The sequence below is a fragment of the Manihot esculenta genome, chromosome 4 (genome assembly GCF_001659605.2).
Source record: "Manihot esculenta cultivar AM560-2 chromosome 4, M.esculenta_v8, whole genome shotgun sequence".
Classification (NCBI taxonomy): Eukaryota; Viridiplantae; Streptophyta; class Magnoliopsida; order Malpighiales; family Euphorbiaceae; genus Manihot; species Manihot esculenta.
In genome coordinates this window covers 3,894,927-4,035,997 of record NC_035164.2, presented here as the reverse complement: position 1 = coordinate 4,035,997, position 141,071 = coordinate 3,894,927, and the positions used below count along the sequence as shown (strand labels likewise).

General features: G+C 31.6%; 10 protein-coding genes and 1 long non-coding RNA gene across 23 annotated transcripts; 6 read left to right on the top strand and 5 right to left on the bottom strand.

Moving 5' to 3' along the window:
- Positions 1 to 29,917: 29,917 nt before the first annotated feature.
- LOC110613066 (actin-depolymerizing factor 2) lies at positions 29,918 to 32,189 on the bottom strand. Its single transcript, XM_021753990.2, has 3 exons — positions 32,035 to 32,189; positions 30,422 to 30,687; positions 29,918 to 30,321 (listed from the first exon to the last, which is right to left on the bottom strand). Exons 1-3 carry the CDS (start codon positions 32,035 to 32,037, stop codon positions 30,168 to 30,170), a joined length of 423 nt encoding a protein of 140 aa, XP_021609682.1. The 5' UTR covers positions 32,038 to 32,189; the 3' UTR covers positions 29,918 to 30,167.
- Positions 32,190 to 38,328: 6,139 nt separating this feature from the next.
- LOC110612863 (histone H2A) lies at positions 38,329 to 39,631 on the top strand. Its single transcript, XM_021753698.2, has 2 exons — positions 38,329 to 38,722; positions 39,213 to 39,631. Exons 1-2 carry the CDS (start codon positions 38,513 to 38,515, stop codon positions 39,450 to 39,452), a joined length of 450 nt encoding a protein of 149 aa, XP_021609390.1. The 5' UTR covers positions 38,329 to 38,512; the 3' UTR covers positions 39,453 to 39,631.
- Positions 39,632 to 47,421: 7,790 nt separating this feature from the next.
- Positions 47,422 to 49,830, bottom strand: LOC110612898 (actin-depolymerizing factor 2). The gene is made up of 3 exons (XM_021753741.2): positions 49,630 to 49,830; positions 47,891 to 48,156; positions 47,422 to 47,785 (listed from the first exon to the last, which is right to left on the bottom strand). The coding sequence occupies exons 1-3, from the start codon at positions 49,630 to 49,632 to the stop codon at positions 47,635 to 47,637; spliced, it is 420 nt and encodes a 139-aa protein (XP_021609433.1). The 5' UTR covers positions 49,633 to 49,830; the 3' UTR covers positions 47,422 to 47,634.
- A 9,147-nt stretch (positions 49,831 to 58,977) lies between these two features.
- LOC110612912 (histone H2A) lies at positions 58,978 to 60,204 on the top strand. Its single transcript, XM_021753768.1, has 2 exons — positions 58,978 to 59,312; positions 59,774 to 60,204. Exons 1-2 carry the CDS (start codon positions 59,103 to 59,105, stop codon positions 60,011 to 60,013), a joined length of 450 nt encoding a protein of 149 aa, XP_021609460.1. The 5' UTR covers positions 58,978 to 59,102; the 3' UTR covers positions 60,014 to 60,204.
- Positions 60,205 to 61,436: 1,232 nt separating this feature from the next.
- Positions 61,437 to 62,257, bottom strand: LOC110612788 (histone H2B). Its single transcript, XM_021753589.2, has one exon. The coding sequence runs from the start codon at positions 62,158 to 62,160 to the stop codon at positions 61,717 to 61,719; it is 444 nt and encodes a 147-aa protein (XP_021609281.1). The 5' UTR covers positions 62,161 to 62,257; the 3' UTR covers positions 61,437 to 61,716.
- Positions 62,258 to 64,163: 1,906 nt separating this feature from the next.
- Positions 64,164 to 65,981, top strand: LOC110613052 (40S ribosomal protein S15a-1). 2 transcript variants are annotated; one of them, XM_021753971.2, is made up of 4 exons: positions 64,164 to 64,284; positions 64,953 to 65,103; positions 65,203 to 65,363; positions 65,707 to 65,981. In XM_021753971.2, the coding sequence occupies exons 2-4, from the start codon at positions 64,971 to 64,973 to the stop codon at positions 65,803 to 65,805; spliced, it is 393 nt and encodes a 130-aa protein (XP_021609663.1). In that variant the 5' UTR covers positions 64,164 to 64,284; positions 64,953 to 64,970; the 3' UTR covers positions 65,806 to 65,981. The 2 variants fall into 2 exon arrangements, with proteins under 2 accessions (XP_021609663.1, XP_021609664.1); XM_021753972.2 differs by having other exon boundaries at positions 64,204 to 64,284; positions 64,956 to 65,103.
- A 19,163-nt stretch (positions 65,982 to 85,144) lies between these two features.
- LOC110613408 (ras-related protein RABE1c) lies at positions 85,145 to 90,007 on the top strand. The gene is made up of 8 exons (XM_021754507.2): positions 85,145 to 85,608; positions 87,676 to 87,748; positions 87,843 to 87,943; positions 88,683 to 88,748; positions 88,988 to 89,085; positions 89,308 to 89,370; positions 89,443 to 89,535; positions 89,655 to 90,007. The coding sequence occupies exons 1-8, from the start codon at positions 85,536 to 85,538 to the stop codon at positions 89,736 to 89,738; spliced, it is 651 nt and encodes a 216-aa protein (XP_021610199.1). The 5' UTR covers positions 85,145 to 85,535; the 3' UTR covers positions 89,739 to 90,007.
- Positions 90,008 to 90,385: 378 nt separating this feature from the next.
- Positions 90,386 to 94,722, bottom strand: LOC110613407. 5 transcript variants are annotated; one of them, XM_021754502.2, is made up of 6 exons: positions 94,509 to 94,667; positions 94,143 to 94,203; positions 91,585 to 92,607; positions 91,429 to 91,494; positions 91,149 to 91,350; positions 90,386 to 90,945 (listed from the first exon to the last, which is right to left on the bottom strand). In XM_021754502.2, exons 2-6 carry the CDS (start codon positions 94,143 to 94,145, stop codon positions 90,881 to 90,883), a joined length of 1,359 nt encoding a protein of 452 aa, XP_021610194.1. In that variant the 5' UTR covers positions 94,146 to 94,203; positions 94,509 to 94,667; the 3' UTR covers positions 90,386 to 90,880. The 5 variants fall into 5 exon arrangements, with proteins under 5 accessions (XP_021610194.1, XP_021610195.1, XP_021610196.1 ...); XM_021754503.2 differs by having other exon boundaries at positions 91,149 to 91,347; XM_021754504.2 differs by having other exon boundaries at positions 91,585 to 92,598.
- A 4,582-nt stretch (positions 94,723 to 99,304) lies between these two features.
- Positions 99,305 to 100,004, bottom strand: LOC110613853 (zinc finger protein ZAT11). Its single transcript, XM_021755211.2, has one exon. It carries the CDS (start codon positions 99,920 to 99,922, stop codon positions 99,434 to 99,436), a length of 489 nt encoding a protein of 162 aa, XP_021610903.1. The 5' UTR covers positions 99,923 to 100,004; the 3' UTR covers positions 99,305 to 99,433.
- A 6,150-nt stretch (positions 100,005 to 106,154) lies between these two features.
- On the top strand, positions 106,155 to 111,352 carry LOC110612967 (methyl-CpG-binding domain-containing protein 7). 3 transcript variants are annotated; one of them, XM_021753846.2, is made up of 6 exons: positions 106,155 to 106,568; positions 107,671 to 107,787; positions 107,966 to 108,079; positions 109,932 to 110,114; positions 110,318 to 110,546; positions 111,068 to 111,352. In XM_021753846.2, the coding sequence occupies exons 1-5, from the start codon at positions 106,377 to 106,379 to the stop codon at positions 110,531 to 110,533; spliced, it is 822 nt and encodes a 273-aa protein (XP_021609538.1). In that variant the 5' UTR covers positions 106,155 to 106,376; the 3' UTR covers positions 110,534 to 110,546; positions 111,068 to 111,352. The 3 variants fall into 3 exon arrangements, with proteins under 3 accessions (XP_021609538.1, XP_021609537.1, XP_043811591.1); XM_021753845.2 differs by having other exon boundaries at positions 107,939 to 108,079; XM_043955656.1 differs by lacking the exon at positions 107,966 to 108,079.
- Positions 111,353 to 122,703: 11,351 nt separating this feature from the next.
- Positions 122,704 to 140,022, top strand: LOC110613149. 6 transcript variants are annotated; one of them, XR_002487568.2, is made up of 6 exons: positions 122,704 to 122,941; positions 137,291 to 137,447; positions 138,954 to 139,072; positions 139,179 to 139,217; positions 139,444 to 139,532; positions 139,641 to 140,022. It is a non-coding gene; the product is annotated as an uncharacterized LOC110613149 (long non-coding RNA). The 6 variants fall into 6 exon arrangements; XR_002487567.2 differs by lacking the exon at positions 122,704 to 122,941 and adding an exon at positions 136,064 to 136,312 and having other exon boundaries at positions 137,291 to 137,415; XR_002487569.2 differs by lacking the exon at positions 122,704 to 122,941 and adding an exon at positions 136,064 to 136,312 and having other exon boundaries at positions 139,204 to 139,271; positions 139,451 to 139,532.
- The last annotated feature ends 1,049 nt before the right edge of the window (positions 140,023 to 141,071 follow it).

The following is a 141,071-nucleotide window of genomic DNA, read 5'->3' as shown; positions in this document are numbered from 1 at the left end:
GGGGAGAAAAGCTCGCCCGTTTTCGGCTAAGGGACCCTTTTTTAGTGGCTGGCCAGGCCACGTTCGGGGGCCGAATGTGCCTCCGCATGCATGCCATGTTTGGCGGCCGAACTTGAGGTTCGGCGGCCGAACCTGGACTTCCCTCACTTATGCCTTCGGGGGCCTAAAGCACTCCCGAAGTGCATGCATGTTCGGCGGCCGAACCTGAGTTTTCCTCCAATGCTATTTTCATGCAAAAACTCATTTTCTTTCATGCTTAAAACATAAAACACATTAAAATATTTTATAAAAACATGGTTCTTACCCTTCTAGAGGCCTCCGACATCTAAGATTCCACCGGACGGTAGGAATCCCGATACCGGAGTCCAGCCGGGTATTACAATTACCTCTTTTTAGAATAGTTATAAAACTTACTCAAATATTTTACCATTCAAATAACCATTGAAGGCCATATATGATCTCTATAAATTTCAGACTTATCCAGAAGATATAATCTGCTCTAAGATATTGAAGCAACCAAAAAAATAAAATAAAAAAGAAAAATTAAAAGAAAAAACTCCTAGTTGTCAGACAGACTTGGGCAAGCCTGTCACCTTGGATTGCCTCCTAAGCAACGGCTTTGTTTATTGTCCTACACTAGACTTTAATGGCATGTTAGACTTTAATGGCATGTTAGGCTTTATCCACTTCCATCTTTGTATTCATTCAGCACTCAAATCAACTTCTTTGCTTCTAAAGGATTCAACTTGGAGGAGATTATGACCGGAAGTGTGTTATTACTTTCCAAAAACACATTTCAAATGAGCTGAAAGTGTTTCTAAATCGAGTTTCAATGCCTTGTGGCTCAAAGTGTCCAATGAGCATACTGTTTCCATGATTTTCTCATCAAATGTGATGTGCTATTGTTAAGGCAGTCCATTGTCAAGTTTTCAATTAGAATTACCTCCAACTTGTCTTCCTTGCTTAATTTGAATACTTCTTGAGCGAGAAGATCAACAACATATATGATGCAAAGAGAAAAATTATCATTAGGATACTTCATTGCATCATAGACATTAAAATTTACCTCCTCTCCATCAAACTCCATTGTGAGCGTGTCTTCATGCACGTCAATTTTCGTTCTAGCAGTCTTGAGGAATGGTTGCCCTAGCAACAAATCGGTAGAATTAAATAAATTGTCATCTTCCATATCCAAGACGAAAAAGTCTGCTGAAAAAATTAATTTTTCCACTTGAACCTAGACATCCTCCAACACGCCCTTAGAGTAGACTATTGATCTATCAGCGAGTTGGAGTGTGACTCCTGTTTGTTTCAGAGGACCTGCATCCAAAGACAAATAAATAGACAAAGACGTAACATTTATAGAAGTTCCTAAATCACACATTGCCTTCTTAACTTTAAAGTTTTCAACTTTACATGATATTTCAAACATGCCTTTATCTTTACATTTTTGTGAAAATTTTCTTTGAAGTGGAACTGACACATTCTCACCTACTTTAATCTTTTCCTGGCCATATAATTTTCTTTTATTAGTACAAAGATCTTTTAGAAATTTCACATACCTGGGTATTTACTTTATGATTTCAAGAAGGGGTATGTTCACATGGACTTTGCGAAAAATCTCCAAGATCTCTTTTTCTTCCCTTTTCCTTTTAGATTTAGCAAATCTTCCAGGAAAAGCAGGATAGATTACCTGAATTAGGAATTGTTCTACCTCTAATTTCTGGGGCTGATTCTCTACTGGAATTCAATTCTGCTTCTGGCATCAGGTCCATTGCACTGCTTTGGGCAAGCCCCTTCGAGCTGGCAGTTTTCAATTCTTTCCCACTTTGCAATGTAATTGCAATTGCGTTCGATTTTGGGTTTAGCACAGTTTGGGAGAGCAGTTTCCCTTGAGATTCCAACTTGCTCACTGATATAGCAAGTTGGCTCACTTAATTCTCCAAATTATGAATGCTCGGCTTCATTTTCTGTTGAAAAGTAAGAGTGCTATTAGCAAGAGATTGTACAATGTCTTTTAGAGACATACCTGATTTTGCAACTTGATAATTTTCTCTTGGCTGAAAATTTTGTTGTCTATTCCCATAGCTAAAATTTGGATGATCTCTCCATCCTGGATTGTATGTATTTGAAAATGGGTCATACTTCCTTTGCTGTCCATTAAACCCTCCAATTGCGTTTACCTATTGCTCACTTTCATGAAGGGTAGGACACATGTTTGTGGGGTGGTCGGCTTTGTTGCAAATGCCACAAGTCCGTACATTATTTCCTACAGCCAAGTATTGAATTAAAGTGATAAGTTGTGAAATTTTAGAATCTTAAGATGCTATACTTACCTCGTTCGCATTCATAGGAATGTCCACATCTCGGCCATACTTTCTAGAGTTGGCAGCCATTTTTTAGATTAAAGTTTTATCCTCTTCAAGTTCCATTTTTGAAATGGCACCTCGACTAGCAGTATCTATTATTCTCCTTTCTAATGGTAACATTCCTTCATAGAAGTGCAAGTTGAGTTGTTTTGGAGTGATTCCATGTTTTGGATAGCTTGCAATTAATTTCTTGTAACGTTTCCAATATTCATGGAGTGTTTCATTTTTCCTTTGTTTGATTCCACTTATTTCCTTTCTTATAGATGAAGCTTTAGTTGCTGGAAAAAATCTTTCTAGAAACAATTCTTTAATCTGCGTCTAAGTGGTGATTGATCTTGGGGAAAAATAGTAGAGCCAATTCTTAGTAGATTCAATTAAAGTAAAAGGAAAAGCTACTAAACTGATTTGTTCGTTAGTTATCCCCTGTGTTCTCATATTTGAACAAACCACATAAAATTCTTTCAGATGGTGATATGGGCCTTAATTCTCCAATCCTTGGAATTTTGGTAATATATGAATCATACATGTTTGCAATTCCAGGGGTGTGTTCAACACTGGATATGTTTGGTAATATATTGCTCACTTTCATGAATGGTAAGACACATGTCTGTGGGGTGGTCGGCTTTGTTGCAAATGCCACAAGTCCGTACATTATTTCCTACAATCAATTATTAAATTGAAGTGATAAGTTGTCAAATTTTAGAATTTAAAGATGCTATACTTACCTCATTTGCATTCCTAGGAATGTCCAGATCTCAGCCATACTATCTAGAGGTGGCAGCTATTTTTTAGATTAAAGTTTTACCCTCTTCAGGTTCCATTTTGAAATGGCACCTCCACTAGCAGCATTTATTATTCTCCTTTCTAATGGTAATTGTAACGACCCGAAAATCGGACCGCCACCGGTGCTAGGATTCAGATTGACTTAAGGTCGCGAAACTCGTAGCAAGCCTACTGTACATCCTGTTATACCTGATAAAATCCCATACATGATCACAAGATATAATAAAAATATAAACATTCCATAAACCATGGCTCGAACTGTGCATGTATCAAAACTGTAAACATAAAACCCATACTAGAGCCCTTATCGAATGCTCTAGTATGATAAGATGTGAATTGTTTGTGTTGTGACGCATTTCATACGAGCATATGTTTATTAAACTATTTTTTATGTTCTGCTCACTAGGCTCTTGCAGCTTGTCCCTTTCCCCTAACTCCAGGTTTGCAGGATCAAAGATAGCTCGAGGAAGTCAGCGTAGTTGCTGGTATAGCTAATGTAATAGTATAGTGTGGACATGTAAATCTTAATGGATTAGAATTGTGCTTGGCCCTCGTTTTTATCTTTGTAATCCCTGTTAACATGATCCTTATGTAAAAGTTTTAATTATAAGTTTATGTTTAAACTAAGCTTGAGGCATGTAATGTTTATCATACTGGAGCATTTGATGAGGGCTCTAATATGGGTTTATGTTTTCAGTTTTGATGCATGCACAGGTCGAGTCTTAGTTCATGGAATGTTATGTTTATGTTGTCTTATGTGATCATGTATGGGATTTTATCAGGTACACAGGATGTATAGTAGGTTTGCTATGGATTTCAGTGACCTTAAGTCGATTTGAATCCTAACGCCGATAGCGGTCCGGTTCCCGAGTCGTTACTGAGTGGTGGTGTCGCAGCGGGACTTCCTCTTTCGGCCCCCCAAATGTGATTTATCCAGCCACCTATAAGAGGCCTTTAGCCCAAAAATGAGAGAGTTTTCTCTCCATTTTCGAGCAGAGGTGAGTCATTGCCCTCTCTTTGATGCTCCTATTGTTTTTCCTTCAAATCTTTTAGAAATTTCATGAGTTTTCTCTTGTTTTTGAAGATTTGAGCTTGAATCCAAGTTTTTAAACCTTGGAGACCTCCGGAGACCGTTTTACCTCATCTCCAAGTTGGGGTTGCTGTCACCCTTAGATCTCTAAAAGTTAAGTCTAGATCTTTGTTTTTACTATGTTTTAAATAAGTGTTAAGAAGGAGTTAAGGGTTAATAATGCATGAAATGGTTATGTAACGACCCGGAAACCGATACCCCTCTGTAACGGCCCGAACCGCTACCGGCGCTAGGATCCAGATCGGCTTAAGGCCGCCGGGACCCGTAGCAAGCCAAACATACCTCCTATCACCTGGTCAAGTCCCATACATGATCAAAACTTTAACATAAAAAAATATTAAACATCTGATGCAAACACCGAGCTTGACCTGCATGTGACATAACTGAAAACATAAAGAACCCCCCTACTAGAGCCCTTATCAAACTCTAGCTGGGTCAACATAACATACATCAAGCCGGAGTCACATCTCAAGAACTAGAACTTAACCTGTGCATGCATCAGACCACAAACATAGGACCTCTACTAGGGTCCTCATCAACAACTCTAGCGTGATAAACAACACATGCCATAAGTTTAGTTCAAACACAACTCAATATTAAACCATAACATACATCATGTACTAAACAGGGACTAACCAAGTCTTAAGGCCAAGCACAACACTAATCCATAAACATAACTCTACTTTACTTGCATTACATTACATTTCATTATCTTACAATCCATTATATCAATTTACAATACATGTCCACACTAAAAGCACTAATCTATTACATTAACACAACCTTAACTCTTGAGACTTCCCGATGGACCTCATACCTGCAACACTGGGGTTAGGGTAGAGGGGTGAGCTAAAAAGCCCAGTGAGTAGAAACAGAAAAACAGTTCATTAATTACATGCTCTTATGAAATGCGTCACAGCACAAACATTTCACATAACGGATGGACATGACCACCAAAACTCCCTCTGTCTGTAACATATCATGGTGCCCGGCCCTTCGGGCTCCTCAGGACTTCATTATGCCCAGCCTTTCGGGCTCCTCAGGACTTCATTATGCCCGGCCCTTCGAGCTCCTCAGGACTTCATTATGCCCGGCCCTCGGTGGAGCTCCTCAGGACTTCATTAACATAACATATCTAGGGCTATTGGGGTCGCCTTGGTCCATCCACATCAACAGAAAATAATGCAATGCGTCATATTCGTGTAACTAGTGCAATCAACCTATTACATATAAACATGATGCATGAACATGCTTTAGGCATTTGATTTCGTAAAATAAAAGATTAAGTTTAGTTCTACTCACATCTGGCAGACGCTGGACTGACTCTGCAACTGCTAACACTGATGGCCTCCTCGGTCCCTCGAGTCTGATCCTACACAGGTGGACTCGAATGAGGTGCCAACACACTCTAAACAACTCATAAACAACTCCCCAAAAACCCCCCTAAAACAACCTCAAAACAACACTTAAACATGCATAGAAAATAACCATGAAAGGGCTGGACAGGGCACTTTTAGCGGCACCTTCGGCGGCCGAATGTCCCTTCCAGAGACGAAAGTCATGCAGGTTCGGCGGCAGGTTCGGCGGCCGAAGCCTCACTCCAGATCCGAAAGTCAGGCACCTTCAGCGATCGAACATCACCTTCGGCGGCCGAAAGTCTGCTCCAGATCCGAAACACAACTTTCGGGGGCAAGGTTAGGCGGCCAATCCATGCATCCACAGGCAGGTTCGGCGGCCAAAACTACCTTCGGCGGCCGAACCTGAGTTCATCTAGAACTCAGCCTCTTATGCATACAAGCCTCCCAAGCCTTCCAAACACCCCAAACAGGCACCCAACCTTTTAAAAACATGCATAAACCCTTAACCATGCACAAAGGAGCTTAAACAAGCTTAAAATCCAACAAAGAACATCAAAAGTATACATAAATAGCTTATGACCCACATAAGCCAAAACCATCAAAACTACTCAAAACCTCACTTGCTCTTTCCCAATCATGCATACACTCTCCCACATGCATAAACTAGCTTAAACCTTCAACATAACATCACATAACATACATTGGGCATAAAATCCACATAAACCTAAACATGCATATCTATCCATACTCAACCATCAAAACATCATTAAACTTACTTAAAACTTCATTAAAATACAAGGAAAGCAAGGATCTACACTTACCTCTTGAAGATCGAGGGGTGGTGCGATCCCTAACTCGGAGGTGTGGAGGATCCAAGCTCCAACAATCTCCAAGCTCCCAAAACTCCTACTTAAGCTTCAACACTTCAAAACAAGGGTAGAACTCATGAAAACTCGAGGGATGGGTAGAGGAAGCATGAAAACGACCAAAGGAGCGCATAAATTCACCTGAGTTCGAGAATGGGGAGAAAACTCACCCATTTCCGATCTGAGGGCTCTTTATAGGTGGCATGGTCAAAGACCTTCGGCAGCCTAACGTGCCCCCTAAACTCATGCATGTTCGGCGGCCAAACTTTAGGTTCGGCGGCCGAACTTTAGGTTCGGCGGCTGAACCTTGGTTCGTTCGAACAAAGCTTTCGGAGGCCAAAAGCGCTCCCAAAACCTTCCCATGTTCGGCGGCCAAACTTGACTTTCGGCGGCCGAACCTGGCAAATGCCTCCTTGGTCTTTTCTTTTCAAAACTCAATTCTTTTCCATTTAAAACCATAAAATCATGTGAAAATATTTTAGAAACACATTTTATCCCTCTATAAGACTCTGGCATCATCAAAATTCCAGATTCCAACGGAGGTTCCGCCGGAAGGTAGGGATTCCGATGCCGGAATCTAGCCGGGTATTACAGGTTAGATCTAAAAGTTTTAGGGTTTGTGTTAGTTTGGATGATAAATGCTCTCTTTTGTGTTTGTGTTGTTGCTTGTTGGGGATTAGACTAGTTTTTATGCCCCTTATGCATGATGAGTGAGTATGCATGTTTTTGAGTAGTTGGGTGTGAGGATTGGAGTGTTGGGTGGTTGTGTACATAGAGCAGAATCGGGTTCTGCCTTGCTGGAGAACCCGGGTTCGGCCGCCGAAGCAAGATTCGGCCGCCGAACCTGCTTATGGAAGCAGCCTTTGGCAGCCTAACCTGCCCCCGAAAGTCTCTGACTTTTGGATCTGTGGGGAGTTTAGGCCGCCAAACCTGCCCCGAAAGTCCCTGACTTTCGGATCTGTGAAGGACCTTCGGCTGCCGAACCTGCTGTCGAAAGTCCTCTACCCAGCCTTCTTCTGCCTACTTTATATGCATGTTTTAGTATGTTTAGGGGGTTCTTGGGGAGTCGTTTAGAGTCATGTAATAGTTATGTTTGAACCAAGCTTGAGGTATGTGATGCTTACCATACTAGAGCATTTGATGAGGGCTCTAGTATGAGTTTTATGTTTACAATTTTGATACATGCACAGGTCGAGTCATGGTTCATGGAATGTTTATATTTTTATTATATCTTGTGATCATGTATGAGATTTTATCAGATATAATAGGATGTATAGTAGGCTTGCTATGGGTTCCGGCGACCTTAAATCGATCTGAACCTTAGCGCCGGTAGCGGTCCGATTTTTGGGTCGTTACAGTAACAGTCCTTCATAGAAGTGCGGGTTGAGTTGTTTTGGAGTGATTCCATATTTTGGATAGCTTGCAATTAATTTCTTGTAACGTTCCCAATATTCATGGAGTGTTTCATTTTTTCTTTGTTTGATTCCACTTATTTCCTTTCTTATAGATGAAGCTTTAGTTGCTGGAAAAAAATCTTTCTAGAAATAAGTCTTTAATCTACGTCTAAGTGGTGATTGATCCTGGGGGCAAATAATAAAGTAAAAGGAAAAGCTACTAAACTGATTTGTTCGTTAGTTATCCCCTGTGGTCTCATATTTGAACAAACCGCATAAAATTCTTTCAGATGGTGATGTGGACCTTCATTATCCAACCCTTAGAATTTCGGTAATATATGAATCATACATGTTCGCAATTCCAGGGTTGTGTTCAACACTGGATATGTGATACAAAAAGGTTGCTCTTCAGCAGCAGCTGCAACCATCGTGTTGCTTCAATTGGGCTCAACTGGGGGCTCGGTTGGTGTTGAAGACGTGGGGTCTTTGGTGTTGAAGACGTGGGGTCTTTGGTGTTCTCGCACAGAGGGGTTCAAGCAATCGGTTGAGAGATTTCTGAATTGGCCTGTTTTTGCAACTTGGCTGCTTTTCTCAATCTTTTTACGGTCTTCTCGATTTCTAAATCAAAATGGATTCTACTGTTTTAAGACCTGGACATAAAAATAAAAATAAACTGTTAAAGGTCTCCATAAACGATGCTAAAATTTGACGGGTGTCGAATCCATCAATTGAAACTGCTTTTTTTTCTTAATTTAATGGATTTTGCAGATATGGTAAATTAGTGTCGATCCCACAGAGACCTTAATTTTGTTTAAATTAAATGACAAGTAGAGTAAGAAGAATAATTTAAAACAAAAGGAGAGAAGAAGAAAATTGTTATTGGAGAAGTTGATTTTAAAAAAATAAAGAAGAAATAAAATAATGCAATTAAAATGATGAAACAAATAATCAAATTAAAACTCAGCCGAAAGGTAACCAAAGTTGGTAGGTTTTTCGTCGATCATTGATTAAAAAGATGGTTCATTCAATTATTCATTGTTTGGTTATAATGTTCAAACAAGCGAATTCTACCAATTCTTCCTTAATATTAAATTAATCCGCGTAGCGCTTAAATTAATTTCTAGTTAATTAATAACACCATCAAGAGTGTAGATTTAATTAACTAACTGTTTTAAGAAGAGAAGAACTCAATCGTTTTACAGTCTTCTTGATTTTTGGATCAAACTGAATTCTACTGTTTTCAGACTTGGTTATAAAAATAAAAACAAACTGTTAAAGGTCTCCGGCAACGACACTAACATTTGACGGGTGTCGAATTCGTCAATTAAAACTGATTTTTTTTCTTGATTTAATAGATTTTGCAGTTAGGGTAAATGAGTGTCAATCCCACAGATATCTTAATTTTGTTTAAATTAAATGACAAATAGAGTAAGAAGAACAATTTAAAACAAAAAGAGAGAAGAAAGAAAATTGCTATTGGAGAAATTGATTTTAAAAAAATAAAGAAGAAATAAAATAATGCAATTAAAATTATGAAACAAATAATCAAATTAAAACTTAGCTGAAGGTAATCAAAGTTGGTAGGTTTGTCGTTGATCATTGATTAAAAAGATGGTTCATTCAATTGTGCATTGTTTAGTTATAATGTTCAAACAAACGAATTTTACCAATTCTTCTTTAATATTAAATTAATTTGTGTAGCGGTTAAATTAATTTCTAGTTAATTAATAACACCATTAAGTGTGTAAATTTAATTAACTAACTGTTTTAAGAAGAGAAAAATTCAAACTTGATCAATAATAGCAAGTGAATTATTTAAACTAAATCAATTAATTTCTTAAGATAAACGAATATGCTAATTGCTACTTGTATTAATCTAATTAAACAATTACATATTTACTTGGGTTAATTAGCAATATATTGTCTTCTTAGGAGATTCAAAAGGCCTCTTGAATTCCTAAGAAGACAACAATGGAGGTGGTGTTATTCAAAAATAGAAATTAATCGAAAGAAATAAGATGAATAGAAATTTAGAATAAAATCTCATAACTTTAAATAAACTTCTATTTGATTAACCTACAACTGAATAAAAGAGTTTAGCCTCTAAGGGTTATAATAAAATTGCAGAAAAATAAAAGAAGAAAGGGAAGAAGAATTCGGCCAAAGAGGAACTGAAAAAAAGAGGGAAGATGATGAGAAGAGACATTAGATTTACTTCTAAGGCAGCCTTTATATAAACTTTTCCCAAACAAAAAGATAATTGTTCATATTTAAAAAAAAAAGGTAAAATAAATTTACTACTCATATGATGACTCTTATCATAATCCTAATCTGATTGTATTTGCATCTATCTAAAATAATTTCAAACTCTGTACAACTGACAAAACAGTAATCTTGAAATCTACTTGTCAGGCTTGGGCTACAGCCTTGAGCAAGCTGTACCTTCCGATCAGAAAAAGCTCTAAAATAGCCTCTTTTGGATTCTTTTCTCATTTTCAGCTCAAAACCTGTCCAAAATCAAAATCCAAGTAAAAAGCAATTGTTTATATTAAATTCATAGCAAAATCATGAAATTTAATATGGAAAAAAGGGTGAGTTTTGTAACTCATTAGTACTCGGAATGATAAAAGACTCGCCCTCTTATGACCGGTCGAGCCTTTCATTAACATCTAAGTTACCGTTAAAGGATAGTATACAGCAAATTCCTATTACGTCTATAATCGTGGGATCTTTTATCCACTAGCCAGCACTAGTCGGATTTTCAGAAAATTCACTAAATAGCTTTATCTTCTTACAGTATAAAAGAAAAGTATACACAGAGTTCAAGGTACACATTTTTACACACTCTTCTTAAGCTCAAGCAATCTACTTACACTCACCCTCTTTGATAATTTATTGACTTAAGCGTCGAAGCGGCTGCCCATAGGCACTCACCACCTCGTTTTTTTTCTTTTGTAGAGTGAAAAATTACTTTCAACTCCCTTTCGGCCTCATCATTTGGCTCCATTTTTTGATATCCCATTGAGTTCTTCTTATTCATTTGGGATAAATCTGGCTTAGCTTTCTATTTATCTTTTCACTCAAAGTGCTTTTTCATTTTTGTCACTTTACTCTTAAAATGATTGAAAACTCACAAGTTGTTGCTAAGTCTACTGCCAATAGGGGAGCCATCATCTCCTACACTCTGGCGGTGGACAGAACACTCCTCTTATGGTCATGAGACAGATCTCAATAATATGAACAATAAGCAGATGGTACAATACAAAAAAAAGCTGCAGATAATTCTCAAGCAATATAAAGTTTGAGAGGATGCCTCATTTATGGCTCCTAGAATAAGGGAGGAAACTTCCTTCGAGACTCTAAAGACTTGAACGAAGGCAATTCACATGCAATCCAAAGAAAAGGCCAAACTGGAGGATGAGGAATCATCATATGAGACCCCAAAAAACATTGATTGGAAGTTGATTCGTGCTCAAAGGTACCAGAAGGAGCAAGAGGAAGATTATGGCTTGGACAATGGCTCACTCCTATTAGATGAAATTCTTATAGAGACTTTTCCTACGAAGTTCAAGCTCTCTAGTTTGGACAAGTACGATGAGATAGCAGACCTTAGGAGCCATCTGGCTATCTTATGGACTATGGTGCAGCTCTAGGATGTTAACGATTTTATATTTTTCCGAGTCTTCCCATCCACCCTCGTAGGTTTGGCCTAGAAATGGTACTAGCATCTGAGTCCAGGTTCTATTCATAGTTTTACACAACTTTCCATGTTATTTAAATCTAAATTTGTTACTTGTATATCTCATAAAAAGCTCTCCCCAGACTTGTGAAAATTTTGACAAGGAGATGGCGAGTCTTTAAAGAGTTTTATCTCATATTTCAATGTTGAAGTAATACATATTAAAGAATTAAATCACGAGATAGCATGCGAGGCATTGAAGAAAGGGACTCACAACATAAAGTTTATGGACTCCTTAATCAAAAGCCCAGCAGCCACCTATCAGTAGTTAATGGACAAAGTACAAAAGTACATTCGGTTGGATAATGAAGTTAAGGCACTAAGAGAGGATGAGAGGACAAATCAAAGTGAAAAATCAAAAGCCACAAAGGCAAGACTACAAAGTAGATTCAAAGAATTATCCCGTGTCCCGAGGGAGGGAAGACCAAAGTAAGTATAAGATAAGAAAACTCCCTTAAATAACTCACAAACACATATTTTGATGTGGATCAGGAAGAATGATAAAGAGGTCAGATGGCCTTCTAAGCTCAACCCTAATAAAGCCAATAGGAGAGACAGGAAAAAATAATGTCGATTTCATAAAGATCACGGACACACAATAGAGAAATATCGACAGTTGAAGGACAAAATCAAAAGACTAATAAGGGACGGCACACTCTAGAAGTTTGCCAAAAAGGATAGAGAGGATAAGAGACTTGAGCCTTATGTAAGAATAACAGAAAACACTGTTGACAGTAAACCCATTGAGGTTATACATGTGATTGCAGATGGCCCTAGTGATTGTAAGGGAAAGAACAACCGTGCCCTTAAAGATGTATTGTCTATCGAGCAATAACCATGGACGAAACAAGAGATAAAGTTAAGGCCAATGGACAGGGTGATAAAAACTTTGCACAATGACCCGCTAGTTATAAGTGTTCGGCTAAACAGTTATGATGGCACTGTAGATGATAGATTGCAAGCAATTGACAAAGTAGCTTATGTCAAGTTTTTGGGACCGTCTTGGTTAGAAAATTTGTGTTTAATCACAAGAAAGAATGAACCTCACTTGTAATTCTTTTTTTGTACTTTCTTATATATAAAGTGATAGTCCACTTTGACATGCTTAGTGCAAGAGTGAAAGATAGAGTTGATAGATAAATATGTGGGAGTAGGATAGCCTATCTCATTGAGAATTTACTGCAATCATATGAGCTTAGCTGCGGTAATATCAACTGCATGGAATTTGGCTTTAATAGTAGATTTAGTAACCATTAGTTTGTTCTTTATACTCCAAATACAATATTATTGCCCATATAAATAGTGTAACCCGTTGTAGATTTCCTATTATATGGATTACTAGCCTAGTTGACATCACCATAAGCATTAATGTGATTATTGAGAGATTTTCAAATCACAAGCAATGATTTTGAGTAGTTTTCAAGTATCAAAAGATACGCTTTCCTGTAATCAATATTCTTGTAGGCATATGTAAAAATTGTAAAACATGATGGATAACTGATGATATGAGCAGAAAGGGGTAGGGTTTTGGGATGAGTGAGTAAGTTTGGCTGGAATGGTTCACGCTTCCTTCTTTTATTCTTTTTTTCCCTTGTCCTCTAGTGATGCATAACCGCCACCTTGCTATAGGGACACCTGTCACTATCAAACAGAGTCGTACGTACGAGTGTACCTATCTTTTCACTATCGTCAAGAGGCCATTTAATTTCCTTCCGGCGCTCGTGCTGATAGGGTCACAGCATAGCTGGGTCTGTTCCCCTACTTCCCCCATCACGTCAAATAAGCTGAATCTCTCTTGGATGAGCTCGGACCCCGGTTAGCTCGACCTGCTCGATTGTGAGCTAGGTTGCGTGCTAATGGGCTAACTGGCATAGTGGGCTCTGATGGGTTTTAGCCTTGGCTCTCCTGTAAGGGCTCGACTGCAACCCGGGTGTCAGTGGCCTAGCGGTCATCAATAACAAAGATGCATTATTGTGTGAAAGCTTAATATTGCAAGCTTACAATATATCTACAAAGATGAGAATTTGAGACCAGTGCACCAATAGCCAAACTAAGCTTAGTCTTATAATAAAATGGCTTATTTATTTAATTGGATTACTAAGTTATTCTATTTCATTTTTATCAATTTAAATTCATTATGACTTGTTTAATTCATAATTAAATTTTAAATAATATAATAGACATGTTATATCTGATTTTTGTAATAATTCATTTATTTAAGTAAAGTAAATATATTTTATCATGTTAATAACTCATTTATTTAAATGGATTAAATGAAATTATATTGTATTATATAGATATAATAAATATGTTTACATTAAGATTAATATTTTAATAGGTGATGATCGTCGGATTTTCTGTATCCTGGACCAGACCAGACTCAAGAGAAAAGCGCTGGCCCAAAATCTATGAAGTCTCTCTTAAGCTGACCGACCCAACATCTCAAGCTCCAATCTGAACACGCGGGGTAGGCCGGGTCCACTGCGAGTCCAGGTTCATTGGGAAGTAGTTCACCTCGGTGATGTGACGTGAGGGAGAATAGTTGACCCAGTCATTTCGCAGTCCTGTCTACATGCGAGCCGAGGGGAATTAAATAATCGTTCGGCGTGGAGAGGAGCTCTGATATATCCATATATATGGATCTGAGTGACAGAGATAGGTGGCACTGTAATAGAAAGATTGTTAGACATTACTAGCAGACAAGAGGAAAAGAAATAAAAGGAGAGGAACGTCTTACTCTCTATCTAAATTTATACAATCACTGTAAAATCTTTTTTCTAAATTTCAGAACATCAATGTCTATCATCATAATTGGCAAGACACAAGAATTCTTTAGTGGCTAGTATTTGATTCTCCTCTCTATCTTAAATAAACATAATGCTATAGTTTAATTTTTATTAAAAAAATTATTATTTGAATTTTGTGATATATAAAAACTGATTAATTAAATTTTTAATTTTAAAAAATATATTAAAATATAAATACTTTTTAATAAAATTAAGAAATTAATTATACTTTACACACTACAATGACTGTAACGACCCCAAAATGGACCGTCACCGGCGCTAGGGCTCAGGTCGGCTTAAGGCCGCCAGAACCCGTAGCAAGCCTGCTATATTCTCTGTGTACCTGTAAATCCCATACATGATCATACATTTTCTGTGAAAATAAAAACTCTTTTCTGACCCAAGGCTTAACCTGTGCATGCACTGACTCTGCAGGCTCTGAAACTCTAGAGCAGTACTCACTGCTGCTCTCTCTGGTTCCTCTGGTCTGTACCTATACAGATGAACGCAAATGAGGGACCAAACAAGCGTATGAATAACGCAATTAAACTCCCCAAACATCCCCTTAAACTCACTCAACTAACCATGCAAAGCATGCAAAAGAAAGCTGGACAGAACACTTTCGGCGGCAGGTTCGGCGGCCGAAAGTCCTCTCCAGAGACGAAACTCAAGCACCTTCGGCGGCCGAATCTCAAGCTTCGACGGCCGAACCCTTTCGGGGGCAAGTTTCGGGGGCCAAAAGGCACTCCAGAGATGAAAGTCTCTAACCTTCGGCGGCACCTTCGGCGGCCGAATCCCCCAAACAGAGCCGAACATGCAAAACTCGCGGGGGTAAGCTGTGGCAGCCTAAGCCACCATGCAAGAGGTTCGGCGGCCGAATGACCCTTCGGCTGCCGAACCTGAGTTCATCCAGAACTCAGCCCCGACGGCAACCAAGCTCCTCCATCCCTTCAATCTCTCAAAACATGCAAACTTTCAACTCCTCAACACACATATACTCATGTATATGTACAAAGGGGTCCAAAACTACCTAACAACCCCAACAAACACATCAAACAGAACACATAATCATGCTTACAAGCTAGCTAAACCATAAAAACAAACACCCTTTGTCACCTAAGCATGCATCTCTACCCAAACCTTCAGAACACTTCTGTAAAACAGTAAAACATGTTCAAGATCTTCACTTACCTCCTGTAAACACGAAGATGAACGATCTGAACACAGAAAATAGCTCACCCTCTCTTCAAACTCATAAACTCTCAAACCTAAGCTTTTTGCTTCAACCCTTCACCACCTTGTGAAAACCAACAAAACAACACACTTTTACAGGAGCTGGACAACATAGGAGACGTGGCCAAGTTTCTGGACAGGGTTTGGAGCCAACACCTGTCCAAAATGCTGACTAAGGAATGCTCAATTGTTGGCTAGCCAACTCAGCTTCGGCTGCCGAATCGCATGCAAAACCATGCAACCTTCGGAGGCCGAATCTGAGCTTCGGAAGCCGAACATTGGGCACTTTCGGCGGCTGAACTTACCTTTGGCGGCCGAACTTGGCAAAAGTCTCCATAGCCTTTTCTCTTCCAACCTCAAACCAACTCAAAGCCATTCAACTAAAAACCTTAAAACACATCATAACACTGTGGGAAAACATCAAGCCTACCCTTCTAGAGACTTCCGACATCCCGGACTCCACCGGAAAGTAGAATTCCGATGCCGGACTCCAGCCGGGTATTACAATGACATTTTTCAATATATGTAGGTGTGAAAGGAATCGGTATTTCAATTGTGAGGTCAATTTATCTATACGCGAACTAAATGCAAAAACTTATTAAAATTCTTTTCTTAAATCGAAATGGTGGAATTTAGGCTTAAATAAGTTTTTTATTAAACTATATTATTATTATTATTATTATTATTATTATTATTATTATTATTATTATATATAATAAAAGTGAATTTTTTTTAATAATTTTAAATTGTTTTTAAATCCCAGCATCCTCGTTTATGATTGTTTGTCTTTTATTCTTTTCTCCAACATGATAGTTTGTGATATAACCCTGATTGTGTCCGCCCACCCGTTCTTAATTATTTGCCCCTATATTTTTAATTTTTTATTACCCCACTTGGAAAAAAAAAATGGCATTTATTATCCCACTTTGGACTAAACAATAACATTGCAAATATATTGTGATCTCATGTAATCTATTGAAGGTGACTGATTCAGAAATTGAAATCAGAGAGTCAATTTTATTTTTTAATAAAATTTTTAATTTTAATTATTTTAAATTTTTTATATAAATATTAAACATAAAATTCTCAAATTGTGATTAAAAGTGATTAGAAAAAACTTAAGTTAATCAACTTTAAAATTTTTCTTTTACAATTTAAATGATTTAACCTATTATCTGTAGAAATATTATTTAATTTATTTATATTTAATATTTTAAAAAAATTAATTCTAATTCATAGCCTATTAATTTTTTTAAATTATTTTTTAATTTATGAAATTTATTCAATAATCTAACCATAACTAAAATTATTTTTTTAAATTGTAAAATTTATTTTTATAAATTCAAGTAATCTCATATATAATTTCAATTGCAAACAAAAAATAAATAAAAATAACTATCACTTTTAATAATAAAAATTAATTATAAAAAAATAAATTAAATAATGAATGAACAATTTTTTTAATATTTAAAAAAATAATAGAATATTTAAAATTGAAGTCTTAAAAATTAAAAATAATTTTTTATTAAAAAAATAAAGAAGGAGAGTGATTGCTGTAAAATATTTTTTAGAATTGTAATTTCATTTATGAGGAAATTATTATTAAATTTTTAAATTTTTTAAAAATTTCTTAATTTATCTCTATATTAAATTTATTAGTTTATTATATCTTATAAATCAAATTATTTAATTCTATCTATAAAAAACTGTCATTCAATTTATTTTAATTTTGATCAGAAAAAATAAATAGTATGAATATTTAAATTTATAAATACTAAATAATACATCTATTTAAAATTATATGAGTAAATAATATAAATATTTAAAATATATTAATAGATTTATAAAAAAAAGAATTAAAAATTTTTAATTTTATAAAATATCAATACGTTTTAATTATATAATTTTTAAATAAAGATAAAATAATAAATTTTAAAAAAATTAGAAATTTAATAATATTTTTATTTTTATTTATTTAAAATTAATGAAAAATTACTTAAATATCTCTACATCAATTCAGACAATTTCAGGGAGACATGGCCCCTTCATCCCACGTGCATCAGCCCCCGTCTACTGGTACACCAACCTATGCGAAATCCAAAAAGAAATGAGTTCCAAAAATCAATTTGATCATAGTGTCTCGCTATCTTAAAAAGATGTTTAATATTTTTAATTTTTTTAATCCATTTTTTCTTACATATTGAAAAAAGATAATTTTGTTTATTATTTTTAAATACACTAAAATATTAAATTTTATTAAATATTAAAAAATATTTTAAGAAATTTTTCAGATAATTAAAAAATAAAAAATAAATAAAATTTATAAAATGGATAAAATATTTACTTTTCATCACCTTAAACATCAAATTTCTCCGTTAAAATCTTCTCTTTTTTAATAATTCTCGTCACAAACATATCATATAATTTACTTTTTTTAATAAAAATCAATTTATTTACAATTTTTAAGATAAAATTTATTACAATTTGTTTAGCTTCATTTATTTAATTATTTTTGTCCTATTTTTTTATAATTAATGTGAAATTTATGTCAATTTTTCTAATTTTATTTTGCTAATAAAATTATTTTTTTAAGAAGATTATATGTTATAACTTAATAGGTTATTTAAATAATTTATATATAAAATATATTAGATTAATAATTAAATAATTTATTAAATAAGTAATATACTAATATAATTTTTACCAGCGGTCTCTCAACTTTAGTTTCACTTATATAACTTAATAGTAATATTATCGGAAATTTTTGTTATTTTTTAAATTTCACAGGACTTCATAGCTAACTATTGTAAGAAAAAAAATGGTTAACTTATTCCAAATAAAATTGAAGGGTAAATTACTATTAAATTTTTTATTTTTTAAAAATTTATTTATTTCATTTTATTTTAAAATTACTTAATTAAAATATTCTTATATTTTATAAATTTTAATTTTTTAATATTTTTTTAAAAATTATTAATTACCTTATTTATACTATTTAATATATATAATTTTAATTTTATGTATTATTTAATTTATATATTTTTAAATATTTACATTATTTATTTAATTTAAAAAAATTAAAATAAATTAATTAACTATTTTTTAATAAAAAATTAAAGAGTAATTTTATAAAATATAAAAAAAAATTAATTGATTGATTTCAAGGATGAATTAATAAATTTTTAAAAAAATTAGAGAATTGAATACTGATACAATATAATAATACGCGATAAAATCACGTAGTAAGAGTTTAATAAGCTAACGCACTGTTTTAAATGTCTCATCTATAGAAAAGAAAGCTACCGATACATCATCAAAACTCGCTCTATTCTGAATAGGTTGAGATTTTACAAAAATTATTATTAGCAAATATAATCCAGTAAATTCTCGTTGATAGAGATCAACGTGGAATCTCTTATTAATTAATCGATGTTAACTAAATTTTTATGAGATTTGATAATTAATTCTATAATTTTATAATATAAAAATTTATATGTAAATAAATTAAGATATGCATTTTTATATATCTGTTCTAAACTCAAAATAATTATTATATTTACATATTTTATACATTTATTAATTTAAGCCAATTTTTTTTTTTTTTTTTTTGCAAATTAACCTATTACTCAGCTTATTTCAGCTTGATCAAGTATTAATTGTTTCGAAACTTAAATTTGAATTGAAACTATCTCTTAATAATCTGGATAAACTGACTTTTATTCATTTAATTTTGTTTTTTATCCTTCTCCTTGAGGTGATAAAACAAGATTAGAATAAAATTAAAAATGATTTAATACTCATTCATGTCAGTTTAGTTCATTTTTACTTTTTTTTATTTAGATTAATCTGAAAATTTGAGTTGAAGTCCATTAAGCTTAAAAAAATAGAAATTTACACCTGTAATATTTAAACAGTATCAAATATTAAATTTTCCAATATTTTTAGTTAAATAAAATAATTTAAGTTAAGATTTTTAATTAATTTAGACTCCACTTATATTATAAAAATAATAATTTTTTACATTTAAAATATTTAAAATAATAAAATCAATTATTAAAATTCAAGTTAAAATATGAAAAGCCTACTATCTAATTTAGATTAATGAATTAAATTAATATATCAAAATTGAAAGTTTAGATTAAATCACAAAAAGACAGATGTAAAGAGATACTTAAAATAATTAACAATTCTTTTTTTAGGGGCTTGAAATTAAGATTTATACTAATAATATTTCTTACACACATTTTAATTGAGAAATATATATGTAATAAAGTTTATAAGAGATATAATATTAAATTAAATTAAATGTTTGGTTCTAGAAATTTTAATTAATAAATATATTAAATTTAATACATGTTAATTCCGTATTTTTACAAAAAAAAAAAAAAACTTATCCTAAAGATATTATTTTTATATTAAAACGTTATTCTAGAAGATAATATGATTTATATTATTATTATTATTATATTTAAAAATATTTAAAATTTAAATTAAGATAACTTTGCGAGATTGATAAAAAAAAAATTAAAAAAAAAAAAAAAACATAACTTGCGAGAGGAGTACACTTCATCTCTCTCCTTATAAATATTCTATCTTTTAATAATTTAAGCCATATTTCCGATAATTTTTAATTTAACTCTTATACTATGTTTGGGAAGTTTTTTAGGGAAGGAAAATAATGAGAGAAAAATAAGGAGAAAAAATTAAAAAATATATAAAAAGTTTTTTTTTAGATAATAAAAAAAATAAAAGGAAAAGTTATTTTTTTAAATAGTAAAATATGTATTTTACCCTTTATTTTGATAATTAAAATAAATTATTGTAAAAATAAAAATGTAATTTCAATTATTTTCTATTCAATTGTCTGTGAATCCCATAATTTACTTTTTCAACTTATTTTTATCTCTTTCTTATTTTCCTTTTATCCAAACAAGTGATGAGTGGAAAATATATATTTTTTTAAATTTTCTTTCTCCTTTACCTTAATTTAAGCTTAGGCTCAATTAAAAAATATTTTTCAAAAAAATATCTTTTGAATTATCTAATATTTGAAACATTTAAAAAATTTAATCAATAAAAATATTTGTCTGATAAAAAAAGTAATTTATTTTAAAGAAAATGATATTTTTTAAAAAAATAAAAAATTATTTTTCAAGATAAAATTCTTATCAAGATTTTTATATATAATTTTTTTAAAAAAATTAAATTAAAATTAAGTAATAAAAAATTATAAAAAAATTAACAAATATTTTTTTATAAATGAATGAAGCTTTATATTATTAATTTTTTTATAAAAATATTTTAATAATATAATATTTCTTTTCATTAATAAGGATATAATAAATATATTTGAGACGGCTCAAATTGAGCCCTATAGTACTACTCAAAATAAATAAATAATTATTATACAATAATTATATATTTATCGAGTTCAGAGGTGCCATGCTTGTAGGCTGTAGTCTCTGCCATATTCCACATATAACAAATTGATTCTTGATCAGACAGGAGGGATTTGGGGCCCAGCAGTATCAGCTGAGGGCCACATAGTGAGATAGCTTCTTGGGCATAGACATGATTGAAGGGGAAAGGACTTAGGTGTCCACATCATTAGCTGAGGCATGGGTCATCACTTTTTCGTGTCAGGTTTCGTGTTTGGCAAATTTAAACGTCGGAAAAGTTTGTGAAAACTTATTTTGTTAGTTTGGTGTATTTCTCGTCTCAGGATTTTTAGGTTTATTAAATAAAAAAATTTAAAAATTTATAATTTTTTATATTTATATTTTAATTTTAAAATTTTAAATAATAAAAATAAATATTCCATATTTATCTCAATTTTAATTTTCTTCTCTAATTAATTTTAAATAAAAAAATTTTAATTTACCTATCATATCACATAAAATTATTATTTAAAAAGCCTATTATATAAAAAATTAAAATATTTATATTAATTTATATTTATATTTTAAATTTTAAATTTTTAGTAATAAAATACTAAATATTTTTTATTTTATCTTAAATATAACTAAGAGAAATAAATTGAATATAAAAGATTATTAAAAAATTATAATATAATTTTTAAAGTTTTATTTGAATAATTAAGTAGTCTTTAAAATACATAGTTTTTATTTCAACAATGTACGTTTTTGTTAATCCCATTTTTTACTTTTTCATTATCATTTTTATATACAAAATTGTAGTTTAAAAAAATTTAAAATATAAAAAAATTATAATATAAAAAATATATTATTTATTTTATTTAATATTATTAATATAAAATAAATTTTTTTATTGAATCAATCAATAAATTAATATACATTATAAATATAATTGTTATATAGGTGAGCAAAATAAAACTATTAAATATTTTAAATAATTTATAAAAAACATAGTTAATATATTTAAATTTTTATAATAATAAAAATTATAAAAGAATGATTTTGTAGAGTAAAATATGTATATTTAATATTATTAATATAAAAAATAAATTTTCATATACTAAAAATATGTATATAATTTATAAAAGTGGATATAAATTTTTAATGAAATACTTTAATATATAATATTTATATGTGATATTTATGTAGTGAAAATTTATTTGTAATAAATGTTTATTTAATATTATATATGATATAAAATAAATTTATTTTTAATAAAAAATTTAAATTAAAAGACTATATATTTATTAATATAAAACTTTAAGAACTATATTATAATTTATCATTAATTTTTTCAGATTCAATTTAATCATTTTAATTGTAATTGTGATAAATTAAGAAAAGTTTATATTATATAAAATTTAAAATTTTAGATATAAATATAAATTAACATAAATATTAAATTTTTTATTTAATAGATTTTTTAATAAATTTTTTATCAAAATTGATTAAGGTGGATGGTTAAAATATATAAAAATGTAAGAAAATTAATTTTATTATTCAAAGTTTTAAGATTAGAATATAAATATGAAATTTGATAAATGTTTAAAATTTTTTATCTATGTTATAGGTTATAGGAAGTGAATATGTTAATATAGGAAATAAATATTGATAGATAGTTCAATTGCTTAATTTCAGGGATTGTATAATTATAGATTTAATTTTCCTTCCTATTTAAATACCATCTCTCATGTATAAATAGATTGTAATCTCTATCGTGAAATACAACAACAAAATATTATTTTTCAACATGGTATCAGAGTCTTACCATAGAGATTTAAATTTTTTTTAGAAACTTAGGGCTCCTGTTCTTTTGTGTTACCCATTTAGGATAATATTTGTCTCTCATCGTCCATCTAGAGAGGACATCGAAACTGCCTTACAACCCGCTTGTCAGATCTGTGGTTCGTTTGCCGTTTGGGTGTTGGGTGGAGGCGTTTAGTTGTCTTGCAACCCGCTTATCAGATCTGTGGTTCGTTTGCCATTTAGGTGTTAGATTATCTTCCTTTAATTCATTTGAAAGATCGTGTGACGAAGCAGATTATTGGTAAATGACACGTATTTGGAGTCTCCACATTTTTTATGCATGGGTGCCTCAGTCTGTTGCCTGCTCCACGTGTCTCCATTTGAAGCACATTGTCGATTAGGACACCCTTCTTTACTGGTTTTGAAGAAGTTATGCATCAATTTCATGAGGTATCTTTACCGGAATGCGAGTCATGTCATTTTGCAAAATATCATCGAATCTCTTTTAAGTCCTAGAGTCAATAGACGATGTGAGTCTACTTTTGAATTAGTTCATTCAGATGTTTGGGGCCTATGTCTAGTTAGATCTAAGACTGGATTCAGATATTTTATCACTTTTGTGGATAATTACTCTAGAATGACTTGGATTTATTTTATGAAGCATCGTTCAGAAGTGTTTTATCATTTTTCTACCTTTTGTGCTGAAATCAAAACTCAATTTAATGTTTCTGTGAAAAAAGAATATACGTCTAAATCATTCCATACTTATATGATTTAACATGGTATCAGAACTTTGTTCATTTGGATTATCCATAAAAGGTAACATTTAGGACTCTGTTTATTTGGGTTACCCATAAAGGGTAACATTTGAAGATTCAGAGTTCTTTTCATTTTGGGTTACCCATAAAGGTAACTTTTGGAGACTTAAAGGTCTGTTCATTTGGATTACCCGTAAAGGGTAACATTTGGAGATTTAAGACTCTGTTCATTTTGGGTTACCCATAAAGGTAACATTTGGAGACTTAGTATTCTGTTTATTTGGGAGTTATCATAAAGGTAACAATTGGAGACCTAAGGCTCTGTTTATTTGGATTACCCATAAAAGATAATATTTGAAGATTTAGGACTATGTTCATTTTGGGTTACTCATAAAGGGTAACATTTGGAGATTTAGGACTCTGTTTATCGGGTTACCCATAAAGGGTAACATTTAGAGACATCGGGAGCACTGTTCATCGGGCACAGTTCATCGGGTACTGTTCACCGGTTACTGATCACAAGTACTGTTCATGGATTCTATTCTTCTGATCTTTTATTTATTTTGATTGTTTTGGGTTGGTTGTCCTTATGGCTGAAATTGATTATATATATAACAAGTTGGGTATGATTAACATTTATACTCCAACTTGAGAGGGAGTGTTATAGGCTATAAAAAGTAAATACGTTAATATATGAAGTAAATATTAATAGATAGATCAGTTGCTTAACCTTAGAAATTGTACAATTATAGGTTTGATTTTCTTTTTTATTTAGATACCGCCTCTCATGTATAAATATATTGTAATATCTATCGTGAAATACAACAACAAAATATTATTCTTCTACAATCTATCTAATTTTTATTCCTTTTATTTTTCATATATATCATAGTGAAAGATATAATTTTTTATTAACTTTTTAATTATAATATTTTACCTATATTAAATTTTATTAAATGTTAATAGATATTTTCAGAGATTTTTTTAAAAATAAAATAGAGTTATAATAGTTAATTCTCGTGTTATTATAGTTTAAAAAAATAAATAATAATTTTGAGATAATTAAAAATAAAAGATAAATAAAAATTATGAAATAAGAAAAGTATTAATTTATATCAAAAATAATCTTAAATTATTTTTTAATATTTTCTAAATAGTATTTTTTAAAAAGCTTTTTTTTTCAACAACAAATCTAAAAGTAATACTAAATAGACCCTAAATTGAATGCCAAAACGCTAATTTACTCTTCTGCTATACAACGGTCATATTGATGGACTTAAAAAGAGAGTGGGTAGAGGCCGAGTAGGAACTTAAATATGAGTTTATTTTTATATACTGCCACCCTCGTTTAAAAAGAAATTAGAAAATTATTTTTTTTATTAGTCTAATTAAAAAAAATAAACTATAATTATATATTCATTAAATTTAATTTTAGTTAAATTATTATTTTTGTTTAATAATCCTCTATTCCCCTGCCTTTAGCAAAAAAATTAACTTTATTTTATTATTTTTGTTTTTTTATTATTTTTTTATAAAAATAAAGATATTTGATTAAATAGCATGAAGCCCATTCATTATATGGGAGGCAGAGGGCCAAATTATAAGCTTGCTAAAGGGTATTTGGCATTAAATTTGAGATCAAAATGTTCTTTTTTTTTTGTAATGCACTATTTTAAATGTTGTTGAAAATATAATTTGGGAAAAACTATTTTATTATTTTGGTATTTTTATGATTAAATTATATTAAAATAATTTTAAATTATATTAGAATAATTTTAAATTATTTTTTAATATTTTCTAAATAATAATTTTACGAAAATATTGTTTTAAAAAAAATTGAATATAAATGTCAAATAAACCATAAATCAATATGCAAAAGATGCTAATTCCAGATAATACAGAGCCCAAGTCCATTAACAATAAATCCTAGCGCTGCCAACTCGAAAGACTAAACTTTAAAGTAAACTTTAAGTTTCAATGGATAAATATATTTCGGATGACTGCTGGCTCCAAGCAACAAAAATATCATATAACATATCACATGCAATCACAAAGAGCCCAATCAGAGGATAACTGATCCACAAACTCTAAGAACCCTTGTGCGAGTTGATTTTGAATTAAAAATAAATCTTGTTAAAATTGTTAGAATTTTGCAAGAAATTATTTCACATAAGATTATTTACATCAAAATTACTTAATTAGCCTTTGAAAATTTTTTATTTGGTTTTTTCTTTTATCCATTATTTTTTTATTTGTTTTAATTTTAAATTTATTTCTAATATTTAATTAATAATTGCTCTTTACAAAAATTATTTTAATTTAATAGTCACTATTAATACTTAATACATTTATAATTAATATTAAAAATTTATTATAATTACTTTTTAATTTAAAAAAATAATTTTTATATTTTTAATAGTAAAAAATATGTAAAATTCAGATTTTAAATGTTACAGAAATATTAACAATATTTTTTTAATGAATGTGACAAAAATAATTGTTATTTATATGGATAAATATTTATATTTAATTTAAAAATAATAAGAATGATGAATAAATTAAATCAATTTAAAATTTTATTATTAATTTATTCAATATAAAAAATTTTAATTGAATTCTATTATATTTAAATAGATTTCAAACAAACGAATTATTTCATAGTATCAGGCTAAAAGTTAAAGTTATAAAGGAAAGGAATATCAAACTTAAAAATTAAATATATATTATTTTATAATTTTAAGAAAATTATATAATTTTATATAATTACACTATATGTTTATATATTATAATTTATTTTTTATATATATAAGGAGATAAGAGATTAGAGGAGTTGAACCTTTCTCTCCAGTGCTATATAATTATTTTGTTATACAGATAGATCAATAAATTTTATATTATCTTTTTAAATATTTTTTTATATTAATTATTATTAAATTATTTTTATATATTCCATGCATATCAAATAGGAATTTGTAGAAATTTATATAAATAAATTATCTCAGCAAATAAAATAGCCTATAAATTAAAATAAATTAAAAAGGAAAGTAAATACATCTTTATGCAGGATGAGTATACATATCAATGCTATTTTATCTTTCAATACAACTTAATTTAATAACTTTAAATATAAATATATTACATTATATCGTAATTTGTAATTATTTCTATTAGTGTTTTATAACATTTCTAGCTGATATATACAAGTGTCAAGAGAGAATATAATTGTTGTTGCTGAAATTAAATTGATGACGTGATTGAAATGAAATTGTGCTGTAATCGGCTAAATTTGCAAAGAAGAGAATGTAAGGTGATGGTGGATGCCCACGACAGTCATTTTGACATTTAAGTCAGTATACTGAAAAATGGAGAAAATGCAATAAACTGCTTAGAACTTGAGTAGTGTTCCAGAATACCATATATTTGTCACTATGATCGTTCCCCTTTTATAATGTAAGAATGTGAGTATAAATATAGTATTTCCTAATAATCCGATAATGATGTGGACGACTCATCGGTAAAGGATTTTCATCAGCTAATTGGTCAGGAATCTCATGATCGAAGGTGTGAAGGGGATTTGCTAGATTGTAGTTGTTAGCGGTAACTTCCTTATGGAGTCTCGCCCTAAAGTTATAAGGGCAAATCTTGTCCAACCTGAAGTTGACCTGTCCTGAAGCGCTCGGGTCTCCTTTTCTCTTTATAATTTGGGTTCCATAGTCTTCTGGACCTTCCTTTCTATGGGTGAAACCACGTATTGGTTTATCAGATCCTTGCCACATGGCCTAATCTTATGGTAATAACTCATTACTTACTTTGGGCGAATCTCATGTAGCATCAGAGGTTCCCCGCTAGTCTTTAATTTTTTAGATTCGGAAGTGACAGTTGTTTTCATGATCTGAGTCATTTGGCTTATTTATCCGAGCTAGGTGCATAATACCCTTGCTTTTTCCTTGCTTACCCTGCAGATCAATCAGGTTTAAGATATTGTCTGGGCAAAAATTGATCTGAGTGATATAATAATACATTGACAAGATTCCGGGCATTTTTCAGCCCTGGCATGCTTTTGGGCTTTCTCGAGATTCCAAGAGCCTTCTGGCATCAAATGCCTTTGCGAGCTTCCAGATATTTTTTAGCCCTTATGAGCTCCTTGGCTTTTTCTAGCCTTGACGAGATTCTAGACATTCTCTAGCCCTAGTGAGCTTTTTGGCATCAAATGCCTTTACAGGCTTCCATGCATTTTTCTAACCCTTATGAGCTCCTTGGTTTTTTCTAGCCTTGACGAACTTCCCGATATTTTTCAGCCTTTACGAGCTTTCTAGTATCAAATGTCTTTGCGAGTTTCCGAGCATTTTTCTAGCCCTTGTAAGCTCCTTGACTTTTTCTAGCCTTGACGAATTTTCGAGTATTTTCCAGCCCTGGCGTGTTTTCTGGCATCAAATGCCTTTGCGAGCTTTCTGGCGTTTTTTTAGCCCTTATGAGCTCCTTGGCTTTTTTTAGCCTTGACGAGATTCTAAACATTCTCTAGCCCTAGTGAGCTTTTTGGCATCAAATGCCTTTACAGGCTTCCATGAATTTTTCTAGCCCTTATGAGCTCCTTGGTTTTTTCTAGTCTTGACGAACTTCCTGACATTTTTCAGCCCTTATGAGCTTTCTAGCATCAAATGCCTATGCGAGTTTCCGAGCATTTTTCTAGCCCTTGTGAGCTCCTTGACTTTTTCTAGCCTTGATGAATTTTCGAGTATTTTCCAGCCGTGGCGTGTTTTCTGGCATCAAATGCCTTTGCGAGCTTTCTGGCGTTTTTTTAGCCCTTATGAGCTCCTTGGCTTTTCTAGCCTTGACGAGATTCTAAACATTCTCTAGCCCTAGTGAGCTTTTTGGCATCAAATGCCTTTACAGGCTTCCATGTATTTTTCTAGCCCTTATGAGCTCCTTGGTTTTTTCTAGTCTTGACGAACTTCCTGACATTTTTCAGCCCTTATGAGCTTTCTAGCATCAAATGCCTTTGCGAGTTTCCGAGCATTTTTCTAGCCCTTGTGAGCTCCTTGACTTTTTCTAGCCTTGATGAATTTTCGAGTATTTTCCAGCCCTGGCGTGTTTTCTGGCATCAAATGCCTTTGCGAGCTTTCTGGCGTTTTTTTAGCCCTTATGAGCTCCTTGGCTTTTCTAGCCTTGACGAAATTTTGGGCATTTTCTAACCCTGGTAAGCTTTCTAGCATCAAATGCTTTTGCAAGCTTCTGGACGTTTTTCTAGCCCTTATGAGCTCCTTGGCTTTTTCTAGCCTTGACGAACTTCCAGTATTTTCTAGTCCTTATGAGCTTTCTAGCATCAAATGCCTTTGCGAGCTTCCAGGTGTTTTTCTAGCCCTTATGAACTCCTTGGCTTTTTCTAGCCTTGACGAATTTCTGGCATGTTCTAGCCTTTATGAGCTTTTCTGGCATCAAATGCCTTTGCGAGCTTCTAGGCATTTTTCTAACCCTTATGAGCTTCTTAGCTTTTTCTAGTCTTGATGAACATCCTAACATTTTTCAGCCCTAGCGTGCTTTCTAGCATCAAATACCTTTGTAAACTTTTGGGCGTTTTTCTAGCCCTTATGAGCTCTTTGGCTTTTCTAGCCTTAACGAACTTTCGATCATTTTCCAGCCCTGGCATGTTTTCTGGCATCAAATGTCTTTGCGAGCTTTTGGACGTTTTTCTAATCCTTACGAGCTCTTTGGCTTGGGCTGAAAATGCCTTGGAAACTTTCTATGAAGCAGAAATAACACTCTTGACATATACCTGCCTTGAAATCTAGCATTAAATGCCTTAGAAACTTTCTCTTTTAATAAAATCAAAGAAATATATAGAATTGATTTAATTAATATTTTTATCATTAATAAATTTTTTTAATGTGATTCAAAAATAAAATATTAATTAAATTATTAAAATAAAATAATTAATAATCAGTCAATTTCGCAAGTAAATACATTAAAAAAAGAAATAAAATGAAAGAGAGTAAATATAAAATAAAACTAGAAAATGGATAACAAGAAAGAGAGAAAAATATATTTTTTATTTATGTTAACCTAGATTTAATAGGTAAAAAGGGATTTAATATAAAAAAATTAAAATTTGAGAAATTTTAAGAAATAAATTAAAATTGAGTGATCAAATTAAAAATATAATAAAAGTTGAGTAATTTTAAATAAAAATTACTTGAAAAGAAAGAGAATAAACATAAAAAAAAATAAATGATAAAAAAAGAGAAATATATTTTTTTATTTATATTAACGGAAGGTAAAAGGAAATTTAATGAAAGTAAATTAGAGTTTGTGGAGTTAAATACATGACTTTGGATGAAAATTACCAATTTTCAATCTTGCAAATACAAACCTCAAATCGCTCTACCTTCCATATAAGCCAACAAGTTCGCTCTACATCATATATTGTAAACATGACCATAACGAAACACACTGCATATAAGTTCGGTGCACAGCAGATCATAAAAGTATAATCGAAACCATTACAGAAGACTATGAGGTGAAACTCAAACAACAAACCAGTAACATAATTCAGTCAGGTTCACCATCCATGAACTATGAACATTTCGTTTAAGACTGCGAAAATGGGACATTTCTATTTAGTGGCACGGCTCTTAATGACATCAAGGCCCATTTCTGTTGGATCAGTTGCCTGCAACTCTACCTGAATACCATCTAGTTCTCTCTTGAACCGATCCTTAGAACTTGCATAGATCATCTTACTTCTCACCCTTGAAGTGTCAGGAGACCTTTGCAGACAATAATTGACAGAAACACCAATAGTTAGGGAATGGCATAAAAACGAACGTAAGCATGCTTGCAGTCAGACTATTTAGCATATGTTATTACCACGCTATGAAGAAAATTCTGCTCTTTTGGCAATTTTCTTCGGTCACAAAGTCAAAATCATAAACAGCATATCGGCATTCATCAGCTGGTAGGCTTGCACTAAAATCTTCATAGCTTTGGGTCGGGTCACCAAGCTTTTCCACAATAACTTGCTTTTGCTTCTCCTCAATCTTGAAAACTATGGAGCGGTAAGTTCGTTTTGCCTTCAGCTCCAAAAACTTTAGCTTGCAATCATCATGCACAGCCATTCCAGAAGCTGCATTGGCCTGCACATAGAAAGAAAATTGACAGCAAGTGAGATTTTATACATTGCCTGAAGGTCTCTATACTGTTATTTGCTAAAATCCATGCCCTGATACAACATCATGATTCTTTAAGGGGATGGATTCAAATTACACAATGTGGTTCTACATGATGACATGCTAGTACCATGAACTGTATCATGGAGTTATCATTTGTAAAACAGCAATCAAATATGTTTGAAATGCACTGGCCCCCAGTACTAACTCCTAATCCACATCTTTCTATTAGCAATACAATAGGGGTTTTATGTTCGACTATATATCTAAACATCTCATAGAAATCCTATATGCACACAAATACACTAACTGACTGAACACCATTACATTCTATTTCTATAAAATTGAACCAAAGACCTTGCAACATGGATTTTCAAAATCATGGAAAACTTCCAGGTGCAAACTAATTCAGCCATTGAGTCCATAGCAAAGCTGAATGCTTAAAATTTCCATTTTCACAAATAACATTTGAAAGGTAGTATCAAATCAAACAATATAAAAGAGAAAAATATTGCAGATTCAAAGGATTATGGTGACAGAACCCACTATTTAATAATACTAAGCCAAAAACAAATCCAGCTTCAAGGGAAAGAGCAAAGATTTTTCTATTCAAACTAAGTCAAAATATGAGCTGAAATTAATAACACCCACTGGCCATTAGATGTGTAAAATCAAACAGTAATCAACTAGATTTAACACTGAAAAAGGAATACCAAATATCTTCACATAAAACTGAGTGAAAAATATTAACTAACAACAACAATGCTCACCTATCATTTGATTGTAAAATCAATCAACAATCACCATAAAAATTCTTGCAACTTTTCAAAGTTTAATCAAATTAACATTACATATCATAAGTTAAAAACCATCGGCCACAAGATGAAATGGTACCAAACCATATGTATTTCCAAAAATAATTCCAGCAAATTGGATATTATATCTATGTGCATAAACTATCGCCATAAACCCCTTTTTCTCCAAACATGACAAATGTACAATTTAAGGATACTCCATAAATAAACCTACATTTTTGTTTTTTCAATTTTTTCAATTATACCACTGCATTCAGAATCAAAACAAAAAAGATCCGCCAAACAGCCAAGCAAAAACCCAAAGATAAAGCCATTTTTCATGTAAAATAGCTCAATCAACATCAGATTGAAAGATCTGCAACCACATTAACAGCAAATCGGATCGATATTGAATAAAATGAAACTGTAACCACTGGCAATTACAAATCAAAGATCAAAAGACATTAAAATGCAACTTCAGAACATTAAATTAGGGTACTAAAAAAGAAAGGAGCCTGACCATGGTTGAAGGAATCTCGGACGTATGAGATAAAAATAGTAAAGAGAAATTGAAATTTGAGGAATGTATCTGGACTGATGGAGAGAGAGAGAGAGAGAGAGGGGGGGGGAGAGTAGTAAAGTGTTTCAAGTCTGTTCTTTTAAGGGAAGCTTGCATAACGGAGAGGCGTGAATTTTTTTTTTAATAATTTTTTATTATTTTTAATTATATTATTTAAAAATATTAAATTTTATTAAATATTAAAAAATATTTTAATTTTTTTAAAAAAATACGATAAAATTAAATAAAATTATAATAATCAATTTATATATTATAAATTTAATTTCTCATTTAAAAAAAACTCTATTTAATTTATTTTACTTTTAAAATAACATCTCACTAAATATTAGTTTTTTAGATAAATATTTAAAATATCTCTAAATATTTAATAAAAATTTAATACGTAAGATGAATATAATTAAAAATTTAATAAAAAATAATTTTTAATATATGTAAATATGTAAAGTAAATAAAAAATATAAAACGAAAAAAATATATTTTTACATGTTTGAATTTTCAATAAAAATGAGGAAATATCTTTTATCGCTCCACTCCGTAAATTCTAACACTCCGTTTGAATGAATTAAGTGAAGAGTTAATAATGAGAAAAAAAAACAAAAAAAAAAAGATAACAAAGGATGAGTAGAGCAAGAATTTAAGACAACCTATAAATACAGAAAAAAAAAAAGAGAGTTATCATTGGATTAATTTGTATTCATATTAAAGTTGTGTCAATCTACTTATAACATATTAATAATTGTGTTATGTTATACATCGACTTGGTTACTTCAATTTGAAATATTCATGACACATTTATTATTTATTTGAAATATATATGATACATTTTGTTATTTATTTTATGTGTCAATTTATAATCTGCTAACCTGTTATAATTTATCATCGTATAATTATAAAAGTTATGTTATTTCATTACAGAAGAATGCTATAAATATAGGTTCGTACAGTGAATACATGAAAATAATATAAATTACAATTGTTGATTATAATCACTGATTGACTGAAATCAAGACTGATTAGAATTATTAATTGGCAGAGATCAAAACTGAGAGTGAGGAGAAAAATATGCAGAGAGTATGATATCAGGTTTCTTTATTATGCCCCCACAAGATAAGGGGTGAGTCCACAACACCTATCTTGGACTGATGGTAAAAGAAAGTAGTTGGAGGTATTGTCTTGGTCAAAGAATCAGCAAGTTGGAAAGAGGACAGAACATGTTTAACAACAAGTGTATGGTCACGAACTTGTTTGCAGGCAAAGTGATAATCAAGAGCTAGATACTTCATACGACTATGAAAAACCGGATTTTGGGAGAGAAATATGGCCCCTAAGTTATCATATAGTTGGAACAGTAGTAAGAGTGAGATGAAGCACTTTAAGGAGATTAACAACCCAATTTGTTTTAGCAGCAATGTTGGCAAGAGTCTTGCATTCGACTTCAATTGAGGAGCGAGCAACAGTGCTTTGCTTTTTGGAGGACCAGCTGATGGGAGAGCCCCCAAAGAATAAAACATAAGCTCCAATAGATATCATCTGGATTACCACTCCAATCAGAATCAAAGAAGGCCACAAGTTCAAAGGGGGCTCTGGGTGCAAGTTGGAGACCAAAGGTGGTTGTGTATTTGAGGTAGCACATAACTCGTTTACAGGCTTGCCAGTATGTATGAGTGGGACGATGCATGAATGGAGCTGATTTATTAACAACAAATTATATATCTGCCCAAGTGATGGAAAGGTATTAAAGGGCACCAACTGCTAGGTGCTACTGCTTTAGGTCGGAAGGGGCGATGCCATCATCAAGTTTAAGAGATTGAGAAACAACAAGTGGGGTTTTAACACCTTTGTCATCCAACATGTTGAACTGGTGAAGAAAATCAGCAATATACTTTTGTTGAGATAGAAGGAAACTAGTAGGAGTGTGATAAAATTCAATACCAAGGAAATATGTAAGAGGTTGCATGTCTTTGAGACAAAAGCAGGCAGCAAGGGCAGCATTGACTTCATGAATCTTAATAGTGGAGGAACTTGTCAATATAATTATCATCCACATAGAGGAGGAAGATAATATAGTTAGCTTGATTCATTATGAAAAGAGATGCATCAGATTTGGAACCAATAAAACCGATCGAGCATATAAACTTCCTGAATTCATTGTACCATGCCCAAGGAGCTCGGCGAAGACTATAGATTGCCTTGTAAAGTTTGCAGACATGGGTGGGATATTGTTGGTCAACAAAACCAAGAGGTTACTGCATGTAAACATATTCATCTAAAGTTCCTTGAAGAAAGGCATTATTCACATAATCTAAAGTTCCTTGAAGAAAAGCATTATTCACATTAAGTTGATAGAGATGTCATTTATAAAAAGCTACAAGAGTGAGAATGAGGCAGCTAGTGGTTGGTTTGACCACTGGACTGAAAGTAAAGGTGAAATCAATACCAGAGCATTGATAAAACTGTTAGTGTATTTGCCCTAAGCTGTTATCTTGGATCTTTTTGTATGTTATTTTGTTTATTAGTAAAAGATATTTTATTATCATTATTTGTTTGCATGTTATATAATAATGATTAACATCCTTGGTTACTTATTATTATGATGATAATAATAAAATATGATTAGTATGATTATTGATTGATAATCATGAGATAATTATGTGTATGTTGATATAAATTAATAATTATAGATACTTATTAGATAACAAATTATTGGATGGATTCACATTGAGATCACTACATGAGTTGTTGTCATAAGTGAATTTCAAGATAGTTATGTTTTAATCCTTTGACTTGAGATTGTTCTTCTTTTTGAGAGAGATATCTTCTGGGCCCCTTGATAAGTGAGACTGAGAAATGCATGACCGTGCTCAAATAAATTGATAATGTGATCAATATCATTTGATTTTATCAGTCTATTTAGAGATCGAGAAATCATAAGTTTGAACATTATAAGTTTGACATTAACTATGACTTATGTTCAAACTATATATCGTGACAAAGGAATTAATACATATTATATTTATTAGGCTTTATCGGACTATCGATCCTCATATTAATTGGATAGTTATAATGTCTTGCTAGAGGCCGTTTATGATTTATGAGCCTTGTGGGAATGTGCCTATTGCCAATTAATGTGAGCCTATTGAGTCGTACACAAAAAAAATGTCGTTAATGTGTTATGTCATATTAATGGGCTAAAAGCTTGTTAATATAATTAATAATAATAATAAAAATATTATTATTATTAATATTAATTATTTATTATTATAAGATAATAATATTTAAAATATCTGTAGTCTATCTGTAATTATTACAGATAAAAAACGTCGTTAATGTGCTATGTCATATTAATGGGCTAAAAGCCTTTTAATATAATTAATAATAATAATAAAAATGTTATTATTATTAATATTAATTATTTATTATTATAAGATAATAATATTTAAAATATCTGCAATCTATCTGTAATTGTTACAGATAAAGAATTTTTTTTTCCTTTTGAAGAATCACATAAATATTTGAGTATCTGCGAGATTGTGATAGTTGGTTATGAACCCAACTCTTTTACCAAAAGAAGCGTGGAAAAACGAAAAGAAGCGTGGAAAAATGAAAAGATTGAAAAATAAATAAAAGACCTTCTTTAAATTGTGGAAAAAAAGGTTTTTTTTAGTGGTCGTTTTTCTGGATTGCGGATTAGGGAGCACAGAGTTTATCCATTCGTTGAGAGAGCTAGCACTCCAGACGGAAACGTTCGTGTGGATATGATTAAGAGTGTTCATTTCGAAAGCAACACCATCAGTCCAGAACTGTCTCTTTTTGTCAAGTCTAAAAAAGATTAGTCTCTTATCCTTCATTTCCAATTAAACGAAGCACTCGGATCCTGAAAAGAAAATAGAGATTTTTATTTTTCACTGCGTAGTTTTTTGTTGCAGTAATCTCTTCGTTTCCTTGCAAAAACCCCTTGGCAATCAGTCATCCTTTGAAGCGTTCAATACTGCCATCAGATTTCTATTTCACACGAAACACCTATTTGGATCCAATAATATTTTGTGAGCCAGAAGGTAGAAAAAGAGACTATGTTTGATAGGGAGCAAGAGCCTCAATTTCGGCACGTATTACAGCACGCCACTCTTCATATTTGATAGCTTGCGTATATATATGAGGGGTCACAAGGGAACCTGTGGATACCGAGAAAGCTATGTAATCAAGAGGTTTCTTTGGTTTGAAAATATTATTATGAGTGAATAGTGATAGGAGGTTGAGAAGGATTATGAGTACTTACCTGTTTGGAAGGAGAAGAAGTGGAAAGGACCTCACCCAAAGTTGGAATAGAGTCTGATGTTGAAGGGCCCAATGTCTCTCATGAGTAAATCATAATAGAAGGAGACGAGGAAGGAGATATAGACAGTAGCGTGGAGGAAGGAGCGAACATGGATGGGATAAGAGGAATCTCACTAATAACAGATGTAGGGAAAGAAGTGGCTCTATTTGTTTTATAAAAAATACACATTTTTTGATATTTAGGACACTAAAAATTTTAATAAATAAAAAATATTTTTCTAGTCAAAGAAAATTTAAGATATGATAAAAAAAAATGATTTTTTTTTGAAAACAAAAAGTCATTTTTCATAATTTAAGCATATTATTAAAACCTTTACATATAAATTTACTAATATATTTTATTTTTTAATTAAAATTAAATATTATAAAATAAATTATTTTATTGAAAAATATTTTTCACAAAAAATATTTTTTAAATACAAATTATTTATAACAAATAAACGGAGGTTTAATATTATTTTTTTTTAACAAATACTTAACAGTATTAGGTTATGGATTTTTTTAAACTACTGGATTAAATTTTGAATTTTTTGAATTATTTTTAAAAATTTTAACTGCTTATTAGACTATTATAAAATAAAATGTTATAGGATTTAAAATGAACCATTTTATTTGACTATAGCTTAAACTACTTTTAACTAATTTAACGGCTCAAAAGGGTTTTTGATAAAATATTAATTATGTTTGAATATAGATGTAGGAACTCATTTAGTTTGAATGATTACTTCGCCTCTATTTATTTACAGAAAATAAATTATATTTAAAAAATGTTTTTTTTTATAAATAATGGTTTTTTAAATATTTTTTAATGAGTTAATTTATTTTTTATTATTTAATTTTAATTAAAAAATTATTAATAAATTTATATATAAAGACTTTAATAAAAATTTTAAAATGTAAAAAATAATTTTATCATTTCAAAAGAAAGAAGTTTTTTTTTAAAATAATTTTTTAATTAAAAAAATATTTTCTATTAACTAAATTTTTTAAACATTTTAAATATTAAAAAAATGAAAAATATTTTTTTATGAAACAATAGAATCTATAATTAATAGTCTGCAAATAATTCTAACACACCGTTAGACTATTTATATGGTAGATTTAAAATCACTTAGAGTTTGTGTTGAAATTAAGAAAAACAATTTTAGTATTTTTATAACTAAATTATATTCAAATTATTTTAAATATTTTCTAATTATTATATTTAAGAAAATATTATTCTTATTAATGGTTCTAATTGCAATGCTTAAGTAACTCTTAAAGTACAATATACTCTTCCTAATCCCTTGTTTGGGTATGGATTAAATGGGAGGGAGGAAAATAAATGGTAGAAAAAAAGAGGGAATTTTCACTTTACATTATTTGAGAAAGGAGAGAAAAATAAAAAAGAGAAAAAAATAAATTTTATTTTCTTTCAAATTAGAGAGAAAATAATAAAAAAATAAAAATTTTATATTGAAAATGTGAAATTATTTTTTATAAAAATAAATATTATTTTTATTTTATTCTTTTACTTATCCAAACATCAAAATAAAAAATAAATATTTTTTCTTATTTATTTTCCTTCCTCTCCTTTAAAGGAACAAAGCACAAGAGATCCTGTAAATGATTTTAGAAGTTTTGGTTTGCTTTCTATTATTTTCAAAAAATTTAAGCTAAATTAAAATTCTATATTAATTTTATTTAAAACTGTGAAAATGGAATTTATATCTAAAACTATATCTTAATAATTTTGCCAAAACCCAAAAATTTCCAACACGCTTGAAAATTCTAGCGGGAAAATGAAATCATTTTAAAACGGCACTAAAAAATATTCCAAAGAGAAATCAGAAATGCAACCTCTCTCGCTTCCTATTGGTCAATTTACAAATGACGCGGATTGCTCTATATGCAATCCATTACCGTCGATCAGAGTGCAATCCAACGGTATTCTTTCTCTCATCCTTCGCTTCCCAGACGCCCATGTCCAGACAACGGGCTATAAAACCGTGCCACAACATAACCCCAATCCATCTTTTACACTGAAACCTGACCGGTGATTCTTTAATCATTGTTCTTAAACGGGTCAGATCTTTATCGGCAGATGGAGACTGGAGGAAAAGTGAAGAAGGGAGCCGGAGGGAGGAAAGGCGGAGGTCCGAAGAAGAAGCCCGTTTCTAGGTCGGTCAAAGCAGGTCTGCAGTTTCCCGTTGGGAGAATCGGCCGGTACTTGAAGAAAGGGAGATATTCACAGCGTGTAGGAACTGGTGCTCCGGTTTACTTGGCCGCTGTTCTCGAGTACCTAGCAGCTGAGGTAACTTCTTGCTTTCCCATTTTGATTTTCTGCTGTTGTGTGGTTTTTAGATCTGCAATTGTTGTAGATTGTGCACTCCATTGTTATCATGGGAAGACCATCTGGTATTTTGTTTACTATCTTTAGCTGAGCTGAATTTGATGTTTTTGTTAGTTTTGGTCCCAAATGTCTGTTTGGTAGTTGGGAAAATGATGGAAAACGGTGTGATTCTCGACTTGTACTTTCTTGAGCTCTCATAAATAGCAAATGAAACTTGAATTTTATTTTTTCATGTCCAATGGTAGTGAGATGATTTATTGCCCATAGAGTTGAATTAGGGTTTTTATGAGGTAATAAGATTTGAGTTTGTTTAATCTGATTCTGCCTTTTGCTTGCTAGTCAAATGTACTAACGACACTTTTTATTAATTTCCCTATTCTACTGTTTTATCATAGGATCAGGTTGAAATCTACTTTGCTCTGTTCTGATGCATAGTGTTATTGGGGTTCAGGTGCTGGAATTGGCTGGAAATGCAGCAAGAGACAACAAGAAGAACAGAATAATACCAAGGCATGTTTTGCTTGCTGTGAGAAATGATGAAGAGCTTGGAAAGTTGCTTGCTGGTGTGACCATTGCTCATGGAGGTGTCCTTCCAAATATCAACCCTGTTCTGTTGCCCAAAAAGAGTGATAAAGCTGCAAAGGAACCAAAGTCTCCCTCTAAGGCCACCAAGTCCCCCAAGAAGGCTTAAGCCTTTATACCTCACTCAAAGCCAATCTGGGTGCCTCAACTCTTCTGCTCTTGCTGTATGTAATTTTGTTGTAGGGGAAACTTGTCTGAAACATTGTGTAGTTCCTTTGATCATTGTAATACCATGTTAGGATTGACATTTTAGATTAATGGAATGAAACAACTAAATTATGTTCTTTATTTATTTGTGTTTCATTTCGGATGCATATGTTGTGGTTGACATGAGATGTTGCTTTATGAAATCTTATTGCCCACATATTTGATGCTTGTATCCACAATCTTTATGGGTGATTGAAACTCCAAGTTGTGCTTTTTGGAAATGGAATTTTTTCATAGCTAACAGACTAAAATTTGCTTCTGCTTCTGCTTCTGAATTATATATAAAAGGCTAAAAATATTAAATTTTGTTTTTTAGTCTAAATTTATTTTTGAAATTGTTATTAAAAGTTTAAATAAAATTATTGTTTATTACTTGAAATATAGGTATATTAACTTATTTTCCCTTGAAAGCTTTTTGTTTTTTTCAGAATCATTTAGTTGTTCAAAAAGACGGGTGAGGTGAGAAGTTTCTCTTTGAAAAAGTTAGAAAGAGAAATACCCAAGCACATGCTATCTCCTCTTGAGAACCTCAATGGGAGACAAGCAAATGCTTAAATAATTTGCCTCGACTTGAAAGGTTCATGTATGAGCATACATGCCGAATAGAATTAAGCTAATTAATCGACTTTTTTTATGCTTACATGTGCTTTTTTCTATAATAATTATATACAAAAGATTATTTCTCTTTATCAAAATTGACTATCACTTACTAAGCGAATTAGCAATACATATTTAGTAATTCCTGTTGGAGAAGAATTCGATCCTTTTCCTTCGATTTTAAAAATTGTATAAAGTTTCTGAAGGTTTCTTTTATTGCACTGATTGACTAGGAAAATAAAAGAAAGGTTATATTGCAAAAGAGGACGGGGATGGGGACGGGAAGGGAGTTAATTAAACGGGGATGGTTGTGCTCTGCTTTACGAAGCTAACAATTTTTGACATAATGCCACTCAACTCCTAGTATATATTATATCTAATATATATAATATCTTACAATTTGTATTTTTTTTTTATTTTCATGATTTACTTGACCTTGATGAGTTTTTTTTTTTTATATATAATATCATAAAATAAACTACATAATAAATTTGAAAAAAAAAACTTAAAACATTATAGTTGATTTTATTGTATCTTCTCAATTTATTTGTTATAAAATTAGATAAGCATTGAAGTAATATACTTCATTAAGCATCTCTCTCGTTTTTACAGAGACTCTCATTTCCTTTTCAATTTATTTTTTCTGCTGCTAAGTCTACTACTTCTGCTGTCAAACATGTGGTATTATGAGTTTAAACCAAATAAACTATTCGAGTTATTTAAAATTTGATTCGATAAAAATTTAACTCGAATTTACTCAATTTCTGAATAAATCAAATATGAATTTAACTTTTAAATTCTTTTAGCAAACGAGTCAAGTATGAACTGTAACAATCCGGAAACCGAACTGCTATCGACACTAGGATTCAGATCAGACTTAAGGTTACCGAAACCTGTAGCAAGCCTACTATAAATCTTGTGTACCTGATAAAAATCTCATACATGATTATACATTTTTATAAAAATTTAAACTTTTCATATACTAAGCTCGACCTGTGCATGCATCATATACTGTACACATAAAACCTACACTAGAGCCCTCATCAAATATTCTAGTATGATAAACATCACATGCCTCAAGCTTAGTTCAATATAACTTATCATTAAAACTTTTACATAAAAATCATGATAAACAGGGATTATAAAACATATACTAGGGCCAAGCACATTTCTAATCCATAAAAGAAATTACATGTTCACTCTATACTATTACATAAGCTATACCAGCTACTATGCCGACTTCCCACTCTATCTCTGATCCTGCAAAACTAGGGTTAGGGGAAAGGGATAAGCTATAAGAGCCTATTGAGCAGAACATAAAAACAGTTTAATAAACATATGTTCTCATGAAATGCATCACAATACAAACCATACACATCAATGATGGACTTGTCACTAGTAACCCCCTACATATTCCAAATAAATGTCCGGCTCTCGACGCAGCTCCTCAGGACTTCCTCTTAAACATAACATAACATATCCATAAATGTCAGGGGCGTAAAATGGGCAGCCCTGATCTTTCTCTTACATAGTGCCAGGGCGCATAAAATGGGCAGCCCTGGTCTTCCGTATCCGTCATAACATAACCTGCTCGAGGGCTAGTGGGTCATCCAATATCCATCCACAATAACAGTAAATATGCAATGCATCATATTCGTGAATTCTAATGCAAATAACCTATTATATAACATGGTATTTGTGATGCATGAATATGTTTAAAAGTTTGATTACTTTAAAACAATAGATTAGTTTAGTTCTACTCACCTCTGGCTGACGCTCGACTGACAAAGACGCAGCTGGCTCACTGAAGGCCTCTACGGTCTCCCTAGTCCGATCCTACACAGGTGGACTCAAATGAGGGACCAACACAACTATTACATGGCTCTAAACAACTCCCCAAAAACCCCCTAAAACATCACAAAACATACATATAAAATAAGCAAAGGAAGGCTGGGCAGAGGACTTTCGGCTGCAGATTCGGCGGCCGAAGGTCCTCTACAGATTCGAAAGTCGAGGTCCTTCGGGGGCAGGTTCGGCGGCCGAAAGTCCTCCACAGATCCGAAAGTCAGGAACTTTCGGGGGAGGGTTCGGCAGCCGATGTAACGACCAGAAAACCGGACCGCTACCGGCGCTAGGATCTAGATCGGCTTAAAGCCGCCGGGACCCGTAGCAAGCCTAACATACAACCTGTACACCTGTTTAATCCCATACATGATCAACATAAACATAAAAATTTTGAACCTTTCACATTCAATCACCAAACTCAACCTGTGTACGCACAACTTATGATCATAAGCATCAAACCCCACATTGGAGTCCTCGACAAATACTCCAATGGGATAACATAGCATATAATGAGTTTGGTCTACATAAAACATCATAAAACCATTACATTTGAAAGATCATATAACAAGAGGGATTAGCATACAAACTAGGGTCAAGCACAACTCTAATCCTCAATAACATCATTATATTACATAACTGTTCAATACTATACTTTACATTGCATCATTCTCATGTCCACTTCTAACTATTACATAGACATGACTTTACTCTCGTTGACCTCATGGTCTATCCCGTACCTGCAAACCTGGGAAAAATTGGGAGTGGGGTGAGCTACTAGAGCCCAGTGAGCAGAATAATAAAATATTGTATTTAAAACATATGATATCATGGAATGCATCACAGCACAAACAAATCACATCAAGGATGAACTTGTCACCATTTAGCCCTCTATATAGTCTAATCATGCCAGGGGCGTAGAGCAGGCACGCCTGGACTTCCATATCATATCATACATATCCAATCGTGCCGGGAGCGTAGAGCAGGCACGCCCGGACTTTCTCTTACATAGTGCCAGGGGCGTAGAGCAGCCACGCCTGGACTTCCATATCCTATCATCATGTCATAACATATGAGGGCTAATGGATCATTCAACATTCATCCGCATCAACAACATAATATGCAATGCAACATATTCGTGAATTTTAATGCAAGCACCCTAATATATCTCATGGCATTCGTGATGCGTGAATTATGCTAAAACTTTCATTATTTGCTTTGAAATATAGAGAGTTATTCCACTCACCTCTGGCTAGCTCTGACAAGACACTGAAGCAGCTGTCTCACTGCTGGGGTCCTCGGTTCCTCGGGTCCGAACCTACACAGGTGGACTCAAATGAGGGACCAAACATACATGAACAAGACTCTAAACTACTCTCCAAAAACCCCCCCTTAAAACACCTTAAAACACCTTAAAACAATCATAGAAATCATGCAAAGGAAGGCTGGATAGGGCACTTTCGGCGGCAAGTTCGACGGCCGAAAGTCCCTCCAGAGACGAAAGTCATGCACCTTCAGTGGCACTTTCGGCGGCCGAAGGTTCCTTCCAGAGACGAAACTCATGCATGTTCGGCGGCACCTTCGGCGGCCGAAACTCCCTTCTAGAGCCGAAAGTCTACTTTCGGGGGCAGGGTTCGGCAGCCAAAGGCTGGCCTCCACAGGCAGGTTCGGCGGTCGAAAGTCCCTTCGGCTGCCGAACCTGAGTTCTTCCAAAGGGCAGAACTCAGCCTCCAACATGCACATTTGCCTCCCAAAACATTCAATCATGCATTTACCTATTCTACAACAAGCAAACTCAAGCCAACAAGTATATAGGGGTCCCAAACTATCCTAAACCCCAACTACAACACATCAAACATACATAAACAACCCACATTGCTCAAAAACTCAACATTAACCCATAAACTCAAAAATAACCTAAACATGCATTTCTACCCCACAAATCATCATAAAATTTACTTAAAACATAAAAGGAGTTAAAGATCTACTCTTACCTCTTGAAGATCGAGAGGAGAGACGATCTAACTCGGAGATGGGAGAGATCTCGCTCCTTTGGTCTCCAAGCTCCAAAACTTGTTCTTTTTGCTCAAATATCTTCAAACCAAGATAAAATTTGTTAAAACTTAAATGATTTGACGAAAATCATCAAAAACAACCATGGGAGAGCATGGACTCACCGTTGGCCGAAAATGGGGAGAAAACTCGCCCGTTTCGGCCATGGAGCCCTTATATAGGGGCTGGCCAGACCACCCTTCGGCAGCCTAAAGTGCCTCCAAAACTCATGCAAGTTCGGCGGCCGAACCTGAGCCACTTTCGGAAGCCTAACTTGCCCCCCTAAACTATCCCATGTTCGGCGGCCGAACTTGAGGTTCGGCGGCCGAACTTGGAAATGCCTCCTTGGTCATTTTCATTAAAAACTCAACTTCTTTCTTACTTAAAATCATAAAACACATTAAAATATTTTATGAAAACATGATTTTACCCTTCTAGAGGTTTCCGATATCCGAGATTCCACCGGACGGTAGGAATTCCGATACCGGAGTCTAGCCGGGTATTACAGCCGAAATTCTCTTACAGATCCAAAAGTGCATGCTTTCGGGGGCATGTTAGGCGGCCAAAAGGCTGCCTCCCATGCAGGTTCGGCGGCCGAATCCTGCTTCAGCGGCCAAAACTGGATTCCCCAGAATGGCAAAACTCGATTCTGCCCTATGCATTTCAACCCCAAAACTCTCAAATCCTCACACCCAACTTCCCACAACATGCATACTCACTCCAACATGCATAAGGAGTATAAAAACTAGCCTAAACCCCAACACACAACAACAAAACACAAGAGAGAGCATACATTCACCAAAACCCAACTCAAAGCCTATAACCTTAGATTTAGCTATTCATGCATTTTTAACCTTTAACCATTTTTAAAACTTACTTAAAACATATAAAAAGGCAAGGATCTACACTTACCTCTTGAAGATCTAAGGTAGATGCAACCCAAGCTTGAAGTTGAGGAGAAACGGTCCCCCAAACTTTAAAATCTTTGATCCAAACTTAAAACTTCAAAAACAAGCGAAAACTCATGAAAACTTGAAGGATTTGAAGGAAAAACATAAAATCATCAAAGGAAGGGCAAGTACTCACTTTTGCCTAAAAATGGAGAGAGAAACTCCCCCATTTTCGGACTGGAGGCCTCTTATAAGTGGCTGGCCAGACCATATTCGGGGGCCGAAAGGAAATCTCCCGCCACAGCACCATGTTCGGCAGCCGAACCTGGGCTTGTCCCTCAAAAACATTTTTCATTCATTTTAAAATTTTAACTCAAAACCAATCAATAAAATCATGAAAAACATTTTGTAAAAACATATTTTACCCTTCTAAGAGGTTCCAGTATCCGAGATTCCGAATTCCAAGGGGGATTCAGTCGGAAGGTTGGAATTCCGACACCAGAGTCAGCCGGGTATTACATGAACTCTACATCATTTGACTCGTTAAGACTTATGAACTCGACTTATTTCCAAGCTTACGAGCAGACTCGCGAATAGGTTCGTAAACAATCTCATTAAGTAGGCTGAAATTAATATTATAAGATAATTAAATTTAAATCCTATATAAATTTTTATGAATCAAACTTAAGTTTTTTAAAGGTTCACTCTATATAATTAAATTATACTCTCAGAGTTTGTAGATATTCGAATTATTAAGATTTAAAAACTTATTCTTTACGAATTTACAAGCTAACTTGTATGTATATTTATTTAATTAAAATTATTTGTTTTAAACTAAAACTTATTATATCTATAAATAAATTAAATTGTTCATTGACTATTTAAGAGTAACCTCGATAAATGCTTGACTTGTCTCGACTCGTTTGCTACGCGAACTAAGTTTGAGTTTATTAATATTCGATTTGAGTTTAAAATGACTGAAGATCGAGTTCGGACTAAACATCGAGTTTGAAAAGTTCTTAACGAATTAAACTTAAATTCTTTAAAGTTCAACTCATTTTGATTCGTTTACACTCTAATGACTATTTTTTGCTCCTATCAATAGAGATGATCCAATTCATGCTCAAAGAAGTGGGTTTAATCCCTTCCTATATCCGGCGAAGTTTTGTAGATAAATAACTATTAATTTTTTGTTGGCTTTTGGCAAATTAATGTTCAGTGAGATGGTAGTTTTATAGTTCTACCTTTTTGTTTTCTTGTTTTGTGTTTATATTGCCTTGCATGGCGGTGGCTGTCATGGCTAAATCTAGAGTTTCTCATTTGCATGCACTGGAGGAGTGGCCTGTTAGGTGTACTATCTTAGGCGACTTCTTAACTTTTTCACACCCTCTTTGCCTGTTAAGTTTCAATAGGTAATATATCTATATTGACCTAATGGAAAATGGGTATATCTCGGGATATTTTAGCCTTTTCTCTGGTCAGACGGCTAAACCTCAAGGGATGGTGCCGGCGAGATCTCTCCTCATCTCCTTCCTCGGCTCAAACAAAATTTTTCACCCATATGCTTGCTATTTCTGTGGGTTTCTAAGGCCCTACGATCTCTTTGGAAAAAGATTTGTAATTATTTTGTCTTTTTACTTTCTCCAACGACCTTGCCACTTCTCCATTCGGTATGGTCTCAAGAGGCGATGGCGGCAACATCTCCTTCCTGAGAGTTCTTCTGCTAGCTAGAGTTTCAAAGAAACATCTGCTGGATTTTAGTCTTCACGGGATGGTGCTTTGTCTTGGGTATAGGCTTGTAGATGTTGGGTTTGAAACCTTTTTCAGCTTTGTGCAATTCTTGTATTTGCTAGGCTTTTGGGTCTATCTTAATACATGAATATCCTCTGACAAGAATAGAAAATGGATCTAGACTTGGTCAGGTTTACATTAGTCTTTTCGTATTACTTGTTTAAAAAAATGTTCAGATTAACAATTTGTGACACAATAAATGATCTCGTCCCGTTCAGATACTTCTAACAATGTCATTGTAATTTTCAAAAAAAAAAAAAAGTGTTGTCAGACAAAACAAGGTCTTAAACATGATATGAATGGCCACCTCTGAGAAGGGGAAAAAACAAAACAGCAGCAAGGGAGGGAGAGCACAAAAGCGAAAAAAAAAAAAAAGGAAAAATTCTACAGGTTGTTGCCCAAAGCGTTTAATAGAAAAAAAAGAAAAAGAAAAAGAAAAGCAGAAAAAGAGAGTTTGAAATGCCACTAACAATCTTGTTTAGTCTAAAAAATAATACATATCAGTCACAGGCATGAATAGGTTTTTGATTTGGTCTACATACGAGTACATGCGCATATAAGTAAACCACCTAAGCACCATGCCTTTTATGCAGAGCTTGAAAAGTGTAAAACATCAATTTTCAGTATTGTAAAGACAAACCCCAGTTTTGCTCTATCATGAGATTATGATACACCACATATATATATTGTAGACGTGACTAAAAATAAACACACAATGCATAAGTTCAGTGCATAACAGATCCATAAAAATATAATCAAAATCATTGGAACCGTCCCAGAAGAAGACTTAAGGTGAAAAATCAAACAACAAACCTTTAACATAATTCAGTCAGGTTCACTGCCCATGAACTATAAACATTTCACTTAAGAGTGCATAAGAAACTCTTCAGGGAGAAGTTGGGAGATTTATCTTTAGCTGGCACGGCTCCTAATGACATCAAGGCCCATTTCAGTTGGATCAGTTGCCTGCAACTCTACCTGAATACCATCTAGTTCTCTCTTGAACCGGTCCTTTGAACTTGCATAGATCATCTTGCTTCTCACCCTTGAAGTGTCAGGAGACCTTTGCAGATAATAATTGACAGAAACACCAATATTTAGAGAGAATGCCCAGAAATACACATATGAGCATGCATGAAAGCAAACTACTTTTATTGTATGATATTACCATGCAATGAAGAAAATTCTGCTCTTTTGGCAATTCTCTGCAGTCACAAAGTCAAAATCATAAACAGCATATCGACACTCATCAGCAGGAAGGCTTGCAGTAAAATCTTCATAGCTTTGGGCCGGTTCACCAAGTTTTTCCACAATAACTTGCTTTTGCTTCTCCTCGATCTTAAAAACAATAAAGCGGTAAGTTCGTTTGGCCTTCAGTTCCAAAAACTTTAGCTTGCAATCATCATGCACAGCCATTCCAGAAGCTGCATTGGCCTGCTCAGAGAAAGAGAAAATTTGTAACAAGTGAAAGATTGTGTGCAGTTTCCTGAAGTTCTGTACACTATTTTTTGCTAAATGCATTGTTCCCTACTTTATGATCCTTTAAGGAGTGGGGGTCAAAGTAAACAACTGGTTCTACATGATGAATTGCAAGTATCATGAATCACATACTGGAGTTATCATTAGTAAGAGCACAATCAAATATGTTTGAACTGAACTGACACAAGTCCTAACTCCTAATCCACATCTTTCTCATAGCAGTACATCAGGGACAGGGATTTTGGCATTGCCCTATACATCTAACATCTCACAGAAATCTTATACACACAAATTCATGAACTATTACATTCTATACCAATAAAGTTAAACCAGGGGCCTTGAAACATGGATCTATGCATCATCCAAAAGCTCAAGGTGCAAACTGGTTAGATCATTGATCCCTATGAAAGGTAAATCCTTAACCTTTCTTTTTCATAAATAAAATCTAAAATGTAGCCGCAGAAAAATATGAAATTCTGGTGACATAACCTTAGCTAAATTCTAAGCCAAGAACAAATCCACCTTGTTCAAAGGAAAGAGCACACAGATATTTCAATTCAAACTGAGCCAAAATCGGAGTTAAAACCAATAATACTCACTGACCACTGGATGCACAAAATCAAACAGGAATGAACTATAAAAGAAGCATATCAGATATCCTCACATAAACTGAGTCGAAACACTAAATAACGATACTCGCTCATCATTTTGATATGTTACATCACTCAATAATCATATTACCAACTATTTACATAACCATAACAATGCAGCATACAAAATTTCAAAGTTTAACAAGATCAAAGACAAAACTCAAAACGTTAATCAGGTAAACACCAATGGTCACAAGATCACAATGGTGCCAAATTATATATCCATCTCCAAAAATAATTCCAGCAAATTGAGATTATTATTGGATCTGACAACTAGTCCAATAATTAAAGAAAAAAAAACTATTTCCTTGCAATAGAAGATCCATTATCAGAAATTGAAGCACTCTCAATTCAAGACAAATGGGTATCATACTTATGAGTATAAACTCTCGCCACAAACCCGTCCCCACTTTTTCTCCAAACATGCCAACTGTACTTTTTAAGGCCACTCCATGAATCAAGCTAGATTCCTGTTATTCTCAATTTTCTGGACTGTACCAGTACAATTTTCAGAATTAAAACGAAAAAAAAAAATCGTCAAAGAGCTAAGCACAAACCCAAAGATCAAGGCATTTTCATGTAAAATTGCTTAATCAACATGAAATCGAAAGATCTGCAACTTAATTAACGAAAAAATCGGATCTAAATTCAATAAATGGAACTGTAACCATTGAAAATTACAAATCAAACATCAAAGATGCATCAAAATGTGATTTAATAAGCTTAAATTGTCTGGCAAAAAAAAAAGCTTAAATTGAAGCAAGGAAAAAAGACTGACCATGGTTACAGGAATCGCGGAGCTATGAGATAAAAATAGCAAAGGGAAATTGAAATTTGGAGATATATTTGTAGATATATTTGGTAATAGGTGAAAATGGCGAGAGAGAGAGAGAGAGAGAGGAGTGAAACTGTTGAGCCTTTTCTTTGATCGGAGGCTTGTAAAATAGAAAACCGAAAGGCTTTATTTCTTTTTTCTTTTATTATTTAATTTTTCAATAGAAATTAAGGATTTAGGGATTGTTTTGGTGGCTCCACCCTCAGCTAAATATCATGATAACTGCCCAGTTGCCCACTGCTCATGCGTGACAACGGAGACAAAAAATATCAGTCCAATGAGATTGAGACGCGTGGTGAACACCGTAATGTCACTTTACCCCGACAATGTATTGCTTTTTAAAAAAAAGAAAATCATTATGTGATTTTGGATTTTTAAATTAAAAAAAATTGATTTTTAGAATAATTTCACTCGGTAAATTTCACAGTTGAGTGCTCGTTTAATAAAGAGAAGGAGCGAGCGAGCCCGAATTAGAAGACACGTGAGAATAGAGGTCGGACAGCGGGAGAAAGGATGAATAATCATTCATATCGGTGGAGTGTGCATGTAAAAGGGGCTGCTAGGCCAAGTCAGAGGGGGCCGAGGCAATTTTAGAATGGCCGAATAAGTTACTCATATCATATGCATTATGAGTTGATTTTTTAGTCTCCAGCAACATGGTAGAATATGAAATTTTAATAAATGGTTTGCAATTAGCAATGGAATGGAAGTAAGTGATTTGAAAGTCCTTAACGACTCACAATTAGTCGAAAATCAGGTAGGGGAGTGTATGAAGTTAGGGATGAAATAATGAAGCCATAGTTAACTCGGATATAATAGCTCCAACATGAATTTAAATTGAAGGGAATCTCATTCTGGATAAATCTCATCCCTTAAACTTAGAATGAAAAAGCAAATCTAATGAGTCAGTTGACTAATGAAGAGTTAGGGCAATTACCTTATGAGATGTTGATTGAAACAATATCATTACCAAGTTTCGAAAAGTCATACTCATCATGTAACTCCATATGGAACCCTGCTGGACCTTTTCATATAGTATTTCGACCAAAGAGAGCTACCGAGAATAAAAACAAAGCAAATAAAATAGACTCCAAGGTCGAAAACTATCTATATGAAGACAGGGTGTTGTTTAAAAGAGGAAAACCTACATTGCGATTCCGATGTCTAGGCCCTGAGAAAGCTTCATATGTTACCAATTAAATTCAAAAGGCTTCGTGTGTTATCAAATAAATTCAAAGGTATAACTCTCTTGGCGAATAAAATTTTTAGGCAAAGATACTATTAACCTATTTAAAAGCAGATGTGGAAGGATACGTGAAAAAGTGTGATATTTGCCGGCGATTTGGAAGAGGAATCATTGCACTTGCAGTACCTCAGACAAGCATCTTGGCTCTCTAACCTTTCTCTTAATGGGGGATCAATATCCCCGGGCCTTTTCCTCATACTAGAAATTAGAGAAAGTATGTGATAGTAGTTATGGAATACTTTTCGAAGTGATAAAAAACTAAGGCGGTCAAGAACATTACAGCTCGGCAAATGATCGACTTCATCTGGGGCAATATAATATGCCGATTTAAGGTTCTTCATGTTCTCATATCAGATAACACGGAACTGGCAGAAGATAATAAAGAACCAAGAAATCGGCAAGATCGCTTGAAATTAAAAAGCTCAAGGACCACCTATAATAAAAAATAATAAAAACTACAAACCGGGAGAAAAGAAGCTATAATAAAGATACAGTCTAACGGGTGCTAGAAAAAAGTTTAAAGACGAGTAAATCAAGTCGATAACTCAGAAAATAAAGGTGAGCCATTTAAAGTTTGAAAAAGTATTACGAACATTTAAAAATTACTCACCAAACACATAAACTAGGCTGTATGACTAGTTAAGACAAGAAAGTATTGTCTCTACAATTAATTACTTGTTACAAGATTAATTGTTAATTCGTTAATTTGTATAAATCTTGAGTCTCACCAACTCAACATGCTATCATGCTAAATAAAGTCTTAAATGACCTACTGATCTGTATGAGACATTAAGGCTTCACACAAATAACAAGGCTAAGTATATTTTTCCAAGAAGCCAAGCTTAGTATATAGTTAAGTATAAATTTCTATAGGCAAAGTATTGAGTATAATGAAAAATAGCATGAATAAAAATTGAAGATTTCATTAAATAAAAATTATGTATTATAGGAGCAAGGCTAAAACAACCTGCTAAAATTGCAAAAAAAACAAAACTATGTTTCCTCAGAAGAAGCAAGATCGTCGGTCAGGTCAGGCTCAACACTAGTGGTGTCGTGGAAAGCAAGATCGTCGGTCAGGTCAGGCTCAACACTAGTGGGGTGACGGGAAGCTTGAGTAGTCGTAATAGTTGGATATACTAAAGTGTCACCACTTAAAAGGACGATCAACAAGTCGTCCCTTAGCCTTAAATCAAAAAGTCGTCCTAACTCAGACCGGAGACTGACCTCCTAAACTTTAATAAATCATTAACCAAGAGCTTGATCTTCTCACTTATGTACATCCGAGGCGTGTGATGTGCATGACAGGTGAGGTGTGGATTAACTGACTCAACATTTATTAGTCAACTTATCCATCATTAATGAGCCTTGTCAATGCCAGATTAACTTTTTACTTAATTGAAACCACCAATTTACAGTCCTAAAAAATTTTAACCTCTTCAAATATAACACCCGATTCTATTACTCTCCTCTACTACCTACATTTATTATCCTTCTAATCAATCTTAGCTTATTGATTTTTTCCTCCAAAATCAAACTATTTGACCAAGTGTCACAATTCTATCACTCTGGAATCTCAATCACATTTGAGTCTAAAGCACAAAAATATTTTTTAAAAAAATATTTTTCACACTTTTTAACGTTCAAAGAATTCAAAAAATTTAATTAACGGAAAATATTATTTTATTTAAAAGAAAAATTAACTATTCTAATAAAGTGATTTTTCATACATTAAAAATTTTATTAAGATATATATATATATATATAAATTTATTAATATATTTTACTTTTTAAATTAAAATTAAATAATAAAAAATTTGTTATTTTATTGAAAAATATTTTACTTGAAAAACATTTTCCACTTAAAATATTTAACAGGACAGATTTTTCAAATACAAAAAACAAATAAAATTTAAAATAAGGTTATATTTGTTTGTAGAAAATAATTTATATTTAAAAAATATTTTCTGTAGAAAATATTTTTTTATGAATTTTTTTTCACAAGATAATTTATTTTTTATTATTTAATTTTAATTTTAAAAAATATATTAACAAATTTATATGCAGTTTTTTTTTTTTGAAATAACAAGAAAACTTCATTAATTTAAAGAGAATAAAGAAACAATATGAGGAAGAGGGATATCAATCCAAATTTCTTGACCTGACTCAGAATGAGCCGATGTTGCTACAACATGAGCGACATCATTCGCAGATCTATGAATAAAAACACACTTTGCTTCCTCATAACTAGATAGAAGCAGTTTACAATTTTAAACCAAAAGGCCAAAAGACGATAAATCATCTAACAAAACACAATTAACTGACATCACAAGTACCTGAGCATCCAATTCGAAAAGAACTCGATCCCATCCACACTCTTTAATCCAGCTCAATGCTTCTCGGAATGCTATAGCTTCAGCACACTTTGTATCCATCTGGCTATAAAAAGAGCATGCTCTAGCAGCCACAAAACTCCCATCATCCTTCCAGATTATACAACCGAAACCTACCGAACCTCGTTGCAAGCTTAAAGAGGCGTCAATGTTCGCCTTGATCCAACCGTGCGGCGGAGGAGACCAGATCGGGCGAGCCGGCTCGACAATGGTGCTTACTGAGGACACGACCCGGGCTGCTTTCCATTGCTGTAAAAAATTCAGAGCCATGAAGAACACACCACTCGCAGTCTGACCCTGGCCCTTCCATACAACATTGTTCCTATTTTGCCACAAAGCCCATAAGATCATTAGCATAAGGGAGGCATTGTCCACAGAAGCAGAAGAGAAGGCTAAAGAAAACCACTCATTTAAAGAAGATGCAGAAGGCGCATGCCAACCCAACGGTGAGCTTAACCAGCAGCTGCAGGCAAAAGGGCACTGAATCAGAATATGCAAGACATTCTCAGGGGCTACATGACACAACGGGCATGAAGGATCAACTGGGACTCTCTTGGACTGAAGTGACGAGAGGCAAGGGACAACATTAACTAGAGCCCGCCAGCAGAAATTGAGCACTTTTGGGGGAACTTTAGCTTTCCAGAACCTTTTCCATATCTCGCTCCCTTCCCTATGTTGAAAGCCATCAACCAGGAACCTATATGCACTCTTAACCGAATAGTGACCTTTGGACTCGAATTTCCAGCACCATGTATCAGAACACGATGAAAGACTAAGAGGGATGTTCAAAATACAACTTCTATCTCTTTCGTTGAACATCTGTGCAATTAAACTCTCGTTCCATCTGTAGTTAATTATGAGATCTGAAACAACAGCTCTAGCACAGTTCAAAGGAGGGGTTGTGGAAACCAGGGACTCAGGCAGCTCTCTCAACCAGGGTTGCCCCCAGACTGAAACTGACTGACCATTCCCAATCCTCCAGTAAGCCCCAGCTCGAATCAGACCCCGAGTTTCCCATATGCTGCGCCACAAAAAACTAGGGTTACTTCCCAAAGGAGCTTCAAAGAAAGATTGTGTCGAAAAATAGCGAGCCTTAAGGACACGAGCCACTAAGGACTAAGGCCTGTTGATAATGTGCCAGCCCTGCTTCCCAAGCATGGCCAAGTTAAACTTATGAAGAATTTTGAAACCTAGCCCGCCATCAGATTTGTGCTTTGCCATTCTGTGCCAACCCAGCCAATGAATACCCCGATTTTGATCCGCCCCCTTACTCCACCAATATCTAGTCATCATGCGTTGCAGTTCATCACAAAGAGTCCGAGGAAGTAAAAATAAGCTCATCACATAGTTTGGCAAAGCTTGGAGGACTGTTTTCAAGAGAACCTCCTTACCTGCTTGAGACAGTGCCCGATGCTTCCAAGAATTCAGCATTTTCCACAATCTATCCTTAACAAAACTGAACACTTCCCTCTTATTATTCCCAACATGAGAAGGAAGTCCTAAATAATTTTCAAAATCTGGTTTCTCCTCAACCTGAAGTACTGAGCATACAGAGTCCCGAAGAGCCACAGGAGTGTACCTACTAAAGGAGATAGATGATTTCTGAAGGTTTATCTCCTGTCCAGATGCATTTTCATACATCCGAAGGATACGCTTGAGTTCCAAAGCCTCCTGAACACTTGCTCGGAAGAAGATCAAGCTATCATCTGCGGAAAAAAAGGTGAGAAATCTGCGGGCCACTCCGAGAAATCCTATATCCATGAAGGCTTCCACTGCTTATACAATTTTGCAGGAGACGGGAAAGCCCCTCAGCACAAAGAATAAACAAGTACGGCGATAAGGGGTCTCCTTGCCTCAATCCCCTTGTAGGAACAATAGGGCCTAACTCCTTGCTATCATGCAGGATCCAATAACGAACAGTGGAGATACAAGAGAACAGCAAAGCAACCCATTGTTGCGTAAAACCCAGCCGAAGAAGCATATCCCGAATGAAACCCCACTCAAGTCTATCATAGGCCTTGCTGATATCCATTTTGAGGGCCCCAGAAAACCCTTTTTTCCTTTGATGCAATTTAAAACCATGCAAGGCCTCAAAAGCTAAGATTATATTATCCATTTTGATGCACTTTATATGCAGTTAAGTGTTCAATTCTTAAAAAAGATCAAATAAATATTTTCATATTTTTAATTTAATTCTAAATCCTTTTATCAAATTTAGTATGACATAAATTTATAATATTAATTATTAATCTGCCATTAATTATTAATTGTGATTTTGATTTGTTGAAACTGGTCCTTTCAATTAATTATTAGGCTATTCTTTTATACTATCACATAAAAATATAATTTGGTATGAACTGTTAATTCCAATAAAGATTAATTGCTAACAAATTTAATATGATTTTTATATATAGAAATATTAAAAATTAGGTTAAATATTTTGTTTGTTAAGTTTAAAATTGTACTAGACTAAATAAATTAAAAATTAAAATTTTAATATATATAAAATTTGAATTCAAATAATTTTAAATAAAAATCAATTTGAATTAAATTATACTTATTTGATTTAATTTAATTTAGTTTCATCACTTAGTCTTTTTATTTTTTTAAATAATATTTTATAATTTAATTAAAATATTTCAATTTTATTTATACTCTAATCTTTATATTATAAAAAATAATATATTATTATTCACTAATGGTTTAATTCGATTTTATTATTATTTTTTAATTAAAATCAAATTGATCTGAAATAATTAAAATTTTTAAAAATAAAAAATTAAACTGAATCGAAAAAAATAAAAAATCAAAGTAAATATTTAAATTAATTCAATTCAATTATTTTTTTAAATTTAAATCAAATATTGTCTATTCCTAATTATAAATACTAAATAACAAACATTAAGTAAAGTACAATTAAGAAAACAATTTAATTTGAGAAATTTCTACTCAATAAAAATAATAATAAAGTACAATTAATAAAACAATTTCTTCAAGCCTTTTTGAAGGTTTACTAATTACTAATGTAGTCAAAATTTAATGAATTTAAATTCTTAATTATTAAGTTCTCCCCAAATAATCATTATGAGTAATATTATTTTGGGCGGTAATGAATTTTATATTAATTGTTTAATTTAATTAATTAATATAATCATTTAATTATAAATAATTAAATTAATTTCTAATAATTTAATTAATTAATTTTATAATTATAATTAATTTGTATTAATTTGATTAATGAAATTTATATAATCATTGTTAATGAATTACAAACATTCTTAATATGAGGTTTTAATTTTCAATGACTCAAATTCATATGGATTCATATATCAATTTTAGATATATATATATCACACATATATTTATTATTAAATAAATTTTAATTAATTTTTTTGTTTTTGAAATAGGGGTTAAGGGAGTCGAACCTTAGACCTTTCAAGACTACAAGATGCACTTTTCACCAGACTAAGTCTTGGAGTGCAAATTTTAATTAATTATTCTTTTATTAATTAATCATATTAATTAAATATGATCGTACCAACTCTGACCCTTTCCCTGCCTATCCATACAAGAAACTAACTTTATCCCATCAACTGTCTATCAAAATTTCCTATTAATGTGCTCTGTTCTTAGGAGGCTATTTTTAATTTATTTTAGTAAACCTTATACTTGTTAATATGTGGATGAATCTAATTAATATTGACTGCATTTATTTAAGAATAAATTAAAAAATAAAACATTTAATAAAATTATAAAGCCGTATTTATTTAAAATAAAAACTCATAAAACAGTATAGTTCTTTTTGGATTTTCTTCTTTTGGCTTTCTAGAGCGCACTTTTATTCTCTTTGCATTCATAAAATAAAATTTTATCTTTTATGGTTTTCTCTATTTGTAGTCGGATAATAGCAATTTTCTTTTTCTTTTTATTATTATTTTGTTGTTTATAAATCTCTAGTATTAAATCTAGCGAGAGGTATCATTGGAAATATCTATTTTCAAGAGATTTTACTTTAATTCAATGGAGAGGTTTGCTTGATACATGATATGAGTGATCTAAAACTACACGATTACGTCTTATGGCTAGGCTTTACAACATCCGTTTCCGGTGGCTAGGCTTTACAGCATTCCTTTCCGATTTGCTACTATTAGTGGTCGAGTCTCACTATAGCTTACTTCTTCCCGTCTTGCATATAACTATTTGTTGATTTTATTTTGCATGTTTGTTGTTTTTCTTTCCTTTTACTTATGTGCTATTGGTAATGTGTTGGGTTGTTTTTTATTTGGTTTTGCTTTTCACACACAATCGCACATTACCAATATACCAACTATCAATGTGGTGTGTGAAGTAGTGGTGTTCATCATGTTCAATTTGATTTATTTTGAAATTTACTAAGGCCATCTCCAACGCTGCGCCATTCTTCATTTTAGCGTTGGAGATGGCCCTCCAACGCTGCGCCATTTGAAGACGCCATTTTAGCAATTGCTACAGTATCACGCCATATTTGGCGTGACACTGTAGCAGCGCTATTTCTGTTTTTTTTTTTTTTTTTTTTTTTTTTTTTTTTTTAATTTATAATATAATTTAAAATTTGTTTTTTTAATTATAATATAATTTTAAATTTATATATATTTTTAATTAAATTTATTTTTTTTCACTCTTATAATTTATTATATTTTTAATTTATTTTATATTTTTATAATTATTAAAATTTAATTTAAATTAATATATTCACAATTATAAATAATATTTATAATAAATTAATTTATTTATAATATATTACATAGAATAATATAAATAAATTAGTAAAGTAACACATATATTATAATTGAACCATAAATATTAATTCAAAATACAATTATTCACGGTACATTAAATATTTAATATTCCGGAAGGTCAGACCCGGATCCAGCAATATCATTGAGATATTGACCATATACATTAGATGCGGATGGCGGTGGTTGTTGTTGACGCTGAGCTCTTTTCTCTGATATTCGAATTTTTTCTTGGCGAAATGTTTCACGAGCAATTGGATCAGAAATAGAATTTAAATCAAGCAATAAAATTTTATTTTCTTCTTTAAATTCCTTTAAGTCCAAAGGAAATATAAAATATATAAATATTTAGAGTGAATATATAAAATTATATGAATTTTTTAAGTGAAATATATAAATAAAATTAAAGTAAAATAAATAATATAATATTAAAGAGAGAGAAGAATATAAATAGAATATTCTTTTTGGTGTTAAAATTGGTGCAGAAGGTTGGAGTAAATATTGCACCATTTTAGTGCAAAGCACCAAAATGGTGCAAAAAATAGTGCATAGGGTTGGAGATGGCCTAAGTTTGTTCAGTTTTTTTTTAAGAATTAGACTTGGGTAGTCAATACAATCATCCTTCTGTCTCTATCTATTGAGCCTGGAAATGCAATCCTACAAGTAAAAAAAATTCTTTTAAGAGGAGAAAATTCAAGCGGGAAAGTGAAAGTTTTTTAAAATGGCACTAAAAACATTTCAATGAGAAATCTCGCTTTCTATTGGTCGATTTCAAATGACGCGGATTGCTCCCTAAACAACCCACAACCGTTCATATTGGTCGTCAATCCAACGGTATTCGTTCTCTCACTCCCTACTTCTCAGACTCCCATATCCAGACAACTGGCTATAAAATCGTTCGACAACACAGCAGCAGTCTATTGATTATTTGCTGTCTTTCTCACTGAAGCTAGATCGGCGGTTTCCTCTATCGGTGTTCATAAACGGGTCGGATCTTTTTGGCAGATGGAGTCTGGAGGGAAAGTGAAGAAGGGAGCCGGAGGAAGGAAAGGTGGGGGTCCGAAGAAGAAGCCCGTTTCTAGGTCGGTCAAAGCCGGCTTGCAGTTTCCGGTTGGGAGAATCGGGCGGTACTTGAAGAAAGGAAGATATTCGCAGCGTGTTGGAACTGGTGCTCCAGTTTACTTGGCCGCTGTTCTCGAGTACCTAGCTGCTGAGGTAATTTTTTGCTTCTTTCCCAATTTTGGATTTTCAGTTTTTTGCGTAATTTTCAGATCTGCGATTGCTGTATAATATGCCCTACATTGTGATTTTGTTTACTATCTCTGGCTGAGCTGAATTTGACTTTTTTGTTAGTTTTGGTCACAAATGTCTGTTTGGCAATTGGGAAAATTGTAGAAAAAGTTGTGTTGCTCCACTTGTACTGTCTGGAGATCTCACTCTTGCCAAATGGAGCTTCAATTTTCTGTTATATGCCAAAATGGCAGTGAGAAGATTTGTTGTCCATATAGTTGAATTAGGGTGTTTAAGGGGGAAAAAAAGAAAGATTTGAGTTTGTTTAATCTGATTCTGCAATACTGACTTCATTTTCTATGAATTTCGTTATTGTACTGTTTATCATGGATCAAGTTGAAATCTACTGTTCCACTGTTCTGATGCATAGTGTTATTGGGGCTCAGGTGCTGGAATTGGCTGGAAATGCAGCAAGAGACAACAAGAAGAACAGAATAATACCGCGGCATGTTTTGCTTGCTGTGAGAAATGATGAAGAGCTTGGGAAATTGCTTGCAGGTGTGACCATTGCTCATGGAGGAGTCCTTCCAAATATCAACCCTGTTCTGTTGCCCAAAAAGAGTGAAAAAGCTGCAAAGGAACCAAAGTCTCCCTCTAAGGCCACCAAGTCCCCCAAGAAGGCTTAAGTGCTTTCTTCCTAGCTGAAAGCCAATTTGGGTGCCTCAACTCTTCTGCTTTGGTTGTATGTAATTTTGGGTTATTTTGTTGTAGGGGAAGTTTGAAACATTGTGTAGTCCCTTTGATAACTGTAATACTATTTTAGGATTGACATTTTTAGATTAATGCAATGAAACTTCTTGTTTCTGTTTCTTGGAAATTGCTTTGGCAAATTCTTTGGTTGTGCGAAATTGGACCCAACTTAGGATGGAAGAGAACTAATTTATCTCCTCCATTTAATTGAATGGAGGAGATGAATTAACATAGAACATACAATTATTTTTAAGTTGTAAAAAATAATAATATTTATAGTATAATTTAAAGCATAATATTAAAAGATAAATTGATAATATTAATGGATCTCTTAACTAGGCAAGTATTATTTATCAAGTGCTACTTAAGCTAATTCCTTCACACCATAGAAGCAAAATATTCTATTTCTGAGAAAGGTAACTTAAAAGTACAAACTAAACAAGAGGTTTTTGCACTTAGTTTCCTTACTCCAATCAAATAAAGACAAGGACTAAAAGGTGTATATGTTGCAACTTGGAAAAACCATTCTAACATGAGCTTCCTTCTCACATAGGCTATTTAATCTCTTTGCTGCTGCGTGAGATATCTTCAATTGACAGCAACCTGTTTGCAGATTCCACCAACCTGCAGTTATCTCCTTGCATTAACGCCCGACTGTTCCATATGCACGCAGAAAAACAGTAAAGTGCTTCCTGGCATTCGGTAGTCAATTCAAAGTTTTTTCTTTTTTAATTTTTTCTGATTTACTAACCCTAATATGAGTAATACTGTTTACTTAAACATCTGCTTGAATAGATCTTTTCTTTCACATATCGGAGAATTTGTTAAATAAATTTATTCGTAAACATTGAACGCATTCAATAATTGATTATTGCGAAACTACTATCATCAATTCTAAAATTTTCCAGTATTGAGCATATATTCTTCAATTTCAATTGATAAAGCTTTATTCCTCATCTCGAATCTTTCCATCACCGTCAGCGTTCCAACCTTTTTATAGAAGTGGCAGATTCTTCAGAAATTAACCTTCCCACTAAAATTAAACTCACATTATTTAAACGATATTTATCTATTTTCATCTTCCTCTAAGCTTAAGCAACAAGCAGAACTGAGCTGACAACAGCAGAACATGGCCTGTGAATTTTTCGATTACAATTTTGAAGGTTAAGGAATTCACAATTAACCATTAAAAGAAGCAAAAGCTAACATTAACAAAAATAATCATCAAGTTGCACAAAGAAATCCTCCTCATCTTCTTCACCGATCACCAACCCTGCAAACCCAGACGAAAATATAGTACAAAAACCATCGACTTGCACCAAATACTAGTTTTGCCTACTAAACTATGCGATACGCATGGGACCAAACGGTGAAGTTCAATACATATTTCTCAGATTAAAATCACATTCACAAGTCAATTTTGAAGAACACAATTGATCGATTTTTGTATTTTAATTCTAACATAGAAATATTTGGATTGAGAAAATCCAAGCTTCAACTATAAACCCAAATCGAATTCGAAGAAAAAAACACTAGAAATAGTAAATAGTAACATATACCTAACCCTAAAACACATACACACAACAAACCCTAATTCACTACCAACCACCAAAACAGTCCCTTGCTATTCAGAACCGCTTCAAGAGCTAGTGAATTTGGTCACCGCCTTAGTCCCCTCGGACACAGCGTGTTTCGCCAACTCTCCTGGCAACACCAATCTCACAGCCGTCTGGATCTCCCTCGAAGTTATTGTTGGCTTCTTGTTGTACCTTGCTAGTCTCGACGCTTCCTGTGCAAGCTTTTCGAAAATATCGTTTATAAAGGAGTTCATAATTCCCATTGCCTTGCTCGAGATCCCGATGTCTGGATGGACCTGCTTCAAGACCTTGAAGATGTAGATCTTGTATGTCTCCGTGGACTTCTTCACGCGCTTCTTTTTCTTGTCTCCGGCCGCCGCACCACCCTCTTTTGGTAGCTTCTTTCCGGCCTTCGGTTTCTTCTCCGCCGGAGCTTTCTCTGCTACCGTCTTCTTCTCTTCCGCTGGCTTCTTCTCAGCAGGCTTCTTCTCCGCCTTCGGTGCCATTTCTTTGGGAGAGAGTTAGGTTTCGATTCCTAGAACTTACAAGACGGAAACAAAAGGGAGAAATTTGAAAGCCGATAAGGGATACTTTTGAGAGCTCGGTGCGTCGAATTATTTATAGAAAAGGCGGTGATTAATGCTATTGGTCAATGGAATTTCTCGCGGATCGGTGACTTGGATATCTCAGACCATTGGATTAGTTTTCTAATCTACGGTTGAGTGATTTGTGCTACTGAGAATCCATTGGTTTAAGTGAGGCGCAAATCGGATCGATAATGTAGACATTAAGGACCGTTGGATTGAGTTTTGTGTTTTGACTCAAGATTGACGGTAATTAAGCGGCTATTTGGTTTAGTACTTTTGGGATAGTTCATAACTATATTATATTTTTAAAATTATTAATTACGATTTTTTTATCTTTATAATAAAGTTTTTACTCTAAAAATTATATATAATTATAAGAAACAATAAATAAAATTAAAAATATTACAATAACAATTAGACTAATTTTAAGATTCTTTCTCATTTCACAATATATAATTATATTTTTTTAAATTAATTTTTATGCATAGTATGCAATAAATTAATGCTTATGTACCCATTTTAATAAAAAAAAAATCAGACATGGTTTATCAAAATTTTAGAATTTATTACTTACCAGTTTTAATTAATTCAACTGTGAGTGGTGTGTTTTTCATGACACTGAATTTTTTACAGCAATGGAGGGGGACCTGTTCTAATTGTACCAGCTGCACCAATGTTGTGTCGGCTTTGACTGTTTGGTCTCCTCCACCGCAGGGTTGGATTAAGGTTAATATTGACGTATCTTTAAACTCACAACGAAGTTTACTAGGTTTCGGCTGTGTAGTCTGAGATGCTAATGGTAGATTTATAGGCTGTTTTTGCAGTCAGATGGAGGTTAAGTGTGCGGCAGTGACTTTTCGAGAGGTATTGAGCTGTATTAAAGAGTGCGAATGGGATCGAGTTCTTTTCGAATCGGATGCTCAGGTTCTTATTGTGTCAATTAACAATACTTCATTAGATGATTTATCACCTTTTGGTCTTTTGGTTCAAGATCGTAAATTGTTTCTATCCAGTTATGAGGAAGCAAGATGTGTTTTTATTCATAGGTCTGCGAATGATGTCGCTCATATTCTAGCAACATCGGTTCATTCTGAGTCAGGTAAGAAATTTGGATTCATATCCCTTCTCCTCATATAGTTTCCTTGATCGCTTTGAATTAATAATATTTCTTTCATCTTAAAAAAAAAAATAGATAAAAATTTTTGCATATAAAGTTTTATAATAAGCATACACTATGTCGTATATTTCTTGTATGATGCCAAATTAAAAAATTTGGTGTACCAACAAGCACGACAGAAATTTAAAAAAAAAAACAAACAAATTGTAGTTTGCTAGTCATTATATAAATGAAAGTCTACCTGATGGTGCCGATCAAAAGCGTGATAATGGATTAGGTCTGCTATCATATCAATGTCAGGCAGATAATTTTAGAGATTTAAATTATTTTATAATTTAAAATTTAAAGGTGTAAATAATTTAATTATTTCTAGAAAAAAAATTAAATACAAAAGTGATAAAATAATTTTTAGTGAAAAGTTAAGAGGTATTTACTCATAAAACTACTAAAAGGGGTCATTTTTACCACCGACGAAGCAAAAGTCCAGTTTCTTATTTTATCGATTATTTCGTGGATCTCATAATTTTTAAATATTTTATTTTTTTACATATATTAAAAATAAATATTTTTTCTTAAATTTTCAATTATAATTATTTTAAAAATATTAAATTTTTAAATACTAAAAAATAAAATAAAATAGAATTACAATAATTATTTTATATATTAAGAAAATAATTATAATTTAAAGATGTTTTAATGAATTTTGGAAAATATAAAGATTAAATTACTAATAAGGACAAAATCAAGCATGTAAAATTGCAATTTAACCTAAAATAATTAAACCCACAGGGGCAGTTTCGTAAATTGGTAGAACCCAATAAACCCTAAAACAAGCCCCAATCCAAAAAGGCTCAACCCTACTGCTGCTTGTTCTACTCTGTTCCAGGATTCCATCTACCAGACGCGGCCTCCGATTCTTCTCTCCGGTAATTGTTCCTCTCCCTGTCTCATCATCATCTTACCTGATAAAAATTATTTTGTTTCAATGGAAGCATCTGAAGCATACACGAAAAATTGTATGATCTAAATCTCTTATATAACTTGAAGGACGATTTTCGAAGCGTTTCACTGATTCTGATCAGTACCCTTTTGTTCAATTGAAGATAATTCTTTTGTTATCTCAGATTAACATTCACTCTTGTTTAAGTTTTTGAAGAAGTACTGATAAGCTTTTCTTGAAATACCTATTCTTAAGGTTAATTTTGAGTCGGTTTGCTTTGGTGGAATTAGGAATTTTATCTCATGTTGGGGCTATGAACTGTTTTGAGAAATCAGAATTTCATCCCAAACATGTTCTATTCTTGTGTGCGAATGGGTATTTGTTTGTTTGGCCTGTTCAAATTATTGTTGTTTCTACTAATAGCATTATGATGGATTGAAATTTGATTTATTTGTGTGGAGGAACCATTGAAACTAAGCCAATGTCTCTTTATATAGAGCTAATGAATTCTTCCTTCTCGATGCAGTTTTTATTGTTTATGTTGCCTGTATATGGCCTTGTGTTACTTGAGGTTGAAATGTAATAGCATGCATGCCAACTCTTTATTTTACGTTTATTTATTTATTTTAATTTGATTTTTGTTAAAATTTTCAGTAGCTTGCATTTGGAAGAATGGTGAGAGTCAGTGTTTTAAATGATGCTCTTAAGAGCATGTATAATGCTGAGAAGAGGGGTAAACGACAGGTTATGATCAGGCCATCATCAAAAGTGATCATCAAATTTCTTTTGGTGATGCAGAAGCATGGTTTGTTCACGTGCAATTTAGGCTTTTCTCCTTACTGAAGTATCAAATACTAGTAGAATTTGTAAAAATATGTTGGTTTATGTATTTTCTGTATTGCAGGTTACATTGGGGAGTTTGAGTATGTCGATGATCACAGAGCTGGCAAAATTGTGGTTGAACTGAATGGGCGATTGAACAAGTGTGGAGTTATTAGTCCTCGCTTTGATATTGGAGTCAAAGAGATTGAAGGTTGGACTGCTAGATTGCTTCCTTCAAGACAGGTGAGTCTTAAAAACATAGTTTGCAGAGGACAGTATTTTTCAATTTATTGAAATTGATTATGGTCTTTTTCGCGGCCAAATACGAGATCTAGGGATTTGGTGTCAGTTCTGTTTTTATGTTTTCCATTGGAGAGTAGTTTGATGGATTTTATTTTGTCTATTAGGTATAGTTTATGGGAACAGATTAGGTCCTTTTTGTTTGGGGGGCTCTTCTGCATTTCTCCACCACCATTGTATTAAGAGTGTACTTGTAGATGTTTTGTTGTTATTTGTGGTTTTTGTGTCATCATTTCTTTCTCTGCCTTAAAGGGTTTTAATTTTTTATTTTTATGAATACATGCAGTTTGGATATATTGTGCTAACAACATCTGCTGGCATCATGGATCATGAAGAAGCTAGGAGAAAGAATGTTGGAGGAAAAGTACTTGGTTTCTTTTATTGATAAGAGCTTTCAGGATAAGTTTTGGCTTACTGCTGAGTAGTTTATCCACATGCCCCAATTTTCATCTTAAACGTTTATGTTTTTATTATTTTGTACTTGAGGTAAACTTTTCCTTTGTTAATGACTTGAGAATTGAGATTATGTTCTATGCGATGTGAGAATTTTGAGTAGTCAAACCTTGTGTTGTTGCCCAGTAATGATTGTCTGATTTTTGTTGTCTCCTTGTGAGATTGATATTTCTAAAACACCTCCCGAATCCTTTGTATGCATAGAACATTGTCTTGGGATTTCTCTGGTGGAAAGCTTCTCTAAGGAGGTGCCCACCACTAATTCTGGAAAGATGATGGTAAATCACCTTGGACTATTTTGCTTATTCGTTAATTTCTGAGCTGGAATACTAGAACTCATCATTTTAATCTTGCGTTATCCCTTTTTTTTATAAAAAAAAATTCCTTTGTAGTTCAGCTGAAACCTCAAACACTTGCACTGCATGACCTGTCAGTGTTAGTTCTGATAATGATTTCAATCTGGGCAAGGTCCCTGTCAAGTTTGGTAGAGTCTGTCTTCATTTCTCTTGCCTTATATTTTGGTATCTGGCTGACTTGAAGGACCTACTGTCCCTTGGATGTTCAGGCATGTTCTTGAAGTTAATATTTTGTTGCAATCAACTCCCTGAACTGGAAGTACTCGAACAATAAAAATCCTTGAGCAGTTTTACATCTTTCACTTTCAGTGATTTGGACCAACCTTAGATGCTAAGGAATAAAGATTTGGCTTTCTGAGGAAGTGATCTTCTCAGCATTAACTTTCTGTTGCTGCCCCTTCCCTTTCAAACTTTTTTGTTGTTTTCATTGTTAATAATGAGAAAGGTTTATATTAAAACAACCAGCGGTCCGGCACTTGAACTTGATCATCACTCAAATCGTGCCCATTTTCTGATATGGATTCGAGTTTTATCTATCTACAAAATGATATCTCCATCCTTCTGGTGCATCTGGAAATGGTGGGTTGATGTCTACATCTACACTAATATCGAGCACGCTAACAACATTTGGCCATTGATTAGATCAGAGGCGAGACGATAGACGACTCATGCTGGTGTTGCTGTCGTTGCGGATGTTGGCAGTGATTAGAGGAAGTCAGTGCAGGGCTTTAAAACTGTTATAAGCATGGTAAAATAAATAAATATAAACATACAAGTCCATTTAGAAGTCCCCTTGATTTGTGCGGCTGAACTAGCCCACGACCAGCCAGTCGGTCTGCCTTCAAGTGCAACAGTATAGCTATAGAGGGACTTGCTTGAAAATCATCTTTTGATAGTTGCATGAGTTTTAATTGAATTTCTTTCTTATATATACATATATATTTTATTTGGTAATAAAAAATAGACGGGGAATTTTATTATTTGTTTAGAGAAATATTATTAAGGGTATCATGGCAATTTTTGCAGTTGAAAAAATGGGAAGTTGATGGAAATTTGGATGGACAGACTTAAATGTTGAGTTAATCAAAATTTAGGGACAGAACTGTTTATATTTAGATTCACCCAATATTATAATAATGATAACATAGTTGAAGACCTAGTTTAATTGCATGAATTATTGTTCCTCTTCCACTTCAATTTAGAAGCAGTGGTCTCCATTAAAAGATTCTCTGCCTTTGAACTAGCATCTTCAAAGCTTCATTAAATAATTGGAATTAAAAGATGTTAATTATAGAGTTTTTTTTTTCCCAGATAGTTAATGTTCCAGCTAAATAGATTCTCATTGATTATATTCCCAGATAGTTAATGTTCAAGCTAATATAATTAGTTATATAATCTTTCCCAAAAGAATTAGTTATAATTAATAACATTTATAAACTTTTTATAATTAATTCTAATCGAAACTCAAATTTAAAATTTTTATTATTCTAGAACCGAGTCAATATCAATAAATTAAAAATGTAAAAATATTTTTATAGTTAAATAATGGGATTTTCTCAGGAGAATAGTTAAACAAACATAAGAAAGTTCTTTTCAACCATTGCCATTAAAAGTGTGTCAATTGGCATTTCAAATTTCAGATGCTTTTCTCTTCAATTGATCAAAATGATTCTTCAATAATTTAACCTTCCTTTCTAAGGCAAGAAACCACTTTCTCAAACTTTTGGTTAAGAGATTTTATCAAAACGTAGATATTTAATATTCTTTTCGACTTTTAACTTCAACATAATCAACATTTTTTAAATCCAACACTTAAATATCTCTATAATCAATTCATCCAAAATCAGTTCATCCAAATTAAAATTCTGTCCATTTATTTTTATGGTTGAAAGTGTATAAATTTTTCATTATTTTTTTTAAATAAATAAATTATCCTTGAATTCTTAACTTTTAGCATAATTAATGGATTGGTCCGTATATTTTTTAAATCGTACACTTAAATCTCTCTATAATTAATCCGTCCTCATTTATTACAATTTAAATATTTTGTTTTTTCATTTTTTATTTGAAAGAATATTTAAATTCCCCGTTAACTTTTATTTATAATATCTCATTTAACCAATTTTTAATTATTTTTATTCTTTAATTTCTATTCATAAAATTACTTTAATACTTATAATTTCAAAATTTTCAGAAAACATTTATAACTACAACTATTTGTAAGTGGTACCAAATAAACTATTTATGTAAACTTTTATAAAAAGTATTTTAGGAAGAAATTATATTTTCAGAAAATCACTAATTTTGAATTAATATCTATAATGGATTGAGAAACTGTAATTTTAGATAAATTAAATATAAAGGGATTAAAGGATTTAATTTTAAAAATATAAGGATAAATCTATAATTATACTAAAATTTAGAGATCAAAATATAGTTTTATACAATATAAAATTCTTTATCTATATTAAAAAATTTTAAATATTTATTCTCTTGATCCGTTGATGGAATAATAAATCGAATAACTTTCAATTTAAACATGTTAATTATTTAAAAATTAAAATATAATATATCTTTAATTTAATGATTTAATGCCAATATTTTAATTATTTGTCACTGTATGCATCTTTTTTTCCTTTCCAATTATAGCTTCTTGTTTTTTCATACTTTTCCAATTGTAGTGAAGTTTTCAGGTTCTTTTCTTCTCATTTCTAAGTAATGAAAGGCAGAAATTCCCGAGTCTCAATCACAAAAGAAAATTAGGTAAAATACATATTTACATTTATATATTATTTAAAATTAACTTATTAAATATTTAAATCAAAATTGTAACTATAAAATACTTATACATATAAAAATTACAATGATTAAAAATAATCTCACTTGTCATATTACAAATTTTGTTTATTTTTTTTTTAAAAATATTTTTCTAATATAATTTCAATGTCAAACAAATTTGAAAAATATTTCACATACTACATAATACGATTAAGCATTCATCATCGAGACTTAATATTTGTCGTTTGATTCAGTATTTATCATTTGAGTTGATACTTGTCGTTTGATTCGATATGTAAATTAATTATTCATGGCCACGTAAACATCTGATTCCTACACTACATCGCAGCAGTGCGCCTTTCTGGCAAAGACATTTCTTTAAAAACCAGGTCAAAGTCTTTACAGACCTGGTCATCTCATGCGTGTACATATGGATATATAATAATTAATTTTGAAATTTTATTTTCATTTAAAATATTCAGCCGTTATTGACTAATGAGTTTGTTTAAATTAATTCTAAATAAATTTAGACATAGATATTTAATTCAGCTATTACAGAATTTATTATCATACGAATAATATGCTGAGAAAATTATAAATCAATATTTTAATTTGTCAAAATATTACCTTTTAGTGAAAAATAAATATATCAAATTTAATGTTTTGGTTTAAATTTATTGTTAAATTATCATTAAAAATTTAAATAAATCAATTGAAATTTTTAAAAATAATGATTTTATTTAATTTTTTAAAGAGAATAAATTTAAATTAAAAGATAGAATTTAATATTTTTAATATTTGTTATATAATTTATGGTTAAATTTAGTTTTTTAATCTTTATTTATGCGATATACCGAGTCTAAAAATAGAAGATTAGCAGCTAAGGAATCATGTGGTGGTGGGGTTTGAATTGATCAGTTAAACTATGCAAATGCTATAAAATCGCTGGAAACTGCAGCGGAATTTTCTTGCCTTGTTTGAAAGAGAATAAGTAAAGATCACAGCTGTAGCTTCATGCATTTTTGTGTATCAGTTAATGAATGGTTGCCAACTCATAACACCACATCTACAACCCATTCCTTGATTCCTTCCACGGGAACACTTATTCTTCAGGTTCAATGTCTTATATTAAATTACTATATCAATATTATATACTCCATTTCACAAATATTAGTTATATATTTTATAATTAAAAAATTCGAACATTCGCACCGGATTAGTCGAAAATATGGAGTCCAAAACATTCACGACTAGAATGTCTAGTTACAATTAGGGTGAATAATCCATCGATTTGGTTTAAAATCGAATCGAATTGAATAAATTGAAAATTAAAATTTTAGTATTTATAAAAATCAAATCGAATTGATTTTGGTTAGAAACCGATCGAATCGAACTGATTTGATTCAGTTCGATTTGATCGATTTGAATTTTTAATATTTTTTTATTTTTTACACTTTATTTTAGTATTTTAAAATTTAATTAAAATATTTTAACCTTAATATGATCTAATCTCTTTATGTTATTGAAAATAATATACTATTATCACTAATCAGTTCGGTTTAACTTTTTTAATTTTTTTTTCTGATTAAAATCGAACCGAATCAAAATAACTGAAATTTTTGAAATTAAAAGCTAAATCAAACTGAAATAAATAAAAAATCGAACCAAAATTTTAAATTAATTCGGTTTGGTCGGTTTTTTCGATTTCAACCGAATACTGCTCACCTCTACTTACAACAAAAATCCATTCTAGAAAATTGATAAAATCTTTACAGATCCCGATTGAAGATTGTTATAAAGCAATCCTCATGAAATTTCTTATACATTAGCCGATATAAATCAAATTCTCATAAAAAATCATTAATTAATCTAATATTCCTAAAATATAAAAGCAAATCAAAACATAGAGTTTAAACTACATACTTAGTCATATTACTTGGAATTGTCTCTTCCCTCGCTCATTTTTTTTTGAAAGCAAAACTACTGGTTGTATTAATAAAATTTCATCAAACAAAGAGGGATGTTATTCCAAGTAGAAAGACGATCATACCTAATAGATTTTCTAACCAAAGTATGAGCAGCTAGAGTGACATAACGACGAACTCATCTAACAAAAATATCAATTTTAGAGTCTAACAAAGATTTACAATCATTCAAAATCAAACCCAGTTCAAAAATGTCTAAATGTGGAGACTGAAGAGTTTGAATCACCTACAAACAGTCCATAAGAATGCAGCCATTAAAAGGTAAAAATTCTGTCACAAAGAGCAAGTGACGGAGAGCTAAAGTTTCAACAATTACCGGCGTACTATTACCTTCCGAGAAACCAGAAACACCACGTTGAAATATACTCTCAGAGTTTTCCACAACAAAACCGTAGCCGATAAAATCTTGAGTTTGAAACAAAGCCCCATCAACTTGACAAAACCAACTGAAATTGTCCAAGCTTGATACAAATCCCGACGGAGCAGAATAGGCTTGTCGATCTCTATTTTGACGAACAGGTGCCCCAACCAAACTTCATATCTTCTTTCTTCAACCTCAGTCGCAAGTCACAGAAAGTCTTCACATGACTCAGTTTCCCACATAGATAGCAAAAAATAGTCAGTTTTTCGTATTGAAACTTCATAGTAAACACAGTACCATCATTTCCAACAAACTTCTTCCGCCGTTTCAAAGGTTGCCGAATGTCCAAATAAACTTTAACTCTTATAGGACTCGGCAACATAGCTTGTATCTCCTTCCAAACAAGGAGAAATCGATTGTACAACCAAGGGTCCCCATTCCCTATATCTTCAAAATCAATATTATTAAAAAACCGAAATAGATATCTTTTTGTCTCTAATTCCATAATAGATACCCCTCTAAAGGGTGCCATAAATTTGCCAAAGAGGTATGTATATTCTGAAAATTGATTGGATTGTATGTGAGAAACATCCCCACCATACAGAAATCATAAGTGACGATTGGAATATCCCTGGAGTTTTTAATAGGGACAACAACATTTTCTTCTTCATCGATAGTCAATTGACGCAGATCGTCTTCCATGGGGAAGTGGAAAGAAGAAGTTAGGTTTAAGAAAGAGAAAAATGCGAGAGTATCGAGTCACAAAGGGACCATAGAAGGAATCTTGCATTGAAAGTCATGGCGACCTATTTCCCTCGCTCAGTTAAAACACTTTTCTAATTTGAATATCATAGTGATAATTTTTAAACTCTTTCGATAATATTATATATATTAAATAATAATTACTAGAATTAAAATAATAATTTTTTTATTATTCTACTTAATGTATTTTTTACTCATATTTATTATTGAAATTTTAAAAAATTATTTTTTAATACTTATTAAATAGAGATATATTAAAAAATTAATAAATAAAGTAACATCTAAAAACAAAAATAACATATTATTTGAGGTGGATATAAAAATAAATTTATTTTTTTAGAAAGAAATAATTATATAATTCATACTACGTTTGGGAGTATCGGTCTTACCTCTCTGGTAAGTTTTTTAGGGTTTTTTAAGGCTTCTCTATGGCATCTGAAGATGACACGGTTTCTGTGGAGATGGCGGGTCTTTCGGTCGACGGTGATGCGGAGGGTGAAGACGGCTTGGTCTTCGGAATCGACGATGGTGTACTCGACCAGGATGACCTGTCATTGTGTCTAGTGGGGCGGTTCTTAACAAGTCGACCTATCAACTTCAATGCGATGGAGCACACCTTGGCGGCGCTTTGGCAGCCATTTGAGCAAGTCTCTGTCCGTAGGGAGGAGGGTAATCGGTATGTATTTCAGTTCTATCGTTCAGTCGATGTGCAGAGAGTTCTGGATATGCGTCCATGTACGTTCAACAATCATCTCCTGGTTCTTGAGAATTTGGAAGGTTTCTCCCACCCGTCTGAGGTTCCTCTTACCCATGTCCCATTCTGGATTCAGGTGCATGGTTTGCCGTCGGGGTTCTTTTCTGAACGTGTAGTGACCCGCATAGGGAATGAATTGGGTGTCTTCATGGAATCTGATCCTTACAACTTCCTGGGTCCTCGGAGGGCTTATGTTCGGCTTCGATACAAGCATGACCTTTCAGCTCCCATTCACAAATCCTTGAGAATGCGCAAGAGTGATGGAGCATGGTTCACTGCAACTTTTGCTTATGAGAGGGCGCCCAGTTTCTGTTTCATTTGTGGACTGTTTGATCATACAGAGAAATTTTGCAGGGAGCTTCTGAAGTTTGGGAATGCGCCAGTGGTTCGAAAATTTGGGCCGAAATTACATGCCAATCATCGACGCCCTTAGAGTCTTGGCAGCCGATGGCTTAAGGGAGGAGGAGGGGAGCAAAGCATCCAAGGTCAGTCGAGTTTTAATTCTGGTAATTCCACTGATAGCGGACTGAATCCGCCTCCAAATGCGGGGGTCTATAATGATCATGATATGGAAAGGGGTCAAGAGGATCTTGATGTTGGGGAGGATCAAGCTATGGGTTTGGGAGTTGGTGTAACCATTGTTGATCCTAAACGGCGACGTATAGGACCCGATCACAAGAAGGTCATTGGGGAGAGGTCCTCTGTGGTACACGGTTCAAGCAGTGCAAGTAGTAATCAGTCAAAAAATGGAGTAGCGGCGGGTCCTGGGGTTCAGGCCCGCCGATCATAATGAGTTGTATTAGTTGGAACTGTCGTGGGCTTGGCAACCCACGAGCAGTTCAGGCCCTGAAAGAGATGATCAGGGTTAAGAGGCCGAACTTTCTTTTCTTGATTGAAACTTTATGTGGTTCTGCTAGGGTGAATGAGATAAAAGGTTTGTTGGGCTTTGATGATTTTTTCAGTGTGGATAGTTTGGGTCATAGCGGAGGGTTGGCTTTATTGTGGAGGTCAGTCTCTTCTATCTCTCTCTTAAGTTCATCGCAACATCATATTGATACAGAAATCTGCATGGATGGTGTTGGTTCTTGGCGCTTGACAGGGTATTATGGTGAAGCTGATCGTGGCTCTCGCCACTTGTCTTGGCAGAGACTGCGTATGCTGGCATCTCATCTTGAAGCGCCCTGGGTGTGTTTGGGTGACTTCAATGATATTCTTTCTCCATCTGAGAAGCGAGGTGGTCGACCCCAACCTCCACGCTTGATCAATGGGTTTCGCAAGGCTCTTTGTGATTCTGGTCTTATAGAATTTCCTATGACAGGATACCCGTTCACGTGGGAGCATAGCAGAAACAGTGGTAGTTGGGTGGAATCTAAGTTGGATCGTGTTCTTACTAATGCTCAATGGCGTGCCAGGTTCTCTAATTCTTCAGCTGAAGTGATGGGTTTCTCTACATCTGACCATCTGCCTATCCTGCTTGTAGTTAAATGCTTTGTGGAACAGCGTCATGCTCACCGGTTTCGTTTTGAGAATACGTGGCTACGTGAGACCGGTTGCCGGAATCTTATTTTTGATATTTGGCAGTCTTCTTCTAACATGGATGCTGCGGGTAAGCTTGAGGCTTATCGTTCTGCTCTCAAATCTTGGGGTATAAATCTTCGTCTTAAGCACAAAGTGGAGATGGATGAGTGCCTTACTATCATGTCCCGTTTACGTGGCTCTCGCCTACAGGAACATATAACTGAGTTTTTACGAGCTAAAGCCCACTTCTTTCACCTCCTAAATCTCCGTGAGATCTTCTGGAAGCAGCGGGCCAAGCAATTTTGGCTTAAGGAGGGTGATGCTAATACTCGTTTTTTCCACCAGTCTGCCAGTGCTCGAAAAAGGAAAAACACGATTGTCAAACTGCTGGATGATTCAAATATATGGCGGGACAGGAATTCGGGGTTGGAGGGTGTGATGACTGATTACTTTATGACTCTTTTTACTTTCCACAGTTGTAATTCTGAACATGTTTTGCAGTGTGTCCCGACGTTGGTATCACAGGATCATAATGCTTCTCTCTTAGCGCCATACAGTTGTGATGAGGTAAGGTCTGCAGCCTTTTCCATGAAAATTGATAAATCCCCTGGGCTAGATGGTTTCAATCCTAGTTTTTTCCAGCAGTATTGGGATATTATAGGAGATGATATATCTAGTTTTTGCATTGAGTGTCTGCATTCCGGGTCTATTCCTCTAAAGTTGAATGAGACAGCTTTAGTTTTGATTCCAAAGAAGTTTGTGCCTGAGCGAATGAGCGACTTGTGTCCTATAGCCCTCTGCAATGTGGTCTATAAGATCATCACTAAGATGATAGTTAATCAGCTTAAGTCCCTTCTGCCCACCATCATCTCGGAGAGTCAGAGTGCTTTTATTGCTGGTCGAAGTATTCAGGATAATATAATCTTAGCTTTTGAGGCCTTGCATGGTTTTAAAGTGCATCAAAGGAAAAAAGAGTTTTCTGGGGCCCTCAAAATGGATATCAACAAGGCCTATGATAGACTTGAGTGGGGTTTCATTCGGGATATGCTTCTTCGGCTGGGTTTTGCGCAACAATGGGTTGCTTTGCTGTTCTCTTGTATCTCCACTGTTCGTTATTGGATCCTGCATGATAGCAAGGAGTTAGGCCCTATTGTTCCTACAAGGGGATTGAGGCAAGGAGACCCCTTATCGCCGTACTTGTTTATTCTTTGTGCTGAGGGGCTTTCCCGTCTCCTGCAAAATTGTATAAGCAGTGGAAGCCTTCATGGGTATAGGGTTTCTCGGGGTGGCCCGTAGATTTCTCACCTTTTTTTCGCAGATGATAGCTTGATCTTCTTCCGAGCAAGTGTTCAGGAGGCTTTGGAACTCAAGCGTATCCTTCGCATGTATTAAAATGCATCTAGACAGGTGATAAACCTTCAGAAATCATCTATCTCCTTTAGTAGGTACACTCCTGTGGCTCTTCGAGACTCTGTATGCTCAATACTTCAGGTTGAGGAGAAACCAGATTTTGAAAATTATTTAGGACTTCCTTCTCATGTTGGGAATAATAAAAGGGAAGTGTTCAGTTTTGTTAAGGATAGATTGTGGAAAAGGCTGAATTCTTGGAAGCATCGGGCACTGTCTCAAGCAGGTAAGGAGGTTCTCTTGAAAATAGTCCTCCAAGCTTTGCCAAACTATGTGATGAGCTTATTTTTACTTCCTCGGACTCTTTGTGATGAACTGCAACGCATGATGACTAGATATTGGTGGAGTAAGGGGGCAAATCAAAATCGGGGTATTCATTGGCTGGGTTGGCAAAGCACAAATCTGATGGCGGGCTAGGTTTCAAAATTCTTCATAAGTTTAACTTGGCCATGCTTGGGAAGCAGGGCTGGCACATTATCAACAGGCCTCAGTCCTTAGTGGCTCGTGTCCTTAAGGCCCGCTATTTTTCGACACAATCTTTCTTTGAAGCTCCTTTGGGAAGTAACCCTAGTTTTTTGTGGCGCAGCATATGGGAAACTCGGGGTCTGATTCGAGCTGGGGCTTACTGGAGGATTGGGAATGGTCAATCAGTTTCAGTCTGGGGGCAACCCTGGTTGAGAGAGCTGCCTGAGTCCCTGGTTTCCACAACCCCTCCTTTGAACTATGCTAGAGTTGTTGTTTCAGATCTCATAATTAACCACAGATGGAACGAGAGTTTAATGCACAGATGTTCAACGAAAGAGATAGAAGTTGTATTTTGAACATCCCTCTTAGTCTTTCATCGTGTTCTGATACATGGTGCTGGAAATTCGAGTCCAAAGGTCACTATTTGGTTAAGAGTGCATATAGGTTCCTGGTTGATGGCTTTCAACATAGGGAAGGGAGCGAGATATGGAAAAGGTTCTGGAAAGCTAAAGTTCCCCCAAAAGTGCTCAATTTCTGCTGGCGGGCTCTAGTTAATGTTGTCCCTTGCCTCTCGTCACTTCAGTCCAAGAGAGTCCCAGTTGATCCTTCATGCCCGTTGTGTCATGTAGCCCCTGAGAATGTCTTGCATATTCTGATTCAGTGCCATTTTGCCCGCAGCTGCTGGTTAAGCTCGCCATTGGGTTGGCCTGCGCCTTCTGCATCTTCTTTAAATGAGTGGTTTTCTTTAGCCTTCTCTTCTGCTTCTGTGGAAAATGCCTCCCTTATGCTAATGATCTTATGGGCTTTGTGGCAAAATAGGAACAATGTTGTATGGAAGGGCCAGGGTCAGACTGCGAGTGGTGTGTTCTTCATGGCTCTGAATTTTTTGCAGCAATGAAAAGCAGCCCGGGTCGTGTCCTCAGTAAGTACCATTGTCGACCCGGCTCGCCCGATCTGGTCTCCTCCGCCTCACGGTTGGATCAAGGCGAACATTGACGCCTCTTTAAGCTTGCAACGAGGTTCGGTAGGTTTCGGTTGTGTAATCCGGAAGGATGATGGGAGTTTTGTGGCTGCTAGAGCAGGCTCTTTTTATAGCCAGATGGATGCAAAGTGTGCTGAAGCTATAGCATTCCGGGAAGCATTGAGCTGGATTAAAGAGTGTGGATGGGATCGAGTTCTTTTCGAATTGGATGCTCAGGTACTGGTGATGTCAGTTAATTGTGTTTTGTTAGATGATTTATCGTCTTTTGGCCTTTTGGTTCAAGATTGTAAATTGCTTCTATCTAGTTATGAGGAAGCAAAGTGTGTTTTTGTTCATAGATCTGCGAATGAAGTCGCTCATATTCTAGCAACATCGGCTCATTCTGAGTCAAGTCAAGGAGTTTGGATTGATATCCCTCCTCCTCATATTGTTTCTTTGTTCTCTTTGAATTAATGAAGTTTTCTTGTTATTTCAAAAAAAAAAAAAAACAATCAATTCTGAATTTAATTCAAAATTTCACAGCTTTACGGTATCTTTAATCCCACTGAACTAAAACAGTAATAATAATTGTTTATCATTTAACTATAAAATATATAAAAATTATTTGATATTTACTCGTAAGCAATACGATTTTCCTTTTTTTTTTTTAAATGTCCTAACAATCAAATATAAATTATTGGATATTAATTTTTCTTTAAAATAAATCATTTAGTATTTTAATAGAGACCATATTAATTTATTTCATAATTAAAAGTTTTTTTTTTTGAAATGGTTCATAATTAAAAGTTAGAACTCATTTTTACATCATAAATATTTAAAAATTGGAGAGATAAATATAATTAAAATAAAACCAAAATGAAAAAAAAAAACCTTTTGTAAACAAGCAAATTATGTATTCAATCTAATTAATTTTATATACTCAATAAAAATGTCATTTAATTGATAATAAGGTTGTTGTTATTTATAGGTAAATCATACTCTTCCTCAAATTAAGAGAACAAATTGCAGAGGCACAAGATATGTCACTCTCTTTAAAGTTTTAGAGAGAGATTTTTCTCTATTTTTTTTTTTGTGAGGCATAGAAACCTCTTTCTTTGTTGGTTTTACGGTCATTCCTGCATCCACTTGGTGAGGGAGGCCCTTCTATCCTTATCCAGATATGGATTTTCCTCCTCCCCATCGGGGAGAGGTTGTAGGTAGATGTTGTGTTTTGTTTCTTTTTTCTCTTTTGATTTTGTAGTAGAGCTTATATATGGAGGTTCCATCGGGTTCTTGCTTTTAGCTTTGGTGGTTGTGGTGTAGTGCAGGTGGAAGTAGCTTCCAAACCAAGCCCCTATAAGTTTTGTCCTGGGAGTTTAGTTTGGATGGCGGTTTCACAGATTCGAATGTCTCTTCTCTTTTGAGGCTCTCTAGTCCAGCCGTTCTTTCTAGATTCGGCCGTGTATGTCTCTTTTTTCGTCTTCTCTCTTTGATCCTGATATGGCTCATTTGATTGATGTTTTTCCTTTGCTCTTCAGTTTTACTTTAGCCTTTTGGCACAGATGTGGGGTTATCTAGAATGTGCTGGAGATCGTAAAGAGAACGACTAGGATGAGGCTGCATGGATGGTCTTTTCTTTTCGGGAGACATAATCTGCCTGTGTTTCTTCTTATCCATGCTCTTCAGTATGCTTTTGATGGCCGATAAGATTATTATTGTTGGAGATGTAATACCCGGCTAGAGTCCGGCATCGGAATTCTACTATCCGGTGGAATCCAGGATGTCGGAATCCTCTAGAAGGGTAAGATTTATGGTTTTCTAAAGTCTTTGAGTATGTTTTAATGTGTTAAGTGTAAAAGGAAATGAGTTTTTGAAAGAAAAGCACCGAGGAAATGCCAGGTTCGGCCGCCGAAGGTGAAGTTCGGCCGCCGAACATGCATGAGTTTGGAATCACGTTAGGCCGCTGAAGGTGGTCTGGCCAGCCACCTATAAAAGGACCTAGGTCGGTGAATGGATAAGATTTCTTCCATTTTCACAGACAGAGGTGAGACCATGCTTTTCCTTGGGTGATCTTCATGTTTTCTTCAAATCTTTCAACGTTTTGATGGGTTTTCTATTGTTTTGAAGCTTTTGAGCAAATCAACCAAAAGTTTTGAAGTTGGAGACTTTGAGGGAGAGTTTCTCCATATCTCCACGTTGGAATCGTTTATCTTCTTGTTTGTAAGAGGTACGTAAAGATCCTGAACTTCTTTTCATGTTTTATGAAGGTTTTATGGAGTTTTATGGGTAGAGATGCATGGTCAGGTTATGTTGAGTTTTTTGATTGATTTGTGGTCAAAGCATGTATATGTGTTTAGTTGTGATGTTTGTTGGGGTGTTAAGTTAGTTTTGGACCCCTTTGTGCCTATACTTGAGTATATGCAAGTTGTGGATTTGTGGTTTGCATGTTTGAGTGACGTTGGGTGAGTTTGCTTGAAGCAGAGCAGGGTTTTGCCTTACTGGCGAACCCAGTTTCGGCCGCTGAAGGAAGGTTCGGCCGCCGAACATGCTGAGGAGGTAGTTTCGGCTGCCTAAGCTTGCCTCCGAAAGTTTGGACTTTCGGCTTTGGAGGGAGGTTTCGGCCGCCGAAGGTGCCGTCGAAGGTTAGGGACTTTCGTCTCTGGAGAGGACTTTCGGCAGCCGAAGTGCCGCCGAAAGTGCTTGAGTTTCGGCTCTGGAAGGGACTTTCGGCCGCCGAACCTGCCGCCGAAAGTGCCCTGTCTAGCCCTCTTGTTTTAAATTGAGAAATGAAATGCTTTTAGCATGTTCCATGCATCATGATATGTAATAGGTTGAGTGCACTAGACTACACTAATGTGACGCATTGCATTATTCAGTGCTTGTACGGATCGGACATAGTGGATTCATTAGCCCTCGTAGTAAAGTCCTGAGGAGCCCTGAGAGGGCCGGGCACAGGGCACCCTAGGGTGCGTAATAAAGTCCTGAGAAGCTCCTTCGCGGGCCGGGCACAGTTGAGGGATTTTTGAATCAGTCCGTCTGAGATGGGTGATTTACTTGTGATGTGAGGCATTTCATGTGAGCATGTTTATTAACATGATTTTATTGCTTCTACTCACTGGGCTAGTATAGCTCATCCCTCTCCTTAATCCCAGTCTTGCAGGATCAGAGGTCAGGAAAAGTTCAGCAAGGTACAGGAAGAGTAAAGAGTTTTGTAATAGCATAGTGGGGACATGTAATCTTGTAAAGGGATGTATTCGCTGTGTATTGTGTGTAGTAGTGTGCTTGACCCATATGTATTGTAAATTCCTTTTAGATACATGGTTTGTTTTATGTAAATGTGTTATGAGTATGTGAAAACCAGGCTTAACATGTATGAGTTTAACCCGTCTAGAGCAAGCTCTAGTAAGGGGTTCTGTAGTACAGAGATAGTGCATGCACAGGTTGAGCCTTGGTTCAGAGCAAAGTTTTATGTTTTTACATAAAATGTATAATCATGTATGGGATGTTACAGGTACACAAAGAGGATAGCAGGCTTGCTACAGGTCCCGGCGACCTTATGTCTACCTGGATCCTAGCGCCGGTAGCGGTCCGATTTTCAGGTCGTTACAGGAGATATCTTAAACCTTCGGCGGTTCCAGCTTCAGGCGGTCAATGCTTTTCAGAAAAGAGATGGCAGATCTAGTATAGGATTGCACAATTTCGAACTCTAGGGTTCCATTGTATGGGTTTTCTATGGGTTTCATTCTTTGTTCTTTGGGCCCTAGTTTTTGAGTTTGGCTTATATGTATCTCGCCTTTGGGTCTTATTATGAATGAATATTTTTATCTCTTTAGAAAAAACAAAAAAAAAAGAAATATAGAGCATTCACAAGCAAGCTTAACTTGATAAGTATATTTGAGTGAATTTAAAAGTCATAGATTTTATAATTTTATAATTTTGTAATTTTATATTTAAGACCAAATAAGTTCTAATCAAGAAAAATTAAATTTTTTTAAAACATAATTTTATTTTTGTAATTTTAAAAATTATTTATTATTTTTATGTATTTTTTTAATTTTATGGTAATTAAAATATTAAAAAATAACATGTTATTATTAAAAAATATTATTATATTAGATTAAAAGTTTTTTGGCATATATTGATGTGGGTAAAACGAAACTGTGCCACGCTAAAACAAAACTGTGCCACGATTAGTCACTCTGCAAGAAAGAGAACGTGAGGTGGTTGGCGCTTATGACAATCATTCTGACATTTAAGCCAGTAAACTGAAGAAAATGGCAAATATAAAGAATTGCTTAGAATTTGAGAGTAATTGTGTAAGAATGTGTACCTTGATCTCTGCAATCATTAGTTTTTATACTGTAAGAAGATGAAATTAATTATCGCATTTTCTAAAAATCCGGTTAGTACCGACTAATTGATAGGGCATCACGTGATTATAGATGTAATGGAATCTACTAGATTATATCTGCTAATGATAACTTTCCATAGAGTTTCGCCCTATAGTTGAGAGGGCAAGTCTTGATGAAGAACTGAGACCTAAAGCATCCGAGACTTCTTTTCCCTTGGTGGGATCGAATATCACCTAATCAGACCCTTGTCACTCGGCTTTGTCTTCGAGTGCCAACACATGGCCTACTTTGGGTGATTATTATATTATGTCAGAAATCCCTCGCTGATCTTCGATTATTCATATTCGAAAGTGACAATTATTTTCACGATCCAGGGAATGTGGCACATCTCGATCAACCTTCCATGATTTTAATGAAAAATATTTTCTCTCATAGTTTGTCATTATTTTCACTGAGCGTTCACATGCTCTGTACATATTTATGACCCTCATTCGACCATCAAGGCTTGAATAATCTCTTAAAATATTGTTAAGGGTTAACAACTGACCAAGCACCTGGCAGCCTCTAATTTTTGCCATAAAATAATTTTAAACTTTTTAATGAGACTTACCCCTGCCTTATGACTCACTTGGTGGATACCTACCTTGTGACTATAAAGTAAATAACTTGAAATAATAAAGTAAACTGAACACCCGGTCATGATAACGACTTAAAGGATTTTATTAATCAGGACTTGATGCCTAGGCTTTAGCCTAGTGGATACCCGCTTTGTGGTATTTTTTGGTAGAAACTTGACTTTATCTTTTAGGACTAACACTCGAAGACTCGCTTGGTAGTTAGCCGCCTTGTGACGCTTTTTAGCAGAAACTTACCTTTATTTTTTGGAACTAACACCCGAAGACTTGCATGGCGATTACCTGCCTTGTTGCCTGAATATAAAATACCTTAGAAACTTTTTATGAAGTGGGACAAACACCCGATTGTATGGCTTGGTGGATACCTGCCTTATGGCTTTGGTATCAAATGCTTTGTTTAGCGGGACTAACACTCGGATTATGGCATAACGGATATTCGCCTTGTGGCCCTGGCATAAAATGCTTTGTTTAGTGGGACTAACACTCGGATTATGGCATAATGGATATTCGCCTTGTGGCTCTGGCATAAAATGCCTTATTTAGCGGGACTAACACTTGGATTATGGCGTGACAGAAACTCGCCTTGTGGCCTTGGCATGAAATACCTTGTTTATTGGGATTAACACTCAGATTATAGTCTGGCGGATATCCGCCTTGTAGTCTTGGCATAAAATACCTTGTTTAGCGAGATTAACACCCGGATTGTGGTCTGACGGATACCCACATTGTGGCCTGGCATAAAAAGCCTTAGAAACTTTTTGTAAAGTGAGGCTAATACCCGATTTCATGGCTTGGCGAATACCCGCCTTGTGGCCTTAGCATGAAATGTCTTGTTTAGCAGGACTAACACCTAAATTATGGCCTGGCATAAAATGTCTTAGAAACTTTTTGTGAAGTGGGACTAACAATCGGTTGCGTGGTCTAGCGAATACCCACCTTGTGGCCTAGCATAAAATATCTTATTTAGCGGGACTAACACCCAGATTATGGTCTGGCAGAGACTCGCCTTGTGGCCTTGGCATGAAATGACTTATTTAGCGGGACTAACACTTGGATTATGGCCTGACGGAGACCTGTCTTGTGGCCTGGTATAAAATACCTTGTTTAGCGGGACTAACACCCGAATTGTGGTTTGACATAAAATGCCTTAGAAACTTTTTATGAAGTGGACTAACACCCGATTGCGTGGCCTAGCGAATACCCGCCTTGTAGCCTTGGCATAAAATGTCTTGTTTAGCGGAACTAACACCCGAATTATGGTCTGACAGATACCCGTCTTATGGTTTACAATAAAATGTCTTGTTTAGTGGGACTAACACCTAGATTATGGCCTGGCGGATACCCGCCTTGTGGCCTTCTTCTTGTCTCCACATATCCTCGCCTCTTTGGCTTTTGGTTTTGCTTTTGACTCGTTCTTTCGTCCTTTCTCAGCGCTTGGACTTCAATATCCAGCCTGATATACTTCTGGATTTTATCTATTAGCTGTTACTACGTAGTGGCTAGGTTCTTGATTAGATAATCCATGAACTTGATGTTGCGTGTTCCTTTTTCAATGCTTCACATGCTATATCATGATTTAATTTTTCCACCTGTATTGCTTCTGTGTTGAAACGTGAGATAAAATTCCTTAAAGACTCGCTCTTTTCTTGACAGATCTTTCGTAGAGCTTTTTAGGAGGTATGCAAATAATAAATATAGATTTAAACAACATAGCAAATTGTGTAAAGTGGTGAGTTGAATCTGTACTCAAATGTTGATATAGGTTTTTAGCCAAACTTGTGAGGGTGGACAGGAACACTCGGCACAACTCAACATCATTGATGTTCTGAAGCTACATTGTTGTTCTAAAGATTGCCAAGTGACTCTTGAAATCTGTTGTCCCGTCATATTTGTCCAAACTTGGGAGTTTGAACTTGACATTAAAAGTTTCTGCTAGGACCTCTTCTGACAGAGGTAAAGCATTGTCCAAACCAAAGTCCTCTTCCTGTTCCTTCTGGTATCTTTAAATAGCCCATACCAACTTCCAGTCGACGTCCTTCAGAGCATCATCTGGTGACTCTTCTTCCTCGAACTTGGCCTTCCCTTTGGACCGCGTTTAGATCGCCTCTGTTAAAGTTCTTGGGGTATCAACGAAGGCTTTCTCTATTTTTCTGGGAGCCATGAATGATGCCTCCTCCGAGTTTTGTATTGCTCGAGAGTAACCTACAACCTTTTGATATATTGCAGTATTTACTCATTGTTCTGATCATTAAAATCTGCTTTATTGACCATGGAGGGTGTGTTTTTTCATCGAGAGGAGTTGAAGAAATGATAGCACTTTCATTGGTAGCATCCTAATAGCAGCTCATAAACTGCTTACCATTTCAAGAGAAAAAAAAAATTTTAAGAAAAAAAAATAAAAAATCAATTTTAATCCAAATGAACTTAATATAATCTAAACACATTCTTGCCAATGACCCTATTTTTAAGTATCAGCCTATAATCTACTTTGAATAATTATTATATTATATCACATATAAAGTTAGAAGACCTCATTTAGTAAAAAATTAAATAAAAATATAAAGATTTAATTGACTTATTTTCATATAATATGAGCAATTATTTAGTATTTTTAAAATATTATGTGGTACTCACCATTAAAATATTTATTATTTTATTATTAAAATACATCAATTAAGTAAAAATAATTAATTATTTTAAAAAATAACTACTAATTTACTAAATATTTTTATTCAGATACTATAATATAATTGTTAAAAAGTACCATCGGCCTATGTCGTATTTACGCGGTATTGCATAGCATTTATATTACCGACGTTTGAGCTACCCATTGTATAGCAATTAAAAATAGAATTGGTTGGCACTTGGCAGGGTATGATTGGAGGTTCATGGCGATTGCGAAGAAGCTGATTCTATTTAAGTTCATATCGAAGGAGCAGCCGAGCAGTAATCGCTCTCTCTACAAATTTGGTATGTCCATGTGGTAACGTGCGCCTAGTGTGAACAGCACCCTATAAAAAAAGTAAGAGCAATAGTGGCGCATTTTAGCCACCCCCCAGAGTCGGAGCAGAGCTTTTGAATTGTAGGTTGCCAATTCATCAAGGAAGGACTGTCTCCCAATCTGTAAAATCGCTGAAAAGAAGAAACGAATTTTTTTGTTTCCCAAAAAATCCCAAACAACAAATAACAACCGCTTCTCTCTCTCTCACCTGTGAAATCTCCATGGTCTTTCACTTCTGAGCTCTTTGGAGATCTCTTCATCTCCCCTTGATTCTCTGCGTCTTCTGTGTCTTGATCTAGTTCCTTTTTTCTACTAGTCGATTTTTCCATGGCTGCTCCACCTGCGAGGGCTCGAGCCGATTACGATTACCTCATAAAGCTTCTTTTGATCGGCGACAGCGGTACGTTATCTCATTGATTTTGTTCTTCCTTTCCGTTTTGTTTTCTCCACAAGCAAATGGATCGTTTTCTTAGAAATGCGACCTTTTTGTGCATTTTTTGGCTTAGATTTGGTTTGCGTTTTTGATGTTTTAAATCTCTTGTCAGCGATCTGGTTTCTTGAATGATTTGATTTGTTATGAGCAACTTCGTTCTCCAGCATAATGAACTTTGTGTTAGATGTATTGATTTGCATTTTCATGCATCTTGAGTATGGTATTTTGATTTTAGTGGTTTTATTGGATGGCGAAAATCATACTGTTTCAAATCAGGTCTCGAAAATGTTCTCGGCCTATGAGTTTTTTTATTTTTATTTTTATCTTTTATTTGTGTGTGTGTGTGAGAAAACATTTGCATGTATTCCCACCATATAGTTATAGTTGCTAGAGCTGGAATTGGAGGGGCGGGGGAGAGGTAGTGAATCTGCGGAAATTATGAAGAATACTAGAAATTTTTTTTGTTCTATTTTCTATTGGGCATTATCTTCGTTCACTTCTTTGTTCTTACCCGTCAATGCAGCATAATGTGAAATTTTATATATGGTAACATTTCATAGGCTACCTTACTAGATTGGGGTAGTCAATTTCTCTCTTTGCCTCATGGTACCTTTCCTTTCTCCTCTTTTCTGCTTAAATTCAATCCTGCAATTAACTTTCTTCTTGTTCCATATACTTGTCATCAAAGTGCATTCCATCAAATTGTTTGTTCATTTTGATAACCAAGGCCATGTTTTTGCTTAAACAAACATCAAAATTCTGTCATTATGTGATTGAGCCATTTGGGGTTGCCAATTACAAGTTGGGCATCTCATCAGTCGAAAAGCTTATGCTTCATATTGAACTTGTGCTCATGATAAGAAGCTGTCTACTTGGCATTATATGTATTAGTTTCGTATCACCTGCTCCCTGCATCGGTCTCATTCATTCAGCTTGATACCTGATATTCTGTTACTTGTCAAATCTTATAGGGTTTGCCTTTTGGGAAAAATAGGATATGCAAACTATTAAGTAATAAAAGTAATAATCCACTTTTCAAGCCAGAGTACAGCGGAAAGTAGGGATTTAGGTTGACCAGATAAGATAATACAACGGTTTTAATACTAAGTATCTGGATTTACATGATTGGTGCATAATTTATAGTCCTGAGCTGTTTGATGGAGTATGTGTAATTCTTTAAGTATGAGTATGCGCAGCCAATATGTTCTCTTTTTTTTATATATGTCTGACATTTCATAGACTACCTTACTAGATTGGGGTAGTCAATTTCTCTCTTTGCCTCATGGTACCTTTCCTTTCTCCTCTTTTCTGCTTAAATTCAATCCTGCAATTAACTTTCTTCTTGTTCCATATACTTGTCATCAAAGTGCATTCCATCAAATTGTTTGTTCATTTTGATAACCAAGGCCATGTTTTTGCTTAAACAAACATCAAAATTCTGTCATTATGTGATTGAGCCATTTGGGGTTGCCAATTACAAGTTGGGCATCTCATCAGTCGAAAAGCTTATGCTTCATATTGAACTTGTGCTCATGATAAGAAGCTGTCTACTTGGCATTATATGTATTAGTTTCGTATCACCTGCTCCCTGCATCGGTCTCATTCATTCAGCTTGATACCTGATATTCTGTTACTTGTCAAATCTTATAGGGTTTGCCTTTTGGGGAAAATAGGATATGCAAACTATTAAGTAATAAAAGTAATAATCCACTTTTCAAGCCAGAGTACAGCGGAAAGTAGGGATTTAGGTTGACCAGATAAGATAATACAACGGTTTTAATACTAAGTATCTGGATTTACATGATTGGTGCATAATTTATAGTCTTGAGTTGTTTGATGATGTATAATTCTTTAAGTATGAGCATGTGCAGCCAATATGTTCTCTTTTTTTTCCTTCTTCTTTTGACTTGTTTTTAATTTGTTTTTGGAAAATTTTTGTCCCTCTTTGGATTTGCTTAATCACTAAACATATGTTTGATATGCAAGTGGCATTGAACTAAAGATTTCAATTGTCCTTGTTTTTTAACCTTTCAGGGGTGGGCAAGAGTTGCCTTCTTTTACGTTTCTCAGATGGTTCCTTCACTACTAGTTTTATCACCACCATTGGGTCTGTATTGCCTGAACTATGGGATCAAACTGCATTATTTGATTTCTCTCAAGGGGAATTCTCTGACTTCCCAAAATTACTTTTCCTTGTGCAGTATTGATTTCAAGATAAGAACCATTGAGCTTGATGGAAAAAGAATTAAGCTTCAAATTTGGGATACAGCTGGTCAGGAACGGTTCCGAACCATTACAACTGGTAAGTTTCTATTGTTTAGGTAATGGCATTTCAACCTAACCTAACTATTGGAGATGGTATTTGGGTAAAATATAGTCTTCTTTATTGAGGTTAGTGATAATGCATATTGCACATGCAATTGAATTGACGAGTGCTTTCTAATAATTAACAAATATTTATGCTATCTGTATTGAGGATTTGTGGGTGGAGCCAGTCAATTCATAAACCTAGGTTAAATTTTTTTTTTTTGCATGATTGGACAATTTGAGGGGAGGAGGGTAACCTGCAAGAAGTTTAGTGGTTTACTTGAGTTGAATCCTTAGGTTAAATAATGGCTCTAGTCAACCTGAGAAATCCTCAAGCCACTTTCCTTCGAGGCCCATGCTTTCAGAAGTGAGTGTATAAACCATTGGCATTTTGGGGACCTAGAAGTCTGATGCTTGAGCAGTTTCATTTTTTACTGTTGAATTTCATGGTATTTCTCTGTTATCGACCTAGTGCCACCTCCATGTGGTGAAGATCATCAAGTGAATAAGATCTTCTCTTCAGGCTAATAAATTGTTAATGCATTTTTATGGGCTTGTCAGTCGGTTTTGAATATAGAAATTGTTGATGTAATTATCTTGCAACTTTATGTTGCTGTTTACTGAAAGCTGCCTTCTTTCTTTCCTCCTGCATTTGTCTTTCAATATCATTTTGCAGTTCATCCCTAATTTGTTTCCCATTTTCCTTGATAATTCATTCCTTATCACTTCTGCAGCTTACTATCGCGGAGCAATGGGTATTTTGCTTGTGTATGATGTTACTGATGAATCATCATTCAACAGTAAGTTGCTTTGCTCTTTTTATCAGATAATTATTCAAACTACGAGACCATGTTGTACTGTCTGGATTATTTTTGTTCTATATTTGTGTATTGATGGCTAGATTATTCTCATCTACAGAGTTTGATTTGACTGACAATGAGGTTGATAGTTGTGAAGCTACCCTAAATTATTTAGCAATTTTTTGACTTTTTGATTTCCTTTAGTTTTTATAATAAACGTGGCTTGTCACAATTTCCAGACATCAGGAATTGGATTCGCAACATTGAACAGCATGCTTCTGATAACGTTAACAAGATATTAGTGGGGAACAAGGCCGACATGGATGAAAGCAAAAGGGTATTGCTATGTTTTTATATATTTACTGATTGAAAATGTCTGTTTAAATCGCTTTTAATCTCCATCTCATAATGAAATTTTGTCCCGCTTGACTTTCATAAAGGGAACAAATCGTGTATTAAGCTGTTAATTTCTCTTTCTTGTGCAAACACATGGAAACCCCCGCCCATAGACTACTTTAAATTCATATACCTCATCATTATGTTCTTGATATTTTTTTAGGCTGTCCCGACGTCTAAGGGCCAAGCACTTGCTGATGAATATGGGATCAAGTTCTTTGAAACTGTAAGTAATGCTTGCAAATGTTGAAGCTAATTGTACTTAGTGTTGGTATTTATTGAAAACCGTGACTTGCAGAGTGCAAAGACAAATCTAAATGTTGAGCAAGTTTTCTTTTCAATAGCAAAGGATATAAAGCAAAGGCTTGCTGAGACGGACTCGAAGGCTGAGGTATTTTGAATTTCATGCAACTGATTAAGAATTTAAAAAAAAAAAAGAAGAAGAAAGAAGAATCAGGAAGAATCTAAATATTAATATGAATACCTTGTTCCCTTTTTAAATTATTGCAGCCTACAACAATTAAAATCAATCAACAAGGCCAGGCAGGCGGGGCCGATCAAGCTGCCCAAAAATCAGCTTGCTGCGGATCTTAAGACCATATTATGTTTCAAAAGGTGCATTAATTGCAGGTGACAGTTTCGCCTGAAAAAAAAGGAAGGAATATTTTGGAAAAAAAAAAAAAAAAAACAACTAATTCTGATGATAGGATATGATGGGTGCTTGTAATTTTTTTTTTCTTTTTTCCTTTTTTTGGCTTTGTCATTCTTTTTTAATATTGTTTTAGTGTGTAAGGTAGCGTATTTTTATAGATTACATTGTTGCAAACAGTTGTGCATCTTATGGCATATTTCTCTTCCCCTTCTATGGTGTCTAAATTCTTCTGTGGCACTTATCGGCTTGTAATCTAGAAAGACAATTACAAATGCTTGAATTCAAAAATTGCACTGCGAAAAACCTCAGTTCTGTCAGGTTCAAAAGATGAAATTATGTAATCGGATTTGGTAGATCTGTTTTGGGCGAGAGCCCTTGATGAAAATGGGCGAAAATGGGCGAAAATGGGCATGCAAATATCTGGAGGAGAGGGTTTCTGGTGAGAGGTTCAGGTGCTAAGAATTCCCCATTCAGCCTTTTGTCTGTTCAGAAAAATGTTTGGCTATGAAAGCCTGAGTGATATTTTAGGACCAACGGTTAATGTCGCGTCGTGGCTGAACTAAGAAAATCTCAATTCGAGTACTCGATTGATGCTAAATATTTCACTAATTTGTTCAAGTTCCAACATGCTACATCATAAAAAAATTCTTACAAGAGCCAATGCTTTCTGTGAGGAGGAAAAAAGACAGAATCACCTAATACCTACATCACGATATGCATGAAACTTGGTGAAGTGATGAAAAAAGACATGGTCCAACAACCTTATGTCGTTCATGTTTTCCAGTTCAGTCATGCGCATCTGAAGAAGAATTTCGGCACAAGATGATTTACATAGCAATAAGAACTTTCCCTTCTCTTCTGTGTTTTTTACTATTTTTTTTTCCCTCCTCTATATACTACCCAAGTATCTTATTTCAGTTACTTCAGAACACTAATTTGTACATGAACTATATATTAACAAAGGCACCGTTAGGCCTGTCCCAGAACAGTGTTCTCTACAACTTTACATAATTTGTCAAGCCATACCTGTTTCTATGCACATGAAAGAGGCTATTCTACAGCATATTTAGAGGAAAATTTCCTTTCACAAATTCAATTCCTCCTTCCCATAGATACGCTGAAGCTCACGAGTTGCAGCTTGAAATGATTCTGAGAGGAAAAATGGGAAACATATGACAGGGAGTTGGAGCATAGGGTGCTAATGAGAATTAGTAAATGGCAAAAAGGTTTTAAGCTTCTAAACATCCCCCCTCCCATACAAGTAACTAAATAAAGAATCTACTGAAATTGGTGCTGGATGTGTGCTCAAATCCCAAATAATTCAAATCACATAGAAGAAAACAGCTCATTACCTTTCCATATGCGGAAGGATTTCTGATTGATAGGTGCTCCAAAAACAGTTTGAATTACATCGAATAACATGCTTTCAGGAGTGCTCCTTAACTCTTGTACAATCTGATAAATAGTCTTTCCATTCTCAAAATATATATGATTGTTTGGATGTTTTGTCTTGCAACCAGCATGGCGTTCAAACTCATATGCATTGAGCACCTTCTGTACAGATCATCAATTGGATCAGTTAGGTCCAGAGAGTTTATCTAAGGCAAAGCTACAAGCCAAAAAGATGATCACCTTGGAGTAATTGCATGATTGACAACTACAGAGATAGCCAGAACCTTTTATAATGCCCCGAAGCTCCTTTTGACATTCAGCACATAATATCAGTAAATCACAAACTTGATAGACAAATAAATGGCAAAATGAGCAAAAAGACTCTAAGGAACATACCTCCCTCGCTAAAGAAACATACTTTACAGGGACCCCATCCAGCATACCAGTTGAAATCAAACTTCTTACATTTGAAGGAAAGCTGTTTGGAGCTTCTTTTCGAGCAGTTTTGACCTCTTGTTTGTTCTTGGAAACAGATTCAGGTTTTGACTTAGCTACTCGGGTGTTACTTGCAGCTGCATTGGCATTTGATGTATCCAACTCCTTTTCACGAACTGCTTCTGGTGTTTGCACTGAGGGTTGATTGTATGACTGATCATAACTGCTGATGGGCCTGCCAACAGGTATAATATCACGTGCATCATGAAATCCCCCAAAAGAAATCATATTGGCATCTTCTTTACTGTAGGTGTCACTTATTGGATTGGAATTGTCATCTCCTTTCATATACGCAGCACATGTTGATACAATATGGGCATCTCTATTGTAGCTGTGAGCCATTAATGTAACATTGCCATCCTCCTTATCATAGGCCTGCCCCATTGATATAAAACTACTTTCATTTTCCCTATTAAAGGTATGACCTTCAGAGATATCAATGCTACTCTCATTGATAAAACTGTGTCCCTTGGGATCATGCACACTGTTGTCAATGTCCTTGACTTGATTGACTTTAACTTTCCTAAAACCATTGTAACTAAGACAGGCTTCAGGATCTTCAAAAGTGTGAGACATAGACAGACTAACAGAAGCATTTGAGTCATCCATTGCAGGACATATGGTTCTTTCAGAAAAATTGACAGATCTTGCAGTTTCAGGTCCAAAGAAACGGTGAATAAATTGGTTTTGAACCGACTGAAAACCAGAGGGGTTGTCCCAAGAAGAAATATTTGTGCAGGAAACTTGTGAACTTGATGTGCTGTTTGGTGTTTGCAGTGCTTGCTTCTTGTTTGGGAACAACTCGGGTTCAGCTGCATCTACAAACCACTGATGAGATCGTTTTGGTTCAATTCTTGAAGGATTATCAAATGATGGATCTCCATCTGCACCCTTTGCCATCCAAAAACCCTTATTCTGAAAAGACTGTCAGAAATAAATCAGACGCTGCTTCCATCATACATAAGTGCAAAGGTATGTGTAGATACAGAAAAGAAACTTGACAAGGACATCTGAAGGTCTCTTTTCATAAATGGTTATAAGAAAAGGGAAAGAAAAAGAAAACATGAAACAATTCCTCAACAGAATAACTGAGGAAAAAAAGAGGAAAATAAAAAGAAGAAAAATTCATCTACCTCCATAACTAACATATCTACGATGGCACTGGACTATCATTCCAATATCTCCTAAAACTAGCAAGGTCCCATTATCAAATTGCAAAATTTTATTAACATATCCACGTGAATATTGATAACTTCTTAAAACAATATGCTACAGAAAAAACTCAGTCCCAAGTAGCCAAATTCTATCACCATAATATGTCAAGGCATCAAAGTTTTACCCATAACAATTGGAAAGAGTAAATCTAGTTAGGTGTGAACTCACACTAAAGCTCCAACAAGATGAAGATCCAACTAAGTCATAAATTTCATATATGCCATCCTTCCAAGGAACTAAGGGTGTAAATGAACTAAACTATTCATAAGCTACTCGAGGTTCAACTCGATAAAAAATCGACCGGACTCGATTTGCTTTTTAAATGAGCCAAGCTCGAGCTTAACTTTTAGGCTCGTTTAGTAAACGAGCCAAGCTTGAGCTCCATAATATTTAGCTCGTAAGTCTCGTGAGTTCGGCTCGTTAAGCCTCATTAAGGCTCGCAAGTTCATGAGCTAGCTCGCGAATAGACTCGTGAATAGTCTCGTTAAGCAAGCATTAATATAAATAAATTTAACCCTGCATATACTTTCATAAACCAAACCTAAATTTTCTAGAATTCAGCTCTATATAGTGTAATTATACTATTAAAACTTGCATATATTTGGATCGTTAAGATTTAAAAGCTCATTTTTATAAGTTTACAAGCTAATTTGTATGTATACTTGTTTAATTAAAATTATTTAATTTTAAACTTATTAGTTTTAAACTAAAACTCATTATACATGTAAATAAATTGAACTATTTATGAACTATTCGAGACTAAATTCGATAAAAATTCGACTCGTCTAAACTCGTTTGTTAAAGCATTCAAGCTTAGAACTTATTGATACTAGGCTGAGTTGAAAATGAGTAAAGCTGAGTTCGAAAAAATTTAAACAAACCAAGCTTGAGCTCTTCAAAACTCTCAGTTCGGCACAAGGAACTGTAAGTTTAGAAACTTAATCAAACATTTGATGACACTGACGATCTCCAAATGTAGAAATTATAACTAAACCATGACAATACAATAAGCTTCAAGAAATCCAATTAGAATTCAACAAATTTCAAATTACAAAATCCTACAATTCCACACCAGTAGCTCAGTAAAGCCTATTCAACGGCAAGATATACACACCATACTTTTCACTGAAAATTACTCGACATGATACTATTGCTTACCACATAGTTTTAAAATAAATTAAAAAAAGTGGACCCCAGAAAAAAAAAAACACAATAAATGCTTCAAAGAAGAATCCAGAAAGTACCATTTTGCTTCTCCACAGTTTTATTCCTGTTTATGATAGTAAAGATCTTTAAAAACTACCTCTGCATTAAAATTTAAACAAATAATAAGAACAAATTAATTTAATCAAAACGACATATATCTGAATTAACAACAATTGTAGTAAACTAAGCCCTAAGCTCGAAAATACTGCAGAAATGAGAAATTAAGCTTACAAAAACATCTTTTCCAAAAGCAACAGCTTAGAATTCTTTACAATTCCAAGATTTCTTTTTTGTTTTTTAAGGAAATAATTACAAGTTAATTTCGCGTTGCAGAACGCATGAGGTGAGAAAAGGGGTAATTAACCCTAGAAATGGAGACTATAACGTAAGATGATTAGCCGTACCTTTCCCGATGACCGGTAAAGTGAGGGGATCACCGGTAGCCGGACATAAAGCCGTGAATTTATCAGGCGAGCAGCACCAACGGCGAAAATTGAGCGAGAAAACAGTTGGGATATTGTGTGAGGAGCACTCGATTTTTTCCCGTGAAAAGGAATATAAAAATGTGGCAGACCTGCATGATCAGAATTCACGGTTACATGTATCGCAACCACACACGTGTCCAATGGATTACATATCTAGACCGTTTACCAGGTGAAACGGTTTTGGTAAGTCTGGGTGACCATTACTCCTTTAGAATCTTAAATCGAAAAATCAAACCTAATCAATTTGTATTTCATTATTCTGTTTTGATTTTGATTATTTAAGAAATTTAAGGTCTCACAGATGTAAGACACGTGTAACAAAGTGTATTTTAGACAATAAAAATAAGTATTTAAATAGTATTTATAGTTGATAAGATAATAAAAAATAGAATCGCAAGTGTATTTTATATCATAAAAAAGAGTATTTGAATAGTATTTATAATCACCAAGATGATAGAAAGTTAATTAATATATATTCTAAATTATAAAAATTAATTAATATATTATAAACTAATTAATCACTTAAATTTATTTATATTTTAAATTTAACAAGTTAAATTTAATAAAAATATTACATCATCTTCTACTCATCAATACTAAAAATAATATTTTAATATAATATAATTAAATTATTATAAAAAAATTCAAATTTTACCAATTTCAACTATTATACTTTTAACTTGTTTTTAATAAATATATTCTAAATTAATTTTTTTATTTATTTAATTTTTAATTTTAATTCAATTTACTTATAATATTAATGGATAAAATTTTAAAAATTATAATCGTTTTTACATTTTGCGTTGTTAGTGATTATAAGTGTTGTAATAATAATACTAGTAAATCAAGAATTATGATTCTCACTATTTTAAAAAATTAATTATACTTATCATATTTATTTTAATAGAGTTGAAAATTAATATTAGTCTAATTAATCGAAAATGGTTAACTTCAATTTAATTTATGGCTATAATTTTATATTTTATCTAATAAATTTAACTATTTTAAATTTATTAAATTAATTATTGATTTTGAATCTATTTAAGGTGAATATAATAAATATAATTAATTTATCAAGTAAAAAAATTTATGCTTCTTGATTTACTAGAATTAATATTATTACACTTATAATATATAATTATGTAAAAATTACACTTATTTATATAAAAAAATATTGAAAAATAAATTATAAATTCTTAAAAATATATTATCAAATTGAAAAATTGATATGGAGTATATTTATTAAAAAAAATTTAAGATATAATTATTGAAATTCATAAAGTTTGGAATTCTTTTTAACAATGATCAGTTACATTAAAATATTAATTTTTTATAAAATAGAATGATTATGTGACATTTTTTATAAATTTAACTATTAATTAATTTATATATATGTTAAAACACCAAAGTTTTTTTTTTACCATTATCTCTACAATATATGGACTTTATACCAGCGCTCAGCATTTGGTCGGTTCGGTTTAAAATCGAACCGAATTAAATAAATCGAAAACCGAAATTTTAGTATTTATAAAAATCAAACCGAATCGATTTTAATCAGAAATCGAATTAAATTAAACCGGTTTGATTCGATTTGATCAGTTTCGATTTTTAATAAATTTTTTATTTTTTATACTTTATTTTTAGTTTTTTAAAATTTAATTAAAATATTTTAATTTTAATATAATTTAATTTCTCTATATTATTAAAAATAACATATTATTATTACTAATCGGTTCGGTTCGATTTTTTTTATTCTTTTTTTATCAAAACCAAACCGAACCGAAATAACCAAAATTTCTGAAATTTAAAACTGAACCGAACCGAATTAAATAAAAAATCAAACCGAATTTTAAAATTAAATCGGTTCGGTCAATTTTTTCAGTTTGAACCGAATAGTGCTCACCCCTACTCTATACAAAGGAATCTATTTTTAGAATTACAAATTTATATTTTTTTAGACGTATATATGAGTCTGATTCGACACCTATCTTAAAATTTATCAGATTTTTAAATTAAATTTTAATTCAATGAAAAATAAAAAATTTGAACAAATTTTGCATTCTGATCAATGTACTTTATATATATGTATAAACCTAAGTTTCTATAGGTGAAAGCCAACCATCCAGCTCTCCTCCCCTACTCATGCTCATGGCCCAAACTTAAGAGGAGCTTTAACTCATATAGCAACGGTGGAGATGCTGCCACTGGTTCTCGCAGTCTAGAAGGAAGGCGACTCTTCATAGATGAGAAGAAGTAGACAAATTCGAGCCTTCTAACCCGGAGCTTAAGGCACAGCTCGAATGATATTTTAGTCTTGAGAAATGTGTCGATCATCAATATTAAATTGATAATAAAACTCTCGAGATTTTTTTTGAAAGTATTTTCATATGCTATTATCAAATTTTAATATTTAGAGAAAAAATAGAAAATAAATTTCACTTTAAATATATATTCTAAAGCAAAACATAATATTGTTAGAAAATATCATCTCTTCGTGTGATAAATAAAATTTCTGATCAACTTTAATCAGTTTTGTATAAAAAAATGTTTCATTAGACTAAACACAAGCTTTGGCATTGAAGTTCTAAAGGAGGCAAATGAAGGGTTCTCAAAAGTCCAATCTGTCTCTTCACAAGCCCAACTCTTGCAGCCCAGTCATCTGCATGCCATAAACTTGAGAAGTATATGCAGCCACAGAAGACTAATTCTTTTTGATGCACTAGAATGTTTCAGTTTGGTGGGTATAGGGAGATTTTTCTAGGATTGTTCCTATTCAGAAATTTTTAACGGAAAGGGCATTGTTTTTCCTGGGTGGGGTGATTCGCAGGTTGTGTCCACCTACCCAACCAACAGCAAATTCTAGGAACATGGCTTTAGAAAGATATCATCTTTTGGAGTTGACCTGCTAAACTACCCTTCACTGCTTGCAACGCCTTTGTTTCAGTTTTCAAAAGAGTCTCATTGTGGATAAATCTAAGGAAAATAACAAGAAATTCCTACATTTCACGGGTTCCTATAGATTTTTTTATTAATTGGAAAATAGGGTTAAAATTGAACAGAGGACATGTATATTTCAAATGCTCTTAAATATTTAAATTATTATTTTGATTCAACCAATTGAAAATGTAACAAAAATTTAATTGTACTTTTTATATTAGATAAATTAATAATAAAATTTAAATTAATATAGTTTATTCATATTTTTATTTTTTTAAAAGAGCATTTTTATTATTTTTAAACTAAATATAAATTTTCATTTTTATAAATAGCAATCATTGAAAAATTATTATTAATATTTTTTATAATATTTAAAATCTCAATTTCACATAGTTTTTTACCATTAAAAATATAAAATATTTTTTAAATTAATAAAATAATATTAAATATTAATAGTCAATATTGAGTTAAAATAATTTTATAAAGAGTAATTAAAGAAATAAATTTAAAATAAAAAATAAAGAATAAAAAAATTTAATTTTGAACTGAATTCATTTCTTATAAAATTCTAATAATTTTAATAAGATTTACTTTTAATTCAAAATTAATTTTCACAACGATATAAGAAAATTTTATTTTTACACTATTAATTTCATCAAATATAAAATTTTAAAAAAGAGAATTTATTTCCATTTCAAAAAAAAAAGAGAAATTATTTATTTTTTAATTAGACCTTCCAAATAAATGCTTAATAAATTCAAGTTTGAGTCTTTTATACTGAATAAAGAGAGAGAGTGAATATAGAGAGTGTTTGTTAAGGAAAGAGATGGGTGGACCAAGGCCGCGTAATGTAGGCAATAATTGTCTAAAAAAATATTGGAAAAAATATTATATAAATTTTTGTTATAAAAAAAATTTTAATTTTAAAAAATAAATTACAATATTTTTAAATTTCTAAAAAATATATTCATTAGTACTTTCACTAATTTTATTTATTAAATATTACATAAAAACTTAAAATACCCTGAATATGAAATATTTTTTTAAAATTAAAAAATTAATTAAAAAATTTTTTAACAGCAACTAAATAATAATATTTAATCATTTAAATTAATGGAAGAATGAATTAATAATTTTTTTAAAAATTTTAAATAATTAACTAATGAGTTTTTCTAGATATTAAATAATAAATTTTTTAAAAATATATAATTAAAATAAAGAGCAACATGATAATTAAGGTTTATATGGATATTTTTTAAAAGAAGAAAACAACGAAGTAAGGTTTTGATTTCTTAACCCCTAATTATTTAAATATTCAATAATTAAGTTGAAGTCCATTTTTTTTATTTTTCTTTTTAACATTATTTTTTTAATTAAATCATAAATACACAATAATTTCTCTACTTAGTATTATATATTCTTCAATTTCTCACTTCATTACAAATTCATATAATTTTTTCAATCATATTATAATTAAATAATACATGTACAAGAATTCCATAATTAATATATATCATTTAAAAACATAATAAAATAAGTAAAACGATTTCAATGTTAAAAATAATATATATTTAAAAAATTTGAGCCAATTTAGAATATTAAATTTAAAAAATTTCATACATGCAGCAATTATATTAATTAATAGATTTTTTAAAATATTAAAAATATTTTAATATATTTTTTAATATAAAAAATTAATTAATAAATTTTTTATATTTTAGAAATTAAATAATAAATATTTTTTTAAAAAAATTATGAGATTAAAAAAAAAAGCTTGGTAGGGCAAAGAAATTAAATCTACGGAGGATTTTAATTGAATATAGAAATAAATTAATAAATTGGAATACAAAAATTCTTCCTAACAAAAATAAAATAAAAAATTCTATGTCCAAAGTCCTAATGATTAATTAAATATAACAATTGAAAACAGAAGTCTGCACAATCTTCCCCAGCTGCAACGTCAAGTCATTCTCCACCGGCGTCAAGTTCAAATCCAAGCACAAAACTCTTTTACTCGTTGATTTCTTCATAACCGGCACCGGAAACAGAGGTCGAGCATCATCCATATTTTTACCAATTCCTCCTCTGTGCCTCCTCATGTGACCTCCAAGAGCTTGTCCGACGGGAAACTCAAGGCCACAAATGGAGCACTCATGGGTTTTGGGCTTCGGAGGCGAACTGGTTAGCAAATCATCTCCTATGAGTTTCGGCTTCTTGTGACTCGCTCGGTGGCCACCCAATGCTTGAAACGACGTGAATTTCCTGTTACATGTCTTGCATGCAAATAAACGACCAGTGGGTGCTTCAGTTTGGCCAACTTTAGAAAGCAGCATCAAGCAATTAGCCATGTCCAGGGCTAACTCAGTTCCTCCAGCTTCTTCTCTCTCTCTCTTCATATTCTAAGCTTGAAAAAGAACAAAAGTGAAGCAATTAATGTGAAAAGGAGCGTTTTGAATCGGAGATGGGAAGCGAGAGTTGGGAGCTGGTGAGTTTATATAGAGGGTTTGTTTTTTAGCTGATGGCGGTGACTAAGGCAGTGACGTATTTGAAGTGGCAAATTTGCCCTTTGCTTCGTGTGGATCAAGGGAGTGACATGTAATGGTAGTTTGTGTAAATTAGTGGAAAATTGATGGGGAGATTGTAGCCGCCGTAGTTGTTACGTTTACGTGACCGCGTTGGCTGAACAGAACCCCAGTAATGGTTCTTGGGGGTGAGCCACTGCGAGTCTTCGTTGTAACCTGACAGTTCTAGAATCTCATACTATTATTAGTAGAATTCTGAATCCATTCCCAAGCGTGTACTCTAGGCGCGTAGATAAGTTTCCCAGATCAAAACGAAGAACTGAATTCTTCATCTTCCTTTTTTTTTTTTTTTTTTTTCCAGAAAAAAACTCTTATCAATCAAAGAGAAAATTATTATTTAGTTTATATATTATAAAATAATTTATTAATTTTAAAAGATATATTAAAATATTTTTAAAAATTTTGTTAATTAATTTTAATAGTTAAATATTATAAAAAATTTAAAAAATTATTAATATAAAAAAATAATTAATAGATATTTTTATGAAATTAAAAAATTAATTAAAAAATTTTCATATATTATAATGAATAAATAGTAAATATTTAATAATTAAAATTAATAAAAAATTAATTAATTTTTTTAAAAAAATTTCACAAATATTTAATATATATATATATATTTAAAATTAAATGATCACCTAATACATTTTTATATTAAGCTAAATAATAAATTTTGATATTGTTAATAATAGTTTATTTTAAAAATTTAAAAGAAAATAAAAATATATTATAAGCGAGTATTCGGTGGATTCGATTTAAAACTGAATCAAATTGAATGAATCAACAATTAAAATTTTAGTATTTATGAAAATTAAATCGATTTTAATAAGAAATTGAATATTGAATCGATTTGATTCGATTCAATTCAATTTAATTTAATCGATTTGAATTTTTAATAAATTTTTTATTTTTATATTTTATTTTTAGTATTTTAAAATTTAATTAGAATATTTTAATTTTAATATAATTTAATTTCTCTATATTATCAAAAATAATATATTATTATCAATTCGGTTTGATTTTTTTATTTTTTTATTAAAGTTAAATCGAATTGAAATAATTAAAATTTTTAAAATTAAAAATTAAATCGAATTAAAATAAATAAAAAATCAAATTAAAATTTTAAATTAATTCAGTTCGATCTATTTTTTTGAATTTAAATTTAATACTACTCACTCCTAATCCTTATGGCCTGATTTCAGAAATATATAGTATTTTGGTTTCATAATTAATGATTTTAATTAATTATTTTCTTAATATTTATATATATTATTAAACTGTTAATAGTCTATTTTTTAAATAATTTTAATATACCAAAAAGTAGATTTAAATCTTTTTATTTTGAAATTTTTTGAAATATTTAAAATATTAAAAAAATTACTAATTCAATGTGATTTTAGGTGTAATATTCACTGGAATAATTTTTTCATATAAAATAAAAGAAATATTAGTCCATAAATTATGGTAAAGTCACGGCTACAGTTGCGGAAGAGAGAATAAAGTACAAAAAGACATTTCACTTTGGAAGGACAAACAGGGAAAAAGAGCAAAGAAGTGTGAAAGTGAAAGGCACGTATTTGGAAAGCGCGTGGAAGGTTGATAAGCTGTTAATTAAAGACAGTAAACAAAAAGCGAAGTGAGAAAGAGAAGCGAGTTTTTAAGGAAAAAAAGGGATAAGAGAAGATATGAGATGAGAATGAGAAAGCGAGGAAACGTGGAAGACAAGTAGGGGAGTGGGTGTCTTACTAGTAAATCTACGCGGTCCATTATCTTCATTGTAAGCTTCCTCTTTCACACTCTTTCTTTTCCTTAATTATATCATCTTCTCTTGTTCCCTATTTTCTGCCCATTATTTCACACTTGACTAAAAAATCTTCTACTTTATGATGTCATTTTTAAAAGAAATGAATATTAATTATTATTTAATAAGTAATTTATAAATTTATTTTAATTAAAATAATCATATGACTAATAGATTTTAGCATTTTTTTTATATATATGTAATCAGGTATTATTTTTATGAGGGGCTCATCAATCATATGCAACTGTCAACAATAAAAACAGAAAGAGTCTTGAATATTACATAAAATCTTTTACCTCTCTTATGCAATCCTAGCTTCTTTTCCAAGTTAAATATGTTAAAGTTGATAAATCTCTAAATCAAAAGCAAATATAATAGTAAAAGAATTTGAAACTTTACGTGGAATAATTGACTTGATCACCTAAGAAAAGTGAAATATATATACTTAGATTAATAGATTATAAATTTTGAATCTATGATTCACATAACTTTTTAGATTAAATTTAGTTAAATATGTACTTACATCTTTAAATTTAATTTATTAGTAAACACGTTAGAGTGAAATTGAGAAATATCATATTCAACTCCTTCTAATTATCTATTTTGGTGTGATTTTGATTAAAAACAAAAGCTAGTGTCAAATATTTTTAAAAATTTACTTTAATAAATGACGTTACAAAAATTACGTAAAGTAAACCATTAGCTGTAATCATTGAATCATGTAATAAGAGTCTAATAAACGGACACTCGAATTCACCCGTAAAAAAAAGAATCGGACGCTACAGTACTATATTCTTTTAAAAAATTTACTCTCTCCTGCATAAATCGAGTTTTCATATAAAATCACCATTAATTGAAAATAATCCAGCGGATATCGATTACGCCTGTGATCATGGAATTTTCGATTAATTAGTTGATGGGATTTCCTGTTAATTAGCCAAAGAAATATAATAATTAATTTCATCACCTTATTGTATAAAAACTAATGATCAGAGATATCAAAATATGTAATTTTTATACAACTATTCTTAAATTTTAAATAATTTCTTATACTCATTCTATTTTAAGTTTACTTACTTACTTGAACGTTGGACGGGTTACTATATCTCACATTCTCTTTTTTACAGAATTGGCCAATTACAATATAATTATTTTTTAATTATATTATTGATTTTATTTCATCAATATTAATAAATATATAAAATTAGTGTTAAAATTGATTAGTTATTTATTTTATGTACTCATATTCAAATGAGACCTAGTAGGAAGAGTTGCTTTCACATGTGATATGTAATAAAGAATTGACTAGCTAATATTTGAAAAGAAAACTGGAAAAATATTCCTTCTGCCTGAGCGATAGAAAATCTACTTTCTAGAAATGCAGGCCAAGTACAAGTAAGTACGGATGGAAAATTCAACTTTGCTACTATTATGCTTGGATGAATTCATTAAATATTAAAAATCAAAAGGATAAAGTTCAAAAAAGAAAATCATAATTAAATGGTAGTCCCCTATCGCCTCTCTCAACTGATTTTGAAATTGGTGGGTATTATTAATGAATTTTTAATTAAGATTGATTTTTATCGTTCGATTTAAAATTCAATAATAAATTTATCGATAATTCATTAATGACAGTGGAATTTACTAATAAAGTATAGATGGTTGTTCTGTTATATCTTGGTTTTGATTGGCACAGGAAGGTGTTTGGAGCTTGGTCGTTCATCCATCTCTTAGCATGCTTGACATGGGCTTCCTGATTGATTTTTGCTGCTTGTCTTATGTATAGTCTCTCTTGAATCTAGCATGTTGGGAGCAAGGGTGTCTCTTTTCCTTATCTTTAGTTCAACAAATTTGTCGTCTTTGTTTCCTCCATCACTAGTGTTGTGTAGCTGCAAGTATGAAACGGTAGCAGTTTGAAATTGAGTCAGATCTATTTGTTTAATTTTTTTTTTATAGATTTATTCTAAATCGAAGTCTAATTATATATTAGCTTTTAATAATAAAGCTTTAGTTTATCTAATGAAACACTATTTTGAAAAATAAATACAATATTAGATTTTTTTTTTTAAAATTTGGTCAATAAAAAAAATAAAAGAAGAAGAAGTTGATAGGTATACGTTAGTTGGGAGAGGATAAAACTAACATCACTTGATTGGTTCAAAACACGCAAAGTATTGTAATTTTTCCGTACACTGAAATTTTTTGATTGAGAAGAAAAAATAATTAAAATTTAAAATTGATACTGTTGAATCGTTACTACACTATTTTATTTATATTTAATTATTTCATTATTAATAGAATAAGTTTAATCATGTTTAGAATTTTTTTTTCAACTTATTTGAATTATTTATAAGACTATTAGACAAAATACATTTGAGTAAAATTACATATTCTAAATTATTTTAGATTAAAAATATAAAAAGTATGTTGTATTTTATTTATTTTTCATTTAAAATTTATAATTTAATTTAATTTATATTAAAATAATATTTCATAATATTACCTCAATAAACAATAATTTTAGATATAGGTATTTGAAGATTAAGAGAAAATAAAATTTAAAAGTATATATAAACTTGATTTGAAAAATCACGGCTTTCTCTATTGTTTATTTTTATTATTCTTTAGTGGCGCATAACTGCCACTCTACTATAGTGACATATGTCTTTCTCATGCAGATTCATATGTACGAATATCTCTGTATTTATTTTCACAAGATGACTATTTAATTTTTTTTAATTATTTATATAAAAAAATAAATAAAATTTATTTTCATGTATTTTAAATTTATAATATTCTGAGTCAATCTGATCATTTTCTTAGTAGGAATCTGAAATTTGGATGTAATGAATCGAAATTGTCAAACAATGATGCACATTGAAATGAGAAATTGAGAAAGTTTTGTACGTGTGCGTGTTTCTTAGCTAAAGTCATGTTTCATGAGCAAAGCAAGAAACAACCAACAAAATACTCTCAGGCTTTATTAGAACAAAATTAAATCAATTGAACATGGTATTATTTTTCACATTTTTTTAAAGAAAAATAAAAACCATAGTCTATTAAAAATGGCTTAAATTGAAATTTTATTTCAATAAAATTAAAAATATTTAAATATAATTAATAAATAAATTAGCTAATATCTTATTTTTTAATTAATATTTGATATTTAGAAAAATATAATTGTTTAATCAACATGAGCAAATATAAGTATACATACGTTGATTTTTTAGTAAGTTAATAATAATATTTTATAAAATTTAATGATTACATAGTTATATTTTAAAAATTAATTAATTGCATTTTTATAAAATTAGACATTGGATGTTAACTATAAAAATATCAACATGTTAAAAGGTTAACTACAAATTAGACATTGGATTTAAATTTGAGTTTCGATTTTATGTATAGAAATGTATTTATATAAATAAATAATTTAATATAAAAAATATTTTATAATAATATTTATATATATTTTATTTAAAAATTAAAATTTAAATATTTTTTAAAAATATTAAAATTTTTAAATGAAAATTATTTTTTATATAAATTATTAATTAAAATATATAAAATTAAATGGGTTCAAATTTTATTCAAATAATAATAATCGGGTTTGAAATGGATTCAGATATTTTACTTTTTAATTCAATTTAAAATAAATTCAGATATTATTAATATAAATCGAATTTAAATTTAAATAGTTAATTTTTGCGAGTGCTCTATTCATTTATATTTTTATCTATGGTGTAATAAAATATTTTATTTTTTTCTCTCATCTTTTTTTCTATTATTAGAAAGGAAAAATAAAAAAATATTATATGATTTTATTTATTTTTATTTTAAAATAATAACGAGAATATTATGATGTTAATAAATAGTAATAATTTATTTACATTTGAGTAGGTTGCCATTCTCTTCATCCTTAGATTTGTATTTCAATAAACATAAAATTTATTAATAAATTTATATAGAAATATTTTAATAAATATTTTAAGGTGTAAGAGAAAATTATTTACTTTTTTTCTTAAAATAATTTATTTTTTTATATATCTTTTTCGTTAATTAAATTTTTTGAAAGAATATATTAAAAATATGTTTTTAAAAAATATTTTATATAAAATAAATGCAATCTAATTAAAAAAATTAAATTTATTTAACCCAATAAAAACACAGAATTTAATTAAATTTATTTCCAAATATTTTTTACACAAACATTAAATTGAGTGCAAACAGAAGTGATGTAATAATTGTCACACCCCAACAACTAGCAATGGGTTTCTCCTGCAATTTCCTTTTTCTTTTGTCCCCTTCTCTGCTAACCCACCAAGCTTGGTTCTCCAATTTCCAACAGCTGAGCTTAGCACCGCTTGCTGGAGAAGATGGTGGCTTAAGGGTACACTGAATTCATATCACCCAGGAAAAAATTGCAAAACCCACCATTTCTAGGACCTCCACAGTTTTGTCTCAAGAATGGACGCCAAGTCATCTCTACGCCCCCTTCTAATTCCGCAAAATCAGAATAGGGAATTGCATGTAATAGATCCTATGTGTTCCACATCCACAACCGTGCCCATTTGCTCATCAACATCACCATCCATCAATTTTCTCGATGGTTGGATTGTTGAGCGGCGTCCCCGTCAGTGTAACGGCCGGTTTGACAAGGTGCTTTCTTTTTCTTTTTCTTTTGTTTTTTATTTTTGAGTAATTATACTATATCTTCTGTATATTTCTTCGTGCTTTTCATAATGCAGTGTTTTTCTTTTGACTGTTCTATTTACTTGATTAATGAAGGCATTGGTGATGATCGATTTGAGAATTTCAAGTTCAATTTAGACAAATCTGTTTAATTTTCTTTTTGTTCAATAGGGTTCTTAACAGTTTGGTATAATTCTTCATTTAGTTGGGGACTCCCAAGAGTGGTTGCACCCCTAGTTCTCATGACTAAGAATATGTTAAATTTAACTTTAAATCAATTTCTAATATACTTTGAATTGCGGAAGCCTGTCCTTGGGATATGAATTCACTATTAGGACATCTTGAATTGTGGAAGCCTGTCCTTTCTTTCCTTTATATTGAAACTAACTGTTCTTGTAAATTCAAAAAATGTAGCTTGTAAGCTGTCTGAAATGGTGTATGAATATTGTCCAATGTGCTGATAGTGTCCACTGGAAGAACTAAATGAGAGGTTGATTCCAGCACAAAACCATGAATTGTTTATTATCTAGTATAATTCTTTTTTGTTTTTGATCTCCTAAAAGATACAGGAAATATAGTTCTGGATTTACTCTTATCTTTCCATGATCAAGTAGAGAAGGAGAAACAGGCATACCTGCACAGGAGAATGGAGTTCTTGTCCTCCATCTATCCTTTTGGATGTTTTGCTTCTTGATGTGATTTATATAAGTCTATTTTAATTCAAAAAAAAAAAAAGAGAATGAGAAAGAAAACTTATTATAAAAATCCTGTCAAGTTCGGTTGATTTTTGCATAGAGACTACTATCATGTCGTTGTTGTTATTTATGCTGCAAAGTTATTATTGATTAATATCTTATATCTTTCTTGTTTAGAGCTTCTACTTTTTCTTTCATTGGTTTCCAATTAGGGACATGTGTTTCCTTTGCTTTGAAATTGGAACTTGAAAGGTTATATAGTGATATGCAATAGTATACATGCGTGTTCTCTGTTTCGTGCCCACATATATTTGAACTTTATGTTATCAGCATGTCAGATACTCGTAAAAAGTTATTTGTTTTCTAATATGCAGTATTACTATGAGCCTGGCACTGGTCGAAAGTTTCGTTCCCTTTTATCTGTACAGAAATACCTAACTGAAGAGAAAAGCTTTGCATCAAAGATAATGAAACCTGGCAATGGAAAAAATGTGAGTTTTACAATAATTTATTTCATTATCATGGCATGATTATGACCATTTATCATGGGATTTTGATGTTAGGACAATTTCCTTTTAGGGATTGATTGTTGTTTGCTGTTGGGTCCCTAGGCCTTAAAAAATAATTTTTTTTTGAAAAAAGAGAGTAAAGCAGGTTTTGCCTCTTCAGATTCAAATTGTTCCCGGCATGTTCAAGAGCAGCTCACCTTTTACTCTGCCAGAAGGTTGGGTTGTTAAAGAAAAGCGACGTAGCAACATCAATAAGGCAGGCGTCATTGACAGAGTACCATTTTGGACCTAAACTTTTTTGTTTCTTTTATCTGCATTTAGGGAGCACTTATTAAAGATGGATTGGGAACCAAATGCATCTATTGACTTGTTGCAGAATAATAAATCTGATTATCCTTCATCTTAATAGTCCAGAGTTCGCTGTAACCCAAAAATACGCACCAAAAAATAAAAATAAAAGATCTCTGTTTCCCTTTTTTAGGATCCGAGTACTTCATTTAATTTCAAAGGAAGGATAATAAAACTAACCTTTTAGACTTTGAAAGTCCTATCAAGACTGATGGTGCTACTTCTGAAACGAACACTTTCAATGGTATTCACATGAATGTTTCTGTCTGGAGTACTAACTCTCTAAACGGATGGATTAACTACGTGCCTCAAATCTGCAACACAGAAAACGATCACAAAAACCCTCCTCACGCTTTCTGTAAAGCTCTCAAAGAAGTGTTTTACCGTTCACTCGTTTTCTCTAAAAAACTTTTCATTTTCATACTTTTCTTTTCATAAAAGAGTTGTGGTAATCATAAGAGATACACAATCGCAGATACCAATATATCTGTGCAGCAAAGTCCTTTTCAAAAAAAAAAAACGAAAAGGCTTTTTATCTGTAACCGTTACAGATAGGCGGCAGATATTATTATCTTATAATAATTATAAATAATTAATATTAATAATAATAATATTTTTATTAATATTATTATTAATTATACTAACGGGTTCTTAGCCCATTAATAGTACATAGTACATCAATGACGTTCTATTGTGTGCGACCCAATAGACTCACATTAATTGGCAATAGGTTCAGTCAAACAAAACTCATAAATCATAAGCGGTTTTTAGCAAAATGTTACGACTATCTAATTATTATGAGGATCGATAGTCTGATAAAATCTAATAAATAGAACATGTATTAATTAATTTGTCATACGATATCTGGTTTGAATATAAGTCATAGTCAATGTCAAACTTATAATGTTCAAATTTATAATTTCTCGATCTCTGAGTAGACTGATAAATCCAAATGACATTTGATCACATAATCAATTTATTTGAGCACGGTTATACATTTCTCAGTCTCACTTATTGAGGGGCCTAGAAGATAGAGACAAATTCTATTTTGATTATTTAATAACCTCTACATAATTTCTATTATGCTCAACTATAACTTTTATGATTATTCGATTAAAGACAATGTTTGGTTATGTCAACAGTTTTTATGTTGGAAACTATGATAATTTCAAATCAAAGGTTTAAAACATAACTATCTTGAGATTCACTTGTGACAATAACCTATATAGTGATTTCAATGTGAGTCCATCCAATACTTTATTTTTTAACAAGTATCTATGGTTATTAATTTATATCAATATACACATAATCATCTCATGATTATCAATCAATAATCATACTAGTTATATTTTATTATTATCATTATAATAATAAGTAACTAGAGATGTATAATAATGATGATCATATTAGTTATATTTTATTATTATCATTATAATAATAAGTAATTTGAGATGTTAATCATTATTATATAACATGCAAACAAATAATAATAATAATAAAACCTCTTTTATTAATAAACAAAATGACATACAAAAGGTTCAAGATAATGGTCTAGAGTAAATACATTAACAATTTATAATTCTTTCCACATTGCAGAGATACTTTTTGTTGAAGCAGTGTTCTGAAACAGACGTTTTCAAATTTAGTTCCCTTGCATCTTCTAATTATTACATCACTACATAGTTTTTGACAAGTTTCTCGATATTTTGTTCATAGTGCAAGTCATAATTATTAAATTGCATAAGTGCAAGTCATAGACAATGCTTTCTGTTGTGCAGCATTACATTGAGCCAGGGACTGGAAAGCGGTTCCGTTCCCTGGCATCTGTCAAGAGACATCTTACGGAACAGAAACAATATGAAGCCACGCCAAAATCATCAAATCAAGAAGATCAATTACATCTTACAGATGGGAGAGAATGTAAAGCTATGTTGAAGGCATTCAAACTAGGAGATCAGAGCGTGAGTAGCATAACTAAACTTCTCTGTTCCGCTGCAATTTTGCTTTAAACTTAGTCTATTGAGTCTATGGCATTGGACTTGCATGATTCTGATTCTTCCTAATGTTCCTGGAAAATTGTGCGCAAAACAATCAGCAGATCATGTTATTCTGTGGAGAATTGATTTTTCTCTTTTGGTTCTTGTTCCTGATATATCATTTGCAGCCTTCAAAATGCTCCGATTCTGCAAAGAAAAATGATTCTGGTGATGAAGTTGTAAGTTCAATTCTGGATCTTTGCAGTCCGCCTGCCAAAGTAAAATGGGTTCTTAGTCCAGGTGGAAGCATATGGAGCCCTTTCATTGATGATACTCTGGTGGAAGATTCTTTGAAACAAAAATGGTCTGAGACATTCCAGTGGATCCTCAATCCCAGATGTTAATGCAAAGCTTATGGTAATTTCCTCTCATCCAAGCTTTAGATTTTATGAAATTAGACCATGGTTCATCCCCTTATTATTTATACCACAAGTCTTGTGAAATGATAAGATGGGATAAGCTCTCTCTTGTGGTTGAAAAATTAATGTTATTATTATTATTCGTTTGGGATATGTACTGTTTAGTCCACATAGAAACCTCATTAAATTGTTCTCGAGATTTTAAAAAATCTGCTAATTTGTTTTTTCTCTAGTTTTAGCCGTAAAGTATATTACTATTTAGTCTTATAGTATATAAAAACTCATTAGTTAATTTCTCAATTTTGTAAAAATGTTTATTAATCAGTCTTTCGGTTTTGAAAGTTGTTTAGACTTTTTTTTTTAACACTTAGCCGTTAATATCAATAAAATGATTAATTAGTAATTTTTTTTTTAAAACTTCGGATACATTTTAATATATTTTTCAAAATCAACAAACTAACTAATGAGTTTTTCTATAACACAGATTCAAATAGTAACTTTTTCTATTTGTTTTTGAAGATTCTTGCGGTTACTGAGTAGCAGAAGAGGACTTCGAAGAATTTGAGTGCAGTGCAGGAAAGCTGGGTTGTGTTTCTGGTTTGGCTTTAAATTCCAGTGGTGTAAAGCATTAGCTCTAAAGTTTTAACAGTTTAGCGTGTAAGTTCAATGTTTGATGATGATAGTGTTTGTGCCCTAAAATAATTTCTAATTCGTTTTAGTCTAAAACTAATTTAACTTTCTTTTTTTAAGTTAAAACTATTCTATAATATTATGAGTGCAGGGAAGATTTACCCATCAATTTTATCAATTTAGTTTCTGCATTTTCCCTTCATCATTTTACAATTCTAGTATTTACAATTTTTTTTCGTTAGGACATTAGATTTTTCGTTAAAAATTAACAGAATTGCTACATCATCATCAGTTACGTGAGAAAGTTAATATTTAATTAGTAAAATTTTAAAATTTAAAGTTGAATGATAATTTTTTCAAATATTAAAGTTTTTTTTATTATTTTTTTAAAATTAAAATTTATAATATTAAAAATATAGTTTACATTATTTTTAGTAAAAATTAGGTATTATACTTTAATTTATAATTAAATTAATAAATTAAAATTTCAAATTCAATTAGCTCTTTCATGAGAATTGCACAAATATTTGGAATTTTTTTTATTTAATACCATAAGAAAAAAAATTGATTTCCAATACTAAATTTAAAAAGACTATGATTGGAAGCTGAGGACAATGGGATTTTTGCAAGGAATGAGATTGAGGGGATGGTTGCAGGTAATGCTGCGACTGCCAGTGTTGATCTGAGCAGTTGACTCAAAGCTTATGAAATTGTTTAATAAATCTAACTGATTGCTTATTCCACAAGTATTTTTAACATAATATTTAGTATTTTAATTTTATTAAATTTATTAGAATAATTATACGGCGAAACCGTTCTAATATATAAAATTATCTAATATATAATAACTACTTTCGTTTTATAATTTTTTTTAACATCCTTAATTATCTTAATTTAAAAAAAAATTCTTATATCACAAAAAAAATTCTTACACAACTTGTCTGTGACTAGGTAAGATTTTAGTAGTGAGCTCAGTTTGATTTGCCTCTCATAAGAAATTGAAGTAACCTTCGTTGAAAACCATAAGAATCAACATCATAAGTGAAGAAAGAACCTTGCTGGAATACCATTGTCTTCTTTTCTTCATTATTCAACTCTTCATCACTTTGATCATCTACCTTCCAACTCCACGGCGTCAAGAACGACTCATCGTTTATCAAAAACGACGTGAACTGCGAGTACTCCATCATCGATTGATCCGTCGGACTTCGATAATGTGGCCTAAGTTGATAATTCTGCTGTTGCTGCTGCAAATTACAGTAGGCATAGACATAGGCATATATGGAACCCGTTGAAACTGCTTTTTTCAGCTTGTCTTGCAGTTGCTGAAGCTGAAAAGTTTCATCACTTTTACTCATGATTTTTCTTCTTTTCGTTTACTGACGATCGATAGGATTTAGATTACAAGTTATTTATAATGAAGATTTAAGCAAATAAATAGAGTTTGATTAGAAAATCGTTTCCACTGTGTATTAGGAGTCCAAGTCCGAATAGGATTGGAAGTGTGGATTGCCCCTGGTTCCAAGAAAATTACAAAAATAAAAATTATGTTTTATATTTATTATACTGTCATTTATTAATAAGAAATACTAAAAATTATATCTAACGTGTAAATCCTGAACCCCAATAACGAGCAGTTTTCTTTTTCTTTTCGGTACTCTTAACCCACCAAACTTGTAATCATAGGGATTTGTACAGTTAATAAATATGATATATATTATTTCCTTAAAATATGATTATTTTCTTTTTTTCTCATAATTTTATGTTATAAATATATTTATATATAATTTCCTTTCTAAATAAAAATATACAATAACTGAATTATTTAAGAATTCTATCGTTCAACAAAACCTCTACTCTCTACGTCCCCCTTCAAATTCCACAAAATCAGAATAGGGAATTGCAGGTAATTGATCCTCTCTGTTCCACATTAACAACCGTGTCCCTCATCGTCATCACCATCCATCAATTTTCTCGATGATTGGATTGTTGAGCCGCGTCCCGGTCAGTCTGATGGCCGTTTTGCTTTACATAATGCAGTGTTGCTTTTGGCTGTTCTATTTACTTGATTAATGAAGGCATTGGTGTTGTGATCGATTTGAGAATATTTCAAGATGTTTGTTCATGATTTTGTCTAAATGCTGCTGACAAGCTGTTTAGGAAGATAGTTATGTAGATAGTTTCGTTTCTGATTCCAGTCTAAAATCTACTTAGAAGCGGTCACTAAATTGGTTTTGGTTCAGTTAAAATCTATTTTTATTCCGATTCGATATAATTTTCTCTTGTTTAGTTTTAATATGGTTTTATTCGATTTTTAAATTATATTTAAACCATTGACCAAGAATATATAATCTTTATGTGTAAAGTGTTTATGTATGTTTGCTGCATGTGTGTGAATTAGTAATATAAGTGTATTATTCAATGTACATTTTAGTTACTATTTAATTATATAATTTTAATTATAAAATACTTATTTAATGTATGATTAAATTTTTTAATTATCTCAAAATTTTTATCTATTTTTATTTTTTATACTATAATATAACATATAAATTCACTATTATAATCGTATTTAATTTTATATTATTTTTAAAAAATTTATCTAAATATTTTTTAGTATTTATTAAAATTTAATATTTTAAAAGAGATATAATTAAAAAATTAATAAATAAATTATTTTATTTAATATTTGTGAAAAAATAAAGTGAATAAAAATTATCCAAATATTTAATTAAGAATAATAAAATTATATTAAAAGAAAGATAGGTGAATAAAAGATAATAATAATTTATAAATTATTTATAATTATAATATACATAATAGTTCGACTCTAATAAAGTATGAGTTTGATATCTTTCTGCTTTGATTTTTAGTGAATAACTAGAATCAAATTAAAATAAGAAAATAATTTAATAAGAGTAAATTATATTTTAATCTACTATAATTAATAAATTAGTTTTTATATTTTCAAATTTAAATATTTAAATTTCTCTGTTTTTATACCGTTCAAATGCACGTCATCTATCCATTTCTCTTTAGTTCAAAAATAAATATAAAATATATATTTTTTTTACATAATACCCTTATTATACACGGTAACATATTTAAAGCTAAGAAAACTTTTCCATTTGAAAGCACAACTTCTTCTTCTATTCTCATTCTCTTTTTAAAGGATAGTTACATGTAAAAGCTCTATTTCAAATGATTATAGAGCATTTTATAATGCGAAAAAAGTTAAGAAAAATTAAAAAATTATTTTAAAAAATTTTAAGAGCAATAAATGTGTATTAATAAATTTAAAAACTTTATTTTTTATTTGTATATTTTTATTATTTATAATAATAACAAAAATATTTTAGTTATATAAAAAGTTTAAATAATTGAAAGTGTTAATCTTTTAGTCGTTGTTGTGATTGTGAAAAATAAGAGAAATTAAAAATAGCAGAAAATTTGAAAAAATTACAGATTTTATTTGCAGGAATTGATGTGTTTTAATATATAAAATGTGAAAGATTTAAGTGTTTATAATTAGTTAAACTTTATACTCAGAAAATTGAGAAATTGCAGCAAATCAGAAAATTCCAAATTATTTTAAATAGAAACTCATTTGTTAGTGTATAAAAAATGAAAGAGTTAATTATTATATGATTAGTTTAATTTTATATTAAGAAAATTGAAAATAACAAAAAATTTAAGAAAAATATAATTTTTAACGTATAAAGATAGAACAACTTAAATGTTTAAAATTACTTGAATTTTGAAACAAATGAAATTAAAAATTGCAGTAAATATGAGAAAGGAAGATAGGAGATTTGAATTTTTTAATGTAAAATTTATTTTATATGTGTTGTATGATGTAATATTTTAGATGTGTCGTATGGTGCAATAAGGGTATTGCGAGAAGAAAAAATAATTTTTAGATATTTGACCAGTTATTTACTCGTGAACTAACAAAGAAATTGATAGAGATGAATAGAGAGACCGGATATTTAGACGGAATGAAAATTGAGAAATTTAAGTGTTTGATTTTAAAAATAAAAAATTAAACTATTAATTATAATATATCTATTAATCTACTTAAAGTATAATTTATTCATTTAATTAATATGGTTCTTAACAGTATAGATCGGAACTCCTATAACCATGCAGACTAAAAAAATGTTAAATTTAATTTTAAATTAATATCTAATGTACTTTAATTAACATACTAATTGTCTGATATGCTAATAATGTCTGGTAACCAATTATATTTGAATTTTATGTTATCAGCACGTGAGATACTCCTACATGAAAATTTGGTTAATTTCTAATATGCAGTATTACCATGAGCCTTTCCTTTCATCTGTACAGAAATATCTAACTGAAGAGAAAAGTGTTGCATCAAAGAGGATGAAACCTGGCAATGGAAGAAATGTGAGTTTTACAATAGTTTATTTCATTATCATGGCATAATTATGACCATTTACTATGGGATTTTGATGTTAGGACAATGTCTTTTAAGGATTTGTTTTTTGTTTGCTGTTGGGTCCTGAAGCCTTAAAAAAAATAAATAAAACATTTTAAAAAAAGAAGGGTAAAGCAGTTTTTGATGCTGCAGATGCAAATTGTTCCCTGCATGTTCAAGAGCAACTCACCTTTTACTCGGCCAGATGGTTGGGTTGTTTAAAAAAAGCGACAACATAAATGTAGCATCACATTGAGCCAGGGACTGGAAAGCGGTTCCTTTCCCCTGGTATCTGTGGAAAGACATCTTATGGAACAGAATCAATATGAAGCCACTCCAAAAGCATGAAATCAAGGAGATAGATTATACTTTACAGATGGGAGAGAATGTGCTGAAGCCATTCAAACTAGGAGATCATAGTGTGAGTAGCATAACTAAACTTCTCTGTTTCTTTAGTCTATAGTTCTTTGGCATTGGTTCTGGTTCTTCCTAATGTTCCTGGAAAATTGTGGCAAAACAAAGCAGATGATGTCATTCTGCGGATAATTGATTTTTCTCTTTGTGGCCAATGTTCCTGATATATCAGCTGCAGCCTTCAAAATGCTCCCATTCTGTAAAGAAAGATGATTGTGGCGATGAAGTTGTATCTTTGCAGTCCATCTGCCAAAGTAAAATGGGTTCCTAGTCCAGGTTGAAGCACATGGAGCCCTTTCATTGAGATGCTCTGGTCGAATATTTTTTAAAAACGAAAATGGTCCGACACATTCCTGTGGATCCTCAACAACTGATATTAATGCAAAAGCTCGGTTAGGGATGATAATGAATCGGATATTTTTGAGTATATAATCTGATTAAATTTTAATAGAATAGATTTGAGTAGGTATAATTGAGTTTAAATTTAAAAAATAATATTTGCGGGTTTGAATCGGGTTCAGATTTTATGTATAGAATATTCATTGTCCGAATCATTTTATATAAATAATTAATTTAATATAAAAATATATTTTATAATAATATTTATAAATTTTTTTTATATATTTTTATTTAAAAATTAAAATTTAAATATTTTTTAAAAATATTAAATTTTTAAATAAAAATTATTAATGAAAAATATGTTTTTATATAAATCATTAACTAAAATATATAAGACTAAACGGGTTTGAATTTTATTCGAATAGTAATAATTGAATTTGAATAATTTAAATTAATTTTTAATTGAGTTTAAAATAAATTTAAATACGGCTAATTTAAATTAAATTTAAATTTAAATAATTTAATTTTCATAAATATTCTATCCGTTTACGATTTCTACTGACGCTTTAGATTTTATGAAATTACACCATGGTGGATCCCTTTATTATTTATATCACTGAAATGATAAGATGACTACATCATATTTAAATAATACTTCAAGTAAATAATATTATAACAAATTTATTAAGTGTTTTTAAATGATTTATGGAAATTAATTTATATTTCCACCGAAGAGTGTCTATGGAAATTAAAATTAAATTAAATTTATTAAGTGTTTTTAAATGATTTAACCTTCAAAAACTAATTTATATTTAAAAAATATTTTCTATAAAATATTTATTTTATCGTTAATTTTAAATTTAAAAATAAAATATATTAATAAATTTATATATAAAAATTTATTTTGAAAAGTGAAAGAGTATTTGATTTAACGGTTAGAATACAATTAATAAATAATAATTGATAATGATATATATATGCATAATATTTAAAAATGCAATTGTAAATAAATTATAAATTATTTTTTAATGTATTCATGTATTTTTATTATATAAAAATAAATAAATATTATAATTATTTTTATAATATTTATATTTATTTTATAAGTATAAATAATTTATTAATATATATTAAAATTTATTTATTATAAAAAGTTTATATTTAATAAATATTAAAACGATAATATGATTCAAATAAAAAATAAAATTAATTGATGAGAAAAAAATTTTAAAATAAAAACTAATTGAATCTATCAGCTGTGTTTTCAATTAAGTTAATTTTGTAAAAATAGTTTTTTTTTTAATAGAAAAATATTTTTTTAATTAATTTTTTAAAATTTTTAAAAATATTAATACTATTTTTTTATTGACTTTATTATTTAAATTTTTTTAATCAAAAAAAAATTTGCATTGAAATAAAGAATCTGAAACTAAATACAAGATCAAAATTAAAAAGCCCATAACTCCAAAGCCCAAGGCCTAACCTAGTATTGTAGAAAGCCCAAACTCAAAGACTCCAGTAAAGGGAGGATCGGATGTTAAAACTACTTATTATCAAAATAATCTTTTTTTTTCAAAAAAAAAAATAAAATTTGTATTGTTTTTAAAAATTGTATTGTTTAAAAAAAATTTTGTATTGTTTTTAAAAATTTGTATCAAAATAATCTTTTCATGATACCTTCTAATTTTTATTTTTTAATTGTGTTTTTATTATCTTAGCAAATTTGTGAATTATTTTTTATTGTATTTCATAATTAGTATGTCATTAATTGGATAAATTTTATTTTAATAGTTAGATCAATACGAGACTATTAAATGGTTTGAGTAGTTAATCAATGAATAAGAAATATTGAATTCGATTAGATTATAGTTGCAAATCCAAATAATAAGCTTTATGATGAATTAAGATGATTTGGATCTAAATTTAATCCAAACCAACCATTGAACAACCCTAAGAGATAACCATCCCAATATAGAAATTTGGTATGAGCTATATATGTTATATTTATAACCCATAACGTTAATGAGATACTATTTCCTAAATTGGATACAATTCCTAATCAGTGTAGGACTAAAGTGTCCAATACTATATGAGTATGATAGAAGAAGTATTTGGTTTTGTTCACTAGAGAGAGTATCTCTTGCATATTCTGGAGAGGGCTCTTACCTATCGTGATATATTATAATTATAGTAAATATATTGAGTTTTTCTAAGATTGAAAGGTAATAATGAAAAGAAAAAGGGCTCTATACTGTTGAAGACATCTTTATAGTATAATATAGTTATAGTAAATATATTGAGTTATTCTTGAGAGATAATAATCAATGGAGAAGGGTTTTTATACTGTTGAAGATAAATGTGTAGTATGTTATAGTTATAGTAAATATATTGAATTATTCTTGAGACCGAATACAAGAGATAATAATCAATAGAGAAAAACTCTATATAATGTGAGATTGATAGGATGTAATGGGTTGATGAGTAGATGACTTGAGGTTATAATTTATGATTATATTGATATAGGGTGAACCAAGTTAATAATATTCTTTTATTATTTATGAATGACTATGGCAACAGGATAAATTATTTGAAAATTTTCATCTAATATCATAAAAGAATGAGAAAATTACTTTACAGTGTTCAAGATTTAACGTAATTAACACTTAAGTCCTCCACTTTTTATTCTGTCCAAACTTGTAATCTTTCCATCAAAATAGTCATTTGGGACATGCACATTGACAAAATTGACCTCGACTAAAAAACGTGTGATTTCAAAATCACGAAATCCTATCCCTCTTCTCCCTCTCTCTGTCTCTCTCTCTCTGTCCAAACTTCTCTCTTTCAAAACTTTCTCTCCATTTATGGAGGCTAATTCGTAGAAATGCAAGATGCTCTACTGATTTTTGTTGTCACTGCAGTCTCTCACTTTCAGATATCGCTGCTCCGGAGAGTTCTTCAAGCTCTATAAAGTAATTGTCTATCATTGCTTGTATATTCTTTAGATTACTGAAATTGCATCAACTTTGGTTTAGAAGCGAAATATATATATTTTTAGTTTTGTTTCATTTTTAGTTTTGTTTCATTTAAAAATGATTAAGAGGTTGAATTTTATTGTATTAGGAAGAAATTATTTTAAAATTTAATTTTGAACATTTTTCTGTGCTTTATTATGTAGAAGCTTTGATTTACAGAAAGAGAATAGTTTCAGGAGTCCATCCAATGGGATCTATTCACCTGGAAAATTATCTTGGTGTTATAAAAAATTAGAATGAACTTTTTATAGTTTTATAATCTCTGCATGAAATGTTTGGCATTAAGGAATTAAACTTCATTGAGTTGTTATTTCTGCCTAAATTGCTCGATGTGAAACTTCATTGAGTTGTTCTTTTCAAGATCATTGCTTAGTTTGGCAGTTCTGTGGTTGTTCTCTTCTTTAGTTGTTAATATAATCCTTTATAAGATATCAAACGAAAATTTTATTAATGAACTTGCAGATTGAGAGAAAGCTGAGAGAGAGAGGGGATAGAGTTTTGTAATTTAAAAATTACATTTTTAGCCAAGGTTAATTTTATCAATTAAATTTTTTAATTCATGTGTTTCAAACAGTTATTTTAAACGAAAAAATTACGAGTTTGAATGGAATAAAAAATGAAGGAATTATGTTTTGGATCGTCAAATAAAAGATAAATTAAAGTGTTATAAAATATTAAAAATTAAAAAGTAATTTTTTCAAAAAGAAATATTTCCTAAGGCTAAATCTAAAAAGATTGATACTAAAAGCTTATGAAATTGTTTAGTAAATCTAACTGATTATTTATTCCATAATTATTTTTAACATAAAATTTAATGTTTTGATTTAATTAAATATATAATATTTAAATATTAAAAAATAAATCACTAAAAGTTAGCTTTTAATTAAATACCACTAAAACAGCTAAAATTGCAGAATGGAATCTGAATATAAAGAAAGTATATGGTGAAATCGTTGTATGCATAAATCAATAAAAATAAAATAAACATGTAATTAAAACTGACAAGCAGATTACTGGACTCTCCAAAAATATGATAACTAATTTTGTTTTACCATAAACATACTATATAATATAACCATTTCACTTTATAATTTTTTTCTGGTCAATTATCTTAAAAAATAAAAAAAAATTCTGATATTAGAAAAAGGAGTTTCTGCATAACTCGTTCATAGTTACGCAAGATTTTAGAATGTCTGAACTGAGTTTGATCTGCCTCTCATGAGAAATAGAAGTAATCTTCGTTGAAAACTATAAGAATCAACATCATAAGTGAAGAAAGAATCAGACTGGAACACCATTGGCTTCCTTTCTCCATCACCTTGATCATCTATCTTCCAACTCCACGGCGTCAAGAACGACTTGTCGTTTGCCAAAAACGACATGAATTGCGAGTTGTCCACGATCGATTCATTTGTCAGACTTGAACAATGTAGCCTAAATTGATAATCTTGCTGTTGCTGTTGCTGTTGCTGCAGATTGTAGCGAGCATACACATAGGCATATATCGAACCCGTTGAAACTGATTTTTGCAGCAATTGCTGAAGATGAAAATTTGCATCACTTCTACTCATGATTTTCTTCTCTTCAAATATAGAGATTCTTCACTACGATCGATTTTGTGGGATTTGCTTGCTGGGCTAAATATTGGATTACAAGTTATATATATATAATAAAGATTGAAGCCAATATAAACAGAGTTTGGTTAGAAGATGGTCTCCACTATATATTAGGAGTCCAAGTCCGTATAGGATCAAACAAAGAAGGGTGGACTACCCCGGCTCCAAGAAAATTGGAAAAACAAAATCTATGTTTTATATTTATTATGGTATAGCTATATTCATAATATATAATAAATACAGTATTATACAGTATTTATTCAAGAAATACTAAAAATTAAATCTAACATGTGGATCCTAAAATTTCTTAAATAATAAAATAAAAATAATTTTTCAATCACATACAAAATTATGTAAAACAAAATCTTCCTTTAATATAAATAATTAAATATATTGTAAATACAATAAACGATTAAGATGAATAAAAAATACTAATATTTTATAAATTATCTATAACTATAATATACACAATATATTAATTGCATATAAATATATTACAAATATATGATATAACTTTAAAATTATAGAAAAATATATTATAAAATCAGTTACAGTTCGGGTTGATTTTTAATGAAGAATCAGAATTGAACCAAAATAGTAAAATAATTTTAATTTAATATAATTTTTAATCGTTTAGTAAGGAGGTATTTATAGATTAGATCAATTTATTAAATTCAATCCAATCTAAACAGATAAATTTAACTAAAAAATTAAAATTAATCACATTCCAAAGTTAGATAATATACATAAATTATTTTAATTTTTTTTCTTGCAAAATTAAAATTAGTCATACTTTTAAAAAAGAAGAGTGAAAATAATTTATAAAAATTATTTTATTTTTTAATTTTTATAAAATTAAAATTAATCAATTTCTAAAATAATATGTATAAATTATTTTAATTTTTTAATTTCTGAAAAATTAAAATTAATGTTATAATTTTTATTTTGAAGTTAACTCTTTTTTTTGAGTTTGCAAGATTTAAATGCGTATAATTTATAAAATTAATTAAATATTTTTTATTATTTAAAATTAATATCTAAATTTAATTATTTTATTTAATTTTTATGATACTTTCTAATTTATATTTGTAGTTGTGTTTTTATTATTTTAGTAAATTTACTGTTGAAATGTAAATGAATGATGGACTTTAATTGTATTTCATATCTGATATTAATTAGATAAAATTTATTTTAATAAATAATGGATATGAAATTATTAAATGATCTGAATGATTAATTAATAAATAAAATACATTGAATTGAATAATATTATAATTAAAAATTTACAATTATTTTTATAATAAATAAAAACGATTTGAATTCAAATTTAACTTACTGTAAATTTAAAAAAATTTAATTATCTTTGAAATAGCATACCCATAAACTGATATTTTCTGATGTGCTAATAATGGCCGCTGGAAGAACTAAGCGAGAGATTTGATGCCATTGCCAGATTTTCTAGTATAATTCCTTTTTTAGGTCTCATAGACATACAAAATAAAAAAGATATCTGCGACGGATTTTATTTACGTCAGAAAAAAGTATATTAGCGACGATATCGGCGACGAATTTACAATAGATAATATAATTTATTTTTCCGACGGATTTCTAATGAATTGGAATGAATTTTTAAATAATTAGCAAGGGAATTTTATCCCTCGCAATACATCAAAAAGTTCAAAAGAAACACTTGAAAAAATCCCTAGCATCTCTTTCTAAAATTTCAATTCCCGCCGCTGTTCACTCTCCCTCTCCCCCCCACGGGGTCATCGTTGCTCATTCTCCCACGACTTCCGACACCGACGCCGGCGGATTTCCACCGCTTTTGCGACGCTGCCAACACCGACTTGTAACAATGCTCAAGCTCGACTCCTCTCCTCTTGCTGCGAGTCACAAGTGATTAATCAAAGAGTTAAAGGTAGGCCACCTGTAACTACATTTTCCTGTTTAATATACTAAGATAATATATCAATCTCTGGTAAAACAAGTGATTAATTATAAGATTTGAGTGAAAATCCTAGCCGATGCTGAAGAAGAGAATCAGCATATATTGCTACACATGGGTTGGGCAATTTGACATAGCACTGACAGGCTGAAAGCATAATTGAGTGATTACAATTAATAGGTGAATGTATAGCACTCCTGCAATTTCACATGCCATAGTTCATTTCTTAACTCAAGCCTTGTAATTGGAGATATCAGAACAAAAAATTTGATATATATTATGAAAAAGGCCTTTCCTTATCAGTATTCTTAGATGCATAACAAATGACTGTTATGATGCTGCATCATTAAAGGAAGCTAAGTGATAACGTACCTCATCTCATCTCTCATCTCTCATCTAGCATTCTTAATTAGTTTTAGAGGCTGAAAACACTCTTTTCATTGGTGGTGTTTCAGCCATGAATATGTGTGGCTAGATTTCTTCTTTCAGGTAAAAGATAATTAAGGTTTTAATTCAATTAATTGTGAGATTTATGTGATTTTATTATTTCTTTAATTGTTCTTGATATTTATATTGTTTATGTTACTAGTGTTTTTTATTATTCTATTGATTATTGCAATAAGGATCCGTTGCACAGTTATTAGACTAATATATTGTCAGTAAGATTAATTAAATCTGTAATTGTTTAGTTTAATCTGAAACAAGTGGCGAATTAGATTGCGTAAGACCCTCCTAAACAACAGTATAATCTAACTTAAATGAATCGAGCATCTCGCATTTATTAGTTAGAATCAAGTCCTTCTAAATCTTAAAGTTGTAATTGGATTAAATTATAGGTGTGTTTCCTATGGTTATCCAAGAGTTAGAACTAGTTAACCAGCATCTCTTAACTAGTTTAAAATCTAAAAAATGATTGAATATCTAAAACGTCTTCGATATCTATAATTGGTTTATCAATAATCAATTTTAAATTACTCTTATATTTGTGATCAACTAATAAAGTTGAAACTAAGATTATTTCTTTGACTGAATATTTCTCGTCTTGATTCTTACCTTTAAATTTAATTGCTTATTTCTTTGAATTGGTTTTTTTTATTTTCACTTTTCTACATTTAAAATCTCTCTCATTTTATTTTATTTTATTCATTTAATAAAATTAATTTATTTACCGGTCTTGTGAAGTCGATTCTACTTACCATTATCACAAGTTTTGTTTTAAGAATTTATTTTTAGTGGTTTCGATGCAATAAGATAGTTATTTTCTTTAAATATTCTGAATAAGAATTTTGTACCTTTAGTTGGTTTGTGGATCAATAATTTATTTTGGTTAAGGACATGATGCTTTCCAGCTTGTGAGAGTGATCCATTCAACCCTTCAATATGAATACACTTGCAGTCACTAATATTTTCTTTACGATCATCAAATCTTCAGATGATGTTAAGACGTCCTCAGGCTCTGAGAATTGTTCGCTCTCTGTATCTGTCATTTGCAATTCAAATGGTGCTCAAGTGAGAAAATTTTCCCCTTTCTCCTGCCTATTCTAATACATTAATTTTTTCTAAAGCTGGTAGCACCTTATTTATTCATTGACAATGTTATCTCTCTGTTTTGCAGCGACCACGTTCACTGAAGAAATTAGGGACCTGCGATTATGTAAGTCATTTTGATGTATAATGCCTTGCAATTGGTGAACCAGGTTTTTTTCAGGTGGCTAGTACAGTAGTGAATTTTCTAGTTTTATGATCATGAATATAGTTTTCAGTTCTGTTCCAGTCAACTGCTCTTAGGACATTTAAAAAATTAGTAGATGCTTAGGATTTGACTTGCATTTGAATTTTTCAAGTTTGTAACTTTTTACTGTAACAGTATGCAGTACTGCAACATCCTTCTGGTTGTACCATAGTTGTATCTATTCATGGGAAAGGATAGGGGTGGTTTGACACCTTGTTAATCATGTAAGGATTTCCATTCTTTCTTTAATTTTTCTTCATGAATAGTTTGATCTTGTTAAAGTATTAGTAGACTTGAAATCATACTAATAGACAGATTGTTTTGTTTTTCAGTATCTTATGCCTTTTTGGAGGGTATATGTTGGTTGGTGCAGTTTATCGATATTTCTTCCTTGGGAGCTTCTCAAATTTTGGTGCCAAAGTGGCACAAAAGCTAGAAAAAAATTAGAACAAATTAAATAAGAGCTAGAAGAGATGTGGGTGATACAAAAGGAATTAAAAAAAGGAGATTATATCTACATTGAGGAACGATAAAGGAATTTCGCTACATTACACCACTTTAAACTCTATCTCTCCATCAGATAATCTAAAAGATTGATTGTGGTGTTTTATGTATTATTGTTTTAAGATGATTTGTTATGGATTTCTTCTAAATTTTAAATTATATATATATTATTAAATGATTTTGTGTATGTATTAGGAACAAAAATTAGAATGTATTTTTGTATTGGACATTGTTAAGTATTTGTATGTATAAACATAAATTATAATGATTATAAGTAACGTTTAATTTATATTGAATATTGTAACAGTCTGGTCCGAACTGACCCAAATAACTTTTGGATCCACTTTCCACCTAGCTTAAAATAGTTAACTCAAATTATTTAGTAGTTTCGTGTTAGTTATTATATACAATTGCGATTTTCTATAATATCCCGATGTGAATAGTTTTCGCAGCGGAAGCAGGCAGTTGATCGTTACACTCGATCCCGCTAAATTTGGGACGGTTTCTACAGCGGAAGCAGGCAGCTGACCGTTATATTCGGTTTTGCTAAATTTGCGATGTACTTCTCGCAACTGAATCGAATACAATTGCAAATCAGGACCGAACCCTCGGGTACTGTGGTTCGCTAGTATCTTGAGCGGCTCACCTCGTCTCTAACGGGTAGCCCTTTCCTCGCAGGTCCAGTAGTTCTGCACAATTTGTTTGACCCAGAGTGGCTCTGATATCAATTATAACAGTTCGGCCTGAATTGGTCCAAATAACTTTTGAATCTATTTTCAACTTGGCCCAAAATGATTAATCCAAGTTATTTAGTTTCGACGACTATTTTTCGTTAATAATTATTTTTGACAGATTAGCGATGTATTGATTATGGAATGGATTCTATTTTTTGACAGATTTAGTAACGAATAAAATTTGTCGCTAAAATCTGTCAATCGGTAAAAAAATTAATGACGAATATTGAACTGTTGAAAATCTGTCACTCAAAATATCAACGACAAATTTTGAAATATCAGCTATGGAAATAGTCTATTTTATTGTGATGAGAAATATAGTTATAGATTTACCCCTCTTTCCATAGTTAATTAGAGAAGGAGAAAAGGTACACGTGAACACTTATGCTGTGCCGCGGTTTCTATGACGGATTTAGGAGAATGGAGTTCTTGTCCTCCATCCATCCATTTGGATGCTTTGCCTTTTTGATGTGATTAATGTATAAATCTTTTTTAATTCCAAGAAAAAAAAAAAAAGAGAAGAAAACTTGTTATAAAATCCTGTCAATTTTGCTTGATTTTTGCAAAGAGACTACTTCCACGTCATTGATTAATAACTTATACTTTTCTTGTTTAGAACTTCTACTTTTTCTTTCATTTGTTTCCAATTACGGCCATGTGTTTGCTTTGAAATTGGACCTTCAAAGGTTATGTAGATACAATTAGGGCCTGCTTCATAATTATTTTTAACATAAGGATTTAAATATTAAAAGGTAAATCACCAAAAGTTAACTTTTGGTTAAATGCTACTAAAATTAAAATTACGAATACGGAGAAATTATATGGTGGAACTGTTCGTAATATAAGATTACGTACAACAAACTAATAAAAGTAAACAAATATAAACAAATAGATTATTAAATTTAGGAGTGAATTAATGAACTCTAAAAATATATATGATAATTAACTAATCTTAATTTTAAAATAATAATAAAAAATGAATTCTGATATTAGAAAAAAGAGTTTCTACACAACTTATCCCTACCTATGCAAGATTTTAGAACTACTGAGCGGAGTTTGATTTGCCTCTCATGAGAAATTGAAGTAATCTTCGTTGAAAACTATAAGAATCAATATCATAAGAGAAGAAAGAACCAGACTGAAATACAGTTGGCTTCCTTTCTCCATCACCTTGATCATCTATCTTCCAACTCCATGGCGTCAAGAACGACTTATCGTTTACCAAAAACGACGTGAATTGCGAGTTGTCCACGATCGATTCATTCGCCAGACTTGGATAATGTAGTCTAAATTGATAATTTTGTTGTTGTTGCTGTTGCTGCAGATTGTAGCGGGCATACACATAGGCGTATATCGAACCCGTTGAAACTGATTTTTGCAGCAATTGCTGAAGATGAAAATTTCCATCACTTTTACTCATGATTTTTCTTCTCTTCAAATGTAGATATTGTTTACTGCTATCGGTAAGAGCTGTATACAATAAAGATTGAAATTTGGTTTTGTGGGATTTGCTTGCTGAACTAAATATTTGGATTACAAGTTATATATATAATAAAAAGCCAATATAAACAGAGTTTGGTTAGAAGATGGTCTCCACTGTATATTAGGAGTCAAAGTCCATATAGGATCAAACAAATAAGGGTGGACTGTCCCTGGCTCCAAGAATATTGGAAAAACAAAAACTATAAGTATTGTTTGAATTTTATGTTTTATCAGCACGTCAGATACTCGTCCTTGAAAAGTGATTTATTTTGTAACATGCAGTATTTAATGAAAAATAGAACTCCCATATAATTTATATCCAACTTAGATTTTTTACTAATCAAAATTAAAATAATTAAAATTACCAATCAGGACCTGAAATCAAATCTTGTTATATAAAAGAAAAAGAGTTGTACACAACTTGTCTCTAATGAACTCGGTTTGATCTACCTCTCATAAAATATAAAAGTAACCTTTCATTGAAAACTATATGAGAAGGAACCAGGCTGCAATAACATTGCTTTATTTTCTCCATTATTCAACTCTTCATCATTTTAATTATCTAGATTCCAACTCCACGACGTCAAGAACAACTTGTCGTTTGTCAAAAACGACGTGAATTGTGAGTAGTCCACGATCGATTGAATCGTCAGACTTTGACAATGATAATTCTGCTGCAGTTGCAATAGCATTTGCTGTTGATATTGGTAGTCCATTAGCTATTGTTGCTGCAAATTATAGTAGGCATAAATATAGACATATATCGAACCCGTTGCGACTGCTTGTTGCAGCTCGTCTAGCAGTTACTGAAGCTGAAAATTTCGACCACTTTTTATTCATGATTTTTCTTCTCTTGAAATAAGAATATTGTTTACCGGTGATTGATAAGAGTTGTATGCAATAAAGGTTTTAACTTGGTTTTGTAGGATTTGCTTGCTGGGCTAATGATTTAGACAAAAAGTTGTTTATAATAAAGATTCATGATAAAAGTAGAGTTTGGTTAGAAGACCGTCTCCACTATTAGGGGTCCGTGTTGGTGGATCAGCCAATCCGCATTAGGAGTTCGGATTGCCCTGGCTTGAAGAAAATTGGAAAAACAAAAATAGAAGATAAAATTTTATTTATAAAAAGTACAAAAAAATTATTATTTAATTCTATAAAAAAAATTATTATTTGATTCCTTAATTTTAAAAAATATATTAAAATATTTTTTAAATTTTAAAAAATAAAAAATTTTAAAAAAATACTATGTATTTTAACACATTTTAAAGTAGAATCGTATGTTTTAATTTATAACAAAAATATTATGTACTCTTACGCTGTTAATTTATAACAAAAATATTATGTCATTGTAAAATTATAATTTATTTTTTGATATTTAATAAAAATTATATTTTAGTATTTTTTTAAATAAAAATTGAAAATTAGAGAGTAGAATATGAGATTTCTCAAATTTATTCAGATGCACTTACCACTAAATTAAATTTGTGAGTGCTATATTTTAGTCATTATATTTTTAAATTTAATTCATTAAATTTTATTTAATTAATAAAATATTTTTTTTTTAAATCTGTGAGCGCTATTAAATGGTTTAAATAGTTAATCAATGAATAAGAAATATTGAATTGTATTAGATTATGGTTGCAAATCCAAATAACAAGCTTTATGATGGATTAAGATGATTTGGATTTAAATTTAATTCAAAGCAACCATTGAACAACCCTAAGAGTATTTGATTTTGTTCATTAAAAAGAGTATATTATAATTATAGTAAATATATTGATTTTTTATGAGATTGAGAGGTAATTAGAAAGGAAAAAGGGCTCCTATACGGTTGAAAACATCTCTGTAGTACAGTATAATTATAGTAAATATATTGAGTTATTCCTAAGAGATAATAATCAATGGCTTTTATACCGTTGAAAACATATGTATGGTATATTATAGTTATAGTAAATATATTGGATTATTCTTGAGACTATGCGAGAGGTAACAATCAATAGAGAAAAGCTCTATGTAGTGTGAGATTGATAGGATGTAATTACTTTTTAGTTATTTAGATTTAATATAATTAACACTTTTATTTCTCTATTTTGATGATCCAATACTTAAGTTGCTCATTTTCGATTCCGTCTAAACTTGTAATTTTGCATTTAAAATAGTCGTTTGGGATACACGGATTGAAAAAATTGACCTCTAAGAGATCACAAAACCCTATCCCTTTTATCCCCCTCTCTCTCTCTCTTTTGTTCAAACTTCTCTTTCTCTCAAAACTTTCTCACCATTTGTGGAGGCTAATTCATAGAAATGTAAAATGCTCTACTGGTTTCTGTTGCCACCGCAGTGTCTCACTTTCAGAGATCGGTGCTTTGGAGAGTTTTCTTCGAGCTCTATAAAGTAATTCTTTATCATTGCTTGTATATTCTTTAGATTCCTGAAATTGCATCATCTTTGGTTTAGCCGCGGAATATATATTTTTTTAATTTTGTTTCATTTTAAAATGATTAAGAGGTTGAATTTTGTTGTAATATGATGAAATTATTTTAAAATTTAATTTCAAACATTTTTCTGTGCAGCTTTTTGATTCTATGAAAATTTTTTATAAGATGTCAAATCTAAATTTTATTGATGAGCTTGCTGATAGAGAGAGGAATAGAGTTTTATGATATAGAAATAGGTCTTTTAATCCGGATTAATTTTGTTAATTCACGCATCTCAAACAATTATCTTGGATGGAATGACTATGTTGGATGGAATAAAAAGCGAAGGACTTAAAGTTTTGGATGGTCAAGATAGGAAAATAAAGTGTTAATTATGTAAATATCATGGATTGAAAAGTAATCTTGCTAAAAAAAATATTTCCAATGCTAACTCTAAAAAAGACTATGATTGGAAGCTAAGGGATTTTTGAAAGGATGATGAGATTGAGGGGATGGTTGCAGGTAATGCTGCGACTGCCAATATTGATCTGAGCAGTTGACTAAATGCTTATGAAATTGTTTAATAAATCTAACTGATTATTTATTCCATAATTATTTTTAACATAAAATTTAATATTTTGATTTAATTAAATTTATAATATTTAAATATTAAAAAATAAATCACAAAAAATTAGCTTTTGATTAAACACCACTAAAACAGCTAAAATTGCAGTATGAAATTTTAATATGAAGAAATTAATATGAAGAAATTATATGGTGAAATCGTTGTATGTTTACTTAGTATAACAAATCCATAAAAATAAAATAAACATACTGTATAATAGAACCATTTCACCCTATAATCTTTTCTTTATATTTTGAATTATCTTAATTTAAAAAATAAAAAAAAATTCTGATATTAGAAAAAGGAGTTTCTGCATAACTCGTTCATAGTTACGCAAGATTTTAGAATGTCTGAACTGAGTTTGATCTGCCTCTCATGAGAAATAGAAGTAATCTTCGTTGAAAACTATAAGAATCAATATCATAAGTGAAGAAAGAATCAGACTGGAACACCATTGGCTTCCTTTCTCCATCACCTTGATCATCTATCTTCCAACTCCACGGCGTCAAGAACGACTTATCATTTGCCAAGAACGACGTGAATTGCGAGTTGTCCACGATCCATTCATTCGTCAGACTTGAACAATGTAGCCTAAATTGATAATCTTGCTGTTGCTGTTGCTGTTGCAGATTGTAGCGGGCATACACATAGGCGTATATCGAACCCGTTGAAACTGATTTTTGCAGCAATTGCTGAAGATGAAAATTTCCATCACTTTCACTCATGATTTCCTTCTCTTCAAATATAGATATTCTTCACTACGATCGATTTTTTTGTGGGATTTGCTTGCTGGACTAAATATTGGATTACAAGTTATATATATATATATAATAAAGATTGAAGCCAATATAAACAGAGTTTGGTTCGAAGATGGTCTCCACTATATATTAGGAGTCCAAGTCCATATAGGATCAAACAAAGAAGGGTGGACTACCCCGGCTCCAAGAAAATTGGAAAAACAAAAACTATGTTTTATATTTATTATGGTATAGCTATATTCATAATATATAATAAATATAGTATTATACAGTATTTATTCAAGAAATACTAAAAATTAAATCTAACACAGGATCCTAAAATTTCTTAAATAATAAAATAAAAATAAAAATAAATTTTCAATCACACAGAAATATAATATTTAATAAATAATTATAATTAAGCACGAATTATCAGTATAAGTATATCATTTAATAATCATTTTAATATAAATAATTAAATATATTGTAAATACAATAATACGCTTTACAATTAAGAATGGTAAAATTATATTAAGAAAAGACAGGTGAATAAAAAATATATTAATTGCATATAAATATATTATAAATATATGATATAACTTTAAAATTATAGAAAAATATATTATAAAATCGGTTTCCAGTTTGGCGATCTAATAAAATATGGGTCTAGTATCTTTTCAGGTTGGTTTTTAATGAAGGATCAGAATTAAACCAAAATAGTAAAATAAATTTAATTTAATATGATTTTTAACTGTTTAGTAAGGAGGTTTTTATAGATTAGATCAATTTATTAAATCCAATTTAATTTAAATAGACAAACTTAATTAAATGATTATATTAAATTGGTATAGATATTTTATTCAATTTTCAGTGATTAACCAACAAATAAATATTTTATATTTAATTATGAATTTTAATTTTAATTTTAATTTTATCTTCTCTTTTTTATTTTTGTGTTAGTTTGGATATAATATTAATTAGATTTTTTTTACTTTTATTATTATTAAAAATGTAATATATAAATTCAATTATTTTTTTTTTATTTTTTAACTGCTTAAATATATTTTTATACTTACATTATATTTTGCAAACATATTATTTTATTGTTTTATAATTGTTTCGGATATAATAATTTTTTAATATTTAAAAAATTAAAATTAGTCACATTTTTAAAAGAAGTTAGATAATATACATAAATTATTTTAATTTTTTTATTCTTGTAAAACTAAAATTAGTCATACTTCTAAAAAAGAAGAGTGAAAATAATTTATAAAAACAATTTTATTTTTTATTTTATTTTTTAATTTCTATAAAATTAAAATTAATCAATTTCGAAAATAATATGTGTAAATTATTTAAATTTTAATTTTTGAAAAATTAAAATTAATGTTATAATTTATTTTGAAGTTAACTTTTTTTTTTTGGAGTTCGCAAGATTTAGGTGTATAATTTATAAAATTAATTAGATATTTTTTACTTCTTTATTATTTGAAATGTAATATTTAAATTTAATTATTTTATTTATTTTTTATAATACTTTTTAATTATATTTTTATTATTTTAATAAATTTACTGTTGAAATTTAAATGAATGATCGACTTTAATTATATTTCATATATGATATTAATTAGATAAAATTTATTTTAATAAATGATGGATATGAAATTATTAAATAATTTGAATAATTAATTAATAAATAAGATATATTGAATCGGATTATATTATAATTAAAAATCTAAATAATTGTAATACCCGGCTAGACTCCGATATCGGAATTCCTACCGTCCGATGGAATCTCGAATGTCGGAAACCTCTAGATGGGTAAAACCATGTTTTCATAAGATGTTTTAATGTATTTTATGGTTTTAAGCAAGAAAGGAAATGAGTTTTGTATGAAAATAACCTTGGAGGAAGACCCAGGTTCGGCCGCCGAACCTCAAGTTCGGCTGCCGAACATGCATGCATTTCGGGAGTGCTTTAGGCCCCCGAAGGCATGAGTGAGGGAAGTTCAGGTTCGGCAGCCGAACATGGCATGCATGCGGAGGCACGTTAGGCCCCCGAAAGTGGCCTGGCCAGCCACCTATAAAGGGGTCCCCATGTCCGAACGGGTGAGCTTTTCTCCTCGTTTTCGGCCAAGGTGAGTTCTCCACCGTCCCTCATCGATTTTGAGCTTCTTCCTTCGAATCTTCATGATTTTCTTATGAGTTTTCACTTGGTTTGAAGATATTTGAGCAAAAGAGCAAGTTTTGGGAGCTTGGAGACCAAAGAGTTGATTTCTCCCCATCTCCAAGCTAGGATCGTCTTTACTCTCGATCTTCAAGAGGTAAGCTTAGATCCAACCTTCCTTGTATGTTTTAAACAAGTTTTATAAAGATCTATGGGGTAGAAATGCATGTTTAGGTTATTGTTGAGTTTATGGGTTTATGTTATGTTTATGAGCAATGTGGGTTGTTTGATGTGTTTTGGTTGGGGTTTAAATTAGTTTGAGACCCCTATGTGCTTGTTGGCTTGAGTTGCATGTTGTAGACTAGGTAAATGCATGATGGAATGGTTTGGGAGGCATTTGTGCATGTTGGAGCTGAGTTTCTGCCCCTTTGGGAGAACTCAGGTTCGGCAGCCGAAGGAACTTTCGGCCACCGAACCTGCCTGTGGAGGCAAGCCTTTGGCTGCCGAACCCTGCCCTCAAAAGTGGACTTTCGACTCTGGAAGGGAGTTTCTGCCGCCGAAGGTGCCGCCGAACATGCATGAGTTTCGTCTCTGGAGGGAACCTTCGGCCGCCGAAAGTGCATGACTTTCCGCTCTGGAGGGACTTTCGGCCGCCGAACCTGCCGCCGAAAGTGTCCTGTTCAGCCTTCCTTTGCATGATTTATGTGATTATTTTAAGGTGTTTTAGGGGGTTTTTGGGGAGTATTTTAGAGTCATGTTCATGGATGTTTGGTCCCTCATTTGAGTCCAGCTGTGTAGGTTCGGACCCGAGGAACCGAGGATCTCAGCAGTGAGATAGCTGCTTCAGAGTCATTAGAGCTTCAGCCAGAGGTGAGTGGAATAACTCTTTATGTTTCAAAGCAACTAAATAAATTTTGAGCATGATACATGCATCACGTATGCCATGAGATATACTAGGTTGTTTGCATTAGAATTCACGAATATGTTGCACTGCATAACTTGATGATGATGTGGATGGATGTTGAATGACCCTTTAGTCCTCGTATGTTATGGTATGATGATGATACGGTATGGATAGCCAGTGAGGCCTATTCTACGCCCCTGGCACTATGTTAAGAGAAAGACCAGTAAGGCCCATTCTACGCCCCTGGCACTATGGAATGTTATGCTATGATATGTTATGTTAAGAGAAAAACCAGTGAGGTCCATTCTACGCCCCTGGCATGATTGAATTATATAGAGGACTATTGGTGACAAGTCCATCCTTGATGTGATTTGTTTGTGATGTGTTGCATTTCATGAAAGCATGAAATTTAAATTGAATGTTTATTTATTATGCTCACTGGGCTTTATAGCTCACCCCTCTCCTTTAACCCCCAAGTTTGCAGGTACAGGGTAGACCAGGAAGTCAGCAGGAGTAGAGTCATGTTTTATGTAATGGATAGATGTGGACATGAATATAATGTAATGTAAAAAGTATAATATAGTAATGTAATGTAATGATACTTATGGAAGTTTAGAGTTGTGCTTGACCATAATATATTGTTAATCCCTTTTTAGTACATAATCTTAAATGTTTAATGATGATTATGTAAACCAAGCTTAATGTATGTTATGATACCCCATTGGAGTATTTGATGAGGACTCCAGTGAGGGGTTTTATGTTATGATTTGTGCATGCACAGGTTAAACTTGGTGAATGAATGAATGAATAAGTGAATGAATGAACGAAGAGAAAGTTTCAAATTTTTATGTAATTGTTGATCATGTATGGGATTAAATAGTTATACAGGATGTACGTTAGGCTTACTACGGGTCCCAGCGGCCTTAAGCCGATCTGAATTCTAACGCCGGTAGCGGTCCGATTTTCGAGTTGTTATAATAATTATTTTTATAATTAATTAATAAATAGTTTAATTTCAAATTTAACTTACTGTAAAATTAAAAAATTTAGTCGTCTTTGAAATAGTACCCATAAACTAATATTGTCTGATGTGCTAATAATGTCCGCTGGAAGAACTAAGCGAGAGATTTGATGCCTTTGCCGGCACAAAACCAAGGATTGTTTATTTATATAGTACAATTTTTTTTTTTGGTCTCATAGAAAATTAAAAAAAAATCTACAACAAACTTAGGGATGGATTTTATTTTCATCAGAAAAAAATATATTAGTAACGACATCAACAACAAATTTAAAATGGATAATATAATATATTTTTCCCATGAATTTTTAAAGAATTAGTGATAAATTTTAAATAATTAGCAACAGATTTTAATCCGTCGCAATACATCAAAGACAAAGGTTTAATTAAATTAATTTAAAAATTTAATTTCCTTTTGATTTTTAATTTTAAAAATTTTAATTACTTTAATTCAGTTCAATTTTAATAAAAAATTAAAAAAAATTAAATTGAATCGATTTAATGATAATATTATATTATTTTCAATAATATAAAAAATTAAATTATATTAAAATTAAAATATTTTAATTAAATTTTAAATTATTTAAAATAAAATATAAAAATAAAAAAATTATTAAAAATATAAATCGATTCGATTTAATTTAATTTTTAATTAAAATAGATTTAATTTAATTTTTTTAAATATTAAAATATTAATTTTTAATTTATTTAATTTAATTTAATTTTAAGCCTAACTGATTAATTGGGAGCGGCGTCAAAAGGTCAAAAGAACACCTTAAAAAGGCCCTAGCATCTCTTTCTAAAATTTCAATTCCCGCTGCTGCACACTCTCCCTCTCTCCCCAACGGCGTCATCGTTGCTCATTCTCCCATGCCGCCCGACACCGACACCGACGCTGACTGATTTCCACTGCTTTTGCGACGCTGCCGACACCGACTTGCAGCGATACTCAAGCTCGACTCCTCTCCTCTTGTTGCCGATCGTTGCTGCGAGTCACAAGTGATTAATCAAAAGAGTTAAAGGTAGGCCACCTGCAACTACATTTTCCTGTTTACTATAATAAGATAATATATCCATTTCTGGTAAAACAAATGATTAATTATTAGATTTGAGTGAAAATTCTAGCTGATGCTGAAGAAGAGAATCAGTATATATTGCTACACGTGGGTTGGGCAATTTGAGATAGCACTGACATGCTGAAAGCATAATTGAATGATTACAATTCTCTTAGGAACCTCTACAAAACATTATTGGCTTAATAGGTGAATGTATAGTACTCACATTAGGCAATTTGAGATAGCCAGCGGGAGCCAGGTGATCCTGCAATTTCACATGCCATAGTTCATTTCTTAACTCAAGCCTTGTAATTGGAGATATCAGAACAAAAAATTTGACATATATTATGAAAAAGGCCTTTCCTTATCAGTGTTCTTAGATGCATAACAAATGACTGTTATGATGCTGCATCATTAAAGGAAGCTAAGTGATAACGTACCTCTACATAGTCACTGTAGATCTCTGCCTTAATTATGTTGTTTGCAATTATGCATAAAACACCAGACTGCAAAAGAGATGGAGAATGGAGTAAACAAAATTTATGCAAAAGCAGTTGCCTATCACTGTTTAGAATGTAAAATTTCATAAGAATTCAATTTAATTGATTTTTTCTATTAATTCTCTTGTTTGAAAAAAGAAAAAGAAAAAATCAACAGTTAATTATTGATTGACTTAACTGTTCAATACTTCAACTCACAAAATAAATAGCTATGCTGTTCCGAAAGTAGTAGACAACTTAATAACTTTTTAGTTGGCATGAATCTTCCACAACTATGAAATGATAAACTACCTATTTCTTCAAAGGGCATTAATAATTTTGCATTTTACTTAAGAAATGTCTTTTTAATTGGTCTTCCTATGAAGTTAAAGTACCATATTGAAGTTCTCCAACATAGCAGAAGCTTTGAAGCATTTCTCTGCTAATATATATTCTCTGGTTTTAGAAGAAGAATGTTGCAGTGTAAAGTAAATATTGTGCAGATGAAATTATCCAAGGCTAAGTAGTGATAGTACTTGCACCACAAAGAGGAACAGAAGTAGTACCAGCATGAGGTCCCGCTATGGAAATGTAATTCTCAAGTACTGTCACTAGCATCATTAGTAAGTGATAATATGCATATTTATATAGTTTTAATATTCTAAAACACTTAGATATTGAGTTTGATTTTGTTTAAAACAGGTTGATTCGTTTAAATTTTGTTATCTTGATAGGTTAAACAAGGATTGGAGAATAATAAGAGAAAAATCCAATTTGAACTCTATATTTTGAAATCAAATGTGGACACAACCAAATTTATAGAAAGATAAGAAGCAAAGTCATACTTAAACACTAATTCCCAGACGAACTGTGTTATAGATTACGTTATGGCCATAACATACTTGACGCACAGAGTACAGTTTTAAATCCGAGAAACAAATAGATAACTCTTATTTGTCAAGATGTATTCAACTTTGATTTTAACTACTTGTATTTAGGTTAGGTTAGGACTCTTAGCACTATAAAAAGAGGATATTCTGACGTATCTCTGACCTCATCTTATCTCTCAGCTCCCAATCTTAATTAGTTTAGAAGGCTGAAAACACTCTTCTCATTGTGGTATTTCAATCATGAACATGTATGACTAAATTTCTTCTTTCAGTTAAAGTATAATTAAAGTTTAAGTTCAATTGGTTGTGAGATTTATGTGATTATATTGTTTCTTTAATTATTCTTAATATTTATATTGTTTTTGTTACTAATGTTTATTATTATTATTTTATTGATTATTGTAATAAGGGCTGTTGCACAGTTATTAGAATAATATATTGTCATTTAGATTGATTAAATCCGTAATTATTTAGTTTAATCTGAAACAAGTGGTGAATTAGGTTGCGTAAGGCCCTCCTAATGAACAATATAATCTAACTTAAATGAACCGAGCATCTAGTGTTTGTTAGTTAGAATCAGGTCCTAAATCTTAATACTGTAATTGGATTAAATTCTAAAAGCGTCTCCTTTGTTTGTCTATAGTTGTCCAAGAGTTAGAACTAGTGAACCAGCGTCTTTTAGCCAGTTTAAAATCTAAGAAAGGATTGGATATCTGAAGTGTATTCAATATTTATAGCTGGTTTATCAATAGTAAATTTTGAATTATTTTTATATCTGTGATCAACTAATAAAGGTGAAACTAAAATTATTCTTTTAATTAAATATTTCTCATCTTGATTCTTTTCCTTAAATTTAATTGTTTATTTCTTTGAATTGGTTTTATTTATTTCCACTTTTCTACATTCAAAACCTCCTCCATTTTATTTATTTTATTTTTATTCATTCAATAGAATTAATTTACTTACCGGTCTCCATGAGATCAACCCTCCTTACTATTATCACAAGTTTTGTTCTAAGCAATAATTTATTTTTAGTGGCTTCGATATCCATCAGTAAGATAGTTATTTTCTTTAAATATTTTGAATAAGAATTTTGTACCTTTAGTTGGTTTGTGGATCAGTAATTTATTTTGGTCAAGGACATGATGCTTTCCAGCTTTTGAGAGTGATCCATTCAACCCTTCAATATGAATACACTTGCAGTCGCTAATATTTTCTTTATAATCATCAAATCTTCAGATGAGCAGAATCCACAAAAGGGTGTCATTGTTAAGATGTCAAATAATGTTAAGACGTCCTCAGGCTCTGAGAATTGTTTGCTCTCTGTATCTGTCATTTGCAATTCAAATGGTGCTCAAGTGAGAAAATTTTCCCCTTTCTCCTGCCTATTCTAATACATTAATTTTTTCTAAAGATGGTAGCACCTTATTTATTCATTGACAATGTTATCTCTCTGTTTTGCAGGGACCACGTTCACTGAAGAAATTAGGGACCTGCGATTATGTAAGTCATTTTGATGTATAATGCCTTGCAATTGGTGAACCAGGTTTTTTTCAGGTGGCTAGTATAGTAGTGAATTTTCTAGTTTTATGATCATGAACATAGTTTTCTGTTTGTAACTCTATTCTGTTCCAGTCAACTGCTCTTTGGACATTTAAAAAATTAGTAGATGCATAGGATTTGACTTGCATTTAAATTTTTCAAGTTTGTAACTTTTTTACTGTAACAGTATGCAGTACTGCAACATCCTTCTGGTTGTGCCATAGTTGTATCTATTCATGGGAAAGGATAGGGCTGGTTTGACACCTTGTTAATCATGTAAGGATTTTGATTCTTTCTTTAATTTTTCTTCATGAATAGTTTGATCTTGTTAAAGTATCAGTAGACTTGAAATCATACTAATAGACAGATTGTTTTGTTTTTCAGTATCCTATGCCTTTTTGGAGGGTATATGTTGGTTGGTGCAGTTTATCAATATTTCTTCTTTGGGAGCTTTTCAGTATCTCATTTTGAGGGAGCTTCTCAAATTACGGTGCCCTTAGAGGAAGTGGCACAAAAGCTAGAAGAAATTTGGAACAAATTAAATAAGAGCTAGAAGAGTTGTGGGTGATACAAAAAGAGTTAAAAAGAAGAGATCATATCCACATTGAGGAACAATAAAGGAATTTCGCTACATCATACCACTTTAAACTCCATCTCTTCATCAGATAATCTAAAAGATTGATTGTGATGTTTTATGTATTATTATTTTAAGATATTATTTGTTATGGATTTCTTCTAAATTTTGAATTTTATATACATTATTAAATGGCTTTGTATATGTATTAGGAATAAGAATTAGCATGTGTTTTTATAATGAACATTATTAAGTATTTATGTATATAAATATAAATTATAATGATTATAAATAACGATTAATTTATATTGAATATCATTTTTAATAGTAAATTATTTAAATTATACAAATAATGTTAAATAAAATAAAAATTTATTTCGTCAACGATAATAAATATTATTAAAAATATAAATAATTTTTCAACGGATTTATAAATGATTTTGATAAAATAATTTTAATATTTTCGATAGATTTGTTATGATTTTTATTTAAATGGTCTTAATATTTTTGATGGATTTTCAATGACTATTTTTCGTTGCTAATTGTTTTGGATAGATCGCAACGGATTGGTTATTGAATAAATTCAGCTTTTCTGACAGGTTTGTGTAACAACAAAATTCGTTGCTAAACAATCGGTCAAAAAAATAAGCGGCAAGACTTTAAACAATGGATCTTGAACCATAAAAAAATCTGTCGCTTAAAGTATCAATGACGAATTTTGAATTATCAGCGACGGAGATAATCTATCTTATTGTGATGAGAAATATAGTTATAGATTTACCCATCTTTCCATGGTTAATTAGAGAAGGAGAAACAGGTATATGTGAACACCTATGCTGTGCCGCTGTTTCTATGACAGATTCAGGAAAATAGAGTTCTTGTCCTTCCTCCATCCACTTGGATGTTTTGTTTTTTAATGTGATTAATGTATAAGTCTATTTTAATTCCAAGAAAAAAAAAAGACAAGAAAACTTGTTAAAAATCCTGTCAAGTTTGGTTGGTTTTTGCATAGAGACTACTACCACGTCATTGATTAATAACTTATACTTTTCTTGTTTAGAACTACTTTTTCTTTCATTGGTTTCCAATTAGGGCCATGTGTTTGCTTTGAAATTGGACCTTCAAAGACTATGTAGATACAATTAGGGCCTGCTCCATAAATTATGTTTAACATAAGAATTTAAATATTAAAAGGTAAATCACCAAAAGTTAGCTTTTGGTTAAATACTGCTAAAACTAAA

Coding starts and splice junctions, on each gene's coding strand:
- LOC110613066 (XM_021753990.2), bottom strand. Junction 30,322..30,421: donor AGAATTTTCTTCATAGCGTG/GTAATAACATAT, acceptor TTGTCTGCAAAG/GTCTCCTGACACTTCAAGGG.
- LOC110613853 (XM_021755211.2), bottom strand. CDS start 99,922: ATGAAGAGAGAGAGAGAAGAAGCTGGAGGAACTGAGTTAGCCCTGGAC.
- LOC110613052 (XM_021753971.2), top strand. CDS start 64,971: ATGGTGAGAGTCAGTGTTTTAAATGATGCTCTTAAGAGCATGTATAAT. Junction 65,104..65,202: donor TTTGGTGATGCAGAAGCATG/GTTTGTTCACGT, acceptor TCTGTATTGCAG/GTTACATTGGGGAGTTTGAG. Junction 65,364..65,706: donor GATTGCTTCCTTCAAGACAG/GTGAGTCTTAAA, acceptor GAATACATGCAG/TTTGGATATATTGTGCTAAC.
- LOC110612898 (XM_021753741.2), bottom strand. Junction 47,786..47,890: donor AGAATTTTCTTCATTGCATG/GTAATATCATAC, acceptor TTATCTGCAAAG/GTCTCCTGACACTTCAAGGG.
- LOC110612788 (XM_021753589.2), bottom strand. CDS start 62,160: ATGGCACCGAAGGCGGAGAAGAAGCCTGCTGAGAAGAAGCCAGCGGAA.
- LOC110612863 (XM_021753698.2), top strand. CDS start 38,513: ATGGAGACTGGAGGAAAAGTGAAGAAGGGAGCCGGAGGGAGGAAAGGC. Junction 38,723..39,212: donor TCGAGTACCTAGCAGCTGAG/GTAACTTCTTGC, acceptor ATTGGGGTTCAG/GTGCTGGAATTGGCTGGAAA.
- LOC110613407 (XM_021754502.2), bottom strand. Junction 91,495..91,584: donor ATGTTTCTTTAGCGAGGGAG/GTATGTTCCTTA, acceptor GAATGTCAAAAG/GAGCTTCGGGGCATTATAAA. Junction 91,351..91,428: donor AATCATGCAATTACTCCAAG/GTGATCATCTTT, acceptor TGATCTGTACAG/AAGGTGCTCAATGCATATGA.
- LOC110612912 (XM_021753768.1), top strand. CDS start 59,103: ATGGAGTCTGGAGGGAAAGTGAAGAAGGGAGCCGGAGGAAGGAAAGGT. Junction 59,313..59,773: donor TCGAGTACCTAGCTGCTGAG/GTAATTTTTTGC, acceptor ATTGGGGCTCAG/GTGCTGGAATTGGCTGGAAA.
- LOC110613408 (XM_021754507.2), top strand. CDS start 85,536: ATGGCTGCTCCACCTGCGAGGGCTCGAGCCGATTACGATTACCTCATA. Junction 87,749..87,842: donor AGTTTTATCACCACCATTGG/GTCTGTATTGCC, acceptor TTCCTTGTGCAG/TATTGATTTCAAGATAAGAA. Junction 88,749..88,987: donor TGATGAATCATCATTCAACA/GTAAGTTGCTTT, acceptor CACAATTTCCAG/ACATCAGGAATTGGATTCGC.
- LOC110612967 (XM_021753845.2), top strand. CDS start 106,377: ATGGACGCCAAGTCATCTCTACGCCCCCTTCTAATTCCGCAAAATCAG. Junction 107,788..107,938: donor AACCTGGCAATGGAAAAAAT/GTGAGTTTTACA, acceptor TTTTGAAAAAAG/AGAGTAAAGCAGGTTTTGCC. Junction 108,080..109,931: donor AGGCAGGCGTCATTGACAGA/GTACCATTTTGG, acceptor TCTGTTGTGCAG/CATTACATTGAGCCAGGGAC.